Source organism: Protopterus annectens, chromosome 8.part0 (assembly GCF_019279795.1).
Source record: "Protopterus annectens isolate FY-2018-M chromosome 8.part0, PAN1.0, whole genome shotgun sequence".
In the NCBI taxonomy this organism is placed as follows: domain Eukaryota; kingdom Metazoa; phylum Chordata; order Ceratodontiformes; family Protopteridae; genus Protopterus; species Protopterus annectens.
In genome coordinates this window covers 1,361,926,097-1,362,070,275 of record NC_056741.1, presented here as the reverse complement: position 1 = coordinate 1,362,070,275, position 144,179 = coordinate 1,361,926,097, and the positions used below count along the sequence as shown (strand labels likewise).

General features: G+C 40.7%; 1 protein-coding gene across 1 annotated transcript; it reads right to left on the bottom strand.

Annotated features, from left to right (window-relative positions):
• Positions 1-27,171: 27,171 nt before the first annotated feature.
• On the bottom strand, positions 27,172-139,744 carry TRAPPC4 (trafficking protein particle complex subunit 4). The gene is made up of 5 exons (XM_044080941.1): positions 139,539-139,744; positions 117,668-117,842; positions 55,222-55,325; positions 53,986-54,112; positions 27,172-27,580 (listed from the first exon to the last, which is right to left on the bottom strand). Exons 1-5 carry the CDS (start codon positions 139,711-139,713, stop codon positions 27,502-27,504), a joined length of 660 nt encoding a protein of 219 aa, XP_043936876.1. The 5' UTR covers positions 139,714-139,744; the 3' UTR covers positions 27,172-27,501.
• Between the last annotated feature and the right edge of the window lie 4,435 nt (positions 139,745-144,179).

Below are 144,179 nucleotides of genomic sequence, written 5' to 3'. Positions count from 1 at the left end.
CCTGTTCGAGGGGGTGGACAGTAGAGGTCTGCTCAGCCAGCTCTTTCTTTGTGGCTGCTAAAAGCATGATGGCATCCACAGGCATGCCCTAGCTCCAAAGTAACCTATATGAGGGGAGCGCTCAAATATCTATCTGCTTTTTTCGGGATGGGCTCCACAGTGTCTGGCTCCTTCCAAGCCCGGCAACAAATGAGGTCAAACAATTCATCCACCGGGGAGGGGTCACCCAGGATGTAGACAGACCCATCCCGAAGGCCTTCAGAAACACTGACTCCTCAGAAAAAGGAGATTGGGTAGACCATCCACCTTTTTGCTTCAAAATTTACAAGATGTCCCCAAAGGAAATATCATCCGGTGGAGATCTGGGGGATCATTCTCCCTCATCGAGGTCTGCGCCCTAAGTGAGAGACTCCACTGGGGAGTCTAACTGCCTTTTCTTGCACTTTTTCCTGTGAACCTCCTCAGCGAGATGCCCTGGGGAGGACTCTGAAGACAATGGGACCCCCCTGAGGGGGCTAGTGGCAGTCTGAAGCCTCACTCAGAAGGGCTGACCCTGGACTGGACAGGGCTCAGAAAAGATATAAGCTGAGATGGATCCGAGGGAAGTTGCTCTAGGCCTAGAGAAGGTCCTCTCTACCACCCGGAAGGCTGACTGACTGAAGGACACCCCCACCACCTCCCTGGCAGCCGTGGCCACCTGGGGAGGAGGAGGAACACAGTTCACAACAAAACTGAAGCCTCCCGACAATATCAGACCCGAGTTATCAAGGGCTGAGGTCCCAAGAGGGAGGGACAGCTCCGATTGACTCGACACCTGCCCCCTGGTTTTTGTGTTAAGATCTCGGGTCCGAAAGAATATGAAACGAGCTAGTCTGGGACCCTGATGGAGTCGAGGACAAAAATCTACTTGTCTCTGCTGAAACCTCCCTTGGATGACCCGGATCCTGGGGTTACGAGATGCGAGGCTGAATCGGAAGATGAGTGATTAAAGATGGGGTAGGGGATCTCACTGACCCAGTCCGGGACGGAGAAGCAATAAGCCCCATCTCAATCTGTGTCCTAAGGAAACTCATCTTCATTCTGTCCATATCCATTTGAAGAAGGCTTTGAGATGATCCAAAAGAAGCAGAAGAATATTTAGATCTGGCAGGGGGAACTGCCTTGAAAATCGGAGCTGAAGAAACTTGCTTCAGAAAGGGTCTTGAGGATTGCCTCCCTAGTCTCAGATCCACAGCTGTAGGATCCGGTAAGACACTGATCCTAGAAGGGGATAATGTCAGAACTGGGGTGAAAAAATGGATCTGAAACCTCAGAAGCTCTCTTCTTTGGATCGGAGGTCTTAGGATCTGAAGACTCTTTGAGCCTATTCGGATCCACAGTCCTCTGCTCAGTAACACCTCTAGGTTTGCCCGGATCTGAGGAGACTAAGTTTGCTAGGATCCAAAGTCGCTTGATTAGAGGAACTCCTAAGGGCCCTGGATAGCAGTCCAGAACAATTCTTGACTGCAGAAGAGGAAGCCCCAGGGGACATAGAGAAGGCCCTTCTCTTACCTTCCTTTGAGATGGATGGTCGAGCAGGGGTCTGAGCTTCAGAGGAGGGGAGAAGCCCCTTTAAAATCAACTTATTCCTCCTATCTGCCAGGGCATGGGGGCTAAAGCCCACACAGATAGGACAGTCAGAATGAAGGTGTCCCAGCCCCAAACAATAGAAGCACTCCTTGTGGGAATCTGAATTCGGGATCTTGTGCCCACAAGAAGTGCATCTTTTGAATCCTGATGGTTTTTCTGACATGCTGACACAGGGTGAATGATAAACAGATATGCAGAGCAGTAGAAAGATGAGCTCAAATCAGGATGTGACCCAACTGACCCAATGTTTGCAGTGAGAGAGATAGTTGAGACAAAACTAGAGATGAGGAAAGAGTCCCACTGGGCATTATTAGACTTGGAGAAAGCATATTACAAGGCCCCAAGAAAGCTGATTTGGGCAGTACTGCAGTAGTTCAAAATTCCAAAAACATTGGCAGAATTAGTGCAGGCTATGTACAACGAACCAATGACAAGCATGAACAGTGTTTGTTCTCACAGACAGGTTCCCATTATGATGGTTTATACCAGGGTTCATCTCTGAGCTTACTGCTGTTTACATTGGTGATGGACTACATTAGCAAACAAGTTGGAAAGGAGTATGCACATGATGTGGCATTACAAGCAGACTCTCAGCAATAACTTCAGCAAAAGATAGGGGAATGGAATGCAAAACTGAAGGCACATGGGATGAAACCAAGTACAGATAAGACAGTGGGAATGGCAGCAAATTGGGGAAATAAGACGAAGCTATGAATTGAGATAGAAAGGAAGATAGTGGAACAGGTTAACAGCTTCAAGTATCTGGCAGTCGTGGTTGAGGAGGAGGGAAGTCTAAATGAAGAGATCAAAGCTAGAATCGGGTTGCAGCCAACTGGCATAGAGCGTCAGATGTACTGTACGACAGAAGAATGCTAAAGAAACTGAAAAGGAAGATGTGCAAAGCAGTGGTGTGACCAGTGCTACTGTACTGTCCAGAAATAGAGCCAGTAAAGGCATTGTAGATGAGAAAGCTAGAGGTGATGGAAATGAAGTGTCCAAGAAGGGTGGTAGGATGCATACTGTGGGACAGATGAAGAAATGAGGGGACATAAGAGCAAAGGCCAAAGTAGCTCCAACTGCAGAAAAGATCAAAGAGAAGAGATTATGATGGTTCAAGTACAAGTTGCAGAAAAGAAGATAATCTGGTGAAGAAAATTTGTAACAGAGAGGAAGAAGGTAAGAGGGAATGAGGAAGTCCAGCAAAGAGGTGTATGGATTGTGTGAGAGAAGATCTCAGACAGTCAAGCATGAGTGTTGAGGAAGGCAGGAGGGAGGCATTGAATCAAGAGAGATGGCGACAATTAACATGACACCCCAACCCCATGTAGAAAAATGGGAAAAAGGGTGTTCAAGATAATAATGATTTTGTACCTGATTAAAACCAAAAAAGGACATTTTAGTGTTGTGGAACATTCTTTGACAGTTTCAAGTCTTTTTGGGATACAAAATTAATGAAGCTAAAACAAAAGCAATTGCTATAAACTATGTACCGACACAAAAAATTAGTTCAGCATTACCCATACTTATGGGGACATGATAAAATTAAGTATTTATGAATTAAAAAGGATTGTGTTACTGCAGCTAAGTATATGTGGGAAGAGACTAAGCAAAAGATAATATAAAAACTATGAAACTGTAAGCTTTGTTTTATGGATATGAATAGCAAGATGCAAGCAGTGAAAATAATTTCAGTCACTTTAGTTTTATACACAGGTGATGCATATTAGAGTAGAAGCTATGGATAGCAATTAATAGAGCTGAAAGATTTTATCTGGGAGGAGAAGAGGGCAAGAGTGAAGTGGGAGAAATTGATCTTTCCAATAAAACAAGGTGGTTTGGGATTACCTGATTTGAACAGATATTTCAGACCTATACAGGTAAGGCTCCTATACATAGCACAAGCAGAAAGTTATAATTCAAAGTGGAAAGGGGTGATGAAACAGGGTGGGAGCACAAGAAATAAGTACAGACTGGGACTTTGGATGCAGATCCTTAAGGAAAGTAACAGCCACACAAAAAGTACAGTTTTGTACTTACCATAAATGTAGATGTTCGAAGATCTACATTGCTGCAGTCCTTACATATGGGTAGTCCGCTGTCCTCGGTCGGCCCGAATACCAAAGTATAAGGCTGACGTCGGTCAAGGCGCTTAGAACTGACATCAGAACGTCAGGGTACAAAAGCGCATGACCGACGTCATATCCTCAGTCTTTTCTTGCCCCAGATGTCAGAAGGCCCTAAAAAGAAAGGCCCAAACCAAAAGACAGCAAAAAACCAACCAACCACCCCTGCACTACTCCTATTTACAATATTTACAATATTTACAGTATTCACAACCCAAACCACACAACCGCCTCTAACTACAGAGGGGAATGAGGGAGGGTAAATTGGACTGCAGCAATGTAGATCTTCGAACATCTACATTTATGGTAAGTACAAAACTGTACTATGTTCTTCATCTCACATTGCTGCAGTCCTTACATATGGGTAGAATCCCAAAGCAGAGGTAAGGGAGGATGGCAAAACTATAAGGCATTAGGAGCTGCCAAAATGCCCTGTAAAATTGCAGTGGCAAAACCAGCCCTAGATTTAGAGTAAAGTGGAAGGTGGTAATGCTTAGAGAAAGTATGCACTGAACTCCAAGTAGCTGCCTCCAAAATATCTTTAGTTGCCACCCCTTAAAAAAGCTGTAGAAGTGGCAGTAGCCCTAGTGGAATGAGGCCTAATCCCAGCTGGAATCTCCTTACCATGATGGGAATAACAGAGAGCAATACAAAACCCAATCCACTTAGAAATAGTTTGTTTTGAAACAGGCTTGCCCTGAGAACCCAAAGCAAATGAAACAAATAACTGCTGAGACTGCCTGAACCCTTTAGTTCTGCTCAAATAATATCGCAACTGCCTGTGTATATCCAAAGTGAGCAAAATCTTTTCCCCTTTATTTTGGGGGTTTGCATAAAAGGTAGGCAAATGAATAGTCTGGTTTAAAGCCACACTAGAAACCACTTTAGGCATAAAGGAAGGATTAGTACGCAAAGATACCCTATCCTTATGGAAAATTAAGAAAGGCTCAACCGCCATAAGGGCCTGTAATTCAGAAACCCTTCTCGCAGAGGTAATGGCCAACAAAAAAGCAGTCTTCCATGATAAATATTTCAACTCGGCAGTAGCTGCAGGCTCAAAAGGTTGTAGAGTGAGTTTCTCCAACACAAAATTGAGATCCCAAGCAGGAGTAGGAGCTCTATGTGGGGGTCTTATATTCTTTGCCCCTCTAAGGAATTGCTTAAACAAAGGATGAGAAAACAATTGTGGGTCACAGTCATAGTGAGCAGAAATTGCTGCAGCATGAACCTTAATAGAGGAGAAGGACAAACCTTTGTCCAGTAACTCAGTAAGATATTGAAGAGCCACACTTACATTAGGCTTAGAAACATCAAAATCCTTTGCTGTACTCCAAAATAAAAACCTCCTCCATTTATCTGCGTACACTTTCCTTGTACTAGGCCTTCTGGCCTCCAAAATAACATTCAAAACTTGCTGTGGAAGCTGAGACCCTCCAGGGTTTAAAACAGAATATGCCAAGCTGTTAGATGTAGAGAGTGAAGTTTGACATTGAGTAAATGACTGTTCTCCTGAGACAGCAGGTGTGGGATCGAAGGCAAAGGCCATGGAGGCTCCTGCACCAGACTTCTCAGTAATGGGTACCAGTGCTGTCGAGGCCAATCTGGAGCTATTAAAATCATCTTTGGCTTGTCCTGTCTGACCTTCAGGAGTACCTTTGGGAGGAGAGGCAGAGGTGGAAAGGCATACACATGAAGATTGCTCCAATTGAATGAGAGAGCATCCACTTTCCAAGCTGTGGGATGAAACCTTTTTGTGCAAAACTTTGGCAGCTGGTAGTTTAGTGGAGAAGCGAACAGATCTATGTCTGGAGTTCCCCATAACACTGTCAATTTCTGAACTACATGAGGATCCAATTTCCACTCGTGGGGATCCATAATTTGTCTGCTCAACACATCTGCTAAGGAGTTCTGTGCTCCCGGCAGAAACCTTGCCTGAAGATTTAGCTGTAAACTGAGAGCAGTCTCCCACAAAATCATTGCTTGTCTGCATAGAGGATAAGAATGCATGCCCCCTTGCTTGTTGATGTACCACATGACAGTTGTGTTGTCTGTTAGAACCAACACCTGCCCTGGAAGAAGTAAATCCTTGAAAGCCATTAATGCAAATTGGACTGCTAACATCTCCTTCATGTTGATATGTAGATGTTGAAGTTTGGCAGGCCACTTGTCTTGTACCCACTTTCCATTTAGATGAGCTCCCCAAGCTTTGTCTGAGGCATCTGTCGTTAGAATCTGACTCGCCTCTGGCCGGGTCACAGAGAGTCCCTTGTTTAGGTGACATTCCTGAGCCCACCACAAAAATTCCTTTTGAATGCAAGGTATTATCTGAATGACAGTGTCCATATGCTGGCAGTGCTGTGTCCATACATTTTGAGATACCATTGTAGCTTCCTCATATGCAGTTTGGCATTGGGAAGTACCAGAATACAAGATGCCATGAACCCCAAGGCTTGAAGGACTGTCCTTGCAGTCAGCCTGGACTGATGAGACAATTGATGGAAGTAAAGAGAAAGATTCTTTTGTTTGTCCGGGGTCAAAAAGGCCATCTGGGATGCTGTATTCAGTCTCACACCCAGAAAGCACATGTCCTGAGAGGGTACTAGACTGGACTTTATTTCGTTCACAGAATACCCCAGGCATCTTAGCACTGCTATCACATACTGTAAATGATGAAGAAGTTCGTCCTTTCCTTGGGCCAGAATCAGGCAATCGTCCAAATAAGGATAGATCTGTATTCCTCTTAGCCTGAAGAAAGCTATCACTGGAGCCAGAACCTTCGTGAACACTCTGGGCGCAGTAGATAAGCCAAAGGGCAATGCAGAGAACTGATAATGAGAAGTCCCAGTCCGAAAACGCAGATACTTTCTGCAACTGAGCCTGATAGGAACATGAAGGTAAGCCTCCTTGAGATCCAGAGTCACCATCCAGTGATCTTTGCCCAGCAGAGGTAAAAGCTGTTGTAACGTCAACATTTTGAACTTGGGAATGTCCAGATATGTGTTGAGGATAGATAAATCCAAGATTGGCCTCCACGTGTTCCCTTTCTTTGGTACTAGGAACAGGCGAGAATAAAATCCTAGGCCCACTTCCGGCAGAGGGACCGGTTGTATGGCCTTTATTTGAAGTAGCAGAGAAATTTGTTTGTGAGCCTCTAGTCTTTGCTGAGGAGGAACGTCTGGCATGCCTTTGAAAGGAGGCAAGGTATGGAAATAAAACTTGTAACCTCGGTGTATGATATCCAATACCCATTTGTCTTGGGTAATCAAATTCCAATTTTCCTTGAAGAGTGCCAACCTTCCTCCCAAAGGAGCTGCCAGGCAAGAAGGATCTGGCAGCTGAAAAGGTAGGTCATTGGGCCTGTTTACGAAAGGACTGGCCCCTGCCCTCACCCGAAGATTGTGCTGGAGAATTCCCTGTTCTAGGTCTGAAAGAACTCTGAGCTCTGCCCCTACCATGTCTAGATCTACCCCTAGACTGAGAATCATAAGAAGGATACATCCACCCCTTAGCAGGCCAGTTCCTACTAAACTTTGGAGGCTGCACTTGCAAAAAATCTTTAACAGCCTGCATGGATTTAGCCTTGTCTTCCATTTTCTTCAAGACTGACTCCACAGGTGAACCAAACAACACATCAGACTGTAAAGGAGCATCCAAAATCCTTGTCTTAACATGGTCAGATAAATTCTGATCCCTCAGCCATGCGTGCCTGCGAAGAACTGAACCAGTGGCAGCCACTCTAGACGAGGCCTGTACAGCATCAAAACCACATTGTAAAGAATGCTTACCCACCTGCTCTGAAACATGCAACAAATCTTGTAATTCTTTACACTCAATGCCTTCCGCTAGAGCATCCACCTTAGACTTCAACTTGAGAAAGAAGATAGTTTTGATATTTCAACATATGAAACTGGCAATTCAAAGCCCTCATAGCTAGGGTAGAAGATGTATAGACTTTCTTTCCCCATCTATCCAAAGCTCTGGCCTCTTTATCTGGAGGAACCGGATTTTTTACAACAGAGGCCTTGACACCCTTAGGTCCCTGACTAACAGTTTCTGGGTCCGCCCTAGGACTCTTATAAAGATATTTATGAGCCTCAGGCACCCTGTAATACCTATCCGGTTTAACAGGAGCAGGAGGCAGAGAATCAGGATTAAGTGAAGCCTCCGCAAACACATCTTCCACAACATCCAGAACAGGAGGTAAAGCCAAGGGCCTATGCTGGGGTAAAAGCAAAAATTCCCTAAGCCTTTTCCTGGAATCAGAGAAGTCCTGACCTTCCCACTTAAAATGTTCACTCATGGAATGAAGAGTCTCTGAAAAAGAAAAATCCTCTGGAGGAGAAGCAGAAGGAGTCGAATCATCTGCATCAGAATCAGAATAAGGAGAGTACTCCTGCAAGTCTTCAGCCGAAGACTCAGAAACATCAGAAGCCTGCTCAAAACTCCCCAACTCTGGCTCCACCCTAGGCCTCTTATCAGGAGGGGGCAAAGAACCTCTAATCAGAGTAATCAAATCCTCTGCCATTTTAAGCATGTGCTTCTTGGGCACAGACCCTGCTGCACTAGGAGAGACCCCAACAGAAGCTAAACCTGGCCTGCCTCTGGGAGAAGTCTTGGAAACAGAAGGAGAGGACCTAACCACCCTAGGAAGGGAGGAGAGTACAGTAACCTGTGAAGCCCCTTCAGCCTGACCTGCCTCCTGAGAGGCCACATCCTGCAATATCAAAGTCTCCCCCTGGGACTCCAGAGAAGCCTCCGTCGGAACCACCGGTTCCACTGACGCCTCTAAAGAACCGACGTCCGGAACGGACGACTCTTCTTGCCTGGGATTAACCGCTTTGTCTTTGCGCTTCTTCGAAGAAGCGGGCGCCGGAGAATCCGACGGCATATTATAGTTGCACCGCTTCCCAAAGACCAGCCTAGCACAATCTAACCTTCGCTTAATAGTGCGCTTATTGAATCTAGCACAAAAGCGACACCCAACAACGTCGTGCTCAGGCCCCAAACAAGGAATACACAAAGAATGATAATCCCTATGCGGTATCTGTTTCCCACAAGAAATACAGTTATTCACTTTTTCTGACATCCGGTAAAACACTGAGGCAAGAAAAAAACAAAATATTCCCCAACGGGGTACTTAGCCAACTTTGATTCGGTCTGAAACTCCGAACTCGAAAAATTTCAGAACGCCGAACGGCACTTGCAACGCTGCTTCTGCATCGGACCATGCGGCAAAAAAGACTGAGGATATGACGTCGGTCATGCGCTTTTGTACCCTGACGTTCTGATGTCAGTTCTAAGCGCCTTGACCGACGTCAGCCTTATACTTTGGTATTCGGGCCGACCGAGAACAGCGGACTACCCATATGTAAGGACTGCAGCAATGTGAGATGAAGAACATCATTATATTCATAAAGCAGAAGAAAGTATTCTAAGAACTAATGAAACATGGGAATGGTAAAAAGAATATTCTGCCATAAGGGTTGACTGCAATTAGGGGTACAGAGAATAGGCAAGAGGGGAATGGAACTTACTGGAGAAAACTGGTAAAGGTACCAAAGTACTGGGAGCAAATAATTAGAGTAGAAAAAGTAATAGAATGGGAAGAGGCCAAGAATACCTTTGGACTGCAGGCTAGAGACTGACTTCCATAGCAAGGATTGGTATCTGAGTATAGGCAAACAGAAAGAATAGGAGAATCCTAAGTGAAAGACCAGCACTGGTAGAGTTTTTACTTTAATGTAGAACAATGATGCTGTTGAAAAACGATAACTAGTAGGGCATACAAAATACTGCCCGACAACTACAGGGATCAATCAGAGGTCAGAAAGGATTGGAAGAGAGATTGGATAAGCAATTCACAAAGAAACAATGGGGGATGTATGTATGGCTACCTAATATGCAACAACGTCTAAAAGATTTGGGATTTTTGCTTGGAACTGTTTGCATAGGTATTTTTATACAAGCAGACTCAGAAGAATTTTTCCTCAGGTAGATTGCAAATGTTGGGGGTGTGATGGAGAAGAAGGAAGTAACTGGGTATATATTTTTGGGAGTATAATGAATTGGCAAACTAAAAATTCTCTGCAGATTACTCTGTCAGAAATACTGGGTAAGCAAATCGGTGTACCAAGGAAATGATTTTTTTCAGCTATAACACATGTTCTGAATTGTCTAGACATAGTAAGGCTTTGCTGAGTTTAATTCTGGTGACAGCCAAAAAAGCAACTACTAGATAATGGAAATCAAAGTCTAAACTAACTGCATTAGAAGTAGTGAATATAGTAACAGAGGTAAAATAACTTGGTGTGATCTTTAGAAAAGGGTAGGACCAAATTATACAGAAAAAAGGGAATTATGGGAACAATATATGCAGAATAATGTTTTGGAGGAAGAATTAGGTTTAAGGGAAGGCAAGAATTGAATGAACATCGTAATGTTCAATTGAAATGACTGCAGAGAAGATTGCATGTGATATATAACGTTTACAACTGAAAATATGTCAAGAACATTTGTTTTCATTTATAATAATGTATGATTACCTTTGTCATAAGTGATAATTCAATAAAGATTTTTTTTGTTTAAAAAAATCAGGTACAAGTTGTCTATAGTTAGCATTTTCAAGAACTTTGCTGAGGAGAAGGACAAAGGCAATGGCTCTAAAGCATGTAAGTGAAGAACTGCCACCTCCTTTTTGAGGAAGAAATAGGAATATCTCTTTACACACTGAAATCTCATAGTATTCAGTGATGCTATTGTCAAGTAGTACAATTACAAGAATTACTAGTGAATTACCCCTATTTATATTTAGTTCTACATGAACTCTGGAGGAATATGATCTTCAACAGCAAATGCCATGTGGTTTAATTTTTTTAGGAGATCAAAACGTCATAGCTGAGGTTTGAAATAGGACTATAGGGAGCCTATCAGTGGCGGTTTTGGCAACTGCTGTTTCAGTGAAGATTTTGCCGAAAGCACTTTTGCCAACCATGGAAAAAAAAGAAATCGTACTCATCATAACATTCCATGTTTGTTGTCCTTGATCTCACCTTCCTTCTTGCTGGTGGCTCCGACTCGGCCGTATACTATAGCTCGAGAGCTTTTACTGGCTCGAGGCTAGCCCCTATCCCAACATCCCTACTGGTAGTTACCCAGATCTCGTTTGTGATAACCCTACACTAGACTATGCAGGTAAAAAATTACTATCTTTTACATATAAGAGAACACTTGCATATAAAGGTGTAAATAAACAGCAAGAGAAAGAAGGGGGGAGACTAGGTCTAACCAACTGGTATGGTAAAGGGAAACTCAGCCAGTGTAGCCAATAAAAGAACTCCTCTCGATCCTCCAGGAAGGGGGAAGGAGGGTGGGACGCAAGAAGGAAAGCGAGATCAAGGACAACAAACATGGAACGTTATGGTGAGTACATAACTTCTTTATGTAATGTTGTCCTTATCTCGCCTTCATTCTTGCTGATTGGGACCGCATCCCCAGCACGTTTCTTGGGTGGCTCACTGGAAAAAACTCTTCAGGGCCGTGGAACCAAAGGATGCCCTGTTCCAGGACACATCTACTTTGTAATGAGTGATAAAAGTATGAGGATTAGCCCATGTAGCTGCTGCACAGATCGAATCTAAAGGCAGTTTGGCTTGAAAAGCAACACAGGTAGCCAAGGCACTAGTTGAGTGTCCTTTAATTTTTCCTGGAAGTTTTTTGTTCCAGAAATTGTAGATGTAGATGATAGTGTCTGAAAGCCACTTAGATAAGGTCACTTTTGAGACTGAACAACCTTTCTTATTCTCTGCAAAGGATATAAACAACTGGTCGGATTTTCTGAAGTCCTTGGTCCTGTGTAAATAAAAACATAACTGTCTAGGAACGTCTAATTGATGGGAGTTTTTACTCTGCCTTGTTGCCATGATTGGGGAAGAATACAGAAAGCTCTATGGAATGATTCAAATTGTACTCTGAATATGCCTTGGGTAAGAAAGTGGGGTTGGTTCCAAGAGAAACTCTATCTCTGTGGAAAATCAAGTACGGGGGGACGAATAGATAAGGCCTGTAATTCTGAAATCCTCCTAGCTGAGGTAATGGTAGTTAAGAAAAGGGTCTTCCATGTAAAAACCTTCAGTGGACAGGAAGCAGCTGGCTCAAAGGGGGGAAGAATCAGAGCCTCTATAACTAAATTTAGGTCCAGAGGGGGAGAGGTTCTCTTATTGGAGGTCTTAAGAGGATAGTACCTCTTAGGAATGCTTTGCATAGCCTATGGGACATAATGTTAAAGCCCATTTTTCCCACATGGAAATTAGAAGTGGCAGCCAGCTGAACCCGGATAGTAACTGCCGCTGCTCCTTGCTCAAAGGTTTCAGCAAGAAATTCGAGAATCTTTGAAATGGGTGTAGTAAAGGGATCAATCTCATTCTTGTTTGCCCAACAAGAGAACATCTTTCATTTACTAGGATAAAGTTTCCTTGTAGTGGGTTTATGGGAGGAAATCAAAATGTGTTGAACTGCCGGGGAAACATCAGGAAACCTGGCTAAGACCGGAAGTGGAGAAACCAAGCCATCAGCTTGACAGTTTGGATGGAAGGGTGGAGCACACCGGACTGATGCATCAGGAGATCTGGAACTGGGTCCAGGATCCAAGGCTTCCCTTGCAGATGAGGCCAAAGGAATGAGAAGCATATCTGACAAGGCCAGTAACAGGCAATGAGAATTAACTTGCAACCCAACGACTGTGGTTTCTGAAGAACCTTGGGGATTTGGGGGTGGTGGAAAGGCATAAAGTAGTCCCGGGGGCCAATTGTGAAGTACATCCCTGGGTGACTGTCCCGGTGGTGGGAATAGGGAAAAGTAGCTACTGCATTTGTTGTTGAGGGGGGTGGCAAAAAGATCGCAGCATGGCTGGCCCCAATTGCGAAAAATCAAGTCTGCAACTTCTTGTTTCAGTGATCACTCATGAGGCATCAGAATTGCCCTGCTGTGCTTGTCCGCTATCACGCTGGATTTCCCTGGGATGTGCGTTGCAATCAGAAAGCGCTGGGAAGAATCGCCCATTGCCATACTCATAGAGCTTCTTGACACAAGGGATAAGACCTGGTTCCGCCCTGTTTGTTGATGTACCATACTGTACCAACATATTGTCTGTCTGAATTGCTATAGTCCCTGTAGGTAGAGAGTCTTTAAGTGCTTGCAACGCTAGAAGCATCGCTCTCATCTCTAGGACATTAATGTGCAAGTGGTACTCATGCTCCTGCCAAGTCCTTTGAACAGTCTGTCCCAGATAATGCCCCCTCACCCTATCTGGGAAGCGTCTGTAGTCACTGTGGCTACGGGCTGGGGGGTTAGAAATAGTCTGCCCACTGACACCAGAGGGGAGTGAAGCCACCATTCTAAATTCTTCTTGCAGGACTCCATGATCAAAATCTAAAGTGACACTGGTAAGTCCTGGAATGGCCACTGAGCAAAAAGGAGCCACTGCACAATTCTCATGTGGAAACATGCCAGAGGGACTAGAGTAATTGCTGCAGCCATCAAACACAAGACTTTGAGGACAAATCTTGCCTGAATTCTCTTGTTTGCCATGAGGATTGAAACTTGACAACAAATGGTCGACAGCCTTCCTTGACGCAGTTTTGCTATCATGGCCCTTGTGTCTAAGTCTGCTCCTATAAATGTAACATACTGACAAGGTAACAAGGCAGACTTTTCGTAGTTTATGGTGATGCCTAGTTGTGTACAAGTGTGAATTGTGAAGTCCCATGCCTTGATTAATTGATGCTTGGTAGTGGCAGTGGGGAGTCAGTCGTCTAGATATAGAAACACCCAGAATCCTAGACACCTCAGGTGAGCTGTAACTACTGCCATGCATTTGGTAAACAGCCCGGGGGCTGTGGTAAGACCAAAGGGCAGAGCTCTGAACTGTTAATGACTGGCTCCCAGCCAAAAGTGTAGATACCTCCTGGATCGCCTGTCCATTTTTATGTGGTAGTATACATCCTGGAGATCGATGGAGCACATCCAATTATCATGACCCAAAAAGGGAAGAATGGACTGCAGTGTTACCATCCGGAACTTTGTTATCTTGACCAATTTATTCAGCCTGCTGAGATCCAAAATGGGCCTCCTGTCTTTTTTGGAACTAAAAAGAACCTTAAGTAAGTGCCAGATTCGATTTGGTCTGCGAGGACTTCCTGGATAGCTCTTTTTTCTAGCAACCTTTGAACTTCTAGGTTTGCCTGATCCCAAAGACTGGGTGGAACATCTGGGATTGACTGTTGTTTTCTTGTAAGGGGTGGTTGGAAGAAGGGAATTTTGTAACCTCTGGATATTATCAATAGTACCCATGTATCTTCCGTGATTATCTGCCAGGCTGTTGAGTACAAGGATAATCGCCCTGATTCTGTGGACCCCCCCCGCCACAAGATCAGCATCTTCCGTTATTATTTCCCCCTCTGCCCCTGGGAGAAAAATCCCCACGTGTGTCAGGTGAAACTCTCTAGGATTTCCGGAACCACATCTTCCCGCTCTTCTGACCTTCAGGGTAAGGTTTAGAGAGAGCGGAAAAATGTACTCCCACGGCAGAGAGTTTTGTCATCCCATTCACACCTGGTAAGAGTCTCTTTTACCTGAGGCCTGAACAGGGACGAGCCGTCAAAGGGGGTGCTGGTAAAGGAGGACGTGAAGGGCTCTGCAAATTGACAAAGGCACATCCAGGAGTGTCTATGCAAGGCAACTCCTGTGCCTGCTGCCCTACTCGCTCCATCTGCTGCGTAAGAGATCAGCTGCATGGAGGAGTTAACTACAGAAGTCAAGGTCGCAAGCTATGAAGCTGCCTTGCCCCAGCTCCCTCAGTTGTAGGATCCTGTAGTGCATCTCCCAACTTCTTTAGGAGATCCCTCTGAAGGCATGCAAAGTGGGACAAATAATTCAGCGACCTGAGAGTAAAGGGCGCTGACGAAAACATACGCTTCCCATACCTGTCCATCGTACGGGACTCCTTGTTCTGCGGACGGACAGAAGTAGTAGTCTCCACTAGTTCTTTCTTGGTGGCTGCTGCCACCACCATAGCATCAACAGGCATGCCCTTAGATAGAAAAAGCTTATCGTCTGGAGCAGTTATGAATTTATTGGGCCTTATTAACTGGTTCCATAATCTTTGGAGAGCTCCAAGCCTTCTGACTCACTAAGGCCAACAGTGGGTCGAAAGGTGGAGACACCCAAGAGATGGAGGGTGGGGAACCAAATGCATCCAGGTACACAGACTCGTCCTCAGAAGGGGCAATGGATTTCCATTCACCCCTCTACCTAAGGATTTCCAGGACGTCTGAAAAAGAGACATCCTCAGAGGGGGACCATGAGGACCCTTCTGAGTCCTCCAAGTCCGTGTATGATGTCAGGGACTCAGGGGAGTCCAAATGCTTCCCTCTTACACTTCCTCTTCCAAGGGACCTCCTCTGAGGGGTGCTCTTGGTAGGTTTTCGGAAGAGGTGGGGTCGCCCAATGGGGCGTCCTGGAGCATGGGTTCCCTACGCTTGCAGGGGTTCAGAGGCAGACACTGGCACCGAAGGAGAAGGAGCCATTGGAGCCGATAGTGGAGAGGTCTCAGAGGACAGCACACTCCATCACCTTGAAGGCACCACGGTCCCAGACCAAGAGAGTCTTTGGCTCTGAAGAGCCCAGAATCTCCTCCGAACTGAGGGCGATGGCTCCAAGGCCGATGTAGGAGCCGAGCTCACCTGCGCCGAAACTCAGAGGGAGAGTAGTGTCGGACAATGGTCCGATGCCACTTCCCCCTCAGAGCCAAGGAGAGAGCCTCGGCCCTCAGATCCCTCGATAGACTGGGTTAACGAGGAGATTGGAGCAGAAGTCAGAACCAAGAGACTGGTGGTAATCAGAACCGACTGTTCCACCACAACTTCCATGCACACTGGCTCCAAACTCGAGAGTTAGACGAAGAATCAAAAATGATGTGGGTTGGGCTGTCGGCACCACTTCCTTATGGGCTGGGCTCGGTAATAGTTTAGCTAATGCCGGTGTCTTGAGAAGCCTCTTCACCACCCTCTCCACATCATCCGAAAGACTCCTGGATGACAGAGATGAATGGGTGGAAGACCAATGACGGCCTGCCACAGATTGCAAGAGCGGAGATTGGGGGACAGACCGCACCGGTTCCAGAGAGGGAGACCTGGTTCTCTTGCGAGTCCTACAGACAGGAACCAAAGTAAGACAAACTAGCGAAAAACAAAAAGACAGCTTAGAAACACCAAAGCAGATTCTCTCTCAGTTCAATTCTCTCTCGGTTTAATGAAGCGCTTTTCGTCTTGCACATTTTTCTGATGAAGTCTTGCCATATGTGTTCAAGACGAAAAGCGCTTCATTAAACTGAGAGAGAATTGAACTGAGAGAGAATTTGCTTTGGTGTTTCTAATCTGTCTTTTTGTTTTTCTCTTGTGAGTCCTGACTGGCTCCGAAACTACTGAAGGAGCCACCGGAGAAACAGCCTTGTCTGAACCAACACTCAGATCTGGCAAACTTGAGGTTTTGTCCTTTGCTTTGGATGACTCCGAAATCGGAGCTGACAAGTACGATGGCTTAGTGGACTTGTCCTGCTTTTTTGCTGGCTGAGTACCCTCAGTAGAAGCCTTGAAGGGGCCCTTTAATAAGCTTTGCAAAATCAGCTTATTTCTTCTCTCTTGCAGGACCTGAGAACTGAAGGCATGGCATACAGAGCACGAGTCTTGCAGGTGAACAGCCCCTAAGGAATACACACAGCTCATATACCCATCCGTAAGAAACATCTTTTGGCAACACGAGTCACACTTCTTAAAACCCAAAGGTTTTGACTCTTTTGTGGAATCCTTAGACATGCTATGAGACTAATGTTATCAAATTACAAGGGCACTAAACACAAGTTAACTGACAAAAACTTAACTACAGACAAAGACTTTCCTACTTTTTTTTTTCTTTAGAAGGAAGGAGGGAAGGGGAGATCCTCTAAGCTAAAACGGTGAACTCCCCCAACCGAGGAGAGCCTCTAACTTAAAACGGCTGCTCCTACAAAAGTAGAGAAACGGGAAAAGCCCTTTAACTAAACACGGGGCTGAACGAAAAGGGAACCCACTAAGTTAAATGGGTTCACAAGGACAAGGTAGGCCTAAAGGAAAACGACATCCACAACAACAATAAACAGCAACGGAAGGTTAGAAAGAGTGCTAAACTATGAAGAAGAACACTCTTAACACTCAATATCTAAACATATCTAACCAAATGTTTGAAAATAGACAAAAAGAAAAAAAAGACAGCCTGAGCCAGTATTCAGCAATCTCGATGCTGCAAGCGGCAAACGAGATCTGGGTAACTACCGCTAGGCATGTTGGGATTGGGGCTAGCCTCAAGCCAGTAAAAGCTCTTGAGCTATAGTATACGGCCGAGTCGGAGCCGAGGATCGGCTCCAAACCCAACCAGCATGAACGAAGGCGAGATAGGGACAACATAACATTACCCTTTTCTCAACTGTTGTGCGACCTAGGACTAAGTATTTTTATGCTCAGGGGTTGTGAGGCACATCCAACCACATGGGCCCCCCAGCAAAACAGCTTACTGAGTTTCACCAAAAGTGGTTTCAGTGAAACATCTTTATAGAGTTTTTGTTGAGGGAAAAGGTGTTGGTCTACTGACACGAATTCAGTGTGTGTGTGTGTGTGTTTGCGTGTGCGTGTGAGTGCGTATATATGTATGTGTGTATATATATATATATATATATATATATATATATATATATATATATATATATATCTATATGGGATCGACATCATATCACTGAAAACCTAAAATGCCAAAATTCATCATATCGAGGCCACAATCCTGACTTTTGAAAATACAGAAAGTTTAAATTACGGAGTCTGATAATACTAAAACCTCACAATGCTGACTTCGTAATACCAAAAGGCAATGTACACATGTTACTTTAGTTATATATAAAAACACTACCCACCTACAACAATTTTTTTTTTTAATGTTTTTGCAGTTGTTGCACCCCTCCACATCTTGCAAATTAAATATACCAACTCTGAGATCGGACTACAGTGAGGAACTGGGCAAATTTCCCGTTCCGCTCAGTGGGGAGAGGAATGTCTAATCACACAAGATACACCCAGTTCTGCGCAGACTGTCAAGGAAGAACTGTTCTAATACAATGTCAGTACATGTTTCTTTTCATTACTAACAATTCACTTGTGACGTGAGATACAAGTCATGACTGCGTGTTGCAATTCTGACTTTTGAAAGTTGGCATACTAAGGTTTCAGTATCATCAGACTCAGTAATTTAAACTTTCAGTATTTTCAGAAGTTAGGATTGTGGTCTCAGTATAATGAATTTCTGCATTTCAGGTTTCTGATGCTATTAAGTAGATCCATATAGTCAGTTTAGTTTGAGCTGACTGAATCACATGAGTTTCATCTCTAACACTGGATTATTACCACTGATGAAAGTAAGGAACTGTTCAGGAAATAGATGTTGATGTTTTATAGTGTCTTAGGAGTGTCATGTCTTCCTGAAAGTAGCTTTTTGAAGGAGTTTTCATTACACCCTACAGTTCACTGTACATGCTGAACTAAGTCCAAGGGACAAGTATGCAGTGGGATAGTGTGAAGACTTTACCACTTGCTTCAGTGGTGAGATTACCCTTAAAGGAAAATATCTCCATCTCATTTCCAGTCTCCACCAGGAACTGTAAATGGCACACACTTCTTAGGGCATAAGCACATCAACATCCACTTGCCCCCACCCCACACAAGGGAAGAAAGACGTACTTATTCCTCTCCCTACCCTAATTAGCTTCTCCGTTGCCTGGGTCATAGGGCATTCTCTCTCTATGCCATGCAGCCAGTGAGAGTAGAATAATTTTGGGTTGATACTACAGTTTTCTGTAGTTTATGAAAACAGCACTGTCTTGACTTCAGGAGTAGCTTAACAGGTGCTTGTAGCAGTGCTAAATAAGTGCTTGAAGTATACCGTTTTATCTGTATTGCAGTTTCCTAATATCATGTCTCGGTTATAGCTTGCTGAATTTCCTGAGGCTGGGATTTTGCTCTTGTTTGTATACTGCTAACAGTGGCTACAGAATCAGTTATGAACAGCAGTATGGAGTTAATTTATAGCCTCATCTAATTTTGCCTGTTTTGACAACAGAGCCCCTTCGATTGTTACAAGTGACTTCTCTGATGTTTTGAGGTTGCATTTGCATTATAGTTGTTAGCTTGCAGATTTTGTTTTTCTTTTCCCAAATGGCAGATGTTGGAATGGATCATTAATGGAGTCAGACTGGTCCTTCTGACTGCCTTAATACTGTCAGCAGGAAATGACATGCGACACTAAAGGCTGGATCCCTATTTGGTTTGCCTTAGTTGGATATAACCATAAAGGTTGGTAGGATACTAGTATGGATCACAGGACCCCGTTGGTACTCAAGTTCCCTGAACAGAGCCTGCATTCAAGCATCCTACAGCAAGTCCAAAAAGAGTCTGTCGGCCAGTCCAATTATCAAAATATAATAAAGTTTTGATATTTGTATGATTAGAAAAACACTGTCATGCATCTTCCACCTGTGCTGGTGTCACTGTTAAGATCACTGAATACCTACTGACATTTGCAAAACCATCAAATCTATATACCAGCAATTTTGGTTCAAAGAAAAATAATATTAAAACTTTGCATATGTGTCTAGCAAAGCCTTTACTTCAAATAAGGGGGGGTGGGGGGGTGGAGACATTTCCTTTCCATATGTTTGAATCGCCTTTTTTTAACACAGCAGTACACTAGCCTTGTAACACCAACAGTTCATTAGTTTACTACATTAAAAACATACATCTCTTTAATACCCTGCAGCCCTTCTGTATTGTACTTGGATTACCCTAGTAAAACACAGATCTTGAATTTCAAACCCTTCTTCTGAATCTTAACTGATAAACTGAATTAGGCCGATCACCCACATGCTTCAAGCCAACTTTCAAGTGCTCCAACAGCCTTAACATTATTAGCTTCACTTGCTGTATCAATGTCATTAGCATGTTAGATGTAACAGAATGACTGAGCACAGAGATCACTAATAATAATACTAATAAAAACATTAAAGCCTAAACATATACATGTAATTAATCCCTGCAGAACCCAATAGAGGTAAAATTCTAAGGAAGGAAAAATCTTCATTCTGTAGCCAGTTCATAGGTAGGTAATAGGCTATATAAGCCTAGCCAAATGGTACCCTGGCTTTTGCCACCCAAGAAAATTATTTTCCTGTGCCCCTGTCAAGCAGAGCCACAGAAGTGATCCCCGGGGTGAATTTCCTATCTCCCATCCAATCATCAATATTTTTCTTGAAGAGTGCTAATGAGGAGCTTTGTTTGATATAGATAGGTAGTTTGTTCCAGAGTATGGGAAGTCTCTGGGACAGGAATCTATCCCTCCAGCATGTTCTGTTTATTGTGGTGACAAGGTTTAGGTCCCTAGAGCATGTAGCTCGGAGGGATTGGGATTTCTTTAAGTGGAGCAAGTCCAACAGCTCTGGGTTTGATACAGCTTTGTATGTTAGGCAGAGATCGCCTCCGAGTAGACGATATGTGACAGAGTAAAGCTGGAGTTTTTTGAGACGGTCTGCGTAGAGCATCTGTTTGAGGTCAGTAATCCTCTTTGTGAGGTATTTCTGCGGCCTTTCCAGTTGTTGTAGATGTCTTGAGAGGTACATACCAAAAGGAGTGTTGTACTCTATAACGGGTCTAATGAGTGATGAGTAGAGGGGAACAATGACCTCTTTTTTCTTGGATGAGAAACCTTTTGTGATGAGGTGTGCCACGTAGAAGGAATTCCTGACTACTGCGGCAATGTGATTATCAAAGGAGATACTACTGTCCACCTGTGTCCCAAGGTCTCTTATCACACTTTTGGTGTTAAGTAGACTATCACCTATGTGGTAGTTCATGGGTACAGAGTTTTTACCAAAAGGGATGACAATGCACTTTTTGGCATTGAGCTTGAAGCCATGGCTATGACACCAGGCATATGTCTCAGTGAGGCCCTTCTGTAGGATGTCCACATCGTTAGGAGTTTTGATTATGGCTCCTAGTTTGCAGTCATCTGCAAACTTTGTTAGCCAAAGACCTTCTGTGTTAGCCTGTACTTCAGAGAAGTAGATACCAAACAGGAGAGGACCCAGGACTGAACCCTGTGGTACTTCACTTGTCACTGGTCTGAAGTTGGATTTAGAGTCTGCTACTTTCACAGTGTGGGTTCTGTCAGTGAGTCAGTTGGCAACCCATCTTGTGACATAGGGATTTATACCTAGTTTAGTGAGTTTATCTATAATTCCAGAATGGGGGAATGGTGTCGAAAGCCTTGGCGAGATCTAGATAGGCTGTTTGAACCACCTTACACTCCTCTACATCTTTGATGACCGCTTCAAAGAAGTCTATCAGGTTTAGGAGACATGATCTGCCTTTTACAAAGTCGAACTGGGTAGGGTCCGGAGTTTGGAGATTACCAATGTCATTGTTTATAAGTTCCATGATGATATGTTCCATAGCCGTGCAGATCATATTCTGCATCCAAGTAGCACATTTTGTATTTATTTTAGCAAACTTATCCAGTAAACATATGGAAAACGACCCATTTAAAGCCTTGAAAACATTGTAGAAAAATGCAAGTCTTCAGTCAGACCCACTTTATTAAAAAATACATACATCTTTAACAGAACTAGACTTGCAAAATCCATGCTGTTGCCAGGCAGACTGTAAGAACTATCCCCATATCCAAGCTTCTCTTACCTAGATTACAGTCAGCTGGTCCATTAGCTGTCAAACCCTTGCCTTTGTTTTTATAAACTGGAAGTATACTTGCCCATCTCTATGCAGTGGAGTAGTTATCAAGGAAGCAAATATTAAAAATAAAGGGCCCATAACCAAGTAGTGTTTTTTTTTTTGTCGCATCTTGTCCCAGGGCCCTGTAGTTTTACTTGACTGTGTGTGCCTTAATATGTTATAAATTCATTTACTTCACATAATCTCACCATGATTTACAGTCTAAAAGGGACAGCTGAGTAAGTGTCGACATCCATATTACCAAGAGAAGATAGACATTTAAATAACGCTAAAGGCTTTATTATCAGAACATGACACTCCTTTAAAAATCTGTTAACCTGAAAATGGCTAATTTTGCTTGTAGTGCTTTTTTACCTCAAGAAACTCAAACTCCTTTTTCAGGAACTGATTTTCTTATTGAGTGATATTAATTTTTTTTTTACAGCCTCCAATATGATCTACCCTATGACTCCAGTATCTGCACCACACTGGCTCCTTGTAATGGGGGTGAGAACAAGCCAATTCATTCCATGGACAAGCAGACGACCCTACTGCCCATTCATTCCCTAGCCAGAGAGAGACCGATTGGCTTGTTTCTTCTCCCACAGGTGAGAAACAGGTTTATGGGGACAGGCTGATGCTCCAATCATGAGAGCAGAGCTCTCAACATAATCCCTCCTTGCAATGGGTGGTGGCTCCAGTATAAGATGGTAAACCACCACGAAAAACTTCTCCAAAGCTAACCTTGGTCTCCTAAAAACACAGGTGGCTAACTTCACGGCACCCATGCAAATGGAGAATAGTTGCATGACTGCCGAATCATACACCAATGCACTGTACAAACACGTACACAAATGCATGGATTTCGCCATACCCAACAGAACCAAGATGCTCTCCTCCAAAAAAGGAAGCTAATCTGGTGGTCCCCTGCCATAAACAAACTGTACAACACAAGGAGGAAACTGATGTGGAATAAGGTGAAATCCCAATACTGGAAAAACTCCCTTCTCAGCCTCAACAAAAAGATGAGATCCTTTATCAAATCCTCTAAAGCTAACTAATTGCAGCAGATAGTAAAGACAACCACAAGGTGTGCTATAGTTATGTAAAGAATCTCCGCAGCAATACCCAGATTTGCTCTTACTGCACAATGGTATCTCCTATACCTCCCAACCATGCCGAATTACTCAGTTTTTACTGAGTTTTGAGGTTCAAATGAAGGGGTGCCATGAATCCCAGAGTGGAACTCCTTAATTTCCGATTTATTTATTTATTTATTTTTAATTTTCTCGCTGTTAGAGCTGACATCATTTAGCAGCAAGAGCCTTGGCCAGTATTCGAAAGCCTAGGAATTTATCAACTCAAATGCCCTGGATCAGCTGGTAAACTCCCCTACCAGAGGTGAAAACATATTGGACCTGGTCATCACCAACACGGGCGACAGGTATTCCGCACTGGAGGTCAATCAGTCACTGGTTAGATCAGACCATAAACTAATCACTCTGGATGTCCACATCACACCACCACCCCCATCAAAGGAAACCACAGTGAAAAACTTTTCTATATCAAACTTCACCTTACTTAAGACAGAGGTGGTAAGTTTCACAGCCCCCACGCTAAAAGATAAGTGTCCAAGATGCAGAAACCTTTACAAATGCACTCTATGACCACTTAAAAGGATGCATGGGTCGTGCCATCCCTAGCAAAACCAAGACTCACTCCCCTAAGAGAAGGAAACCAGTCTGGTGGACCCCTGCCATAAACAGGCTATACAACAGAAGGAGGAAACTAGTTCAGAAAAAAAGCAAATCCCAAGAAGGAAAGACATCCCTGATCAGTATCAGTAAGAAACTAAGGTCCCTCATAAAATCATCCAAGGCTAACTTCGAAAAAAAAATAGCCAAGGATTCGAAAGATAACCACAAAAGCCTTCTTTAGCTATGTCAAGAATCTAAGTGGCAACTTGCAGATATGCTCTGAGCTAGTGCAAAATAGCACAAAATATACTGAACCTACTGATATTGCCAACATCCTGGCAGATAGATTCAGTGCAAACATCACCCCCAAAAGGGCCCACAACAATACCGGAAAAGTGTAGTGTCCCGGAAATCACAGACGCACAGGTGAAAACAGCACTTTCAAAAGCCAAAAGCACAGCGTCAATGGGGCCAGATGGTATCCCAGGCTGCGTCTTGCACGAACTGCAGAACGAACTAACCCCCCACCTAAACAAACTGTTCAACCTCAGCCTCTCCGCAGGCTACGTGCTCATAGAATGGCACACAGCAATGGTAATTTCGCTTCACAAAGGAGGGGCCACAACTAACCCTGTTAACTATCGCCCCAGAAGCCTGACTAGCCTGGTCTGCAAGGTTATGGAGTGCATCATCATGGAACTCATTAACAAAGACATTGGGAACCTCCAAACACTTGACCCGAACCAGGCATTACTCAACTTTTGATTGCGAATGTCTCTATTATGTTCTAATATTCTGTCTTTTAATAATCAATTTGTTTTACCTACATAAAAAACATGGCATTGCTGACAAAAGGCAAAGTAAACTAGATTTGACGTACGACAGTCTGCATAGTATTTAGCATTTATGGTGAACTTTCTAGTGGGATGTATATATCCATAGCTGGAACAAATATATTGGCAGGCAGAACAGTTTCTTTTAGAAATAATATGTCCCTTAAACAGCATCTGTGTAATAAAGATAGTAACCATACTAGGAGAATATATGAATCTACTCGAATAGGAACTTTCCCTTGCAGAAACTGAGGCACTGGGAACTAAGGTTGGGTGGCACGATGCCAGGGTAATTCTATGGGCTAGGCTTGTAAAGGCTCCACGGCCATTAGCCTAGCACACACCTATGAAGCTATAAAGAAGTTCCATATATGCTTAACACACAGGTGTAAACCTCTGTGAGCCAAGTATATCATTTAGCCACATTAACCTTACAGCTGGTTCTGTGGTCAGCAGTGTAGCTGATAATACCACCTTCACCTCTCTACAGGATAGACAATTCAGCATTGGCCACTCACTCTCACCCTCCCTGCCTTCTCCCTTCTGGTGCCCAAGCCACTAAGCTAACCTAGGTTGTCTGGGATACAAGGTTTTATCCCTCTAAGTCATAGGGTCAGGGCTCCACTGCTCTGATTTTATACAGTGGATATAAAAAGTTTACATATCCCTGTTAAAATGCCAGGTTTTTGTGATATAAGTAAATGAGACCACAATAAATCATTTCAAAACTTTTCCCACCTTTAATGTTACATATAACCTGTACAATTCAATTGAAAAACAAACAAATCTGTTAGGGGAAAAAATATAAAAAATAAAAAATGCACAATACATTGGTTACATAAGTGTACACACCCTTAAACTAATACTTTGTTGTGTGTGCATACCCTTAAAATTAACACTTTGTTGAAGTACCTTTTGATTTAATTACAGCATTCAGTATTCTTGGTACACACCTGCCATCAATTAAGAGACTCTGATTAACCCCAAATAAAGTTCAGCTGTCTTAGTAGGATTTTCCTGATATTTACTCAGTTGCCTGCTACAGCAAAACCCATGGTTTGCAGAGAGCTTACAAAGCATCAAAAGGATCTCATTGTTGAAAGGTATCAGTCAGGAGAAGGGTACAAAAAATTTCCACATCATTGGATATGCCAGGCAACACAGTGAAGACAGTCATCAAAAAGTGAAGAAAATATGGGACAACAGCGACGTTGCAAAGAACTGGACGTCCCTCCAAAATTGATGAAAAGACAAGATGAAAACTGATCAGGGAGGCTGCCAAGAGACCTACAGCAACACTGAAGGAGTTGCAGGAATTTCTGGCAAGTACTGGTTGTGTACTACATGTGACAACAATCTCCCGTATTCTCCATATGTCTGGACTATGGGGTAGGGTTGCAAGATGGAAGCCTTTTCCTACACAGAAAAACATCCAGGCCCAGCTAAAATTTGCAAAACAATAAACAGAGTCTCCCAAAAGCATGTGGGAAAATGTGTTATGGTCTGATGACACCAAGGTTGAACTTTTTGGCCACAATTCCAAAAGGTACATTTGGCATAAAAACACTTCGTATCACCAAATGAACACCATCCCCATGGGGTACATTTGGCAGAAAAACACTTTTGTATCACCAAAAGAACACCATCCCCATGGGGTACATTTGGCAGAAAAACAACACTTTGTATCACCAAATGAACACCATCCCCATGGTGAAGCATGGTGGTAGCAGTATCATGCTTTGGGGGTTGCTTTTCTTCAGCTGGAACTGGGGCTTTAGTCAAGGTGGAGGGAATTATGAATATTTCCAAATACCAGTCACTTTTGGCCCAAAACCTTCAGGTGTCCGCTAGAAAGATGAAGATGAAGAGGAATTTCACCTTTCAACATGACAATGACCCCAAGTGTACATCCAAATCAACAAAAGAATGGCTTCAGCAGAAGAAAATGAAAGTTTCAGAATGGCCCAGCAAGAGCCCAGACCTAAATCCAATAAAAAATCTGTGGGGTGACCTGAAGAGGGATGTGCACAAGAGATGCCCTCGCAATCTGACAGGTTTGGAGCGCTTTTGCAAAGAAGAGTGGGCAAATATTGCCAAGTCAAGATGTGCCATGTTGATAGACTCCTACCTAAGAAGACTGAATGTTGTAATTAAATCAAAAGGTGCTTCAACAAAGTATTAGTTTAAGAGTGTGCACACACAACAAAGTATTAGTTTAAGTGTGTGCACACTTATGCAACCAGTGTATTGCACGTTGTTTTATTTTTTATATTTTTTCCCTGAACAGATTTGTTTTTCAATTGAGGTGTACAGGTTATAGGTCACATTAAAGGTGGGAAAAGTTTTGAAATGATTTATTGTGGTCTCACTTTTTTATATCACAAAAACCTGGCATTTTAACAGGGGTGTGTAAACCTTTTATATCCACTGTACATCAGCCACAGTTGCTTATTATTCTTGATTTTATTTTTCTTTTATCCAATAGTTAAATACCAGATATTAGGATAAACAAATAGTCAAACCTTATTCTACCTACTCTTCATCCTACAACAGAATGCTGATTACACACACCTGATACTGCCTTCTGCAGCCTGAACAGACTGTTTGCTTTGGCTTACTCTAGAAATTTACAAAATATCTACGTTTTTCAGTAAAAATCCATCTAACTCTCCATCCATCAGGCCCTTTTATCATTTGTTACACACTGGGCTGGGGAGTTGCATCAACAGTGACAATCACCTAAAGTCAATGTTCACAATGCCGTATGGCTATGGAAAACAGGGTTTCAAAGTTGTTTAAACCTCAAAATCCAGTAAATGAACTGGTAGCTACAATCACTACAGGAGTTAATACACTCATGTCTTGAAGGTGCTACTCAGGCTAACCCACTCACTATCAAGACCAGCTTAGATGCAGCACCATTTCCAAAGAAGCACTCAAGTTACCCTGCCAAATGCTAGGATATCCAAATTATTACACTGAAGGCAGATATCTACTGCTAGGAATGACAGAGAATTAGAAATATGCCTTCATGTGTGTTTTCCCAAACTTAAAGTAAAGCTTTATTTACAACAAAATGCTACACAGTTTTGAAAATCACAAATATTGCACAGGTGTCACAACTGATACAGCAACAAAATATGTACAGCAGATATAACCATTTATAGAGAAGTGTTCCTCGCTGAAGGCATATATACACAGCTTGTGGCTATTTAAATGCCCAGTTTTTCAGCACCACATCAAGCTGTGTATGACTCACTTGGTAAATCTAATCTCCAGAAATGAGTCAAGAAACAAGGTTGTAGTTTTTTTTTTATAGTTCTGAAGAAAGCATGTTCATCCAGGTCAAATACTGGCGTAAGTGTTATGACCCAGGCCCAAATGTCCCAGCCTTTTCTGCTACTTCAAGTGCAGCCTTCAAATTCTGATCAAACAACTCACACCTGGAAAGGTAATAAAAAAAAAAAAAACAGTATAATGGTAAAGACAATGGCAGCATATGAACAAATTTTCATGCACGCGCCATTAATACATGATTAAAAAAAAAAACACAACAAGTAGTTAGTAAAATGGTAAAGACAATGGCAGCATCTAAACAAATTTTCATGCACTCGCCACTAATCCATGATTTAAAGTGTACATGAACAGAAATACACACCAGCATAAATACATTTATTAATGGTTGGGTTCTGGCATAATGGTTAAGGTGCTTACCTCAGACACAAAGTACAGGGTTTGATTCTCACCTTTAAGGGAAACTGGTTAAGATTAAAATGGCTCAAAAGGGCAACTAGCCTAGTGCAGTCATATGAACTTAAAACATAGCCATGTCCAGTAGTGACTCAAATCAAAATAATGAAGACTATGAAGGAAAATCTTGGTCAATATGTATAAATGCAAACCATCAGTACACAAACAGACAATTTTTATCTATATTTTAATTTATTTTACATCTGAATATCAATAAGGAATAATATACCGCCAAAGAATCTGGCTGAACGTATCACAGAACGACAAAATTAAAACATGTACATCTGCATATTTACATTAAAATCACTATTTGTTGCTTAAAACTAAAAACTGTCACACTTTTGTACTACATTACTGACCTATACTGCTACAACAACTACAAAGCTGCACTGTCAAATAAAATTACCTGGTAAACCAGCAAGACACATCAATAAATTTAATACAGATCATTTATCACGATGAAAACTAGTCATCTCTAATATATTTCTCCCACTTAGTATACTCATATAATTTGTTCTACCTGCTAATTTTATCATAACCTATACTACTTTCCCTTCTTTAATTCCTTATATACACTATTCTAACTTCTTGATCTATTTTTACTTTATATTAATTTTTTTGTATGATTTTGGCTGTATCACTACTGTATGATTTGATTTAGCCGCTAAATAATCTGAACTTTAGATAGAACATTACAAACTAGATTTTTCTGTCACACTTTCTGATGGTATAATCATTGTAAAATGTCAACAAATATGTTGATATATTTGTATAGTATACATTTTTTTGAGCTTTTCTCCCCAGGCCTCCATTGAAACTTGGTTTCTGATCCAATCGACTTTCCCAGTCACCAAATATCAATACATAAATAACACCACCTTAATAAAAACGAATGATGCAAAGGACATCTTGTATACTCTACAGTCGCTGTTTTCTTTTCTTCAAAAAGTATGATGTTTTGTGGCATTACTGACACTTCAAACTTTGGCAGTGTATGGTCAGCCTAACCTCTATCACACGACACTCTGACACAGCACTGACCACCCTATACATTACATACATGACTGCAAAAATCGGTCCATCCAATCTGTCATTTTGATGTACCTAATCATTATACTGCTACTCCCATAGCCCTCTTATCCTCTTTACCAACTATTCCTTTATGAAATCTTTAGTGAACCTACATTCAATTAACTCCTCTGATATCATATTCAGTTTGTCTACCACCCTTTACATGAAGTTCTTCATTTTGTCCAGAATAAAGTTAGTAGCTTGGTCTGGTAACCGAGCCCCATCTTATTGCTGTTGTTCCTCTTCAAACTGACTTTTCCCATACTGCCTACTTCCTATTTATATAATCATACCGTTTTAGCACCTCCTCCATGTTCCAGTTCAACAAGCCTGTCTCTGTACTTCTTGCAGCCTCCTGAATACTTTTTTCCATCCCTTTACCCTGAAAAGTCAGCACAACTATACACACCACTGCAAAAGTGGTCTGACCAGTAACCTGCACAGTGGTAAGATTCTCTTTCTACTTCATTCATCTCTGGATACATCACAAAATCATGTTTGCTTTTATCACAACCTTCTCAGCCTTTGCTGGACAGTTCATTTGTATAATGAATGGAACTCTCTCAGCTTTCTCTTGCTTGGTGCTGACTTGATGGACACCACCCTAGTAGCCAGTATTGGGGTTCTTGGTCCCTAGAAGCAAGGCATCTTACATTACTGGACCTTAGCTGCCATTTCTAAGCCTATGATTTACTGAGCTCTTTTACAGGCTTTCATCCTCCCATTTAATATACCTTTCCCACTCCACAGTGTCTTTAAACATGTTAATTATCAATTAATATATTATGCATCACTTATCTCTTCTTTCTTTCTTTGTAACTACTGTCAGGCCAACATTACATAAAATTGCTGAACTCCTGCCTTCCCATAAACTTCAGTCCTTTTCGTTTTCAAAATTATTCTGTATATATTGTTCCAAAAATTTCCATTATTTCTATGTGATTTGTGCCGTCCCTTTTTTAAAGATCCATCTTCTAGGTCTTTTCTCTCTTTTATAAGACTCAGTACTTCAAAAAATACAGTTGGTTTAAACTTTGACTTCCATTTTCTAGTAATAGCTTTTTCTGCAACCAAAAGAATTAAACTTAATATAGGCAATTCAGATGTTTTGTGTCCCAGCTCAAAAGAATCACTTCCTTAGTTACAGCCATCTATTCTCCAAATATTTCTTACAGACTACTCTGTAAGGAATTTTTAAAATATGCCAATTGAGTACACTCCCAAAACATATGTTCCCAGTTACTCTTCTCATTCATATATGTGTGTGTGTGACTGTTTGAGCCTTAAATGTGTAGCTCCAAAATACCCATTCAAATCAGGTAATCCTAAACCACGTTGTTCTACTGGTAGGATCAACTTATCCTACTTAACTCTTGCCCCCCCCCCCCCAGATAAATTCCTTTAACTCTTTATTAATTGTTGTCCACACCTATTATGCCTGACCTGTACATAAAACTAAACAGACGAAAACATTTTCACTGCTTGCATCTTACTATCCATATCCATGAACAAAAGCTTCCAGTTTCTCAGTTTGTATGTTATCTTTTGTTTAGTATCTTCCCACACAACCTTAGTTACCATAACAGAATCCTTTTTAATCCATATTCCTAAATATTTCCTCTTATTGTGTCCCCATAAATATGGGTATTGCTGAACCAATTTGTGAGTGGGCACCTAACTTACAACTGTAACGTTTGTTTTGTCTTCATTAATTTTACATCCCAAAAAGACTTGAAACTGTCTGAAAATGCTTCACAACACAGAAACGACTTTTTCTGGATTTATCAGATACAAAATTATATCCTTGCATTTCTGACTCCCTTATTTTTCTTTGTCAATAACTCTAAATATAAAGCAAATAAAGGGGAAAGAGGACACCCCTGCCTGGTTCCTCTGTTCAAACAACTTATTAGAGAGGAACTCTCCCACTTGCATCCCGATCCTTCATATATTCTCCTAATTACCCTTATTATTGTACAAAGGAATGCAAATGCTTCCATTGCCCTTTTCATAATATCTTAGCTTACTCTGTCAAATGCTTTCCCTAAATCATGACCTACCCCCAATAGCGGTATTATCTTAGATTCTGGTTTCCTCTGGATCATCAATCATAGGATCATAGACGTTACTAGGCTATTGGCCCTGAGGCCCTTATAAGCCTAGCCAAGAGTTTAGCCCATGCATAGACAAATCAGCACTCGATGCCCCTGTCCAGCAGGGACATGGGTGGAATCCCAGGGATGTATTTTCTATTTCCCATCCAGTTATCCAGATTGCGCTTAAAAAGGGGTAAAAAGGTACTCTGCTTGACGTGCAGAGGGAGTTTATTCCATAGATGGGGGAGTCTCTGGGACACAAATCTGTCCCGCCAGCAAGTCCTATCGATGTCACAGACCAGGTTGAGGCCGCGTGTGCTGGTTACTCGAGTGGAGCTTGACTTGCGGATATGCAGCAGTCCCATTAAGGCGGGGTCTGAGATCGCCTTGCATGCCAAACAGAGGTCACCTCTGAGAAGTCTGTATGAAACAGAGTAGAGGCATAGGGTTTTTAGCCTATCTGTGGATGGTAGATTTTTGAGGCCCTGGATTCTACTGGTGCAGAACCTCTATGGTCTCTCCAGCTGCTGCATGTGCTTTGCGAGGTACATGCCGAATGGGGCACTGTACTCAATAATGGGCCTTAGAAGGGAAGAATACAGGGATGTTATGACCTCCTTGTCCCTGATGAGATACCCTTACTTATGAGGTGGGCCATGTAGAAAGCTTTCCGTACAATGGAAACAACATGGTGGTCAAAAGTCAGGCTGCTATCAATCTGGGTGCCCAAATTCCTCACGACACTGCGTTGCTTAGAACATTATTAATGTGATTATTTGTGGGGACATCTCTCTCCCCATAGGGGATGATGATGCATTTTTTTTGTATTCAGCTTGAGGCCATATTGCTGGCACCAGTCATTTGTTTGAGTGAGACCCTCTTGGATGATGTCCACGTCACTAAGGGAATTGATGACAGCTCCCAACTTGCAGTCATCTGCAAACTTGGCCAGCCACAGACTACTGGTTTTGGCCTGTACCTCAGAAAAGTATATCCCAAATAACAGAGGCCCCAAGACTGAACCCTGGGGTACGCCACTCGATACGGGTCTACTGAGGTGGCTTCCCCTATTTTGACTAGGTGGGTTCTATCAGTGAGCCAGCTGGCTATCCATCTAGTAACATACGGATCAATGTCTAGTTGAGAGAGTTTATCTATTATGCTTGAGTTGGGAATAGTGTTGAAGGCTTTGGCCAGGTCAAGGTAGGCAGTGTGCACAGTCTTCCCCTCATCCATGGTTTTGGTAACTGTCTCAAAAAAGTCGACCAAATTTAATAGACATGACCTCTGCTTGACAAACAAACTGTGTGGGATTGAGTGTTTGGAGGTTGCCAATCTCCTTGTTTATGAGGTCCATGATAATCCATTCCATGGCCTTGCAGATCAGGCTAGTTAGGTTTATGGGTCTATAATTTCTTGGATCAGTGGATGCTCCACCTTTGTGTAAAGGGATGACAGTGGCTGTCCTCCACTCAGCTGGGACAAAACCGGTACTCAGGCTTTGGTTGAATAGGGTGCCTAATGGTACTGCAAGTTCCTGCCCGAGATCATGTAGGATGCAGCCTGGGATGTTATCAGGTCCCATGGAGGCTGTATTTTTTGCCTTTAAGACAGCAGTGATGACTTCATCCCTAGATATAAGGGGAAGGGGGCAGGTACTGGGAATGTTCTGATTTACTGATGGGGGGAGGCAGAGGGGAGCAATTTTCGCTGAATCTGTCAGCCAGCAGGTTTGCTATATCTAAGGCATTTGAATATGTGGTATCCTTGACCATCAGTTCTAACAGATCTGGGTGCTACTTTTGAGATTACGGACATATGTAAAGGCCTTATGATCGTCTCTAGTAGATGTGGCCAATTTGGACTTGAAGTTTGGTTTGGAGGATTTCACTAGGGCTCTTATTTGCTTGTTTAAGCTAAGGAGCGATTGCTTCCAAATGGGCACCTGCTTCTTCGTGGTCCTGGTCAGCGTTTTTTTTTCTTCCGTTATAGACTTTATTTATTGCAGATGTCCACCACACAGGTTTACTCTTCCTTGTGGGGGATGATTTAGTCCTGTCAGGTATTCCTGATTCCACGCATCTATATAAATGTTCGTATAGTAATTTGGTATAGTTTTGGATACTGGTGCCAGTTCCTAGAGAGGGGAGGGGGCTGTGAAGTTGTTTATACCATCCCTCAGGAGGCTGTAATCAGCTTTGGAGATGTTTTTTTGACTGAACCTAGCTAGAGGGGGGTCAGGGGAGATGGTGACTTCAAACGTGACCGCTTTATGGTTCAATCTTACAAGGGAGGATGATACTGCAGGGATGCTGCAGTGGCTACTCACGTTGGTTAATACCAAGTCCAAGATATTATCACCTCTTGTGGGGGTATCAACTAGCTGTTCCAAAGCATTTGCATTTACAAAGATCGAGGAATCTCTGGGTATTTGTGTTCTGGCAAGAGTAGTTCTTCCAGTCTATGTTTGGGTAGTTACAGTCACCCAAGATCAGGGTTAAAGGGTTGAATCTTGATAGATTCGAAGAGGTCTAGATAAGCAGTTTGGGTATCTTGGGTCAGATCTGGGGACCGGTAGCTAGCTTGTTATAATTTGTATAGGGGTCTTGTCAATAGTTCACTGCACATGGAGTGTCTCCTGTGCGTCATACTGTTTGAACAGCCTGGAGGTGTTTATGTCATTAATATATATTGAAACTCCACCTCCTTTGGCTTTACTACCCACAGTTTGGGGTCTGAATGTATGATAGGATGAGTAACCAGGTAAGTCTGGGGTGCTCTCTGCAGCTTTGAACCAGGTTTATGTGACCAATGAGTGCAGTTTCGTGTTTAGGCTCCTAGCATTTGGCAGCATGACCTTTCATTTTTGTTTTGTTGAAATTTTTATGTTGGTAGTTTTAACCTCATCACTTTTCCTAAAAAAGGCTCTATAGGGGAGGCAAGAGCCTTTGCCAGAATCCTGAAGCCCAGGTAAGACAGATGCAGGCCATCTCTGGCAAAGCATCGTGGTCTGTTGATCATATCTTCCCAGGCGGTCAGGTACTGGATCCCCCTGGAATGATACCAGAAACTAAGCCAATTGTTAAAGTCAATCATTTTCTGTTTGGCATCATTCTAGGTGACGGTAGAATGCTACTTACGGCTAGGGACATACCTGCCTGGGACACACATTCAGCGAGTTCAATCATGTCTCTCTTCATATAGTCCAGGGAGGTACGTCTCAAGTCATTCACACCAACATGGACTATGACAGAGTCATAACAGTACTACTTGTTGAGAGACATGAGTGCGTGTGTGATATGGTAGATTCTGGATCCTGACAGACAACTAACCGTGACTTTCTCCTTATCTAGCCTGGAGAGAGGCACATGTGTGTGTCTCACAATGGAGTCACCTATGACTAACATGTTGGGTTTATTTGTTCTATTAATGTTGTCAAATATATGCCTCTCCTCCATAAAACCACAATGAGCCATATCTATCAATTTTGGCAAACACCTTTGTCATTTTTTTAGTAAGTATGCACATAAAACACTTTACAATAATGGTTTAAAACTGAAATGTGTGTTTACCATTTTTCGTTAATAAAGGCACAACAGCTTTTTTCCAAGATTTTGGTGCTTCCTCTCCTATAAAAATACTGTTAAATAAAATCTTCCAAATCTTTATCACTTTCTTCCCTCCTAACTTCCAAACCTCTACAGGAATACCATGTGTTCCTAGAGCCTTTCCTGAAGCTAGATTATGCATCACCATTTTTATCTCATCCCTTTCTATGTTAACTGTTAGTTCTTGAGCTTCATCTACCTCTAACCTTGGCATAATTAAGTCTTCCTTGACTATTTCCATTTGTTGCTCTTTTTTTATTTCCATACTTCTCTGCTTTACAGAAATTTTCATAAAAGTTCACAAATATCTCTAATACCTCTACAGGATCTCTGGTAATTTTTCTTGTTATAGGCTCCTTAACCTTGGCGACAACCTTTTCTACTTTCTGTTGCATAAGTCACTGTACTAAAAGTTTGTCCACCGGAGTTACTATCAGATAACAAGTTGCCTAATGGCAATCTTTCTAAACTCATCTGTATTATCCAGACACTACCTTATTTTCTCTTCAGCACTCTGTATTTGTGGCTGCTTTTGTTCTGTGAGATTTCCCTTATTCTGCAATACTTTAACCATTCTTGATAAATCACTGGAACTGTGTCCTTTTTTCCCTTTTCCTAATTTATCTGGAAAAACTTCCTTTCTCTTCTTTGATCCCTGTGGCAAGCACCATCAAGACTCTCCTTACCACTTGGGATGTTCACTTCTTACCTTCTTCATACTTCTTTTTAACTGGCTTACCTTTCTTCTTAAGTCTGATAGTTGCTCTTTGCCTTCAATGCCCCCCCCCATTTAAATACTTGTATTGGATCTCTCCCTGTTTTGGCAATGTTATGATGTAATCTTGTGTTATCCCAAAAGTTAATGCTCCTCTCTCTGGCCTGGTGACAGCTTCACAAATAGTTAGCCTCACAGTGCATGGTCAATGGTGCTCACGCTTCCAGGTCTCTCTGCAGCTACCCCTTCCCCAACACTCCTTCAAACACACAGATTTAAACATTTACTTACTGCAGTGTTTAAATATAAGTGGATTTGTAATAACTAAAGAACAATTAACAGCCACAGCTGCCTGGATTAAAACAATAAAAAACTGATTAAAAAAACAGTAAAGTTTTTAAAAAAATCTGAGCTATTTTAATTAAAAAAAAAAAAAAAAAATATATATATATATATATATATATATATATATATATATATATATATATATATACATACATTAACAGTTTTGTGATAATCTAGTATTCCCGGGACCTTCTGAAACACGCTTCCAAACAGTACACCCAAAGCCAAGAAGATACTAAATTCCAAAGGGTAGACAAAAGGCTGGTGAAAGAATGCCTATACAACGCTTGGAAATTACCAGCAACCCCTCACTGGCAGAAAGGAATAGGTATACCAGAATACAGGGCACCAAAAGTTCTTTAAGGTAGTGTAAACATGAGCAGTACATGGCTCAGCAATTAAATACCAAAGTCTTAGAAGATGATCTCACTACCACAGCTAAAAAGTGCAATCCTGCAACAAATAAGAAATAAGAGCGCAAGTGAGCACAAGTACAACTGTGTTTGACCTTACCACAGCAGTACATATCCGACTGATGACCATTTCTGTATTACTAACAGATGGGAAATCCTACCAAGGATAGCCGTACAGCTGGCCAACATGCCAACACCTGGGCACCTTTCTTTCAAGTCATACATCCAATGTATGCCCTAAGTATGAGAGCTATGAAGTACATAAAGGATGTACAGGTATGAATTAGGACTTTCTTGCCCAAGACCAGAAATATGGAAATTTAGGCAAAAGAAGAGGCAAACGTTATACAACAAACTAACATATGTACGTGCCAACAAGAAGAGGGGGGGGATACCAGCCCTCCTCAGCCAGGGGAAAAAAATCGGGGTTAAGTTGGGTGGGATGTAATACTGTTACAGTAAGGTCTTGTACAACTGTACTGTCTCCTTCCTTTGATCACTGTTATATTACTAACAGATGGGAAGATTCCCAAAGCTGGAGAAATAATGAGGGAGGTAAACTGAGAAGTTGAACTGGGGTCTAAGATTCCCTGCATTTTGGATCCAACAAAACCAGCTCTAAGCCTTGGAAAAACATTAGTCTTAAAAAATGTTTTGTAAAAGTGTGAACAGAAGACTTAAACTGCTGCTTCTAAAATAGATTTAGAATCCAGACCACCGAAAAAGGTTCCAGAAGAGGCAACAGCCCTTATGGAGTGGGCTTTAACATCACTGGAGAGCTTTTCCCATGGAAGTTATAACAAAAGGGCACAGCAGAGGAAAGCCATCTAGAAACTGTTTGGTTGGATACTGGAAGACCTAGCTTTTTGTCTTGAAAGGAAACAAGAAGTTGGTCAGATTTTCTGATCGATTTACTTTTATCAATGTAACTTGAGCTGTCTGTGGACATCTAAGGAGTGCAATACTCTCTCCCCTTTGTTCTGAGGAGAGAGGAAAAAGGTAGGATGGTTAATGCTCCAGTTTATGGAGTTTGTTAACTACCTTAGAAGCACAGGAAGGTAGGTTCTAAGGGTTATCGGTCTTTATGGATGACAAGAAAAGGTGGAGAATCCATAATAGCTTGCAGTTCTGCAACCCTCTTAGCTGATAACAGCTACAAGCAATACAGTCTTCCAAGTATAGCATTTTAGAGATGAGGAGGAAGCAGGCTCAAAACGCAATAGTGTCAATTTTTCCAAGACAAAATTCAGGTCCTAAGGAGGAGGAGAAACAGCTCTACTTTGTAGTCTTATATGAAGGATGCCTATCAAAAACCATTTGACCTCCAATCAAACAGACAGGGCTTATGGCAGACATGCAGAAAATGCCGACAGACATGCTTTAACGGAAGAAAATGCAAGACTTGAGCTGAGTAGCTCACACAAGAAAGAAATAGAATTGTAGGAATGCCCTGTTTTGTCTTTCAATACCATATACCAAATATTTTCCATTTGGAAACATAAGATCTAATGTTGTCCTTTTCATTATTCCTTACCAATGGGTTCGGATCCGACTCGGCCACATACATTAAACTTTGGATCCAGCTCTTAAGCTCCTCCCACTACCCATAATGCTCTATACCATCACCAACACTACAGATCAAGTTTGCTGCATAATCTCTCATTTTATAGCAGAAAAAGACAGATAGAAGAAAGATAGGGCTCAAACCAGGAATTGAGTAATTCCAACGCAGTCAAACAGCTAATTCCAGAAGTGATAAGGACGGAGGAAGGATGGAAGAGAAGTTGAGGAAAAATGAAAATGGACAATACAGATGTCAAGTTATGGTGAGTACATAACTAATAAATTTGAGGTCGTCCTTTTCATTGTTCCTCCCCAGTGGGACCATAGTCCCCAGCTGCGTAACCCTCAGGAGGTCCTCATGAAAGGACCTGCTGGAGCACTGTCAAACCAAAAGAAGCTCTGGTTCTAGAAATGATGTCTAATTTGTAATGCATAACAAAGGTATGAGTCTTTGACTAAATAGCTGCAGCACAAATGTCATCAATGAAAGTCCTGGACCAAAAGGCAGAATGAAGTAGCCATGGAAAGAGAAGAATGAGGTTGAGGAGGTTGTGGTAAATTTAGTCTTTGTTGAGAATAAATCAATGAAATGTAAATCGGTAATCCACTTGGCTAGAGTGACTTTAGATACTGCCCAACTCAAGTGATTTGGGGGAAAAGATAAAATAAAGTTGATCAGACTTCCCGAACTGTTTTGTTATATGAAGATAAAAACGTAGTCGTCTGTGCACATCAAGGAGATGAAGCATGCACTCCCCCTTACTTGTAAAAATTAGGGAAGAACGGTAACTGTATGTACTAGTAGACGTTATTTTTAGATGCCAACTTTCGAAGGAAGGGTTAAGTCCACAGGGACACCCAGTCTTTCTGAAAAATAATATAAGAAGGCTTCGCTGATAGGGTCTGCAGCTCATAAATTATTTTCACTGAAATAACCACTACTAAGATCGATTTCCAAGAAAGATACTTCAGATCACATTTGTCTGCTGGTTCAAAGAGTTCTGAGATAAACCTTGAAGGACCACAATAACAACTCTCAGGGAGGAAAAGGGTCCTTTATCGGGGGTCTGAGGAGAAAAATGCCTTTCATGAAGGCCTTACACAATCTGGATGAAGGCAGAGAAAAAGAAAGGCATAAAGTTATCTTTCCTTCCATGAAAGGGACATGGTATTTATTTGCCATACAACTGGGCATGATACTTGGGAACAAAAGAACATAAGCTGTTTGTTCTGCCACTTGGAAGAAACATAATCTATCTGAAGAGTACCCTATCACTGTTTGATGACAAGCTTTAGTTATTAAGCTATGTCTGTCAAATTTACAATTAATTAGTTATTTGAATTTTTGAGTAGGCCTGCAGCTTTAGATTAGTCTGTATTACAATTGCTTTCAAATACATAAAAACTTGATGGATTTTACTCTGGTGACCTACAGCTGTTTAAAACTGTTGGCTTGCAGTTCAGATCTTGAAACCTTGTTAGTTCACTGTGAAACAATATAGATTTATTATGTTCTGCAGATCTACATTCTAATTTATAATTACCACATATTTGTTAAACTGACTTTTTAAGGTAAGTAACTTCATTGTGCTTTTGTAGAACAGGGAGCTGAATCTGCCTTTCCTTTTATATTTACTACGATCACTCTTTTTTTCTATTTTTTAAACTTCTAAGAAGAAGATTCAGAAAGGCAAAAACAAATTAAAAAGTGTGTATGAGTGTGCGCACACGCACACACACCACCTCAGTAGGATGGTAAGTAAAAATAAGTGTACAGCACATTTAAAGATGGGAGAAAGTGTGTGTGTGTGTGTGTGTGTGTGTGTGTGTGTGTGTGTATGTGTGTGCATGTGTGTATGTATATATATATATATATATATATATATATGTGTGTGTGTGTGTGTGTGTGTGTGTGTGTGTGTGTGTGTGTTCTAGAATCTACATAAGAAAACGTTTAGCCATTTTCCTTAAAATGGGTAACATGTAGAAGAAAACTAGGCATTCTGAAATCTTGGACAGACAGATGACAGTACAAGCAGCAAAAAAAAAAAAAGTTTAAGAAAAAAATACACAATTAACGTTATGAGGTGATGAATGGATGAACTGTTCTAATCATTTCAATACAGCTAAATAAATGTAGCTCAGAAATGCAAGATATTTTAATAGTAATAACCTGATTAACACACCAAAAGGGGGATTTATTAAAATTATGTTAGAAGTACTACAAAGAACAAATTTCAATCAAGTTTGGTCTGGGGGTATAGGAATGACTGCCTCAGATTCTGGCTTACCCATCTCGGAAGGAGAGTGGGATTTGTGCATGGCTAAACAAAGTCTACCTAAGGCAGACAAAAACATGGAGGAATCTGGAGATATACTAGTTATAAAGACACATTTATTACCAGGAGCTTAAAATTTTCACTTACAGAAACAGGGATGAATAATATACTACACAGTTACGTGAATACGTACTACACAGGACAATTTTGACGAGACTGACAACATATGAACAAACACTGTAAAAGGAGATCAGCTGTAATATGCTGCCTAACAGAGCACCAAAAATTGAGGACAAGAGGGAATGCGGTGCCAATAACTGAAAGATTCAGATTTGGATATGTACATACTTGGGGGAGACAATGCTAAAGCAAATCAAACTGCATTGCCAGTCAGTTTAAGGCTGCTAAACTAAAGAATGTATGTGTCAGTTGAGAGTCAAATTAGGATTAGGCATGATGAGCATTCAAGAACAAACAGATTTTTCAAAATTAGTTTGCTGGTCTCTTTCACAACTTAAGAATTACCCTTTAACATTTACATTTCACTGTACATTTCTGTTCAGCTTAGAGATCCCCATCTATTATTACTAATAAGTTTTATTACTGGTCATCTTTCAAAACCACTTAAATATAAGCATACTACTCAAATTGGCTAAATGGTAACAATAATGAAGTTGCTTTCTATCACTAAGACTTCTTCAGTTTATTTTATCATTTGTTAAAAGAGTAAGTGGGATGGTACATGGATACTTTCCAAACACTGATATGAGCCAAAAGAGCAAAGGTAAAGAAAACACATTTATTTATTTATTTTACATTTGTTGACTGGATATATGTCCATTTTCAGCAGAGGCCAGGGGAGAAAAGAAAGACTGGTACAAATTTACATGTTACACATTATCAATTTAGAGACAAATCAAGATGAAAATTTTTAATTTATATATATATATATATATATATATATATATATACACACACACATACATATACACACACATACATACATAACATATATATATTGTATATAATAATTATATATATATATATATATATATATATATATATATATATATGGATCTAGGACGTTTGCTCGACTAAGCAAACATCCAAATCCATAAAACCCGAACACACTTTAATGAAAGCGCTTTTATCGAAAAAGCGCTTTCATTAAAGTGACACAAAAAAAAAAAAAAAAAAAAAAAACACACTACATTTACATTTCTGCCCCCACACCCCCCCCCACTTTAATATTCTCCCTCTGAGACCGCACTACAGTGGAGAAAAGGGAAATTTCCCTTACCCACACCGTAGTACAGCCTCGGCAGCAGTCATACTTACGCGAAAGTGCTTCTTCAGTGAAAAGCACTTTCACGTAAGTATGCCCGGCCGAGCAAACGTCCTAGATCTCTCTCTCTCTCTATATATATATATATATATATATATATATATATATATATATATATATATATATATATATATTCACTTCCAGGTTTCAGTAGAAGCACTAAACAATTCCTTATTCTTTTATATATCATTTGTTGGATCTTTGCAGTTTACATACAAGGAGAGGAACTAGTCCTTACTTATTCAGTCGGTTTGTTCAGATTTACTTGGCTAGTACCTAATGAGAAAGGCCAGGGAGACCTCTAAGGGATGATTTTGAGTAACCAACTCAGTGGAACATTTTTGTATGAAAACAGAAACTCAGCAGCAGACAAATCCAGTGGATAGTAAGTCCACTGCCTGGATGCCAGGAAAAAAGAAAGACAAAGGACCTGAAAGAAAATCAGCTACAAAAGGTGAAGAAAAGAAAAACACTGACTAGGAAGAATACTGCAGTTGTTCAGCAAAAAACAGTGTAAGCTCCAGCCATGGCTTCTAGTAACCTAGAGGAAAGTATAAGATAACTGCACACAGACCTAATTAAAATAAATGAAGCACTGATGGAGTATACCAACTCAGGTAACAAAAGGCTGGAAAATGGAAAAATGGAAGAAGCTTTAAACAGATATTAAGATTAGGTGATAAAAGTGGAAAAATCAGAGGTCAAAATGAAGAAAAGGCTGGCTAACTATGAGACTGCTCAAGAAGAGATGTTTAAAAAAATAACAGAATAAGAGGACAGAGCACATAGGGAAAATCTGAGATTTTCTTCTGTACCAGAGAAGCTAGAAGGAACAGACTGTATTAGTTTTATGAAAGCAAAAATAAGCAACTATATTGGTATTCCACAGGAGTTGTTAATTGAAAGGGGACATTGTGTGCATGCTCCAACCTGGCTATGAGAAAGCAACCTAGACCATTGTTAATTGAAAGGGGACATTGTGTGCATGCTCCAACCTGGTTATGAGAAAGCAACCTAGACCTTTGATAATAAAGATGCAATCCTGCCAGCAGAAGGAGTTGATTCTGACAAAACTATGGCAGAAGGACAAAGTACTAAAAGTGGAAGACAGAGTGCTTGTGGAGAATGATTACTTACTGTACACCAGGCAGAAGAGGAGTACATTTATTCCACTATTCAGGAAATGTCGAGATGCAAGCGTTAGATACTGTACCCAGCCATCTTCAAAATATTCTTTCATAGAGGGACAAAATCATTTTTTGATGCAGTACATGCCAATGAGGAAATGCAGTAAAACCTTGATTACCCGTCAAGGTTCTGGACCGAGGCCATGATGGATAACAGAAAAGACGGACAATAGAACAACTACTTTAAAAATGATACCGTACTGTAGATTTAAAAGAAACAAACAATATTTGTACAGTATATACTACACATTTATTATACACTGTATTTTTTATTTTTTTAAAAAACGTTTTTTTTTTGGCTGTTTCATTACTACACATGCTTTTTTAGAAGCAATGCTTCAGATTTTGCATAAGAGTAATACTTGTGTGGCATTTGCTGCTTCTTGTATACACTTCAATAGCATCATTTCAGCTTCACTGTGATTATTTTTGATGTTCTGTTGCTAGCAACTTCCTCTTCTTCGGATTCAGAGTCCAGCCCAGCTACATTTTGAATTAGTTCATTATCGTCCAGGATTTCACAACCAGCGTCTCATTTTGACAATTTGCAAACAATTGTTCACTTCCCCCAATGAATGATTTCACAACCTGGAACTTCTGAACACAGATTCAACATTTAAGTCTCATTTGTAACAGAATCAGAATTTGGTTCACTTTCTGCTGAATCGGATACAGGCCATAACTTATTCCAGGCTCCTTATAAAGTTTTAACTGGTAGTTCATTCCAGGCTTCAGCAACATTAAAAGTGCATCTTTAATGGTGTACTTTTTCCAGAAATCTTTTACTCCTGGATTCATCATCCAAAAATAGGTTTTTGAATAAAATCTCTCCTACAATGGCATTTCAAATTCTCAATTATGGCTTGATCCACTGGCTGGATGACTGGTGTTGTATTAGCCAGCAGAAAGTGATACGTCATTTTGCCATCATCGCTCTTCAAATCACATATGGGATAAGTAGGCACACTGTCCATCAGTAGCATTGCTTCTTCTGGTAAATCCAACAATTACGTGCGATTTTACACCTGGTACAAATATTTTAAGGAACCAGTCTTTAAACATTTCTTGGCTTATCCATGCATCTTTCTGTGCATAGTACTTAACAGGTATGGCATTTAGGTTTATGTTTTTAAATGACCTAGGCTTTTCTGATTTTCCTATGACAACCAATGGAAATTTATGGCTACTGCTTGCGTTACCACCCACCATTACAGTGATGCGATCTTTCTGCAGTCTAAATCCAGGTGCCGATTTTTCAGACATCGAGGTCAAAGCCTTTTGAAGAAGTCCTTGCCAATTAAAGCCAGCCTCATCTTAGTTATAAACTTGGTCTTTAACCAGACCTCAGTTACCCATTTCCTTGTGTAGTTTCTCACAGTAATCAGCAATCATTGTAGTATCTGAACTTAGCTTTTCGCCCACAATGTCAAATTGCCGCCCACAATGTCAAATTGCCGAATACCATGGTGGAACTTTTTTTCTGACCATCCAGTGCTTGCTTTGAATAAATGATCCCCATCAAGTTTTTTATTCATCTCAATAGCTTTTGCAATTATTACAGGTCCCGATAGTGGAACTCCTTCTCTTCATTTTTGAACAAATCATTGATACATCACAATATCCAATTCTTCATTTTTAGCATGTTTCATTGTTTTGCTATTTTTACCATTACTGTCAATGCTTTTAATTTTTGACACATTTTTCAATTTTGTCGCCATCACGTTTTCATATCGTTCACTGTTGTTCTTACTACTCCATAAATTGAAGCAATAGTTGAAGCACTTTTGCCGTTTTGTAAACATTTAATAATTTCAATTTTCTGTGACAATCCCAACACCACATGCTTACGTTCACATGCATCAGACATAACAATGTATAGTGTGTACTGTACATTAATTATAACAAAGGAGAAAAGCTGAAGGTACCTGTACTGTATACTTCAAAATGGGGCTGGAGAAGAACACTACGCACTAGAACAAGGGAGAGTTGTTCCAATGCACTAAAGTACAGTACACACATACATAGAAGATGCTGGCATGCACAAATTTTTTTTTTTGGCCCTGTCAGTTATGACTGACGGTTAACGAGCGACGTATAATCGGGGTTTTACTGTACAAACGTTTGTCCAACAAAATGTAATCTGTGAAACAGAAGGAGATTCTGCACCTTGGCCTTCTGGTAATAAAGACCAAAGAGAGACAGAGAGACTGTGCCAGTGAAACCTTTTCCAATATTTCAATGGAAAATGCTTGACAGAAGGAAAAGCACAATGAGTTGACTAGAAGAATCAAGAATACAATGGAAATGAAGCAGAGACAGGATTTGGGAGATAGAGATGAACATCAATAAAACCAGTAACTTAGGGGGATTACAAAGCAATAATTATATATATTTATTTTTTATTTATTTATTGACATTTGTTAACCGGGTTTGTCCAACTGGGCTTGTGGCCCATTTTCAGTGGAGACCCGAGGAGAAAAACTCCAGTAGTACATTTTAAACAAGTACAATTTTAAACAATATTGATAGAATAGCAGTTATAGCAAAAAGATTCACATATGTTGGGTTACATGCATAAAGTTAAAGTTGCATTAAAAAGAAGCTAAGTAACAATTTTACATTGATATAGTTCAAAAGGTCAACAATAAAACATTTTTGTTTGTATAAAACTATGCAAATGCATAGTAGACACATTGGAGAGAGAGAGGTGTAATGAGGTACTAAGTGTGGTCCTTTTGAGGGTACATAAAGGGAAGGAAGACTAGCTAGGGTCATGGCAAGGGCAGGTTCTGGAATTGAGAAAATAAGCTTTTAGTTAATTTTTAAAGTGTGAGGTGTGGGAGATTGAAAGCAAGTCAAGGGGAAGTTTGTTCCAAGCATGGGCAAGGGAGTGTTTGTAGAGTAGTTTGCCTACTGACCTTTTTGAGTGGTAGATATCAAGTAATTGTTGGTTAGAAGTACAGAGGGTCCGGGATGGGATGTAGATGGAGACTAAGGAAGATAGAGATGGACAGAAGGAGGGTTTATAAAGAATAGAGTGTAGCATATGAAATTGATAAGATAGCAGAAATTGGGGAAGTTCAAGCCATTGAAGAGAGTTTAAAGAAATGCAGTGGTGTGAGTTGTAAGGGGAGTTAGAAATTAATCTGGCTATTTTACGGTAAGTCTGTTGGAGTTTGTTTAGAGTGGAGGCCTGGATACTGGTAAGAACTGGGGCGGTGTATAAGAGGGAGGAGCGCCTGGCCCAGGGTAAGTCTAGATTCAGGGGTTAGGAATTTTTTGTTCCCATATAGCAGACCTAGTTTCTGGTTTGTTTTTTTTACACATTGGAGTATGTGTAGGTTGAACTTTAGTTCGTCATCGATAATGACCCCTAGGAGTTTTGTGTATGTGTCAGGTTAGATAGTTGTATTGTTAGAAGATATAACAAAAAAGGAGGTTTTGTGATGAGAAAGAGAACGGGGAAGGAAAAGTAGGAGTTTGGTCTTTTTGGGATTTAGGATCAATAGGTTGTGAGAGAGCCATAGCTCAGTGGATAGTAGGGCCTGTTGGGTCAGGGAGTGTAGTTCATGAATGTTATTTGAGATGGACATAAGTGTGGAGTCGTCGGCATACTGAATATGGGAGGATTCTTTGCATGAAGTGTAAAAATCATTGGTGAAGATGTTAAACAAAAAGGGTCCGAACATGGAGCCTTGGGGAACACCAGTGGAGATGGGAAGGAAATGTGAGGAGGATGAGAGCCATTTGACAGATTGTTCCCTGCCAGATAGGTAACTATTAAACCAGGCAAGTGCGGAGGGGGATAGGTGGAGATTTGCGAGTTTGGATAGTAGTAGAGGATGAGAGACAGTATCAAAGGCTTTGGAGAGATCTAGGAAGAGACAGGAAATGGGTTTATTATTGTCTAGGGCCTATGTAATGATATGAGTGAAGTAGAGGAGGGCAGTGGTGGTGCTGTGGTGAGGACGAAATCCATGTTGGGAAGGGGTACATAAGTGGTGTGTGAGGAGGTGATTGAGAAGCTGTGAGTGAATACATTTTTCTAATATCTTGGAGAGGGGGACAGAATGGCAATGGGTCGGTAGTTTGAGGGGTCAGTGGAGTTTCCACCTTTATGAAGACGGACAGTGAAGAAAGATTTCCGAATGGTGGGGACAGTTGATTCCAGAACAGATTGATTAATTAGTATGGATATAGGATAGGCAATTGAGTCAGCAACAAGTTTGAGGAATGTAGGAGATAGATTGTCAGTGGAAGGAGAGCAAGGTTTTAGCTTGAGTAGTAGAGATTTGATGTAAGTAATGGGAACTGGCTCAAAAGAAAACAAAGTTTTGTTAGTGGGACTTGGAGGGGTGTCGAAGTAGAGTTTGGCTTAGATGTTACCAGATTTTGGATGGAAGAGATAAATTGTTTATTCAGGAGGGTAGCTGTTTCCTGAGTGGAAGAGTTAGGTTATGGGGAGGGATTAGAGGGCTTTCCAGGATAGAGAATGTTGTTGAGAGTTGACCAAAATTTTCGAGGATTGGATTTGTTGTTAAGCTGAGCAGAGCTATAGTATAACTTTTTGTCATTAGTTGTATGTTTTTTTGCAAGGTTCCTCAGTTGCCTGTATTTTTGAAGAAAAAGTGGTTGTTTAGCTTTAGAGTCCAGGTTTTCCAAGCACGATCTCTTTGTTTCATAAGGGACCTAGTCTCTTTGGAGAGCCAGGGAGCACGGTTTGATTTTACTCTGATTTTCCTAGAGGAAATTATATTTGTGAAACATGACAGAGGAAATTATATTTGTGAAACATGACAGAACAAGAAAATCTGGAAATATTGGACTTTTTGGACTCTGTTAAACCTCTAAGAGACTCTAAAGCACATGCCCTACTTAATGTCATTAATGTTCAGAAAAATTGAAGAGGGAAAGAGGAGGGAGAAAGTTAACTGTACGTAAAACAATTTTTTTTCTTAACAGCAATATTTTTTATAGTGCATGATTTTCCTTGCATGCTATAAAGGTTTCTTAGTAATTTACAAGAGTAATGGAGATACAAATGTAAACAGGTGCTCCTGTTTTATTTTTCCTTCTCCCTGCTTCTCTCTTTTTCCTTGTTCAGTTTTTAAGAAATGCAGACAATGCAATGTAAAAAAAAAATGCAGAAAAAGTCTGGTCAAAAGAGCAAGACAAAAAAAAATTGATGTACTTTTCTTCGTTCTTGCATAGAGGAATGACTGAACTAAGGCCCTTGGCTTCATCTAGTAACAGGTTTTAAGAGAAAGCAAGTAAATGAACATTATAAAGCTTTTCTCTAGCAAATAATGTATACTTAGTAACAACCCTGTATCTATCATATTGCCTCCATGGAGACATGAGGACCAAAGAGAAATGTCTAGGAGATTGTGTTTTCTGAACGTATTCAAATGTTTTCTCAGCTTGGAGAGCTATAAAGATAAGGGAAAAAAAACAGACAGCACTTAGTAGACATAAAAGCTGTACCACACGTCTTAGGATGAATAACTTTTCATTTAGGTTAACTCAAGTCTGTGAGTGTGGCTGTCAGTTTGGGATACTTGTTTCCATTAGGAGGGTAAAACTTCAATATCTGACTATATATACAGTTTTGCGTGTTAGTATTAAGTTAATGGGTTTTAGGGAAGTACAGAGGGTGTGTTTGTTTTTTGTTTGAGGGCTTTCAATAAAACAATATGTTTTGCAATATGTGACATAGGCTCAAATGGATATGACAAGAAACAACTGTACAAAAGATCTGCCTTATTCAGGAGCATTTAAAGACAACAAAAAATTTCTTCTGAAAATATAGCTAGTGAGTAGGTGGAAATAAAAGAAAGGGAGATATGGTTAAGAAATAAAAATAATTATTTACAGAGGCAGACAAATGTTAAAATATTGCAGAATGGGGGAATCTCAGAGAGCAAGAAGAGGTGCAACAGCAGAATGCTACACAGGAAATAAGTGATTACCTTGATAATATGTATAAGTTTAGAAAGATTGCTGTTAAGCAACAGTGTTTGATAACGCTGGAACAACAAAAAAACTTTTAGCACAATGACTAAGGCAACAGAAAGTAGAAAGGGCTGTCGCCAAGCTTAGGGAGCCTATAACAAGGAAGATAACAAGAGATCCTGTAGCGGTATTAGAAATATTTTGGAAAATCTATGAAAGTTTGTATAAAGCACAGAAATATGGAAATTAATAAAAAGGTATAAATGGAAATGTTTATGGAAGAATTAAATATACCAAGGTTAGAAGTAAATGAGGCTCAGGACAGGAGAAGATGAGCTAAAAATGGTGAAGTATAACCAATCCACAAGTCAGTCCCCAGGAATAGATGGTATTCCTGTGGAAGTTTGGAAGCTAGGAGGGAAAAACTGATAAAGATCTGGAAGATTTTGTTTAACAGTATTTTAAGAGGAGAAGTACCACCAACATCCTAGAAGAAAGCGGTGGTAGCTGTAATACCTAAAGAGGGTAAAGACCCATCCACTTCATACAGGCCCATTTCAATACTAAACCACGATTATAAAGTGTTTATGTATATGATAGCTAAAAGAATGGTAAAAGTGATTCCAAAATTGAAAGTCATGGATCACTGTGGTTTTGCAGAGGGGAGGCAAACATTTGACAACATTAACAGAACATTGATGATCCAGAGGGAAGCAGAATGTAAGAAAATACCACTGCTGTAGGTGGGTCTTGATGCACAGAAAGCATTTGGCAGAGTAAGCTGGGACCCTATACGCAGGGTAATAGAAGCATTTGCATTCCCTGATAAAATTACTAAGGTTGATTAGGAGGATATATGAGGGACTGGTGGCGAAAATTAAAGTGGGTGGGTTCCTCTGATAATTTCTGCTTCAGCAGAGGAACCAGGCAGAGGTGTCCTTTTTCCCCTTTGTTATTTGCATTATATTGAGAACCACTGGCAAAGAAAATAAGGGACTCAGAAATTCAAGGATATAACTGGTATAGTAGTCAGTAAAAGTTGGCTCTATTTGCAGATGATATTTTCTTTATACCTAATAAAACCAGAGAAGGAAATGTCAGTGTTGTGGAACATTTTGAGATGGTTTCAAATCTTTTCAGGATACAAATTTAATGAAGCTAAAATAAAGGCAATAGCGGTAAATTATGTATCTACAGATGAATTGCTTCAGCAATATCTGTATTTATGGGGACATAATAAAATGAAGTGCTTCGTCATATGGATTAAAAATGACTCAGTGTGGCAGCTAAGGATATGTGGGAATAGACTAAACAAAAGATAATACAAAAACTGAGAAATTGGAAGCTCTTGTCATATGGATATGGATACCAAGATACAAGCAGTTAAATTGCTTTTAGTCCCTTTAGTCTTATACACAGGTTAGGCATAGTTTTATAAACCAGAGCAGAAGTTGTGGATATGAATTCATAAAGAGCTGAAGGATTTTATCTTGGAGGGGAAGATGGCAAGAGTATAGTGGAATAAGATGATACTTCCAATAGAATGGGGCAGAGTGGGATTAACTGATTTGAAGGGGTATTTCAAAGTTACACAGTTAAGACTCCTATACATAGCACAAGCAGAAACCTATGATTCAAAGTTGAAAGGGATGATGAAGAAACAGGAAGGAAGCTCAAGAAACAAGGAGAAATAGGGATTTTGGATGCAGGTGTTTAAGAACACAGAATATTATATTTATAAAGTAGTAGAAAGTATTCTAAGAACTAAGCCAACACAAGCATGGAGAAAGGAGATTCTGTCAATAGGGATAACAGCAATTAGGGATACAGGTGATAAGTAAGAGGGGGCTGGAATTTACTGGAGAAAACTGGCAAAGGAACCAACGTATTGGGACCAAATAACTAGACAGGGAAAGGTAATAGAATGGGAAGACACCTAGAATTTATTTGGACTGCAGGTTACAGATTGTCTTCCCTATCAAAGATTGATAGAGTATAGGCAAAGAGAAAGAAATAGGGGTGTCCTAAACGGAAGACCAGCACTGGTGGAGTTTTTAGTAGAACCTAGAACAGAAGCGGATGTTAAAAAAGGAATAATTAGTACAGCATATAAAATACAGCATGATAACTACAAGAATCAATCAGATGAGGCTAGAAAGGATTGGGATGAGAGACTGGATAAGCAATTTACTAAGAAACAATGGGGGGATATATATGTATGTCTCTCAAATATGCAAAAAAACTAGAAGATTTAGGATTTTTGCTTGGAAATGTTTGCATAGGTATTTTTATACCCAAAGTACATGCCAGAGATTTTTTCCTCAGGTAGACAACAAATGTTGGAGGTGTGATTGGGAAGAAAAAGGTAACTGGGAACATTTTCTGAGACTGTAATGAGTTGGCAGGCTTTAAAGATTCCTTGAAGACTGTTGTATCAGACAAACTGGGTGAGCAAATTGGTGTATCTAGGAAAATGACTTTCTGAGCTATGATACAGAATCGAAACTGCCTAGACATAGTAAGGTCTTGCTGAATCTAATTATGGTGGCTGCCGAAAAAGCAATTATTAGAAAATGGAAATCAAAGTCTAAACCAACTGTGCTAGTAGTAGTAAATATAGAGATAAAACAACTGGAATCGGGATCTTTAGAAAAGGACTGGAGCAAATTATATATGAAAAAATGAGAATTGGGGGAACAATATATACAGGGAGGAATGAGGTTTAAAGAAGGCAAGATTTGAATGAGCTATGTACTACTTGACTGACAATGACTGGGTAGATTATAAGTGATGTATACTGCTTGCAGCAAAGATTATGTCAATATGGTTTGTTTTCATTTGTATAAATATATGACTGCCTACATCATAAGTGATAATTTAATAAAGGGGTTTCTTGTTTTAGAAAAAGATATGGGGGAAACATGCAAACTTTATAAGGTGAGCGGAGATCAAGATTGAACTCCAGACTTTGGAACTGTAACAGAGAGCTACCGTGCAGCTCATATTAATAACTAGCTCATGAAATACAACAGGAGTTTCCTTCAGCACAAGTGTCTTAAACTGTTTCAAAGAAATTATTTTCATCTACACCATTTATATAGTCAGTACAAATCTCTCACTCAAGCAGTTGTTGTCTCTTTCGGCTTTTCCCAGTAAGGGGTCGCCACAGCGGAACTCCGGTCCGCTAATGATTGGCAGTAGATTTTTATGTGCCGAGTTGCCGGCCCTGATGCACAACCTTCAACAAAGGTATGCCCATTCACGCATGTCTCCACACAGAAGATTCTCTAGCTATGAATCGAACAGGACAACATCTTACTGTGAGGAGATAACGCTACCGCAGCACCACCACCGCAGTCTCTCACTCAAGCAGTAATGCCACAAAAAAAAAAAAAAAAAAAAAAAAAAGGCCAAGGTTTGAAATGCCTGAAATAAACTAACCAACTTCACCCAGCCAAAGAACAATAAAACATAAGGAAAAAAAAAACTTTTAAAAACAAAGTTTCCATAATTTAAAGATAATGGTTTTACTTCTCTGGAGAAAAGGATGTTCTGTCAAGGCACGGTTTTCAGTCTTTAATACATGAAGATCAGAAGAATGAATGCCTGCAGGATGAAGAGGACTCTTACGAATACATCTTTACTTCAGAGGAGTGCAGTGACAAGAGCCCTTCAGGACTGATGTTAGAAATGGTCTTGGGAGCAGTGCACTTTGTCTAAGTCAAGTGACTGCTTGTTACAAGCTGTTATGCTCAATAACGGAGTAATTTACTAAAGTACTCAGACGGTCTAAGTCACATATTTTTCCTGTATCAACATGAGGGCAAGACACTGGATAACTGCTACATATCCTATATTTTATGTACAAAAATTACAGTTACGTTACACTACTAAACCCGTGTGGAAACAGTTACTGTATCCAGTTGTGCAAGATGTACATGTTTAGTAATATATTCTTCTGTCTAGTTTACACTGGGTTAATAAACAAGATGACTGGATTTTTGTTATTAACATTATACAGATATTTCAAGGAAGATCATGTAAGTTTTTGCTCAGGCAACCACAGATATACTCATCAAAATAGCCACAGTTTCCACTTATCCAGGTATTACACTGTTATGGGATTCAGCCCACAAAGGCCTTAAAAAAGTATTTTTGCATAAGTATTACATTATTATTATTCTCTTCTGCACCTGGTCAGAGTCGAGTTAAACAGGTAGTGTAAAATCATCCTTATGTGGATTTGTCAGGGTCAGTTGAAAGCATACAGTAAAGTTAAAGTATAGCCTGTGTGGGACACAATCACATATCCAAATGGATTAAAAAGGAGTTTTTCCTTTTAAGGGTAGAGATGACTGCAACAGATAAAAAACTTGACCGTCTTTTTGCTAATCAATATAAGAGGGCGACAATGAACAGCAGTGACAACAATACTGAGAGGCAGATTACAATGAATATATGGAAACCAAGGAGAGAGAGAGAGGAATAATACCAAAGACTGGATAAACTACTGACAATGACTAAATAGTCTCAGTGTGAAAGGGGACTCTGTTTTTCTAGCAATTTGACTTTTTTTTTTTTTGATGTTTTGGATATCAGTGCTCATTATATAATAGTCTATGGATTTTGAAGACAGAATATCAAAAAGGGTTAACTGTTGTAGTACTAAGACAGTTACATTGTGCTCCATTACACCAATTTTGTGCATACATTCCCAGTGAAACTATAAGCCAAAACAAATAAATTACTAGATTTTCATTAATTCAAACTTCAATTTTTACTTAACATGTTTACAACTACATATTGAACACTGGGCTGAAGATTCAAGGGGAAGATAAGAAGGTAAGGTGGGTGACCAGCATTTGTATTACCATTTCATTGTAGTACATGCAATGATGTGTCTATGGTTTTAGAATGGATGGTTTGACAGATAAATAAAACATCAGAGTCTCTCTCTCATGTTAAACACATATGTTACAGACTGAACTGATATACTGCAAAGCAAGTTTTGGTAAGCTGAAATTTTCATTAGTGCCCTTTTAACCACATAAAGAGTGTTGTTCTCATACTGAGGATATTATATTGGGTAGAAAAATATTTGGCCATAACTTTCAATCAAGATTTAATGGTCTGTAAAACTGTTATAATTTTTAAACCGTTCAGTTTGTTACAGAGTATCTATATTGTCACCACTAAGTTCATGGCATGCTTATGCGAATAAAACACTGATGTTTTACTGCAGTGCTTAATTTAAAAAGTGAGTGGTAAAGGCATGTCGACTTAAGCTGACAGTGTACCAGTCTTAGATGTGGTGGTTGTTCATATGATCTTTTAAATAGCTCTTGGTGAATGTATGACTGGAATGAGCATTTATATATTATATTCATATAATGTGATAAGTGATGTTCTTACTTTTCAAAATGCTATAAGAGCAAAGTAAATGTAAGTTTAGCTTTCTCAGCAACAACATTTAATCTACAATAGTAACACTTCCAATCTTGCCACATATTAGACTGTTCCCTACCTGATTGGCATTTCAAGGGAGTAGAATGGATTTTTCAAGGCAAAGTCTGAATAAATTTCATAAATTTTTCGTAGTAGAGTGTCAGTGCCAGCTTGCCTGGGATCTGCTAGAACTATAAACTTGATTCCTAGAAAAGCAGAGAGAGAAACATATTAGAAAATACATAATTCATCTTCTCTGCCAATTTTTCATATGTTATAAATTTATTTTTTTTAAACTGGCTGTACTGTCTTCACGGCAGTTGCCCTCATTCTGGGCTCTATCAACTCCTAACTCAGGTCCTGCAGCCCAAGGCAGCCAAAAAAACACAGTTTCCTGTACGGAAGGTAAGCTGTACCCAATGTATTCACTTATTCACTTGTTTTATTTCTGCTGTTTACTGGCACACTCTCTGAACCTCACTATAAGTGAAGGCAAACCCCTCTATTCCTTTTGGCAAGTGCTGCTGTAGCCATGAAACACAGCACTGCTCTGTCACTCAAACCCATTCTCAACAGCAATGCCAGCTAATACAGGCAGCCCATTCATAATGAAAAAGCAACTTCTGGGCAGTTCTGGATAGAAGATGCTAGTTGTCCAAGATCTACACACCATCTGGTGGCTTGTTGCTTCTGTCATTCAAGCAAGTATACTAAAACCATCAAGGATGAGGCGATAAAAACACCTTAGTGGAATGATGACTTTTAAGTTACTGTTTTGACCATGCTGAAACTATACAAGTACTTCTCCTACACAGATTTGTATTTATTTGTTAACTAGGTAGCTGGACTGGTCCAGAGACCATTTTCAGCATCTCCAAACATTAAGTCAAAGAAACCCTGTGTTAACTGTATGCTGAATGTGTTGTGTATTAACTAAACAGACAAAATGCTCACAGGCAAAAAAGTGATCAAAGTATATTTAGTAACTAATTTGGCAAAATTAAACTATGCTACAACCAGGTGCACACAAAAGCAAAGATCAGGACTTCAAAATAGTATGCACTGTGGGAAAGCTACTTAGATTTGTACCTTCAACAAGTAAGTACAAGTAGTGTTCCAGAACTGGGCAACCGATATCAGTCACAAACAGGACACTTTTTGATCGACAGTCTCCAAAATATATCGGCTAAAGGTCAGAAGATAAATTATTCATGTTGTAATTGATAGATAAATGTTGTAGGCAGCATCTTCAACAGTGAGGGCAGATATAAAAAAAAAAAAAAAAAAAAAGAAAAGAAGGAACAAAAGGACTTGCCTGTTAAAGTTTGGAAACAGTGCAGCTTGAACGTGTCTGTTTCCAGCATCTCTATTCCAGAACTTCCTGGCTCAGGAGACAACTGTGAACCTATAGCAAACAGTCTTTACAGAGCAAAAAAAATACATATATAATTAAAAAAATCCCTAAACATTACAAAATCTGGCATAATTAAAAAATTTCAAATCACCAAGTTAAACCATTAATTATCAGCATATAAATCAAGAAATACATTTTAAAAACAATTATAACAGTTAAATTAGTGATGCTGCAGGCCTGTCCATTGTAGCTAGCCTACAATCTGTGATCTCAAGGGCAAAACATTCACAAGCTAGACAGGAAAAGGTCAGCAAATTACAGTGCAGACTAACATTAGCTGCAACTACATTTACCTCCTATTTAAAAGTAACAGTCAATGCGGTGCCAGACAGTCAGAGAACAGCTTTGCCTAAAATTAATTATAAAAAGGGACTAAAAACATTTTCTGTGGTGTAGCAGACTCTCATCTTTTTTTTTTTTTTTTTTTTTTTATATAAACAAGAAGCATCTTTATTAAATTATCATGTATGATACAGGCAATCTTATATTTATATAAATGAAAATACACCATACCAACACAATCTCAGTTGCAAACATTATACATTACAATAACCATGCTGACAAAACTGTAGCTGCAAACATTAAACATCACTTATAATGTATCGAGTCATTGTCAGTCAACCATTATATATCTCAATCAGTTCCTGCCTTCTTTTAAACCTCATTCTTCCTCTGCATGTATTGATCCAACACTTCACATTTTCCTATGTAATTTGCTTCTACCCTTTTCTAAAGATATCAATTCCAGTTGTTTTATCTCTATTACTATATTCGCTACTTCTAGTAAAGTTCGTTTCGACTCTGACTTCCATTTTCTAGTAATTACTTTTTTGGTAGCCATCATAATTAGACTCAGTAAGGCCTTACTACGTCTAGCCATTTCTGTATCATAGCTCAAAAACATCATTTCCTTATTTACACTAATTTGCTCACCCAACATCTCCAACATAGCAGTCTGCAGGGAATCTTTAAAGTCTGCCATCTCATTACACTCCCAGAAAATAAGTTCCCAGTTAATTCTTTCTTCCCCATCACACCTCCAACATTTGCTATCTGCCAGAGACAAAATTCTTTGTGAAGTCTACTTGGGGTATAAAAATACCTATGTAAACACTTCCAAGCAAAGATCTTAAATCTTTTAGACTTTGCTGCATATTTGGGAGACATGCATATATTCCCCCATTGTTTCTTTGTGAATTGCTTATCCAATTTCTCAATTATGTCTAACTTCCTCTGATTGATTCTTAGTTATATGATAATATTTTATAAGCTCTACTAATTATTCCTTTCTTAATGGCAACTTCTGTTCTAGAGTCTACTAAAAACTCAACCAGTTACGGTCTTTCATTTAGGATCCCCCTTTTTCTTTCTTTTTGTCTATACTCTGATATCAATCCTTGATAGGGAAGACAATCTCTAATCTGCAGTCTAAATAAGTTCTTGGCGTCTTCTCATTCTATTACCTTTCCCTCTCTAATTTGCTCCCAATAAACTGGTTCATTTGCCAGTTTTCTCCAATAAATATAACCACTAAACACTTAACTTATAAAAACAAAAAAAGAATAGGAAGAATATGAAAATTGGTACTGTTTATTAAAAAGTTAAGCACTTTTGTTGGTAGCAAACCATGACTTCAACAGAACAATATAAAACTTCCTAATCACACCTGTTTAAATACCACTAACAATATCACCTGACCAGCTCAATTAAAAAAATCGGAATTAATGCGTCGCCCTCAAAGATATGTTTGTAAAGAGTGGTTATCCTAATGAATTCTTAGACCCAAGGTAGAAATTAGGGTACATGAACCTGCCCTTGAAGACAATGTGGTCAACTATAACAAAGCCCTGGTCATGCCACTTAATTTGCATTTGAAGACATCAACAATATTATTTTTAAGAACTGAGACATTTTTGGAAGAGATGAGGACTACCTCAATAGAGTAGGGCACAAACCAGTAATAATAATATGCAGAAAGGATTTTTGTTTCAAGAACTTGTTAGAGAAAAATCCAAGAATCAACATAAAAGGAGCTATGAAAAAATGTAACCATTGCTCATAATGCAGGTATATTTTGGAGGGTTCAGAAATTTACATTCAAAATTATGGAGTAATCAACATAATTCGTAAATTTAATTGTCATGGCAAAGTACTTGTTTATGTGGCAAAGTACTTGTTTATGTGGCCAAGTGCCAAGGCTATGATTGTTTTTATACTGGAGAAACTATAAAAAAAAGTTTAGGAATGGATTTACCAACATGTGTACAACATTCAGAGGGGGACAGATTCTAATGCCTTGGTTGGCTAAGCATGTGATGAGTGACCCCAGCCACGGGTTTAAATTTACTGCAACTGACCGGCTGGATTTGGGCCCTAGAGTTGGGCCATCGGACCTTTATCTTGAGTACAAAGAGTGGCAATTAAAATGTAACGCCATGGAATTTCCGGGCATCAATGATGTGGCTTCCATTAGTAGTAGCTTAAAACTGAAAGCTAATTTTTCTTCTATAGAATTGTTTTTGACAGAATGGATTTTATAGGTAGTAGTTTTCTTGCCTTATTATTATTTTAAATATATATTTATTTTTTTTACACACAATTTTTACATTGTTTTTTAGTTTGTAATATAAAATATTTATGATTCTTGTATATATATTTTCACAGCATAAATCTGAGATAAAAAAGATCATGTTTTATTAATAGGGAAGTTTGGTTGGTATTAACATCATTGCTTTTCTCTTTAAGGATGAATTGAAATGTTTTTAATTAAGCTGGTCGGGTGGTATTTAAACAGGTGTGATTTAGGAAGCCTTGTATTGCTTTGAAGTCATGGTTTACTACAGACGAAAGTGCTACCAATTTTCGTGTTCCTCCTGCTCTTTTCAGTTTTCTCCAATATAGTCCAGCCCCCCTCTAACCTAATTGCAGTCAACCCTATCGGCAGAATCTCCTTTCTCCATTTCTGTGTTGGCTTAGTTCTTAGAATACTTTTGGAATACTTTTGGAATACTTTCTGCTACTTTATGAATACAATATTCTGTATAATTATCGTTATTCTTCTTAATCTGCATCCAAAATCCCAGTCTCCCCTTGTTTCTTGAGCTTCCCCCCTGTTTCATCATCACCTCTTTTACTCAGAATTATAGTTTTCTGCTTGTGCTATGTATATGATCCTCAACTGTGTTGGGCTGAAATACCTCTTCAAATCGGGTAATCCCAATCCGCCCTGTTCTATTGGAAGAATAAACTTATCCCGCTTGACTCTTGCAGTCTTCCCCTCCCAGACAAAATCCATCAGCTCTTTATTAATTGCTATCCACAACTTCTTCTCTGGTTGATAAAAATATGCCTGATCTATGTACAAGACTAAAGGGGCTAAAACATTTAACTGTTTGTATCTTACTATCGATAGCCATATAACAGAGCTTCCATTTTCTCAGTTTTTGTATTATCTTTTAAGTCTCTTCCCACATATCCTTAACTGCCACACCAGAATAATTTTTAATCCATACTCCTAAATACTTAATTTTATCATGCCCCCATCCAGGAAACATCAGCAAGACATCCTCCTTTAGTACTACTGGCTTCCTGACAAACCCAACCGCTTAATCTGAGAGAAACCTGTAACATTCTGATTCTGATGATTAATGGTTCTCTCACTTTCCAGCTGCTAACCTCGTATCAAAAGAATGATACCTTGATGACTAGGGAATACCTCAGCAATTCTGGAATATTAGAAGAACTTACTATAGTGTTTACTACCCATTCAACATTGGTCTGTTAGCATAAATGTATATGATCATAAACTAACAGATTTTTTAAACATCTTTATTAGATTATCACTTAAGACATAAAAAAAACAAAAAAAGAAAAAAGCAGAACATTTTTTCCATTAACATACATTATAAATCATATATTTTCTAATTATCATCAGTCCAATGTTCTGTAAATTGCTGCATTCCTGCCTTTCCTTAAACCTCATTCTTCCTCCTAAACATTATTGTTCATGTATTGTTCACACAATTTCCATTTATTTCTATGTAATTTGTTCCTTCCCTTTTCTAAAGATCTTTCTTCCAGTTCTTACATTTCCTATTTTAATACTCAGTATATTTCAAAAATGAGAAGTTATGTACCTACCATAACGTTCCATGTTAGTTGTCTTCTCTCGCCTTCTTTCTTGCTTGATGGGTTCGGAGCCGATCCTCGGCTCCGACTCGGCACTTGCTAAGCTCGAGAGTCACTTTTACCAGTTCGAGGCAGCCCCATATCCCATGATGCAAGGCGGTAAGTACCCAGATCTCGTTTGATGACAATAGGCAATAGCACCTAGCATTATAACTTCCAAAAGGAAGAAAGAAGGAGAGAAAAAAACCTGAAGGATGGTAGAAGGACCAGCAATGTATGGTCTTCAGAAGCATACTTCCTTGTAGAAAGAAAGGTCTGTCCAGGCCTGGGGGAAGGAGGGAGGGTCGCAAGAAAGAAGGTGAGAGAAGACAACTAACATGGAACGTTATGGTAGGTACATAACTTCTCAATGTTAAGTTGTCAATCTCGCCTTCATTCTTGCTTGATGGGACCGCGTCCCTAGCACCTCTATCCTGGGTGGCTCAATGGAACAGACTCTTGAGAACTGTAGAGCCAAAACTGGCTCTGTCCCTGGAGGCCAAATCCAATTTGTAATGGGAAACAAATGTATGAGGAGTGGCCCAAGTGGCTGCTGCACAAATAGTGTCTAATGGAAGTCTAGCTTGAAAGGCTGTGGAAGTGGCTAAGCTTCTGGTTGAATGCGCTTTAGGTTTCGAGCACAGCTGTTTTCCTCTGAGCTGATAAATTTCAGAGATGACAGAAGAAAGCCATTTAGACAAGGTCACTTTTGAGACAGGAAGGCCTTTCTTGTTATCAGCATAAGAAACAAAGAGTTGATCGGATTTCCTGAATTGTTTTGTTCTGTCCAAATAATATCTGAGTTGGCGGTGGACATCAAGATAATGTAATTTTGTTCGATCTGTCTGAATAGTTTGGGAAAAATACAGGAAGATCAATAGCCTGATTCAAATTAGTCTTTGAGGCGACCTTAGGCAAAAAGGTCGGATTAGTTCTCAATGATACTCTGTCTTTGTGGAAGACTAAATAGGGGGGGCGAACAGATAGAGCATGAAGTTCAGACACCCTCCTAGCCGATGTAATAGCAACCAGGAATAAAGTTTTCCATGAAAGAAATTTCAGGGAACATGAAACAGCTGGCTCGAAGGGAGGAAGAATCAAGGATGTCAGCACTAGATTTAGGTCCCCATTGAGGAGGAGGACTCCTGATTGGAGGTTTCAGGAGAAAAATTCCTTTCAAGAAGGCTCTACAAAGTCTGTGGGACATAATGTTGTGATCTGCGAACCCGACATGAAAGTTCGAGATAGCGGCCAACTGAACTTTGACCGTGGAAGAAGAGGAGCCCACGTGAAAAATTTCCGCTAAGAAATCCAAAACTGCTTGTACTGGAGCAGTGAAGGGATCAATATTTTTGGCTTTTGCCCAATAAGAAAAACGTTTCCATTTGCTAGTATAAATCCTCCTAGTAGAGGATTTTAAGGAAGCTACTATGATGTCTCTAACAGGATTAGAGATCATAGGAAGCCTGGCTAAGGAAGGAAGTGGAGCAACCATGCTGTGAGGTTGAGAGAAGGAATAGACCGGTGCAGCTGACCCGATTGGTGAATCAGAAGATCTGGCACTGGGTCCAGATGCCACGGCTGCACCAAAAGGTGACGATGGAGGAACGGGAACCAAATTTGTTGAGGCCAATAAGGGGCAATGAGAATCATTTTGGCTCTCAAAACGGTGGCTTTCTGGATTACTTGTGGGATAAGAGGAAAGGAAGGAAAGGCATAAAGAAGTCCCTGGGGCCAATCCTGGGTCAGAGCGTTCTGGGGGGATGGCCTGGCAGTGGGAAGAGAGAGAAGAAATCTGGGCATTTGCTGTTTTGGGGAGTAGCAAAAAGATCGCAACATGGGCGACCTCATTCTAGAAAAATCTCCTCCACTATAGATTGTTTGAGAGACCACTCGTGAGGCATGAGAATAGCTCTGCTCAATCTGTCCGCTAAAATGTTGGTTTTCCCAGGGATATGCGTTGCTACCAGAAACCGATGAGAGGAGATCGCCCATTGCCAAAGTCTGAGAGCTTCTCGGCACAAGGGGTAGGACTTGGTTCCGCCCTGTTTGTTGATATACCATACTACAGACATGTTGTCTGTGTGGACTGCAATTGTCCCAAAGGGAAGAAAGTCGTCGAGGGCTTGCAACATCAAAAGCACTGCTCTCATCTCCAGGACATTTATGTGCAGGTGGTATTCGAACGGTTGCCACGTCCCATGAACCATCCTGCCCTGATAATGCCCCCCCACCCGATCAGGGAGGCATCCGTAGTGACAGTGGCTGCCGGGGCTGGGGGTACAAAGGGTCTGCCTTGGTGAATCTGGGGAGAAGTAATCCACCAAGAAAGATGATTCTTGCAAATCTGTCTCACCAGTATTTGGTGACGCATCGGAAGTTGTTGGTAAGACCACTGAGTGAACAACATCCACTGAAGAAGGCGCATGTAGAAGCGAGCCAGGGGAAGAAGGGTAATGGCCGCAGCCATGAGGCCCAACACTTTTAGAACCATTCTGGCTTGTACTTTCTTGCTGGCTAGAATGATTCTCACATGACCTTGTATATCTAAGATTCTTTGGTCTGTGAGGGTAGCTGACATCCGAACAGTGTTTAAGTTTGCGCCTATGAAAGTAATAGACTGGCAGGGCAATAAGGAGGATTTTCCATTGTTGATCGAGATGCCCAATTGAGTGCAAAGATTTATTGTGTAATCCCTGGCTTGAAGAAGCTGATGCCTGGTGGTGGCTGAAAGGAGCCAGTCGTCGAGATACGGAAACACCTGGAATCCTTGACGTCTCAGGTGAGCCGTGACCACTGCCATACATTTGGTGAACACTCTGGGGGCTGTAGTGAGACCAAAGGGCAGGGCTCTGAATTGGAAATGACTGGACCCCAGCCGAAAGCGGAGAAACCTTCTGGAGCGTCTGTGAATTTTTATGTGATAGTACGCATCCTGAAGATCTATTGAGCACATCCAGTTGTCCTTCTGTAAGAAGGGCAGAATTGACTGAAGTGTGACCATTCGAATCTTGTCTTTCTCACAGACTTGTTGAGTCTGCTGAGATCCAATATTGGTCTCCAGTCTCCCCGTCTTTTGGGGACCAAAAGAACCTTGAGTAGATTCCGGGCTCTGAATGATCTGTTGTAACTGGCTGAATGGCTCTTTTTTGCAGAAGTTTTAAAACTTCTAACTCTGCAATTTCCCTTAGACCGGGTGGTACATCTGGAAGGGAATTTGAGTAAGAGAAGGGAGTTTCCTCGAAAGGAATTTTGTAACCCTCGGATATGATCGACTGTACCCATATGTCTTGAGTTAGGGAAAGCCAGGCTTCTGGGTACAGCGATAGTCTTCCCCAGACTGCCTCCAAGGATGGACAGTCGGGCAACATCTCAGGGATGCTGAAAGGGCTTGTCAGAGAGAGGCTCTCTGCTTCCCTGGTTTTGTGGACCCCCTCTGCCTCTAGAGCGGCGTCTGTTGTTACCCCCTCTGCCTCTAGGGGTAAACTGACCACGTGAATCCGGCGTGACTCCTTGGGATTTGCGGAACCACATTTTGCCACCCTTCTGTCCTTTAGGGTAAGGTCTAGAAGGGGTGGAAAAATGGACCCCTGACAGAAAGAGTCTTGCCGTCCTGCTCACACCTGGTCAATGTTTCCTTCACTTGAGGGCCAAACAAAGCTGACCCATCAAAGGGAGAGTTTGTGAAGGACGCCTTAAAGGGATCTGCAAAATTACAGAGCCGCATCCAGGCTTGGCGTCTAAGAGCCACACCTGTACCTGCGGCCCTACTCGCTCCATCTGCTGCATATGATATCAGACGCATGGAGGAGTTAGCAATAGAATTAAGGGTTCCTAGCTGCGAAGCAATTTTTTCTTGAGCCCCTGCAGCTGTGGGATCCTGTACTACTCCACCTAGCTCTTTAAGGATATCCCTTTGGAGTCTGGTGAAGTGGCATAAGTAGTTCAGCGAGCGCATAGCAAAGGTCGCTGAAGAGAACATCCGCTTACCATACCTATCCATGGTCCTAGAGTCCTTATTAGGAGGATGGACAGGTACGGAAGGATCTGCAAGTTCCTTCTTAGTGGCAGCCGCCACCACCATGGCATCAGCAGGGACACCTTTCGTGAGGAATTGCTTGTCCGAAGGGGCAGTAACAAATTTAGAAGGCCTCCTAGGAACTGGCTCTACACAGAGTCAGGAGCAGCCCAAGCCTTTCGAGCAATAACCTGCATAAGGGGGTCGAAAGGCGGAGACACCCAGGAGGTGGAGGGCCGAGATCCAAACGCCTCCAGGTATACCGACTCATCCTCGGAGGGATTACTGGAGGGCCAGTTTCCCCTCTGTTTAAGGAGTTCTAGGATGTCTGAAAAGGAGACATCCTCAGAGGGGGATCTTGGGGATCCCTCCGACTCATCTAAGTCGGTATCTGAAGTGATAGACTCGGGGGAGTCTACGTGTTTCCTCTTACAGGTCCTCTTGCGCGGAGGATCCCCTGACCGATCAGGAGAATCCTCGGAAGAGGGGGTTCTTCCCAGTGGGGAAACCTGAGGCGGAGGATCTCTGGGTCCGGGAGCAAGAGAGATGGCAGAGATATCGACAGGCACAGTAAAGGGAGGAGCTAAGGGAACAGACTGCTGGCTGAGTCCAGTGGCCAGCACACACTTCATCACCTCAAAGGCTCCCCTCCCAGGGAGGTCTGAGAGAACCCGTTCCGAAGAACCAGGAACTCCAGGGCCCACCGAAAGGGAAGGCTCCGAGGCAGATGTCGGAGCAGAGCTCACCAAGGCCGAGGCTCCAAGGGGAAGAGTGGGGTCGGACAAGGGTCCGATGCCACTCACCCCCTCGGAGGAGACCAGGAAGCCCGACCACGAATCCCTCTAAGGAAGGTCTCAAGAGGAGATAAGAGTAGAGGCTGAGGGAGCAGAAGGGGGTATCTGTCCCTCAGCCATAGCAGAAACTATTCGAAGACTCCAGCTCCAAACTCTGGGGTAGAGTCGAAGGAGGAACTGCAATGGGGTGTGGACTAATAGTCGTCTGTTGAGACGGACTATGTAGCATATGGGCCAGTGCCTGTGATTTTAATAATCTACTGACCACCCTCTCTAAATCATGGTCAGAAAGCCTGGACGACCTGGATGATCGGCTCTGATGGCTCCGTTCCGAGAGGAGAGGAGATGCCGGAGCCGAGAGTATCGGTTCCAAGGAAGGGGACCTGGACCTCTTCCTCGAAGGAACCATCGGAGCCGACGAAACCATGGGTGCTGTCGGAGCCGACAACTTTTCGGCACCGACAGAAGGTCTCGATGCATCGGCTCCGGCCGGAGCCGATACAGACATAAAAGTAAGGGTATCGGAGCCGGTCGGCGCCGACACCGCAGCCTGAGCCACATGGTGGTCGGAACCGATCGGAGCCGACACCGATGTGACCGAACCAGTATCGGCACCGATAGCCATCGGTGCCGAGGGTTTGTGCAAACCAGGATCAGCTCCAGCCGGAGCCGATCTAGACTCTGAAAGAGTCGGAGCCGAGGCCGCAGGCTTAGACACAGAAGCCTGGGCCTTGGAAGACTTGGAAGTCTTGCTCGGAGCCGACTTAGCCGGAGAGCCCTCCGGTTTAAGTAGGCCCCTCAAAATCAATTTGTTTCTCCTCTCCTGCAGGACTCTCTGGCTAAAGGAATGACAAATCGCACAGGAGTCCTGCAGGTGGAGAGGTCCCAGGCAGTATAAGCAAGAAGTGTGACCGTCTGTCAGAGACATCTTCTGACAGCACGAGTCACACTTCTTAAAGCCTGAGACCCTTTCCTTGGACATAGTTGCAGAAAAAACACAGACACAACAGCCCAAGAAACAATTATCCCAAAATTAATGAAATCACTAACCTCTCACATACACACACACACACACACACACACACACACACACACACACACACACACACACACACACCCTAACAAGGGGGGGGGATGGGAGGGGAGAAGGCCTGACTAAAAAAAAATTAAGGAGTGAGGGAAATAGTCAGAAAAGGGACTAAATCTAAACTAAAACTGTTAAATATAAGTTTGAAGTGAAAAAAGGGGCAAAAACAGTAATATATAAATCACTTACCAGGAGCTGGTAAAAGGAGGACCTCATCAGCGAAGCGGCAAACGAGATCTGGGTACTTACCGCCTTGCATCATGGGATATGGGGCTGCCTCGAGCTGGTAAAAGTGACTCTCGAGCTTAGCAAGTGCCGAGTCGGAGCCGAGGATCGGCTCCGAACCCATCAAGCAAGAATGAAGGCGAGATTGACAACTTAACATCAGCTGGTTTAGACTTTGATTTTCATTTCTAGTAATTGTTAAATTATCCTGGCTGCCAAAAAAGCAGACCTTACTATGATTAGGCAATTCAGATCCTGTATCCCACCTCAAAAAATAATATCCTTATTTACAGCCATTGGCTCACCCAATATTTCTGATAAGAGTACTGTGAAAAGATTTTTTTAATCTACCAGCTCATTACACTCCTAAAACATATGTTTACAGTTACCCTCTTTCTTCCCCATCACACTTCCAATATTTTCTATCTACTTGAGGAAAGCAATGTTTAAAGTCTGCTTGGGGTTATAAAAATACCTATGCAAACATTTCCAAGCAAAGATCCTAAACTTTCTAGATCTTGTTACACACTTGGGAACCAGCCATACATCCTCAGATTCCATCCATCCACAACCCCTTTTCCCATTTTTGCACATGGGGTTGTGGTATCACACCACTGGGTGGCTAGCCCTCCATATAACCACCCACAATTCTCTCACTGTTCTCTTGTAAATTACTTATACAGTCTCTTTTCAATCTTTTCTAACCTCCTCTGATTGACTGTATTTTTTTTTTTTTTTTTGGGGGGGGGGCTCCTCTGATTGATTGATTCTTACAGTTATCATGCAATATTTTGTATGCCCTACTATCACTTTTTTAAGAACGGTTTCTGTTCTACATTTAACTAAAAAAAAAAAAAACATCAGAGCAGGTCTTTCAATTAAGATTCCTGTATCTTTTTTCTTTGCCTCCACTATGACACTAATCCCTGTTAGGGAAGGCCGTTTCTAGACTGCAGTCCAAAGATCTTCTTAGCCTCATCCCACAGTATTATCTTTCCCTCTCTAGTCATTTGTTTTTATACCTTGGTTCCTTTATCAGGTTCCTTCAGTAAATTTCAGCCCCCTCTCAACTATTTTCTTTACCTTAACTTTCAGTCCTCCATACTGGCAAAACCCCCTTTTTCTCCATTCTCATGTTGGCTTAGTTCTTAGAACACTTTCCTGCTGCTTTACGACTGTAATATTCTTTAGGAATGTTGCTATTCTCCTTAAAGGATGTGCATTCAAAACACCACTCTCTCTACTTCTAGAACTTCCCCTCGCTTCCATTTTGAATTATAACCTTCTGCCTGTGTTATACTTATGAACCTTAAAGGTGTAGCTCTAAAATATCTCTTCAAATCAAGTAATCCTAAACCACTTGCTTTACTGGAAGGATCGACTTATCCCATTTAACTCTTGCCCTTTTTCCCTCCTAGATAAATTTTCAACTCTTTTATTAATTATTGTCCACAACTTCTCCTATGGTTGATAAAAAATATGCCCAACCCGTTTAGAAAATTAAGGAACTAAATACATTTTCACTGCTTGTATCTTACTATGCATAAACAAGAGCTTCCAGAAGGACTTTCAAGATGGTTGCACATTAACCAAAAGCTTAATTTCAGCTATCCTAGTCTGAAAAAAGAAAGAGAGATAAGGGCCAATAACTCTGCCAAATTTAGTGAATTCAGTTACTGGCTAGTAAGTCTACTGCCTGGATGACAGTAAAGAAGAAACTTAGAGAGCCTGAAAGAAAATCAACTAGAAAAGGTGAAGGGAAAATACTAACTGGGAAGAATCTTGCAGCATTTCAGCAAAAAGCAGTTCATGATCCATCACTGGTGCAAGACATGGCCTCTAGTAATGTAAATGAAAAATAAATAAAATGTTCTAAGAGCTCATTAAAATAAACACTGAGAGCCTATATCAACTCAAACAGAAGGCTAAAAACAGAAGACGCTTTAAACAGCTATTCAGATGAATTGATAAAACTGCAAAAATTAGAGGGGTGAAATGAAGAAAAGGCTGGCTGAGTATGAGACTGCTCAAGAAGAGCCGATTCAAAAACTACTAGTGTTACAGTCTATGCTGGGGAAAATCTGAGATTTTCTGCTGTACCAGAGAAACTGGAAGGAACAGACTGTATTACATTTTAAGAAAGTACAAATAAGCAAGTGGACTGGTATTCACAGAGGGATTTTTTAATTGAAATGGCACAATATGTGTATACTCCAAACCTGACCTATGAGAAAGCAGCCAAGACCTGTTAGTAAAGATGCAATCATACCAGCAGAAAGAGTTGATCCTGACGAAACTGTGGCAGAAGGGCAAAGTATTAAAAATTGAAGACAGTCGAGTGTTTGTGGAAAATGATTATTCATTGTGCACCAAGCAGAAGAGAAAGAATAGTTGTGTAAAATCTTACCATCACCATAGATGTCCTTCTTTTCTATGTTGCAAGATTCTTTGCATATGGGAAGTCCTCCGCCCAAGAGACCCCACGTCCGGCCAGCATACAACAGCTTGGAGCTACTGCAGGTTTGTGGGATGTCGCATGTATGTGCTGGCAACATCAGCCAGAAAAGGACATCTGCACATACAATCCTCAGAAGTAAAATGCCCCAGTAGGAACACCAGAACAAAGGACAAATAACTTGCCATTCAGGAAAAAGAGCAAGATATGGGGGGAAGCAGGAAGGGATAGAATACTGCTACATAGAAGAGAAGGACATCTATGATTAAGTTAAGGTTTTACACAACTATTCTATGTCCTTCTATTCAATGTTATATATGGGGGAATACCAAAGCTTAGTAAGAACCCTGGGAGGAGGAATGAACAGAGCAGCCCTCTACAAAGCCATGGAGAAAGGCTCTAGCAAACCCTGCCCTAGATCTAGAAATGCTATCCAACTTGTAACGTTTGGTGAAAGTATGAACAGAAGACCATGTAGCAGTCCCTAAAATGGAGTTAGTATCCAAGCCTTTAAAGAATGCACACGAGGAAGCCACAGACCTAGTGCAGTGAGCCTTAACAGGAGCAGGAAAATCTCTTACCGTGAAAATTATAACAAAATAAAATTGCCTTAGAAATCTAATAAAAAACTGTTTAGAGACAAGCAAACTCAAAGCCCTGGGATGAAAAGAAAGAAATAGCCAATCAGACTTTCTGATAGTCTTAGTCTTATCCAAGTAAAATCTGAGTTGTCTATGCACATCCAAGGTGTGCAAAATCCTCTCACTGGAGGACTGAGGAGAAGGGAAGAAAGTGGGCAATTGAATAGATTGATTAAGAGAGAACTCATTCACCACTTTGGGCATAAAAGAGGAATTTGTATGCAAACAGACCCTATCCTTGTGAAAAACAAGAAAAGGTGGAGAAGCCATAAACCCTTGAATCTCAGAAACCCTCATAACAGAGGTTAAAGCTAGCAAAAGAACTGTTTTCCATATACAAAACTTTAAGGAAGCTGAGACTGCAGGTTCAAAAGGGGCCACAGTTTCCTGAGAGCCTTAATATGAAGGACTCCTTTAAGAAAAAGTTTTACTTCCAATCTGGAAGCCAAATGTGGAGATAATGGCAGACAGGCAATAATGGCTGACAAGTGAACATTCACTGACTAATAATCCAAACCTCTCTTAGGTAACTCACACACATAAGAAAGAACCACTGGAACATCTACTGAAAATGGATCCAGATTTTAAGAAAGACACCAAATTGAAAATCGCCTCCATTTGGATAAGTAAGATTTTCTAGTATCGAGTTTCCTGACCTCCTGCAGAACCCTAAGCACATCCTCTAAGAAAGTGTCTGAAAGGAATCAAAAGTTTATCATCCACAAGGTCAGTTGTAAGGTTGATAGATGTGGGTGAAGTAGAGCTCCCTTGTACTATATGAGAAGGTCCACTCTGTGAGGTAACTTGTGATGATTGCCCTTGGCTAAATGTAAAAGAGGGAACCAATGCTGTCTTGGCCAAAAGGGAGTCACCAGCAAGATTTTTGGTTTGTCCTGTTGAATTTTTTAGCATGACTTTTTGAATGAGAAGAAAGGGGGGGATGCATAGAGAAACATTCTCTTCCATGAGAAGGACAGGGCGTCCAACTTCCAAGACAGATGTGGAACTTTGGCACAAAATAGAGGAAGTTGTCTGTTGAGTGGGGAGACAAAAGGATCCAGAAGTGAAGTACCCCACTGATGGACCAAGTCCAGAAACACATCCCTGTGAAGTATCCATTTGTACGATTGAGTCATGGACCTGCTTAGTGCGTCTGCCACAACGTTTTCGGAGGATAGGATGTAAACCACTTGAAGAGTTACATTGTACTGAACTGCCAAATCCCATCCCATGGCAGCTAACCTGCAAAGAAGGTAAGACTTTGTCCTTCCTGCTTGTTGACATACCAAAGGACTATGGTGTTGTCCCTCCTGCTTGTTGACATACCAAAGGACTATGGTGTTGTCTGTAAACACTTTCAGAGAGCCTGGATGAAAGAGAAGATGAAAAGCCTGCACAGCCAGAATAACAGCTCTCATTTCATTGGTGTCAATATGCTCTTTTCTTTGTGAAAGAGACCAAAGCCCCTGCACCTTCTTTGATGCAACGTTTGCCCCCCAGCCTATGTCTGTGGCATCTGTGAACAACTCTTGAGTTGGCTGGGGCAGATGAAGAGGAAATCCTGGATTCAGAGTAAATTGTTGAAGCCACCAAAGGAGCTTGAATTTTAGGCATGGGAGAAGAGGGATCACATCTAAACTGATTTTAGGTTGTTTTTGTTTGTCTTTTTCGGCTTTTCCCGGTTAGGGGTCGCCATAGCGGAACTCCGGTCCGCTAATTATTGGCAGTAGATTTTTTTTATGGTGCTGAGTTGCCAGCCCGATGTTCAACCTTCAGCAAAGGCATGTCCATTCACGCATGTCTTTCGGAGGTCACTCAACAGCGGGGAGGACATGCAGACTCCACACAGAAGGCACTCCAGCTGAGAATCTAACAGGAGAACCTCTTGCTGTGAGGCAACAATGTTACTGCTGTACCACCGCGGCTTTAACTGATTTTAGGTACTAGTGAAATTTCCTCATGTGGAGTTTTGCAAGAGCCAGCATCGGTATTGTGGATGCCATAAACCCTAGAAGTCTCAGAAAGTCCCTGGCTATAATGGAGGGAAGAGGGAGAAGGCTTTTGAAGAAGTAAGGGACGGAATTTGTTCCAGTGGAAGAAAAGTCATCATGAGATCTGTTCTGAACATACATCCTAGAAAGATGTGATCTGGTGATGGAGAAAGAAATTTTTTTTTTTAATTTATGGTGAACTCTAGACTTTGCAGGAGAGAAATGGCAAACTGCAGATTTTGAATTTAGAAGTTATGTATTCACCATAACGTTCCATCTGAGTAGGTGACTTCATTCGGATGCAACCTGTGGGTATCGGATCCGACCTCGGATCCAATTCAAAAGCTTAGGCTCCGAGCTCCTAGCTCCTCCCTCTTACCCATAACCCCTTGCCACGCCCTGACTGACCTCAGATTGAGTTTGCCTCAAATACTGACCACAGTATACTAAAACAGCATAAATACTCGCCTAAAAGGTCAGGGGATGGAATCGAATGAAGTCACCTACTCAGATGGAACGTTATGGTGAGTACATAACTTCTAAATCTGAAGTAGGAAGACTTCATGGACAGAGTCCCTAGCTACCTGAATCTTGGGCCATCATGGAAGGATGTTCGAGCACCGCTGAGCCAAAGGATGCTCTTCCTCTAGAAACAACATCCACCTTGTAATGAGAAATAAAAGTATGAGGCGAGGCCCAAGTAGCTGCCAACAGATATCATCCAAGAAACTGCCCTAGTAGAATGAGAACCCTCTTAGGAGCAGGTCTGCCTGAAGTGTCATATGCCTGCAATATGCAATTAGCAATCCATTTAGACAGAGTGACTTTAGACACTGCTTTACCCAGAGCAAATTTAGCAAAGGAAACAAACAGCTGATCTGATTTCCTGTGGCCAGCTGTCCTGTTAATATAAAACGTAATTGTCTATGAACATCCAATGAATGCAACTTGTATTCCCCTTTGTTTGAATACTTGGGAAAAAGACAGGCAAATTGATTGACTGGTTAATATTGGATTCAGAAGAGACCTTGGAAGAAAAGATGGATTGGTCCTGAGGCACACCCTATCAGGGAAGAAAGAAAGGTAAGGCGGTTTGACACAGAGCCTGAAGCTCAGACACCCTTCTGGCTGAAGTGATAGCTACCAGAAAGACAGTCTTCCAGGAAAGGAATTTTAAATCAGCAGAAGCTGCAGGCTCGAAGGGAGGAGCAGTAAGGGCCTGCAGGACTAAAGACAAATCACAACCTCCTTGACTGGAGGCCTTAATAAAAATTGAGAAAGGATTTGCATAATTTCGCTGTCATAAGGGGAGCTGTGTCCTGTCCAATGTGATAATGCGATATAGCATTGTACTTTAATCGTGGATGAACTGGCCCCTTGATGAAAGAGGTCTGTTAGAAATTCTAGCAGAGATAGGTGCTGAAAAAGGATCCACCGTTCTCTGCCCTGCCCATATAGAGAACTTCTTCCATTTACTCCGATAAACCTGTCTGGTAGAAGGTTTATGGGCAGCCACCAAAATTGCTTTGACCGGTGAAGAAGTCCTAATTAAGGTTGGAATTGGAGCAGCCAAGCTGTCAACTTCAGGGTCCGCAGGTTGGGAACTGGCATTCCCAGAGGGTGAGAGATGAGATCGTGGATCCAGAATCCATGGTGGATTGATTTTGTGAGACCAACCAAGGTTGTCGATGCCTGAATGGGGCAATGAGAATCATTCTGTTCCTCAAACTGTTGGCTTTCTGCAGAAACCTCTGCATCATAGGAAGTGGACGGTAGGCATAAAGGAGACCGAGGCCAAGCATGCACCAGAGCATCCTCGAACTCCTTGAGGGAGAAGCAAAAGATCGCAACAGGGTTGCCCCTCTTCTTCGCTACTTGAAGGTTTAGGGACCACTCGTGTGGAGAAAGGATGGTGCGACTGAGCTTGTCCGCAAGGATGTTGGACTTTCCGGAATGTGCGTTGCTATCAGAAAGCGTTTGGTGGAAATTGCCCATTCCCAAACTCTCATGGCCTCTCGACAAAGGGGATAAGACCTGGTTCCTCCCTGCTTGTTGATATACCAGACTACGGACATGTTGTCTGTCTGAATCGCAATAGTCCCTGTAGGAAGCACGTGGTGAAGTGCTTGCCACGCTAGGTGCACCGCCCTCATTTACAGTACATTTATATGCAATGATGACTCTGTGGGATTCCACGTGCCTTGGACAATCTTTCCGGCAGAATGCCCCCACCCGAGGCAAGCGTCCGTGGTCACTGGGAGAAAGAAGCCACCACAGAAGGGAGTCCCCTGCACTGCCTGCTGACGCAATCGAGCGCTTAGAGGCGAACAAAGAGGAGACCACTGAACTTGAAGGGTCCATTGAAGAACCATAGCTGCCGCCATAGAACCTAGGGCCCTCAGGACAAGCTGCAGTTGGTGACGGTTGAAGGATTGCTGTCACATGACACCTCAGGCTGACGATACGGTCTGGGGTGAGGAAGGCTCGCATTGATCTGGTGTCTAGTCTTCCTCCTATGAAATCTATAATTTGAGTTGGATTCAGGAAAGATTTCTCCCAGTTGATCGTTATGCCCAGCCTTGGTGCTAGTTGAAGGAAGTAATCCCTGGCTGAGCACAGAAGATGCCTTGATGATGCGGAAAGACCTGTAATCCCTGGAGCCTCAGGTGGGCCGCTACCACCGCTAACACCTTGGTAAACACCCTGGGGGCTGAGGTGAGACCAAAGGGGAGGACCCTGAACTGATAGTGACTGGCTCCCAGCCGAAACCTCCTGGATCGTCTGTCCATCGAGGTCTATGGAACACATCCAGTCGTTCTCCCTCAACAGGGGAGTATAGATTGCAGGGTGACCATCCGGAACTTTTGCTTGGTTACTGACAGGTTCAACAGGGAAAGGTCTAAAATTGGTCTTAAGTCCCCAGTCTTCTTTGGCACCAAAAAGAACCTGGAGTAAAACCCTAATCCGCTTGATCTGGGGTGGAACATCTGGGAGGAGATTTGGGGATCTTGATTAGGGGTATTGAATATCCTAAGGACTGGTTATCAACCACATCTTCTTCTGTCCCTTTTGGTTCTTAGAGAAGGACCTCTGGGCTGGACAAGTGTCTCGAACAGTCTTGCCAAATAAGGCAGAACCATGAAGGAGGGCGCCTCATGACAAGGCCTGCTCTCAGTAGCATGAGACAGCAGATGTATTGGATACAGATCTGAGAGTGGCCATTCGGGTGGAATAAACCTGCTTATCCTCACTCGAGATGGACTTTAATCAGATCTCGCTGCATCCTAATGACATGCGCCATGTAGTTCAGCTCTCAAGGAGAAGGTCGCTGAACTAAACACGATCCATGGCAGCAGCCATCATCATGGCATCTACAGGGGACCCTTACTCCAGTGGGTGCGGTCTGATGGAGGAGAAAGAATGCGATCCGGGCGTTTTGGGATAGGCTCAATGGTGTCCGGATCCTTCCACGCCTGATAGATATAAGATCTACCAGGGGTCAGCAGGAGGGACACCCAAGAGGTAGTGCCTCCAAGAACACAGACTGAAGAAGCCTTGGGGCAGACCACCCCCTGATCCTTAACATCTCCATGATGTCTCCAAATGAGACGTCCTCAGGGGTGACCTAGGGGAGCCTTCCCTTCATCCAAGTCAGGTACATCATCGGGGCTGTCGAGGAGTACTCTTCAGCAGACGGATGTTCCAAGGGAACCACTTGGGACATCCAGGGACCGGGGTCCGGATGTCCTTGACAGTGCGGATCCGACCCACGGATCCAAATCTGCACGATTTGCATTTGGGCCTGGATGAATTTCCTCATGGTCGATCTGGAGGAGGCCACGAGCGGACCTTGACCTCCTGGAACCTCCTCCTCCTCGGGTCCAGGAGAGAACCGAGGGAGATGGAGTCTGTCTCTCCTACTAGAATCCTTCCGCATTTTAAGGGAGGTTGAGTCCCCGGAGGGGAGAACTGACAGCAACAAGTTGCTGACTGGAGGGCAGAGGCGAAGCAGTATCTGGGGTAAAAGACCCGCCAGCACTAATTGAACCCTGCACAAATGGTACAACCAGAAGACAGGTGTTCAACCGTGGCCATCTGCTGGGGATGGGCCACACTCGCACATTTCGAAAAGACAGCCTTAGGGGCTTCAGACATGACACCTAAGGCCTAAACACACACACACACACAAAACTACTAAACCCGAGAAATTTAACTAAAGAGGAGGGAAAGCCTTAACCACACACAACACTAACTATTTTTAAACAAAACTGAGAATTTTAACAATTTTCCTGTCAGAAACCACTTATCTCAAAAAAATCTGGGGTCAGGGAGGAGCTAGGAGCTCGAGCCTAAGCTTTAGGTCGGATCCGATACCCACAGGTTGCAGACGAATGAAGTCTTCCTACTTCAGATCAACTGTTACTGAATGAGGAGCCAAAAAGAAAAGATCATTCAGGTATGGATACATCTGAATACCTTTGACCCTGAGGAAAGCAGTCACAGGGGCCAATCACTTTGTGAATACCCTTGGGGCAGCTGAAAGTCCAAAAGGTAAGCTAAAGAACTGAAAGTGCAAAAAAGCCACAGGAAAAAAAGAAGTCATGTCTTACCATAACGTTCCATCTTTGTTGCTCATCTTCTTTCATTCATCATGATGGGTCCGGTTCTGACCCCTCAGAGCCGAGTCGGCCTAGTACCAAGCTCGCACCAGCCAAAAAACTCTCAAGCTACGGATTCTACCCACAATGCCCTTCTCCTGGTTACCTCAAATCGAGTTTGCCCATGTTATACAAGTAAAGTAGAGGCCATTTCTGCACAAATGCCCTAAGACACCACTTGGACCCAAAGCATCCGCCAGTAGCCTTTGGCAGAGGAAGGAGAGTGGGAAGTGATGAATGAAAGAAGATGAACAACACAAACGGAACATTATGGTAAGACATAACTTCTTTATCTGATTTATTTTATTTTTTTATTTATTTTACATTTGTTAACCAGGATAGTCCGACTGGATATATGTCCATTTTCAGCGGAGGCCCGGGGAGAAAAGCTCCAAGAGTAGTACATACAAAACATAAAGAAAGGCAAAAAAATGTACAAAAGTTTGGGTTGCCTGAAAAAGTAAGAAATACATTTTGCAACAGTATATCATTTACAACAAGAAGTCAGCAGAAAACATTAATTATATAGTTATAGGAACTATATGTTACTATCCTAAGAGATTAATAGTTAGATGGAGGACATAAATAACTAATTTATATAGTAGTGTGAGGATTAGCCAGGCTTGGTACAGTAGCAAGACCATTTGGAGCCCAGGTATAGTTTGAGCTTGGTTTTGAAGTGATACAGGGAAGAAATTGAGGTTATCTCAGGGGGTAATAGGTTCCAGGTTTTACCTAGGGAGTTAGACAGGAGAGTCTCCGGCTTGGTTGTTGGTTTTGTAAGTCTGGATGAGCACCTTGTTGGAGGAACAAAGTGGTCGTGGATTGTTATACACGGTAATTAGGTGTTTGAGTGAGGGAGTGTTATCAGGGGCGTAAATGATTTTGTGGGCTATGATCAGTTGGTTATATAGCACGAGACTAGGAAGTTCGAGCCATCCAAGCTGAGTTAGGTTAATGCAGTGATGTGTCCTAAAAGGGAGGCCGGTGGCAAATCTGGCAATGTGATTATAACAGGTGGTAAGTTTATTTAGATTGGACGTTGTTATTTAGAAGGAGAAGTGATGCATACAGAAGAGAAGAGAGAAGATGGGAACGGGCAATGGCTACCTTGGCTAGGGGAGTTAAAAAGTTCTTTAATCTATACAGTGGACCTAGTTTTTTATTAATGGTTTTGATTAGGTGGTTGACGTGTAGGTCATATTTTAAGTGGGTGTCAATGGTGACACCTAGAAGTTTAGTAGAAGGGTCAGGAGAGATAATTGTGCCATATTTGGATTTAATTATGAAGTTAATGGGGGTGGACTTTTGTGTAGGTAAGAATATAAGCATTTTGGTCTTTTTGGGGTTTAGTAGTAGGAGGTGGTTGGATAGCCAGTTTTCTATAGTGTTAAAGGTAGTTTGGGTCCTTAGCTGTAACTCTGCAGGGGATGTGGCAGAACATATCAAAGTTGAGTCATCTGCATATTGAATGCAGTTGATTTTAGGAATGGCAGTGTGAAGATAATTTATGAAGATGGAGAATAACAGAGGGCCTAGAATAGACCCTGATGTTGTTAATCTTCTTTCCATTCATCACCGATGGGACAGAATCCTCAGCTACCTTATCATCCTTGGGTGGCCCTTATGGAAGAATGTTCCTGAGAACCATTGAGCCGAAGGCAGCTCTCCCTCTGGAGACCACATCCAATTTGTAATGATTGATAAAAGTGTGGGGTTTAGCCCAAGTGGCTGCTGCGCAAATGTCATCCATAGAAGCCCTGGAATGGAAGGCTACAGAAGATGTCATAGATCTAGTGGAATGGGCTTTAATATTCTGTGGCATAGGTTCTTTTGCAAATGAATACGTGAAACGTACGCAGTCCCTTGGGAAAAATACTGGAAGGTCAATAGACTGATTGATGGAAAACTCAGAAACAACTTTGGGGAGGAAAGATGGGTTTGTCTGGAGTGATACTCTGTCCTTGTGAAAAATTAGGTAGGGTCTTTTGGTGCACAATGCCTGCAACTTAAACTCGTCTGGCTGACATCATGGCTACCAAGAAGAGAGATTTCCATGACAAGAATTTGAGGTCACGATTCGCTGCAGGTTCAAAGGGGAGGAGTTTGAGTCAAAGACTGGAGAACTAGAGAGGTTCCCGTGGCTCTATAGGGTGTCTGACTGGAGGTCTAATGTGAGAAACTCCATTGAGAAAAGTTTTACATAAATGCAGTGATATGAGCGGAGTACCACCCAGTCTATTATGATAATTTGAAATCGCCGCCATTTGTACTCGTATGGTACAGGCTGCGGCTCCATCTTCAAAAAACTTAAGACAGATATTGTATGACTGCTGTGACTGGAGCCAAATACAGATCTAGCATACTTTCCTTTGACCAAATAGAGAACCTTTTCCATTTGTCCCGGTACAGTCTTCTGGTGGATAGTTTATGAAAAGCCAGAATGATATCACGAACAAGAAATGGGAGGTCATCCTGCCTGGCAACTAGTGGAAGTGGAGAAACCAAGCTGTCAGCTTGAGACTGAACAGATTCAGATGAGTCAACCCCTTGGGGGTGAGAGATCAGATCTGGAATAGGGTCCAGAATCCACGGTGGGTACAACGGATGAGACCGAAGGAAGGGGAACCAAACTTGTTGAGGCCAAAATGGGGCTATGAGGATCACTTTGCATTTCAACTGAATGGCTTTCTTTATGAACTGTGGAATCAGAGGAATGGGAGGATAGGCATAGAGAAGTCCTGGGGGCCAATCGTGAATCACAGCGTCCCTTGGGGACTCCCCCTTTGGGGAGAATAGGCATTTGTTGTTTGAAGGGGATGTGAAGAGGTTGCAGCAAGGCTGGCCCCACCGGCTGAAAATTTCTGCTGCTACTCCAGGATTAAGAGACCATTCATGGGGCACGGGAATACATCTGCTCAGCTTGTCCGCAATCACGTTGGAGCTCCCTGGGATATGCGCTGCTATCAGAAAGCGATTGGAATCTATTGACCATTGCCAAATTCTCATGGCCTCTCGACACAGGGAGTAGGATTTGGTTCCTCCTTGTTTGTTGACATACCAGACTACTGACATTGTCTTAATGAACTGCAATCGTTCCAGAGGGGAGGACTGCATGGAATGCTTGCAACGCTAACAGCACAGCTCTCAGTTCTAGAATGTTGATATGCATGTTGGCCTCCAGCATGGACCGGACCATGTGCCTTGAACTGTCTTTCCCTGGAAATTGCCCCCCCCACCACCACCCTATCAGGGAAGCATCCGTGGTCTCAATGGCCTTGTGCTGAAGGGGCTGGAAAGGCTTGTAAAAGCATAAGTACGGAAGACTTTCTCCACCACGGAACTTGTTTTAATAAGGTCAGTATCCACTTAAATACCTTACCACCTGTAAACCTAACAAACTGGGTCCAAAAAAGCACTGATGAATGTCCCCATAACTCCCGCTTGTAATTCTGTTTATGCTGATAAGCATTAGGTTGGAAGGGTTAGACTTTCCTGTAGCCTTCTTTCTTCCCCAATTAAGGTAAAAACAGCGTGCTTTCTACTGTTCAACAGAGGAGTGTAGTGTGCTCTGCACCTCCAAACAGTGCATTTCTCAATAAACTAAGTGAAACAAGCGTGCTACAAAAGGGAATTGGAAAACGGGCTCTTTGCATTGTAAATTGAGAAGCAGGCAGGGAACTGTGTAGTTTTTAACAGTAGGGCCTAGGAACAGAGTATTGGGCGTATAAAAAGAAACAAAAAAGTGTGCTTGTAACTTATACCTGCACATGCTGCCTCTAGACATCTGCTTTACTGGTTTAGCCCCGCTTCGCTCGCTCCGAGCCTCACCCTGCCCCCATATCCCACCCTCCTCCAGTAGTACTATGTTTATAGTACCACTGGCACACCCCCTTAATTAGCTAACCAACTACACATGGTCCTAGAACCCAGCAAACTCCTAGCACAATAATACACCCTCTATCCACCCCACTATCCATATTAACCCACCCATAGCTATTCTATTCTCTCTAATCTTTTATCCACCACATACACTTAATACAGATCCTATCCTAGTAATTTACTATGACTACAGCTAAATCACTAATGCTGCTACTCTTAGTACCCCTGCTATTCATTCCTTATGACCCAAGCTCCTATGAATATGTACAGTATCTTGAAATCCAATACCCAAACTCTCAAACAGACACAAACCCAGCATTTATTTATTTAATTTATTTATTTATTTAACATTTGTTGACCGGGAAAGTCCGACTAGGTTCCACAGATCCTGTTTTCAGCGGAGGCCCGGGGAGAAATGCTCCAGAAGCATGCCTTTAGTATTTAGTAAGGTTATCCACCACATAACCACCCCCTCTCCTAATTTCTCGCCCCCCCCCGCAATTACCATCACCTGACAAAATACCGCTACATTGGCTTAAAAACCAAAAGTTACGAAAAAATCTTAAACAAATTTTTAAGACTCATAAGCAACTTAAAAATTAATCTTATGAAGGATGAAGCCATCCACCCCAACCCTGACCCATCCACAACAGTAGACCCAAGCACACTATTTAACAGCCCAATGTGTCCTACCCAGACTGATAGACTACCAAACTCATTTCTGGTCTGTCATCTCAACATCAGAAGCCTAAACAACAAGATCCATAGCCTACATGGACTATTAGCTGCTCACTCTCCTGATATCCTCTGCTTCACAGAAACCTGGCTAAAACCAATAACCAAAGATAACGAAATAACCCCCCCCCCCCCCACCTACCCACACACACACACACACACACACACACACACACACACACACACACACACAGTACAACATCCTTAGACTGGACTGGCTCTCCAGGAAAAGTGGCGGGGTAGCTGTACTATACAAGTCTACCCTAACAATAACAACTGACACCCAACAGCCACCCCAGTTTGGCAATGCAGAAATTCTCATCACCAAACTAATAATAAACAAAAATAAATGCAGATACATTGTCTGCATTTATATTTCACCCGGCAAGAATGATAATACTCTAGAAAATATCTTACATTGGCTAGCTTCTAACTATCCCCAGGAAACCATTGTCTTGGAGGACTTTAACATTGATTGGAACACCTGTTCCTCAAACTCCCTCCACCCATTTAAACCTCCACGGGTTTACTCAGATCACTGCCACCCCCACCAGATTTAACAAAAATAACAGTCAAAGATAGTATCCTCGATTGGATGCTTATTAACAGCCACCCCCAAAAGTACAAGTCAGGTACATTATCCGATGATCTAAGTAATCACTGCCTTACCTATATTATTATTAGGCTCAAAGCCACCATTCCCAACCAGCCCAACTACAAAACTATAAGAAACGTCAGGAACTTTAACCTTGACAACTTCCAAAAAGAACTCAAAGTATGTAACTTGAATGTCTTGAAACGACTCCCATTACAAGAAACAGTTGAGTACTTCAATACCAAATTTCTGACTATCCTTAACCACCATGCTCCTACCCGTACCATCCGTGTAAAAGCCACAGCTGCACCGTGGCTATCTAAAGAAACAAAAACCAAAATTAAACTAAGAAACAAAGCCTGGGCCAGGTGGCATGTTACCAAAGCCCCTATGGACCAAGTAAGATATCGGCAGCTAAGGAACCAGACCAAAAAATCTGTCATTCTAGACAAAAAAAATTATTACACCCTCCGACAACAAAAATATCAGCTAAAACCTCAAATGTTCTGGGCTGGTATTAACAATCTTCTCCATCCAGGCCATTCCGCCACTCCTGCCCATCAGCTGCCCGTGATAAATCCCCTGTTGAAATTGCAAACAACTTCAACTCCTTCTTTACTGAAACTATCCAGTCTCTAGCTACCCATCTCACTCCATCGGAAACTATCCAGTCTCTAGCTACCCATCTCACTCCATCGGACACAAACACCAGCTCTGGCACATCTAGCCCTGATCCACCCAGCACTCAACCCACCTTTACCTTTCAAACCGTACCTGCCAACCTGATCCGGACCTTACTCAAAAAGCTAAAACCTACTACACTAGCGGCCAACCACCTCCCAGCTGAATATCTTCAAAAAGCAGCTGATGCCATAGCACTTCCCATTTCTATTCTGATCAACAGATCCATCTCAGAAGGAACCATCCCAGCAATATGGAAAATGTCACGTTATACCACTCCATAAAGGAGGAAGTTCCACAGAATTATCTAACTTTAGACCTATAGCCATTCTTTCACCACTAGCTAAAATCATGGAATGATGCATACACAAACAAATCATGCACTTTCTTATTCAAAACGGAAAGCTCGCCGACTCTCAGCACATCTTTAAGCCATTCCATAGTACCACCACGGCTATTCTATCTTTCTCTAATGTCATCAATCTTCATCGTAACAACAACAAACTATCTTCAGCACTCTTCTTAGATCCCTCAAAAGCTTTCAATATGGTCAACCTTCAGCTACTGCTCAATACCCTGCAAACCATCAGTTTAGACCAACACTCAATACAATGGTTTCACTCCTACCTAAACGGTAGACAGCAGGCTGTCTTATGGCAGAGCAAGCTGTCATCCCAACTTCCTCTAACCCTAGGTGTCCCACAAGGGTCCATATTAGGTCCCCTTCTTTTCTCTATCTTTATCAGTGATCTGCACACCACCATCCCAGGAGCCACCTGCATCCAACATGCAGAGGACTTAATGCTAATATGCTCCGCCTCCTCTCCTACACAACTTCTAACCCTCACCCAGACCACTTTCAGCATGGTAGAAACATGGCTAGCTAATAGCCGCCTGCTTCTAAATCCTAACAAAACCAAGCTACTACTTTTCTCCCCTAACCATAGAATACCTCCTCCTTCCTTCAACATCAAATCTAGCAATGACAACAAGATCTCCCTTGATGACCATACAAAGCTTCTAGGCGTAATAACAGACAACAACCTTAAATTTGATAAACCTGTCACTCACACTATTAAGTCTGTCAACAAAAAAACTTGGCTCCCTGTACAGAGCCAAACCTTTTCTCACCCCCCTAGCTAGGGTAGCTATTGCAAGATCACACCTCCTCTCTACTCTTATGTATGCCTCCCCTGTACTCACCAACCTATCCAAAACCGATCTCAACAAATTATCAGTATGCTACAATCATATAGCCAGACTTGCTACAGGCATGGCTTTTAGGACACACCATTGCCAGAACCTCAAAGCACTGTGATGGCTAGAGTATCCTACCCTTCTAAAGTTCAACCAGCTTATAGTAGCGCATAAAATACTCCCATCAACCTGATAACATCCCTGCCCTCAAAAATATTCTCACCCCTCATAGTGCCCCCAGGCCATTACGTTCATCTGACAAACTAATGATACTGACCCAAAAATCCAACAACTCTGCAGGCGATGCTATATTTGCCAACTCCACCAGTAAAATCTGGAATCTACTCCCTACCACCATTACCAATGAAACCTCACTACCCCTATTTAAAAGAGAACTCAAAAAATACCTCACATCTCATTGGCTGTGCTCTTGTTCTAAACCTGCTAACAACTTCACTAATATAGGTCTTGCTACCCAACCTGCTGTTTAGCCAAGTATCTATGCCTCATAGCATTTGAATGTCTAAGCATTGTGAATTATGAGATCTGATTGTATTCTATGTTCACATTTTCTGATATGTCTTTGCCAATCAGATGTAAGTCTGCACATTGTGTATATTGAAATCTGCTTGTATTCTTTGTCTATATTTTTCTAAACATGTCTGCCTGAGTTTATCACTCAGTGATGTATGTATCGTCTCTTTTTTGGTATGTGGAGCTTTTCTCCCCGGGCCTCCACTGAAAATGGACATATATCCAGTTGGACTATCCCAGTCAACAAATGTAAAATAAATAAAATAAAAATAAATATGCAGTTTCGCAAGAGGCACTATTGGAATGGAGGCTGCCATGGATCCTACGACCTGAAGGACCTCTCTCGCCGAGCCTTTTTTTGACAGAGTATTACCTGGAGCTGAAGCCTCATCCTCTGGAGTCTGTGAGCTGGGAGTGACACCAGACAGGATCGGGTGTCGAAGACTGCTCTGATGAAATCTATCTGCTGGGCCAGAGTAAGGTTGGATTTCTCCCAGTGCACAGTTATCCCCAAAATTTCTGCCAGAGAAAGGGTATATTGTAGGGCTGTTACCAGAAGATGCTTGGTGGGGGTGGTAAGGAGCCAATCATCCAAATACGGAACCACCTGGAATCCTTGCAATCTTATGTGAGCTGTGACTACCACCATGCACTTTGTGAACACTCTGGGGGCTGTAGAGAGACCAAACAGCAGGGCACAAAACTGGTAATAATTGGCTCCTAGCCGGAAGCGAAGCAGACTCCTGGTGTGTTTGTCCATTTTGATGTGGTAATATGCATCCCGGAGATCTACTGAACGCATCCAATCGCCCTCCCTGAGAAAAAGGGAGGATGGATTGTACCATGACCATCCGGAATTTGATTTGGGCGACATGTTTGTTCAAGCTGCTGAGATCCAGAATGGATCTCCAGTCCCCCCATCTTTTCTGGCACCAAAAAGAATCTTGAGTAAAATCCGGATGCACATTGGTCTGCTGGGACTAGTTGGATGGCTCTTTTTGATAGCTTTCTTACTTCTGAAGCTGCTTCTTCCCTCTGACTGGGTGGAATGTCAGGAAGGTTTGTTGGAAGTTTTGGATAAGATATGAAGGGAATGGTGTAACCTCTGGCAATGATGTTCTACACCCAATGATCAGTGGTGATAAGAGTGCCAGGCAGCTTGGTGCAGAGAGAAACGACCCCCAACTGCTTCCAGAGGCAAGCAATCGGGCCGCTCTTCAGGAGCACTGGTAAGGTTGTTCAGGAAAGGAGTCTCTGGGGCCTTGGTTGCATGGTCCCCTCTGCCGCGAAAGGGGAGTCTTCCAGAATTGTTACCCTCTCTGCCCCTGGGGGTATCACCATGTGCAGCATGGAAAGGACCCTGAGATTTTTTGTGCCACATCTTCCCAGTCCTCTGGTTCCTGGAAAAGGAATGTTGAGGGTTGGAAAAACATAGGCCTACGGCAGACAGGGTCTTGCCGTCCTGCTCACACCTGGCCAGAGTGTCCTTTACCAAGGAGCCAAACAGGGAAGATGCTTCGATGAGAGCATTCAAAAAGAAAGACTTGAAGGGGTCCGCGAGGTCACAAATGCGCATCCAGGAATGACGTCTCATAACTATGCCTGAACCCGCAGCTCTAGCCACTCCTTCGGTTGAGTGTGAAAGCAACCTCATGGACAAATTGGAAATAGACTCCAGGGTTGCGAGTTGTGAGGCAACTTTGTCCCTCACCTCGTCAGACACCTGCTCTGCAAGTGTTCCACAGAGTTCAGAAATAAAGTCTTTTTGGAGCCTCGTAAAATGTGCCAAGTAACTCAGGGGCCGTATGGCAAAGGTCACTGATGCAAAAACTCGCTTCCCCAATCTGTCCACGGCCCGGGACTCTGTTGGGCGGGTGGACAGTAGGTCTCTCTTCAGCTAGGTCCTTTTTAATGGCTACCGCCACCACCATAACATCAACTGGTAAACCTCTGGATCAATGTGGGTGTTCCTTGGGTGGGGAGAGAATCTTGTCAGGTCTCCGAGGGACCTCCTCAACAGAGTCAGGGTTCTTCCAGGCACGCTGCACCATAAGCTGAACTAGCTCATCTGCAGGCGGGGTCACCCAAGAGGTAGAAGGCCGGGCACGGAAAGCCTGGAGGAACACTGACTCCTCAGAAGAAGGATTGGTGGGCTTCTAGTCACCCCTCTGTTTCAGCATTTCAAGGATGTCTTCGAAGGAGACATCATCAGGAGGTGACCGTGAGGACCCTTCACCATCTTCGAAATCCATGTCCTCTGTAAGAGGCTGCACCGAAAGATGGGGCAGCCCCAAGCAATAAACACAATCATTGTGAGAGTCACTGTTTGGAAGTTTACCATTACATGAAGTTGTTGTTGTGTCTTTCGGCTTTTCCTGGTTAGGGGTCGCCACAGCAGAACTCCAGTCCGCTAATGATTGGCAGTAGATTTTTACGTGCCGAGTTGCCAGCCCTGACACACAACCTTCAATGAAGGCATGCCCATTGATGCATGTCTCCACACAGAAGACGCTCTAGCTGAGAATCGAACAGGACAATGTCTTACTGTGGAGACAATGCTACTGCAGCACCACCACCCCAGTCCATTACATGAAGTGCAGTGCTTAAAACCTGAAGTACTCTTCTTGTCAGACATCATGACAAGTCAACACAACGATCAAAGTCTTCAAATATGATCTTAAATCCTATTTACTCTATGTCTAAACCTAAACAAATACACACAGTATCTATCCCAAGAGCAAAAACACACAACTAGACAGAAAAGGAAGAAATACCAGCTATGGCATTAAAGGAATACCACAAGGGTAAAGAGAGAGGGCCGTACCACCAATGGTACTTAAAAAATTACCAAACGGGTAGAAGGAAAGAGAAAAAGGGATATATCCAACTGTAAAAGTGAAGATCAAAGAATATAAATTACTAAACGATAAGAGAATAAACCACTTTTCTTACAAAATATCAAAAAGTTTCCACTTAGCTGAGAGCTCGGCTGAAAAGCGGCTTTACGGCTATGTGGCAAACGAGATCTGAGGTAACAGGGAGAAGGGCATTGTGGGTAGAAGCTTAGCTCGAGAGTTTTTTGGCTGGTGCGAGCTTGGTACTAGGCTGACTCTGTTCCGATGGCTCGGAACTTGACCCATCGGTGATGAATGGAAAAAAGATTAACATCAGATCAAACATTTCCTGTAAAGAGGATGGATAGGTATGTGAAGGTAGGCATCTCTGAAGTCTAGAGACGCCATGTAAGGCTGAGGGGGAATCAAAGGAAACAAAGTCTGTAAAGACAGCATGCGGAAAATTGGTACTTTTAGGAAAGTGTTTAAGTGGGATAGGTTCAGAATTGGTCTTTGCAGGGGGCTGTGGAACACCAATGAAAGGAGGAAGATTTTCCAAGTCATGAAATATCCTTGTTGGATTACAGAAAGAATCCAAGAATCCTGACTGATCCTTGTCCAAGCTGGAAAAGAAAGGGTTAGACGAAGAGACAGAGGAGTAAGACTTGGAAGAGATTGGTGGTTACAGAGTACCTGGCCTGGCTGGAAGGGGCTGCTGGGATGAAGGGCCAGAACCAGTAATCTTAGATTTGTGGATGTTTTTTTTGCAGTCTTTTTAAAGTCTGGAAGTAGAAGAAGGAAGATGGGCATGTCCGTCTCCAAAGAAAAAAGAATTCTCAGTAGGAAAATTTCCGTGGAATTTTGGAACAGGAGAAACAAAAAGGTGCTTCAAAGCTTGAAGTTGGTGGTTTCCCTTCTCTTGTAAGGACTTAAATAAATCTTCAGCTGTAGAACCAAAAAGAGCAGAATTATCTAGAGGTGCATCCATCAATTTTGCTTTTATGTCATCTGGGAAAGGTTGAAGCCTCAACCACGAGTGCCTTCTAAGGACAGAGCCAGAAGCAGCTGCTCTACAGGATGCTTCAACTGCATCAGACCTGCATTTAACTGACTGTCTAGCCACCTGAGAAGAAACTGCTAATAGAGATATAACCTGATTTTTTAGGTCAGAGTCTGGAAGCTGTCAAAGAGTTTGAAAGGCCTGTGAAGGTAGGGCCAATGAATACCTGGACATGCGTGTTTGGCAAGTCACAGCTCTGATAGCCAAAGTGGAAGAAGTATAAACTTGCTTGGTTTTCCAAAATTTTACTCTCATTATCTGAAGGAAGAAGCTTTAAAGAAGGTGACAACCTAGAGGGCCTGTCTGAAGCAATGGACACTACTGCTGTATCAGTTGAGGGACATTTGTACAAGAATTTGTAATCACACACCTTGTAGAACCTAAAAACCACACAAATGGAAAGGTAGAACCTGTTTGGCCTTTTAGCAGTAGGAGCCTGTGAATCAAGGGTCTTAAAAGTGGATGAAAAAGCATCATAAAAAGCTGGCAAAACAGGAGGCACAACAGAAAGGGGAAGGTAATTCCATTTGTAAAAGATCATAATATCTTTTTTGCTATTCTGAGATCTGTGAGCAGTTGCATTTTAAAAAAATTTTCATTTTATTAATGGTCTCCCCAAAATAAATCTCTTCTACTGGGGAATCTGCCCCACTGGACTGCTCCTCCTCTGGGGAAGCATATTCTAAAGGGGAAGTAGTTTGTGTAGAGAATGCCAAGGAATCCTCATCAGAGGTAAAAATATTATCATCATGTAATTCTTGCTCCCTAACCCTTTTAACAGGAGAGGAAGTAAAAGAAGGAACAGAAACAGCAGTGGAAGGATTCAGAGCCATCAAAGCCTTAATCAGCCACTGAGAAAAAGTATCCCAGTCAGACTGTGGAGAGGAAGGGTCCTGAGAATGTTTGGTTTTCTGTTTTTTCTTAACATGCATTTCTGCATGATGTGTTGAGGAAGAATCTGACAAAGGCCTGACTTATGCTTCCAACTCCAGAATCTTTTACCTAGCTGGAGTAAGAGGAATGTCCCTGGGACCTTCAAGCACAAAAAGCCGTGGTTCCCAGTCTGTCCGAAATAGATGTCTGCATTGCCTCTGAGGAAGTGCCAAGGTCAGATTCTTTAATGGCTTCCAGTGAGGTACCCGCTGAGGAACCGGACCAAAGCTTCAAATGTAACTCCATGTCTTCACTAACCTCAAGGGATACATTGGTAGACAGAGGCGTAACCGAAGATGACTCAGGCCTAGGTTTACTGATTTTCCTCTTCAAAATCGCCTCAGCCGAAAGATTCATGGAACCCTCCATTATGTCTTTAGCTAGTCTTTTAAGCTGTTGATTCTCTGTAAATATTCAAAGCCGAAAGTTGGCTTCGCAAAGTTTTTGGGACAAAGGCCTGACAAGTGAAGAACGATGGTCATGACTAGCGCCTAGGCAGAAACGACAAAGATCGTGGCTGTCCTTATATGGAATTTGCCTTCCACACCTACACTTGCCCTTCCTGGATAACATCAACTAAGCAAAGAAGGCAGCATCAAAGAAATAAATCCCCAACAAGGCACTCTGAAAACTGGCAGCAACCAACAGAATCAGGCAGCAGCCCAACTTAGGAGTCAAGCATTCCAAATGGCAGCAGAAAAGTTGAGGTTTGTAAGTGTGGAAGGTCTTTTATGGCGGACACTGCCAGAACATACGTGTGATGTCCCATGTACCTGCAGTAGCTAAAAGCTGTTGTATGCTGACCGGATGTTGGGCCTTTTGGGCAGAGCCCATATGTAAAGAATACTGTAACACCGAATAGAAGGACATGCATATTTATCTCAGCAATCAGGGAATGTTGAAAGGCAGGTACGAGATTCATGCTGCTGTACCTAGCTATCTTCAAAATACTTTTCCTGCAGGATCAAAGACATCTTTTGATACAGAACAGGTTGAGGAGGTAAAACAAAATGTATCTAATAAAAAGTCAGCCATCAAAAAGAAGAGGACTCTTCTCATTTTCTTACAATAAAGCTTATAAAAAGACTTTGGAAATTGGAAATAGTTTCACTGGCAAAGGAAAATGCTTGAAAGGAAAAAAAGCACAAGAGTTAATTAGAAGAATCAGAAGTACCTTAGACTCTAAAGTATTGTTTTGGGAGATGGAGATGAACACGAAAAATATCAACAACACTGAAGTTAGTGAATACATTTGAGACTATAAAGCATCGATCATACTGGTGAAACATGGCTTTACAAGATAAAGTGGAAAGACTGGACTTTTGTTGACTTTGTTAAACTTATGGGGGACTGAAAAGCATACATCTCTCCATCTCATTCATGTTTGGAAGGTCACTAAAAGGAAAGAAGAGAAAAAAAGTAAGTAAAACAATTTTTGTTCTTAACAGTATTTGTATAAAACACTTAAGGTAAAACTGCATGTCATATAGTAAAAGGATTTTCAGTTAATGCTGCATGTGATACTGATACAAAACAAGTGCCTTATTTCTTTTTTTTTATTTTAAGAAATACAGGCATTACACTGTAAAAACGGTTAAGTTAATATGCTGTAGTACTGGGTTGCTGAGGTGGGGGTAGGAGTGTAAAAGTGCACAGATTATAACATGTGCAGAGTTGACTTGTTTTTTTTCTTATTATTATTTTTGCATAGGTGAATGTCTGGATTAAGGCTTTTGGCTTTAATTTAATAACTTTCTTTGTGTAAACAAGTAAATAAGCGAACACTGAATGTAATGAAAAGTTTTTCTTTAGCAAATAAATGTTCAGTGCGAGTTTAGAAGTCTATAGCTGAGAGTAGCTGTACATTTTCTTTTTATGTTTTCATGGAGACAGGCTGACTCCAGGGGTAGGCAATAAAAGCCAGACCACTTTTTTACGGCTATAAAAGTTAATGTTTTCTGAAAGCATACAAGCTGTTTTTTTCCATCAGGGAGGGGAATAAAGACAAGACCAGACAGCAGTTAGTGTGAGTAGGAGCACAGGCTGTAACATGTGTCACAGGCTGTAATATGTGTCATAAGAGTAATTAAAGTGAGAAAGTTTCTCTCTGACAAGTTGTCTGAACAAAGGATCCAGGCAGAGATGTTCTCTTTCCCCTATTTTATTTGTTTTATATTTAGTGCCATTGGCAAAGAAAATTCAGAAATTCAAGGATATAAATGGCATGACAATCAAGAAATGTTGGCTTTATTTGCAGACAATATTATTTTGTACCAGATAAAACCAGAAAAGGACATTTCAGTGTAGTGGAACACTTTTTTTAATATTTTACTGAATTATCATTTATGATATAAGCAATCATACATTTATATAAATGAAAACAAACCATACTGACATACTGGTTGCAATTATTATACATTACCTATAATCTTCTATAGGGTCATTGTCAGTCATACGTTACATAGCTCATTCAATTCCTATCTTCTTTTAAACCTCATTTCTCCTCCAAAACATTATTCTGCATGTATTGTTCTCATAATTCCAACTTTTCAATGTAATATGATCCTACCCTGGTCTAAGGATTCCATTTCCAGTTTTTATTTTTATCTCTGTTACTATAAACACTACTACTACTAATTGCTTTTTTGGGCAGCCACCAGAATTAAACTTAACAAGGCCTTACTTGCCGAGGCCGATTCTTTATCACAAGCTCAAAAAATAGTTTTCTTATTTACACCAATTTGCCGTGGTGGTATAGCGGTAGCATTGTTGCCTCACAGCAAGAGGTTCTCCTGTTCATTTCTCAGCTGGAGTGTCTTCTGTGTGGAGTCTGCATGTCCTCCCCGCGGTCAAGTGGCCTCTGATAGACATGTGTGAATGGGCGTGCCTTCGCTGAAGGTTGAGCATCGGGCTGGCAACTCGGCACCATAAAAATCTACTGCCAATCATTAGCGGACCGGAGTTCCGCTGTGGCAACCCCTAACCAGGAAAAGCCAAAAAGACAAACAACACCAATTTGCTCACCCAGTATTTCTGACAGAGTAGTATACAGGAATTTTTAAAGTCTGCCAACATTCATAGAAAGTATGTTCCCAGTTACTTCTTTCTTCTCCATCACACCTCCAACATTTGCAATCAAAAATTCTTTGGAGTCTACTTGGGATATACAAATGCCTATGTAAACACTTCCAAGCAAAGATTCTAAATCATATTTTGGAGCCTTATATCCTCCTTTTGTTTCTTTGTGAATTGCTTATCTGATCTCTCTTCCCAGTCCTTTCTAATCTCCTCCGATTCCTATAGTTATCATGCAAAATTTTATATGCCCTACTAATTACCCCTTTTTAACAGCAACTTGTGTTCTAGATTCCACTGCTGGACATTCACTTAGGATCCCCCTACTCCTTTCTCTTTGCCTATACTATGATATCAGTTCTTGAAGGGGAAGGCAATCTCTAGCCTGCAGTCAAAATAAATTCTTGGTCTCTTCCCATTCCATTACATTTCCTTTTCCAATTATTTGCTCCCAATATCTTGGTTCCTTTGCCAGTTTTTACCAGTAAATTCCAGTCCCCTCTTGCCTATTAGAGGAAAATTGGCATATGAAAGATTGCATGATAACTATAGGAAATAATCACAGGAGATTATAAAAGAATGGATATACAATTCATAAGGTAACAATGGCAGGACATATGTATGGCTCCCAAATATACAACAAAGTCTAGAAGATTTAGGATTTTTGCTTGGAGGCATTTGCATAGGTATTTTTATACCACAAACAAGACTCAAAAAGATTTTTCTTCAGGTAGATGGCAAATGTTGGAGATATGATGGGTAAGGAAGGGGTAGCTGGCAATAAATGTTCTGGGAATGTAATGAGTTGCACACTTTAAAGATTATATATTATACATGAAAGCGATCACTTTGGATCCTGTGTTTTTTATTCTTTTATTAAAGTTCTACGTGTATTTGGAGACATACTCTCAGCTGTGGCGAGCCTCTTTTGTTCTTTTTGCATATTTTGAGTTGGTCTTGAGAGGCACCTTGCTCGCAACCATTTAGTTTGTTATTGGATTTTTGTTCTTTTTGCATATTTTGAGTTGGTCTTGAGAGGCACCTTGCTCGCAACCATTTAGTTTGTTATTGGATTTTTGTTTGCTCTAACGGTTGCTGAGACATGGCTGAAGGCGCTGTAAAAGAGAATGGAGGTGGAATGCAGAATTCAAAAAATGAATTTTTACTCCAGGTATTATTTAACATGAATGTCAACCCTTTATTACGACTTACCACAAAAGAACTCACTAAAGAAGGCAATGAAACGAGAAGTACTACGAGAAACATGGAGGTTATTCAAATGACCAGAAAACTGGAAAACAAGATCCAGAAACTGAGGAATATTCAGTGGCAAAAACAGCATATGGAGGTGTGTCTCAGTTTTCAGGTAATACCGAGAGGACTGAGAGTGTTAAAAATGCCGACATTTGGTACCACGTACCCTGACTTGCTATGTAAATGGCAAAAACCTAATCTCGACACAAGTTATGGGTACATTAGACTTTTGAGTGAACAGTATAGCTTAATAGAAAGTACATTAATTGTCGACATTAATGAAATAGAAAAAGAACTTAAGTTAATGCTAAGTCCCATGGAGGTGAATACTTTGTGCAACGATATGAAAACTATGACATCGGCACTTGATAAACTGTTACAAGATAAAAAGAAAAACTTAGAACATGACTTTAATGACTTCCGAAGGGGGAATGTCTTCTCCTGGCCGAAAGATTACACTAGAGCCAATAATAATAATACTGTTATTACAGAAAGCGATGTACAAAAATTGAACACACCCACTTTGATGACAACAGCATGTACAACGGAGGCTGATGCAACAGCGAGATGTGCCATTGGCCAAATCACATCAGAGACCAACACGCCTACCATGACAATATTAGAAAACATGGCGGATACAACAGTAGCGAAAGTAACAGAGCGAATGGACGGAGCTATAGTGAATTTGGATGGAAGATTAGGGGATGTGACAGCAGAAGAATCCAGTACTCAACCGAAAAGGGATGTAAGGAGAAAAGAAAAAGGAACGGATTTCAATAATGTTATGTGCACCTCTGTAGGGATGAATGGTTTCCATTCTTTTCCACTACCGATACGACAGCTAGAAAAACAAACATTGTCACCGCAAAACAGAATGAAAAAACGGAAAAAAACAGAAGAAAGGCATGAGTTTCAGCGAAAAGTACTTCGACCCACGAACAGGACTTGATTGTAAACATTTCAAGGTATGCCTTAACAGACCATGAAAAGTCCTTATTAAATAAGGGCCTTAATTTTATACCATCAAGACATATAGATATAATAGATATTATGATAGACATTAAAAAAAGTTTACGAGAAATATAGGTGTGAAAATGTTGTTTGGGGAAGATAATACTGCTGAAAATGTTGATATTTTTAGGAAACCTTCTACTTTTGTACCACAGATGCACCCAGTATTGGATGCATTTGAAAGGGCATGTGAAAAAGATCTATTTGATTTTTATAAAAGTGATGCCTATAATTTAACTTATAATGAAAATGAAGCTGTTAAACAATTACAACGAAATAATGAAATAGCGATCAGGCAGGCAGATAAAGGTGGTGCCATTGTAATATTAGATAAAGAAATGCAAGACAATAAAATGAAGGAGCTATTGATGGATGATGAGACCTATCAAACTTTAAATGGAATGTCCTTGAACAAAATTATTAGAGAAGTACAAAGTCAGTTATATGACTTACTACTAAGTAGTATGACAGATATGAATTTGTACAAATATTTTTTGGTAGAAAAACCCCTTATTCCAGCTTTTAGGGGACTACCGAAAGTGCATAAGAATGCATTAAACCCACCCATGAGACCTATTGTCTCAGGGGGTGGGTGGATTACGGAACCTTTATCTATTTACTTAGAAAAGCAGTTCAAACCTGTTGTTGAAGGAATAAAATAAATAGTAAGAGATACTCAACATTTCTTAGAAAGTTATGCGGATTATGTTTTTTCAGCATCAGATATAAGTAATGACATACTGGATGTGGTATCTCTCTTTACATCTATACCCAATACTATTGGGATGGAATATGTGAGGCTACTACTTATTGAGAAAGGTATTCCAAGAGATCAAAATGTTACTTTTAGATATTGTATTAAGTAACAATGTCCTAGTATATGACAACACATACTATTTACAAAGAAAGGGGGTAGCTATGGGGACCCCATGTGCGAACTCATATGCCAACTTAGTGTTGGCATATTGGGAAAGCACATATGTATTGGGAGATACGCCATTTAATGAACACATAAAATTCTATGGACGTTTCGCTGATGATGTGTTTCTAGCGTGGAATGGCACTGAACAAGAATTGAATGACTTTGTTATGTATGTGAATGGTACAACAAGTTTTTTAAAGCTTGAATGTATGAGTTCAAAACAGGAGATAGAATTTTTGGATGTGAGATTATCTAAGTGTGCCGATGGAATAGCAACTGATATGTATAGGAAACCATGCTGGAAGAATAATTTATTGCATCGTGGTAGTATGCATCCAAGACATATTTATCCAAATATATTAAAAAGCCAAGTGTTAAGATCATCTAGGCTGACAACTCATGATGATAAATACCAGAAGCAACAGGAGATATTAATGGACAATTTTATAGATATAGGCTATGCCAAAAAAGAGATAGATGAAATATTTTCACAGAATACAATATTAAGAATGGAAGAAGGGACCCTTATCTTTCAGAAAAATAGAAGGCCAATGGATAGAAGGGGAATAGATTATGGTGAAAAAAATAACAACAAAAATAAAAGTAAAAATAAGAATAGATTAGTTATTCCATTCACGAATAGAAATAGGAAAATTAAAGAAATTATTAATACTAACTGGAGAGTATTAACTGTAGATGATAAAGTGAGTGAATTAGTTGGGAATAGACCAGAAATTACTTATAGGAATATGAAATCATTAAAACGTTTATTATGTTATGAAGAGAATAAATATGAAATAGTACATTCTCAGAGGTTAGGTACTTTTGCCTGTAGGTGTTGTAACCAATGTGCCTATATGACAAATGATAACAAGTTTATTCATCCAGAAAATGGATATGAATATACTTTTAAATTTTATGCAGACTGCAAATCTAGAAATTTGGTGTATCTAGCTCAATGTCAAACATGTAGATCGTTCTATGTGGGAAAAACAAATAGGACTCTGAGAGAACGTGTAAGGGAACACCTATATGCCATTAATAAAGAGGATGAAAGGAATGCTCTAGCAAAGCATGTTATTGATTGTGGCATGACACAATTTTAAGTTTAGGGTCCTAGAATTAATTAAGACAACAAATAGATTAGGTAATATTAAAAATTACACAGAAGAACGAGAATGTAAATGGATAATGAAGCTACAGGCACATAAAGCCTATGGCCTCAATGATAAGATATCTTTAAAGCCATTTCTGTCAGCTAGACCATATATACACTAAGACGGTTTTTAGATTTTTTTTATATGTTTTTTATGAATAAGGACATAAATTTATATGTACGTATCATTTGATACATATTACACATTGGTATTAATGTTTTAGGTAGATTGTATAATATATTTATATATGATTGATTATATTTCTGAAACAGAAACTATTAGGAATAATTTTAACATGTATTTTGATATATAGGATGTACCAATGTGCTTCTCTCTCTCTCTCTATATATATATATATATATATATATATATATATATATATATATATATATATATATATAACCATAGGACATATAAAACCATAGGAATACCTGGATCCTACAGGTAGCGTTCCCATCCAAAGTGGTGGCTCCCTTGATTCGTAGCCCATAAATGATCCCCTGAATGAGAGGAAACATTTAAAACCCCTGACAGAAATCGGAGCGAGTACGCCGCTTTGTATTGTTTAAAAAACAGGTGGCTCCCTTGATTCGTAGCCCATAAATGATCCCCTGAATGAGAGGAAACATTTAAAACCCCTGACAGAAATCGGAGCGAGTACGCCGCTTTGTATTGTTTAAAAAACAGGTGGTTAAACAAGTACCGTTTACCTTTATCTGATCACTGCCTTATAGGATCCAAGGTTACTTAAGTCTTCAAGGTTACTTTAGTTTTAGGTCTTAGAACTTCACCTAAATCTAATATTGGACACGGGCAACTGACTTAGAAATTGGTGCCTGAAAATTAAAATTAAAATCAGAAAAAGGCTGTAAATTGGTGCCTGACAATTAAAATTAAAAACAGAAAAAGGCTGTATAGCCTGCAGAATTTCTCAGAAAAATAAAAGTTAATTATCCTGCTGAGTACTTAGCCCCGTAGCCCTCGCTACGCTCGGGCTCTCTTCGCTCCCCTCCCTGCCCCCAATTCCCACCCACCCCCACTACCTCTACATTTATAGCCATAAAACCACTCCCTCTAGCAACAGGTCCTATCACTGCTGTTACCAAACAATTCCCCACCCAATCCCTGCAAACTCCACCAACCTAGTATTCTACCCACTCCCGCCCTCTCCCCCTCCCTCTCTTTCTATAAACCATCCATTCTTTCCTCTATCATTCGGTAATAGCATTTTCCACGGCCCATTACCACAAGTACTTAAACATGTGGTATTTCTTTCTTCTTCCATTGCTATTAACCTCTTATTTCACAACATTGTATGAAACCCAAAATCTGGTATTACTCTCTACTACTACACCAGAGACCAATACTATTGGAATTAAATTCACTAACTATTATCATGTTTATGGTACTTGGGAAGAAGCAACCTCCTGCTCGCTGCTACCTTATCCAACTACTGCAAAACCAAATAAAAGCCCCAAACTGAAACAAACTTATAAAATTTTAGATAAATTCCTAAAACTTATCTCCAAACTTAGACTTAATCTGCTTCCTCATGGCGATATACACCCCAACCCTGGTCCTACCTGTATTGACCAGCATTCCTCTCCTAGCATTGACCTTAGTTCCAATCCCATTACTGCCCGCCCTACTAATTCTCTTCTTACCTGTCATCTGAACATCAGAAGCATCAACAACAAGGTACATGAACTTCATGCAGTACTAGTAGACCTTTCCCCAGAGATCTTGTGTCTAACTGAAACTTGGTTAAAACCCACAACTACCGACAATGAAATACTAATCCCTGGTTACAATATACATCGGAGAGACCGAGTCCTTAGGAAAGGAGGTGGGGTAGCCATACTCTATAAATCTGATCTAATTGTGTCTATTGATGTTATGCAACCACCTCAAATTAACAATGCAGAAATACTTATTTCCAAGCTCCAGATTAACAGCAATAAATTTATCTATATTATTTGTATGTATATTCCCCCAGGAAATAATATAGAAACCCTCGAATCCACCCTTCACTGGATATCTACTCATTTCCCTCAAGAGACCTTAGTTCTCGGAGACTTCAATATAGATTGGACTACCTGTGCCCCTTCAGCTCCTTCTATACATATTAACCTCTACTCTTTCAAGCAAATTATTAATACTCCCACCAGGCTAGGGAAATCTAACCAGAAAGACAGTATACTTGACTGGGTGCTAATAAATAGTCATCCTGATCACTATGCATCTGGTACTCTCCCCGATAGCTTAAGTGACCACCATCTTACCTACATTATTAAGCATAAGATAGCCATTCCTAAGCAACCCACACTCAGAGCTGTTAGAAACAAAAAGAAATTTGACTTAACCAAATTTCAACTAGAACTATTTTCTTGTAACTGGACAATACTAAAATATCTACCCTTAGATGAAGCAGTGCAATATTTTAACAAAAAATTCCTAGAAATTCTTAATTTCCATGCTCCCATTCGTTCAAAGAAAACCAAAACTGTAGATGTTCCTTGGCTCTCAAAAGAAACAAGGCAGAAAATTAATCTCAGAAACAAAGCGTGGTCTGCCTGGCGTACTACTAAACTCCCTCTGGACCAAAGTAAATACAGACAACTTAGGAATGAAACTAAAAGGCTAATATTACTAGATAAAAGACAATACTATTGTAAATTGCAAACTGACCACCAAAACTGTCCACAAAAATTTTGGGCTGGACTAAATCAACTTCTTCACCCTGGTTGTACTACTACCCCTATCCCTGCCACACTCATTGATAAATCCCCTGATGATGTGTCTAATAGTTTTATCCACTTCTTCACTGAGACAATTCAAACTCTGTCTAATCAATTACCACCCAGCTCTCATACCTTTGACTCTCGTACATTCAAAAATATTCCCCTACTTACCTTTCAACCTGTAGCAACTTCATTTATTTGTAAATTAATCAAAAAACTAAAACCCTCCACACTCTCAGCCGACCAACTCCCAGCTGAATATTTGCAAAAAACAGCTGAGGTTATTGCTTACCCAGTGTCAATCCTCATCAACCGCTCCTTAGCAGAGGCCAAAATCCCCGAGATCTGGAAGATATCTTATGTAATTCCTCTCCACAAAGGAGGCACTTCCACAGATCTCTCTAACTATAGGCCCATATCCATACTTTCCCCTCTAGCAAAAATAATGGAAAAATGTGTTCAGAAACAGTTCATGCAACACCTAATCGTCAACCAACTACTGGCCGATACCCAACATGGTTTCAGACCCCTCCATAGTACTACCTCAGCCCTGCTTGTCTTTTCAAACACCATTAACACCCATCGTAACAATAATAATATCTCATCTGCACTATTTCTGGATCTGTCGAAGGCCTTCGATATGGTGGATCATAAACTTCTAATCAACACATTGCCTTCACTTGGTCTGGACACCATTGCTGTACAATGGTTTAGTTCCTATCTATCTGGCAGAAAACAAGCAGTTTTATGGCAGACCAAACTCTCTAAGTTACTACCCAATACATTGGGAGTCCCGCAAGGATCTATTTTAGGGCCGCTATTATTTTCCATCTTTATCAATGATCTGCATACAGTTATTCCTAATGCCAGTTGCATACAATATGCAGACGATTCTACGTTAATTTGCTCTGGTACTACCCCTTCAGATTTACAATTATTAACCCAGTCTACTTTCAGCAAAATAGAAAACTGGCTCTCCAGTCGTCGCTTGATTCTTAATCCTAAAAAAACTAAAATGTTGTTGTTTCCACCAACTAAAAGGTCCTGCTCCATCAACTTTACTATCCAAGCTAAGGATGGGACCATAATTTCTCCGGACCTTTCGACAAAATTACTAGGGGTAACCATAGACAACAAACTAAAATTTGATATACACGTAAACCAAATGATTAAGACCATTAATAAGAAGCTAGGCTCTTTATATAGAATAAATAGCTTCTTGACCCCCCAAGCTAAAATGGCCATCGCCCAGACTCACCTTCTCTCATCACTCCTGTACTGCCTCCTTACTTCACAACATAAGTAAAACTGTCATGAACAAACTCTCCAATTGCTACAATCATATTGCAAGGTTTGTTACTGGGTCACCATATAGGACCCATCATTGTACCAATTTAGCCAAGCTCAACTGGACTGAGCTTCCTAACCTTATCTCTTACAACCTACTAGTCCTTACCCACAAAATTATATACAACCCTGAATATGCTCCTTCACTCAAAATGCTGCTTCCCCTTTGTAACAACCCACGACCATTGAGGTCATCCAACCGTCTCCTAATCCAAACATTCAAAACTAATAACTCTGCTGGTGACTCCCTTCTCACCAACGCTGCAGGTAAAATTTGGAACAAACTTCCCCATGATATTATATCCATCTCTACTTTAAGTCAATTCAAAACTAAGCTAAAAACACATCTGGGTTCAATGCGAAGTTGCCATTGCCTAAACCCGGGATAGTCTACTCTAGGCTTGACTAACATCCTTAACACCTGAATCTCCTACATCTCCTTACTATCCTAATCCTCCTACATCTTAGATAAATTAGATAGAATAACTTATCATGCTCTAATTTTGAATGTAAAATTGCTTACACTGTTATTTAAATGTTTTTTGTCACATGTGTTTGGAGCTTTTCTCCCCGGGCCTCCGCTGAAAATGGACATGCATCCAGTCGGATCCTCCCGGTCAACAAATGTAAAATAAAAAATAAAATAAAAAAAAAATATATATATATATATATATATTACATAGATATATATATATATATATATATATATATATATATATATATATATATATATATATATATATAGATATATATAGATATATATAGATATATTACCTTTTAAATGTATTTTTGTTCTTTAAATTTTATGCATGCATATTTATATATATATTTTTTTGCTCTTGCACATGGAGTAATAGGTTGTTCTGATAGATGTATTGTTAATTAGATAATTAATCAGTTAGAATGGATATATAAGTAACAGAACATCAGGTGAATTATAGAAGTCTGATGAAACGTTTAATACGTGAAAGCGCTCACTTTGGATCCTGTGTTTTTTATTAAAGTTCTACGTGTATTTGGAGACATACTCTCAGCTGTGGCGAGCTTCTTTTGTTCTTTTTGCACACTTTAAAGATTCTCTACAGAGTACTACATCAGAAATATTGGGTGAGCAAATGGGTGTAACTAAGGAAATTATTACTTTGCACTAACCTTAAATTCCTCTCTTTTTAACAGGTAGATAGAAAACACCAGTTCTTGCCAGTTCAGGCTTCTCGAACAAACAGTTGTGGCCCTAAGACACTGGAGTCAAAAGTGCGCAATAATAATTCACTTTTAAGCAAGGGTCTTTGCTTTCTATATGAACCTGGAAATTAGAGGAAAAGGGGGAATGGAGACTTGTTGTCCAGTATTAAATGGCAGCATCTGTGGGTTTTAGTCCTGGAAGAAATACAAGGGTGAAAAGAGCTGTGGCTGCATTTGGAGTTGGTCAGGGATACAAAATGGTCACAGTGCAGTTCTCCTCCCAGAGGTGCAAAATTATTTATGCGTCTGCCCAGGTTATGGATCACTCACTTGAAATCAGTAGACATCGGTTGAGCCTGACTGCTAAGAAACTGGCTTTGCATAGATCCGAATGAAGAGATGATGAAAGCAGCAAGAAAAGGAGAGTAGTACTGCTAGAACTGAATTCTTTCTCAAGTCTTGGCGAGTACCTTTGCATAGTGGACCCTGTTTTCACAAAATCTCACCAAGACAACACTGATATGCAGACTGTATTTTATATAGCGTATATCATGGTGACAGAGGTAGGTTAAAAAAAAAAGACAACTAGGTGAGCAGGTCCTAGGATTTAAAAAAAATGCAGAGTCCTGGTGTATGCAGTAGTGCCGGGACTGGTAAAAATGGCAGTGTAGAATCCTCAAGATATGGAAACATTCCAACAAAGGGGTTACACCAGGTTCGGGTGGGGGTGCCCTCCCTGCTGTAGAAGGAAGCAGTAGTCCACAAAATCTAATAGGCCAAAAAAGAGCTATAAAGATAAAGATGATTAAGGAAGAAATTATCCGTTGTTACTATTATACAACAATCCCAGAATTTCCGGATAGAATGTATTCAGAAAGATCAAGAAAAAAATTAGAGAAAAATACTTGCACAAGAAATACTGTTAAAAGCTTCAAATGCAAATCTGCACTCATTAATACAGCAGAACCAAGCAAAACATTACACAGATGAAGAAACTTTGGGACACCTAGAAAAAGAAGCACAGGAAGTGTGAAAATATAAACAAAATCCAGAGATTTTTGAAATGTGTAAAAAAAGAAACATGGACATGGAAAAGAAAAACAGTTCCAATATGGTGCAATATTTACATGAAGGAGAAAACCAAACTAATCAATACAAAAAAAGCAGCTCCAAAGGTATATGAAGAAAATACAGGCAAAAGCACCCAGATTATGGAAAATAGAAGAGAAGATTAATAAGGAAGAAGTTAAACAAATAGAAACTGAAGTTATGGAATACATGCAAAGTGAAGCATTTACCATAGAAAGTCTATCACAGTTTATCTCACAGCATGATGGAACAATGAGTCACGAAACTAAGGGGAAACAGGTGAAGTGGGAGACATCTGAAGAAAAAATATGGACAAGGGAAAGAAAAAGAAATTTAATATGGCACAATATCTAAAAGTAAAAGCAAAACAAATTAATACAAAAAAAGCAGCACTGAAGATATTTGAAGAGAAATGCAGACAAAGGCACCAGGATATGGAAAAGTTCACAATACAAAAAATAAGAAAACAAAGGGAGAAAGCAGAAAATAGGATTAGGAATGGAGAAAATAGGATTAGGAATGGAGAAGTTAATGAAAGAAAACTGAAGTTATGGATTACCTGTGAAGCAAAGTATTTAGTGTAGAAAATCCAACCTGGATAATGTTACAGCATGATGGAACAATGAGTTTTCAAATTAAGGAGAAACATGTGGAACAGGAAGCATCTGATCACTTGCCAAATGAAGATATTCAAGTGTTTTCAGTAGGAAACCAGTATAAAAGTTTCTCAAGGGATGGAGCAGGAAACAGTGGTAACTCTTGACCCAGGAAATGTTCTAGAGTGATGGGCTAATGACCTTCCATATGACGGAGCAACGGATGACACAGGATGCAAGTGAAGAAATGTCACAGGAAGACGTTCTGGAACTTTCTGTATAATGCCCGCAGGAAACACAGAGCAAAGAATGTGCCCTCAGTTTAAAGAAAATGATCTAAGGGAAGAGTTGCTTGATTTAATAGAGAGGTACAGACATATTAAGATTGATGGAAGAAATAGATTACAATAGATTACAGAAGATAAAGAAGACCCAAAAAGTCTGACAAAATGGATGAAATACAGTAATAAAGACTATTAACAGAAACTTGTGTGATATAATAGAAGTAAACAGGATACATTACTGTGCAGCTAAATGAATAACAGATAAAGTCTTACCACAAAAATGCAGAGCCATAAAGGAAAGGAATAAAATGCCATCATGGATGCATCGGATAGAGAAAACTATAAAGCAATTAAGACAATAAGTGTTACTATTAGAAGAGTACAGAAGAGGAAACAGAGCAACAAAATAAGACAGGTATAATAAAAGCAACACATAGTAGCAGAACACACCAAGATCTATCATAACCACTAGAGGTAGCAACATGGCGACCGTTGCTCTACACCAATAGTCAACTCCTCCCTTATTAGATCCGACCACAAACGAATCACCTTGGAAATCCACATCCCTCCCACCCCCTCACCCCCCACAAAGATAACCACCATGAAAAACTTCCCCAAAGCTAACTTTGGGCTCCTAAAAACAGAGGTGGCTAACTTCACGGCACCCATGCAAATGGAGAATAGCTGCATTACTGCCGAATCATACACCAATGCACTGTACGAACACATACACAAATGCATGGATCTCACCATACACAACAGAACCAAGATGCTTTCTTCCAAAAAAACGAAGCCAGTCTGGTGGTCCCCTGTCATAAACTCTACAGCAGAAGGAGGAAACTGATGGAGAATAAGGTGAATTCCCAGAAGTGGAAAAACTCTCTTATCAGCCTCTACAAAAAGTTGAGATTCCTCATCAAATCCTCTAAAACTAGCTATGAAAACAGAATTGCAGCAGATAGTAAAGACAACCACAAACCCTTCTATAGTTATGGAAAGAATCTCCATGGCAAAACCCAGATTTACTCTGAGTACCTCCTATATAGAGCCAACAGATATTGCCAATATACTGGCTGACAGATTCAGTGCCAACTTTACCCCCCCCCCCGCCACAAATGACCAATCACAACAATACCAGTAGATTGCCAGGCACCCAGTATTACTGCTGCACAGGTTAAAACAGCACTGTCCAAGGCCAAGAATACAGCTTCTATGGGACCTGACAATATCCCTGGCTGTGTTCTACATGAACGACAGAGTGACCTGGCACCTCACCTGTGTGCCCCATTCAATCACATCCTCACTTCAGGCTCTGTCCCTACCGAATGGTGCACTGCTATAGTCATTCCTCTCCACAAAGGAGGAGCGACTACAGACCTTGGGAACTATCAGCCCATTAGCTTGACAAGTCTGATATGCAAAGCTATGGAATGCATATCATGGACCTAATAAACAAGGATATAGGGAATCTCCAAACTCTGGATCCCACGCAGTTTGGTTTTGTGAAGGGTAGATCATGCCTGCTCAACTTGGTTGAGTTCTTTGAGTCAGTCACTAGAGCTGTGGATGAAGGCAAGGTGGTTCATACAGCCTACCTTGATCTGGCCAAGGCCTTTGATACCATTCGCCACTCAGGAATCATAGAAAAACTCACTAAGCTAGGCATCAACCCCTACATCACTAGGTGGGTTGCAAACTGGCTCACAGATAGAACCCACAGTGTGAAAGTAGCTGACTCCAAGCCAGACTGTCGACCGGTCATGAGTGGAGTCCCACAGGGATCGGTCCTGGGCTCCCTCCTGTTTGGTATCTTCTACTTCTCAGAAGTCCAAGCCAACACAAAGGGACTCTGGCTGACAAAGTCCGCAGACTATTGTAAGTTGGGAGCCATTATTAACTCAAGTGATGTTAACATACTACAGAAAGGCCTTACTAAGATCAACGACTGGAATCAGAACCATGGCCTTAAGCTCAATGCCAAAAAATGTGTTGTCATCCCCTTTGGGAAAAACCCAGTTCCCATGAATTACCACATAGATGGTAGTCCACTGAACACAGACAATCTGGGAACACAGGTTGACAGCAACCTCTCTTTTGACCACCACATTGCCAATGTGGTCAGAAAGTACTTCTATGTGGCACATCTCATTACTAAGGATTTTAGATCCAGGAAGAAAAAGAGTTCATTGGTCTCCCTCTACTCTTCCCAAATTAGGCCAATCATCGAGTACAATGCCCCATTTGACATGTACCTCACTAGACACCTGCAACAACTGGAGAGGCCGCAAAAGTACCTCACAGAGAGGATCCTAGGTCTTAAACACTTGTCCTACATGGACAGACTCAAAAAACTCCAACTACTCTTGGTCTCATATTGCCTACTTAGAGGCGATCTCTGCTTGACTTACAAAGCCATGTCTGACCCATTTCTGTTATAAATGCTACATCTAAAGAAATTCCAATCCCTCCGCACCACACACTCCAGAGACCTCAACCTCATTACCACACTCAGCAGAACGTGCTGGAGGGACAGGTTCATAACCCAGAGACTGCCCATGCTATGGAACAGACTTCCCATACATGTCAAACAGAGCACCTCACTTGGCCCTCTTGAAGAGAAATCTTGATGAGTGGATGGGAAATAGAAACCTCACCCCGGGGATCACTCCAGTGGCTCTACTCGACAGAGGCCCTGAGAACTAAGGTTGGGTGGCACGATGCCAGGGTAATCCTATGGGCTTGGCTTGTAAAGGTTCCAGGTCCATTAGTCTAGTACACACCTATGAACCTATAACTATTGCAAATAAATATAAATTAAAGATATCAGCACAGGCAGAAAAACCTAAAATATATGCAGATAAACATAAAGGAAAAGTACAAAATAAGCAGTTCAATGATAAACAAAAAGTTTTGCAGAGAACTGGAAAACAAAGCAAAAGAAATAGAAATACCACCAAAAGAGAAGAAACAGGCACATTTTGAAGAAATATTTATGAAGACCCTGTGGAAGATAGCAACAATGCTGAATGGATAGAAAAATTAAAAGAAATGGTAAGGAGTTAAAAAATGTACACAATATGAAATGGGATGAGGTAACAGCCAGAGAAACTGAAATAAAATTAAGAAAAGTTAGGTGGAAAACCCCTGGTCCAAAAGCAAAGCCTAATTTCTGGTGTAAGAACTACTTATTATAGGTTCATAGGTAAGTACTAGGCTATCTGCCCGAGGGCATCTATAAGCCTAGCCAGAATCTGTTGGCTTTCGCCACCCCCTTAGATTAGTTCCCTGTGCCTCGGGTCCAGCAGAGCCATTAGTTCCCTGTGCCTCTGTCCAGCAAAGCCACTGCAGTGATCCCAGGGTAAAGTTTCTGTTTCCCATCCATTCGTCAAGGTTTATCTTGAAGAAGAGTGTTAGTGAGGGGCTCTGCCTAATGTAGACTGGAATCCTGTTCCAAAGCATGGGGAGTCTCTGGGACAGGAATCTATCCCTCCAGCACGTCCTATTTATCGTTGTGGTGAGGTTTAGATCCCTAGAGCGTGTGGCTCTTGGGGATTTGTTTTTTTTTTTAGGTGGAGCATGTCCATCACTTCTGGGTTAGACATGGCCTTGTATGTCAGGCAGAGATCACCTCTGAGTAAGCGGTATGCAACAGAGAACAGCTGGAGTTTCTTCAGTTGGGCTGCATAGGGCATATGTTTCAGGCCAGCAATTCTCTTGGTGAGGTACTTTTGTGGTCTTTCCAGCTGTTGCAGGTGTTTTGTAAGGTACAACCCAAATGGGGCATTGTACTCTATGATGGGTCTAATGAGTGATGAGTAGATGGGCACAATAACCTTTTGTTCTAGACGCAAACCCTTTTGTGATTAGGTGGGCCACATGAAAGGATTTTCTAACCACCTTGGCAATAATGATTATCAAAGGAGAGATTACTATCTACTTGGGTCCCCAGATCCCTTATTACATTTTCTGTATTTAGGGGACTACCACGTATGTGGTAGTTCGCGGGTACTTTGTTTTTTCCAAAGGGGATGACTATGCATTTTTTGGCATTTAGCTTGAGGCCATGATTTTGACACCAGGTATCCGTCTCAGTGAGACCCTTCTGGAGGATGTCTGTATCAGCTGGAGAGTCAATTATGGCCCCCAGTTTGCAGTCGTCGGTGAACTTGGTCAGCCATAGTCCTCCTGTGCTTGCCTGTACCTCTGCGAAGTATATACTGAACAGGAGGGGTCCCAGGACTGAGCCCTGGGGGACGCTACTTGTAAATGGTTTAGAGTCAGACCTAGAGCCTGCAACTTTCACCGTGTGGGTTCTATCAGTGAGCAAATTGGCAACCCATCTCGTGATGTAGGGGTTTATGTTCAGGCTGGTGAGCTTGTCTATAATACCAGACTAGGGAATGGTGTCGAAAGCCTTTGCGACGTCTAGGTAGGCTGTGTGGACCTCCTTTCCCTCGTCTAAAGCCTTGGTAACTGTCTCAAAGAAGTCCACCAGGTTTAGGAGGCATGACCTGCCCTTAACAAAGCCAAACTGGGTGGGGTCCAATGTTTGACGTTTCCCAATGTCTCTGTTAATGAATTCCATGATGATGCGCTCCATAGCCTTGCAGACCAGGCTAGTCAGGCTTATAGGGCCGATAGTTCCTGCGGTCCATTGTGGCTCCACCTTTGTGAAGTGGGATAATGGTTGCTGTGCGCCACTCTATGGGTACGTAGCCTGTAAAGAGGCTGAGTTTGAACAGTGTGTTTAGGTGAGGGGTTAGTTCATTTTGGAGCTCATGTAAGACAGCCTGGGACACCATCTGGTCCCATTCATGGTGTATTTTTGGCTTTGGATAGGGCTGTTTTAACCTGTGTGTCAGTGATTGCCAGGGCACTACATTCTTCTGGTATGGTTATGGGCCCTTTAGGGGGTGAAGTTTTCACTAAACCTTTCTGCCAGAATGTTGGCAAGATCAGTCGGTTCAGTGTATTTTGTGCCATTCTGCACTAAGAGCAAAACTGAGAGTTTCCACTTAGGTTCTTGACATAGCTAAAGAATGCTTTCTGGTTATCTTTGGAGTCCTTGGCAATTTTTCTTTCGAAGCTAGCCTTTGATGATTTTATGAGGGATCATAGTTTCTTGCTGATACTAATCAAGGATGTCTTTCCTTCTTGGAATTTTACTCTTTTCTGCACTAGTTTCCTCCTTCTATTGTATAGCATGTTTAAGGCAGGGGTCCACCAGACTGGTTTCCTTTTCTTGGAGGAGTGAGTCTTGGTTTTGCTTGGGATAGCACAAGCCATGCATTCTTGCAGGTGTTTATACAGTGCCTTTGTAAGGGATTCAGCAGCTTGGACAGCATTCTCCTTTAGCATGGGGGCTGTGAACCTTTCCACCTTGGTCTTAAGTAACGTTGCTTTTGTATATGCATTCCAGACAGACACCAGTCTTTTTAACAGGGAAAAACAATACTCCTCCTTAAGAGTTAACCTACAAGTCATCCTAAGACCTTCAGACCAATAACTTGCCTTCTATGTACAAACTATATACCGGAATTGATGCAGAGTTTTAGTCATTCAGAAAAAAATTCAATTATGGCAACAGAACAAAAGTATAACAAAAGAAAGTCATATGGAAAAAAGGATAATGTGTTGTTAAATAAAGCCATGATACAGAATTGTAAAAAGGAGAAGAATCTAAGTATAGAATGGGTAGATTACAAAAAAGGGCATTTGATAGCATTCCATATTCATGGATAAAGGAGTGCGCGAGATGTATAACATACATTCTACATTGATCGGTTACATTACAGTGACCATGAAACAACGACAAACCACTCTATGGCTAGGCCATGATAAAGTACAAATTATTATTCCAGGGATAAAAATTCAAATGGGGATATTTCAGGATGACTTTTGTCACCACTGCTCTTTTGTCTTGCCCTTGACCCATTATGCTATCTACTTAACAGATTAAGTCATGGTTACAACTTGGCTGCCAGAAAACAACCAAGTGTAAGCACTTCTGATGATCTTTTTGTGGAGGACTTATAACTGCATAGTTCATCAGACGAGGATTTGAAAGTACAACTGCAAATGGTTAAAATGTTATCAGATGATATAAGAACATCATAAGGTCTTGATATATGTGCAAAAGCAACATTTAAAAACAGGAAAGCTGCAGCACCAAGGAAATATCAATCTAGCACACGAATGTCATACAAATGAACCTGAGCAGGAGGAAAGTGTACATATATTTGGGAACTGATGAAAGATCGACAATAAAACATGAAGAAATGCAAACAAAACACACTAAGGAATATTTCAGAACACAAACTAATATTGAAAAAAGCTTTGACAACTAAAAAGTCCAAGCTAGAAACCAATTTGCTAGCTTACAGTTTTGGGGTAACTACATGGTTCCAAAAGGTAATGCATCAGTTTGACAAGAAAAAAAGAAAAATGCATCACGCTTATCAAACGATATACGAAAATCTGTATTCTAAGAGTATACATTCTTGGTTCTGAAGGAGTTATGGGCCTCCTCAAAACTGATTACATGTATAGACCTGCAATTGTGGAACTGCATACATATTTACTGACTTTACCAGACCTAAACATAGTGACATTTTTCAAACATGAGAAGTCGTCTAAGATAACTTCCATGCTTAGTTTAACAGAAGTACATCAGTATCAAACAGGAATGGAAATTAAACCAGAAGTAGACAGAAATCAGGCAGCAACTTGATCCATCCATCCACAACCCCTTTTCCTATTTTGCACATGGGGTCAGGGTGTCACTTAATAGTGACAATCATCTAGAGCCAAGGTTTACACAACTGGGAAGCTAGCCTTGCTATGGTAATTCCTCCACACCACACACTCGCAGGCACAACTATGGCCAGTTTACAGTGTCCAATCCACCTACTGCATATCTTTGGAATGTGGGAGGAAACTGTGCCCCCCCCACACCCCCCTTACTTAAATATTCTAACTCCAAAGGTCGCACTATAGAAAAACACACGAAAACAACACCACACACCTACACACACCCCCACACACACACACACACTAAAGCCACTAAAGTACAATTGTGTACACTTACCATAAATGTAGATGTTCGAGTGTATTCACTGTTGCAGTCATCACATTTGGATAGATTCCCAAACCTAAGGATGGGAGGAGGCATTTAGATAGCATTAGGACCAGCTATAAGGCACTGCAAGACTGCAGTGGCAAAGCCAGCTCTGGATTTAGAGAAAACTGGTAAATGGTAATGCTTGGTGAAAGTATGTACAGAACTCCAGGTAGCAGCTTCTAGGATGTCCCTGGTAGGTACACCTCTGAGAAAGGATGTAGAGGTAGATGCAGCCCTGGTTGAATGGGGTCTAATCCTCCGTGGGACAGGTTTTCCATGGTGCTTATAGCAGAAATGAATGCAATGGCCTATCTATTTAGAAATGGTTTGCTTTGAAATAGCCTTCTCCTCTGCCCCTGCAGCAAATGCCACCAGCAGTTGTTCAGATTTCCTTTGAGGTTTCGTCCTGTCCAAGTAAAATCTAAGTGGTCTATGCACATCTAAGGAGTGCAGTATCCTTTCCCCTTTGTTCTGTGGATTAGAAAAGAAGGTTGGCAAATGAATGGAGTGATTAAGAGCCACACTGGATACCATCTTGGGCATGAAGGAGGGATTGGTCCTGAGGGACACCCTGTCCGCATGAAATATGATGAAAGGCTCCATTGCCATAATGGCCTGTAGTTCAGACACCCTTTTTGCTGAAGTAATTGCTAAAAGGAAGGCTGTTTTCCAAGAAAGAAATTTTACCTCTGCACTTGCAGCTGGCTCAAAAGGAGGAAGAGTGAGTTTTTTCCAATACAAAGTTAAGATCCCAGCCTGGAGTTGGGGCTCTCCTGGGTGGTCTTAAGTTTTTGGCCCCTCTGAGAAACTGCTTGAGCAGTGGATGAGAGAAGAGGGGTGGTTCTGTGTTGCAATGAGCTGAAATGGCTGAGGCGTGAATTTCAATGGAGGAAAAAGAAAAGCCCTTGTGAAGCAGCTCAGTTAAGTATTGAAGAATCTGAGGTAAATTGGGCGCTGCTGTGCCCATCCCTTGAGTCTGGTTCCAGGCACAGAATCTTTTCCATTTTTCAGCATAAGATTTTCTAGTACTAGGCCTCCTTGTCTCTAAAATGACATCCAACACTGGTTTGCTGAGGGATGGTAATGGAGAGATTAGGAAATTAGCCAGGCTGCCAGGGTCAGGGTTTGAAGGTGAGGGTGCAGAATCTGACTCTCCTGCTGTGACAGCAGGGTAGGAGTCTGAGGCAGGTGCCATGAAGCCAGTAGTGACAAACTGTATAACAGGTGGTACCAGTGTTGGCGTGGCCAGTCTGGTGCAATCAGTATCGTCCTTGGTTTGTCCTGTTTGATCTTTAATAGTATTTGGAGAGAAGAGGCAGAGAAGGAAAGGCATAAACTGATAGATTTTTCCAGCTGAAGGACAGAGCATCCACTTTCCAAGCTTGTTTGTGGGGAGTCCTTGTGCAGAATTTGTCCAGTTGGTAGTTCTGGGGGGAGGCAAACAGGTCTATATCTGGGTTCCCCCATTTGTTTATCAACATGTTGAAAATCTTTTGTTCCAGTTTCCACTCGTGTGGGTCCATGAGATTTCTGCTGAGTTCTTCCGCCAGTGTATTTAGTTTTCCTGGCAGGAATTGAGCCTGTAGATGCACTTGGTAGCTCAAGGCTGTGTTCAAACACAGCCATGGCTAGTCTGCAGAGGGGGTAAGAATGGGTACCCCCTGCTTGTTTATGTACCACATAACACTGGTGTTGCCCGTCCTTACCATTAATTGTCCAGGAAGAATGTGGTCCTTGAAGGCTGTCAGAGCATTCTGTACAGCTAACATTTCTTTTTGATTGATATGCAGGTGCATTTGACTTGGGTTCCATTTGCCCTGAATGCACTTCCCTGCCAGGTGGGCCCCCCATGCATAGTCTGATGCGTCTGTTAGGGTTTGTGCAGCAGGGGGCAGAGTGAATGGTAATCCCTTGTTTTGGTGGCAGGCCTTTGCCCACCAAAGGAACTCTAACTGTAGGCAAGGTATGATAGGAATCATTGCTTCTACATCCTGAGAATGTTGACACCATAGGCTTTTTAGATACCATTGTAGTTTCCTCATATGCAGTCTTGCATATGGAATTAGTATAATGCAGTAGGCCATGAACTCCAAGGCTTGCGGTATTTGCCTTGCGGATAGCAGGGTTTTTGTGGCCATTAGTTTGAAGTAAGTTGTCAAATGAATTTGTTTCTCTGGCGTGAGGAAAGCCATCTGGGAAGTTGTGTTCAAGCTTGCTCCCAGGAATATAATTTGTTGACAGGGTACCAGATGTGATTTCTTTTCATTTATGGTGTACCCCAGGCAAGTTAGCACCTTTTGTACAAATGCCAGATGATTCAAAAGTATGTCCTGGCTTTCTGCCTGAATGAGACAATCGTCCAGGTATGGGTATATTTGAATATTTCTTTGCCTGCAAAATGCAATGACTGGAGTTAGGCACTTTGTGAATACCCTGGGAGCAGTAGATAAGCCAAAGGGCAGTGCAGAGAACTGATAGTGCATGTAGCCTGCTTTGAAGCATAGGTATCTTCTGCAAGATTCCCTGATTGGGATGTGCAGGTATGCTTCTTTTAAATCCAGTGCTGCCAGCCAGGCATCTTTGCCTAGCATAGGAAGTAACTGGTGAAGAGTTAGCATCTTGAATTTTGGAATCACCAAAAAGGTGTTTAATATAGAAAGGTCCAGGATAGGACACCAAGAGTTGTCTTTTCTGGGTACCAGGAAAAGTCTTGAGTAGAAACCTTGTCCCTTTTCCTCTTCTGGTACAGACTGAATAGTCTTTATGCTTAAGATAGAGAGTGCTTGCTTTTGAGCCTCTACCCACTGATTTGGGGGTAGATCTGGCCAACCGTTTGGGGTTGGTAATGTGTGGAAGTGAAATATGTATCCTTGGGAAACTATATTTAAAACCAATTTGTCCTGGGTAATGAGTTCCCAGTGTTTTGCCTGCAGAGCAATCTTTCCCCCTAAAGGAGCAGTCGGTTGAGAAGTGCTTGGAAGTTTTAAGGTTAAATCATTGAGACAGTTTACCATAGGGTGGAGTCTTACTACTCCCTGATTTGGAAGTGGGAGCCCCCCACTGTTTAGCCCTGTGCGTACCCTGGGACTGAAGCCTGGGTGTCCTGCTGGTTCTGGGTTTGGACTGAGAAGGCCTGGAAGAGGCAGGAAAAGACCCATTCTTGGAGAGCCAATGCCTACTAAATCCTGGAGGTTGTACTTGTAGGAAATCTTTAACAGTTTGCATAGATTTAGCTTTTTCCTCCATCTTTTTAAGAACTTCTTCTGCTTTGTTGCCCAACAGGTGGTCCTGATTTAAGGGAGCATCCAGCAATTTAGCTTTAACATGATCTGGCAAAGATTGCTCCTTAAGCCAAGCATGCCTTCTAAGTACAGACCCAGTGGCAGCAGACCTGCAAGATGCATCAAAACCACACTGCAAAGTACGCTTTCCAACCTCTTCAGCAGAATGCATTAAATCCTGTAAATCCTTATTTTCAACACAGTCAGGAATCAACATCATTTTCTGTTTAAGCAATCCAGTGATATGCTGCTGATACTTTAACATATGAAACTGGCAGTTTAAGACCCTAATGGCAAAAGTTGCAGAAGTGTATACTTTCTTACCCCATCTATCCAGCGCCCATGTTGTCTCTATCACAGGGGGTAGGATTTTTGGCAGTAGTAGCCTTGATGCCCTTGGGTCCCTGTGAAATGGTCTCAGGATCCACAGTAAGATTTTTAAAAAGGAACTCGTGAGAGTCAGGAACCCTGTAATATCTATCAGGTTTTCTGGGAGCAAGAGGTAAAGAGTCAGGGACCAGGCTAGATTCAGAAAAGGCATCATCAATAATGTCTAGTACAGGAGCGATAGCTAAAGGCCTGTGCTGGGGCAGGAGTAAGAAATCCCTAAGCCTCTTTTTAGAATCAGAGTAATCCTAGCTTTCCCAGCGAAAGTGCTCTCTAAGAGTATGCAGGGTTTCACCAAAAGAAAAATCCTCTTGGGGGGGGGGGGTGAGGGACTAGGCAGCCTGTCTCTGCCTTTATCTTTGCGTTTTTTCGTCGGCAGTCGGATGGCTTACCAAAAGACATATCTGGATAATTGAACCGAGTACCAAAATATTTAGAAGCGTAAATATACCAACAACGAATAGTTTGTTGTTTAATAAGGCACAAAACTGACAGCGAGGTACGTCGTGGTCAGGGCCTAGGCAAGGAATACAGTACGAATGAAAATCTTTGTGCGGTATTTGCTTTCCACAAGAAATACAATTATTGACTTTTACTGACATCGGTTTAGAGCAAGAAAAAAAGTTTCCCCAATGGGGTACTTAGCTTTAGTTGATGACTTTGGTTCTGAAACTCGAAAACGAAAATTTCAGGAGTCGGACAACCAGCACTTGCGAACTGCTTCTGCTTCGGGCACCGCACAACAAGAAAGACTGGTGTAATGGCGTCAGCTGCATGCTTTATTCCTCTGACTACCTGACGTCATGGAAGACGAGACAGCAACCAAAGCAGGACCCAAGACTTTGATAATCAGGCCAACTGAGGGCTACTGCAAGCAGATAACCCAAATGTGATGACTGCAACAGTGAAACATAAACATCCAACCCAACCACACATAGATACTTACCTAACCTCCTGACATCAGCATACTTCGCAATTATGAAATTCGCGCTTCTGGTCTTCCGGTCTTCTCGTCTTTCGGGTATCTGGTCTCGGGATTCCGTTCTTCGGTAATGTAAGCATTCGAGATTTAGTAGTGATCCAATATATATATATATATATATATATATATATATATATATATATATATATATACACATATATACACACACATATATATATATATATATATATATATATATATATATATAAACATAATATACATATATGCATATACGTACGTGTGTGTGTGTATACACACACACACACACACAGTGGATATAAAACGTTTACACACCACTGTTAAAATGCCAGGTTTTTGTGATATAAACAAATGAGACCACAATAAATCATTTCAAAACTTTTCCCACCTTTAAAGTCACCTATAACCTATACAATTCAATTGAAAAGCATACAATATAAGCTGGTTGCATAAGTAAGCACACCCTTAAACTAATACTTTGTTGAAGCACCTTTTGATTTAATTAAAGCATTCAGTCTTCTTGGGTAGGAGTCTATCAGCATGGCACATCTTGACTTGGCAATATTTGCCCACTCTTCCTTGCAAAAGCACTCCAAATCTATCAGATTGCAAGGACATCTCTTGTGCACAGCCCTCTTCAAGTCACCCCACAGATTTTCTATTGAATTTAGGTCTGGGCTCTGGCTGGGCCATTCCAAAACTTTAATGTTATTCTGGTGAAGCCATTCTTTTGTTGATCTGAATGTATGCTTGGGGTCATTGTCGTGTTGAAATTTGGAATTCCTCTTCATCTTCAGCTTTCTAGCAGACACCTGAAGGTTTTGGGCCAAATGTGACTGTTATTTGGAACTGTTCATAATTCCCTCCATCTTGACTAAAGCCCCTGTTCCAGCTGAAGAAAAGCAACCCCAAAGCATGATACTGCCACCACCATGCTTCACCATGGATATGGTGTTCTTTTGGTGATGCAGTGTTGTTTTTGCGCCAAACGTACATTTTGGAATTGTGGCCAAAAAAGTTCAACCTTGGTCTCATCAGACCATAACACATTTTCAAACATGCTTTTGGGAGACTATGTATTGTTTTGCAGATTTTAGCCGGGCCTGGATGTTTTTCTGTGTAAGAAAAGGCTTCCATCTTGCAACCCCATCCCATAGCCCAGACATATGGAGAATAGTGGAGATTGTTGTCACATGCAGTACACAACCAGTACTTGCCAGAAATTCCTGCAGCTCCTTCAGTGTTGCTGTAAGTCTCTCGGCAGCCTCCCTTTCCAGTTTTCGTCTCGTCTTTCCATCCATTTTGGAGGGACATCAAGTTCTTTGCAACTTCACTGTTGTCCCATATTTTCTCCATTTTTTGGTAAATGTCTCCACTGTGTTCCATGGTATATCCAATGCTGTGGAAATTTTTTTGTACCCTTCTCCTGACCGATACCTTTCAACAATGAGATCCCGTTGATGCTTTGTAAGCACTCTGTGAATCATGGCCTTTGCTGTAGCAGGCAACTGAGTAAATGTCAATAAAATCTTACTAGGACAGCTGAACTTTATTTGGGGTTAATCAGAGTCTCTTTAACTGATGGCAGGTGTGTACCCAAGAAGACTGAATGGTGTAATTAAATCAAAAGTTGCTTCAACAAAGTATTAGTTTAAGGGAGTGCACACTTATGCAACCAGCTTATTGTAGTTTTTTATTTTTCCTCCTAACAAATTTGTTTGTTTTTCAATTGAACTGTACAGGTTACAGATCACATTAAAGGTGGGAAAAGTTTTGAAATGATTTATTGTGGTCTCATTTTTTATAACACAAAAACCTGAGATTTTAACAGGGGTGTGGACACTTTATATCCACTGTATGTATGTGTGCTTGTCTATACATGTATATAGGTCTAGGACACATGCTCGACTAGCATATGTCCAAATCACAAAACATCGAACATACATACACGAAAGCGCTTAACATCGAAAAGCGCTTCCGTGTATTAAGCGCTTTTCGATGTTAAGCGCTTTCGTGTATGTGTTCGATGTTTTGTGATTCGGACATATGCTAGTCAAGCATGTGTCCAGATCCCATATATATATATATATATATATATATATATATATATATATATATATATATATATATATATATATATATATGTGTGTGTGTGTGTGACACACACAAAGTAACACACTCGCATATATACAGACATGTAATTATATATGTTCATACATATCCATGTGTATAGAAAGCTGCAACTAAATCAAGGTGAATAAGGCAGCTGCCCTGGGTGCAACCTGTTTAAAGGGAGTGGCTTGCACGATTGGAAAGGAGGTGCCAAATGGTCCTTGCAAGGAGTACTTGTAATCACTTGAGTACCCTGACTGCAACTGTGATTACTTAAATGCAAGCACAGTAATCAAATGTGTACATTTTTACAACTACAAACACAGATATACATCTGTACAGTATACGTATAAATTATGTAAATGCGTACGTAGATTAAATATTTTGATTTCAATTACAATATGAGTTGCATAATTATGGGCAATGATATGCATAAAGAGAAATTAAGATGGATGCTTTCTACAATGACAGGGGTTTAGATACATGAGAGTAATTTCTAACACTAGGGACAGTAGCTGGAACTAAAATGAGACCAGCAGCTTTAACAGAAGTAATTTCGTTACAGGCCTCTGAGACCACTGTTTTAGTGAATTACTCATTCTTCACAAGATCTGTGACTGGGAGGGTAATGGAACCAGCCTTTTATAATGGGCACATGTGAAGAGTGAATCTACCTTTTACATTGGTTACTGTACACCGATTACCTAAGAAAAATAACTAGGTATCCCCCACCCCCAAGGTCGAGTGAGTATTATTCTTTCACTTTACAGAAGCTCGTATTAAAATAAATTTCCAAAGCAGTAAAATCATTTATTTCTCTTCATTACCCTACCATAATATTAAAACGCAAAAACTTTAATGTGTGGAACTATGAGAATGGAAATAATCACATTCATCAAAAGAAAGGTTATTATTAATTTTGCAAGTGGTAAATTTATCTGCATCTTTCCTGTTTCTTTCCTTGCCAATCCAGTCATCGAGGGGTTGCTGCAAGTCTTTCATTCCTCATTAGCATTTTGAGTATTCAGCTGCTGGAGGACGGAGCTCAAAAATGGGAATCCTATCTGTAACTAGGGTGAAGCTTTAAGTAGTACCAAAAGGAAATGTTGTCACCGTCATCACATTCTGCTTCACCTTCTGAACCTGGGAAATGATATGGAGCATCCTAATTTCAAACTTCTTTCACTGATAACAAAACTACTTCACAATTAATATATGGAAAAGCACAGGTGTTTCCAAAACTGACTTTTACTGCAGCTGCTTCAGATGACCTGCAGAGCTCTACACAGTACTGTCTGCCCAAGAAAAGAAAAATTCATACTTAAAATTCAAACTCACGAATGAAACATTGAAGCCAGCATTAGTTTTTCATTGGAACTGAGGCGTGGACGCCCAAAGCGAATGGACACAGGGTAGTTGGCTGGGTTGTTGAGGTATTCTAGGATCTCCTTGCCATCAGCTGTATATCTTCCATTGACATCAAAGCCATTAATGGAGAGAACTGCATGGCCAACTAAAGAAAATAAACAGCACAATGTCAGACTTCAAGAAAGAAAGAAAATAAAAGCAAACAACTGCAGTCTTAGATGCCTTCACTTAACCATATAAGCTTTTAAAATACACTGAAGAGTAGTATCAGACCTGATGACCTGAGAAGTAAATTTTAACTTCACTCCTTATTTAACTGAAGCATCTTCTGCCCTATATTGTATACAAAGGACTACTTGCTATACAGTGCTGGCCAAATTAATAGAAATATCAACAAATAATGGAAATTTCTTAGTTTTGTAGTTATTTTCAGTGTGGCTTTTTCAGAAATTCACAAAATCATTTCAGTTTGTTAATTCTTTAAGAATAAGCTGTTTAGTATGTAATTACATGTTTCCTACTTAAAGAGGAACGACAACTTAATGAAGCAGCTCCATAGTGTTAAAAATGGGTAAATTGGCTGAGTTAACGACATGAAAGTGTACAAAAGTTGAGATTCTGCTCAAAGAAGGTGTTCCTAGATCAGAAATCACCAAGAAAGTCAGAGTTAGTCAGCTGTCTCTCAGCCGAATTTGGAAGGAACTTAATACCGGTTGTCGCCCAGACATTCTGGCAGATGTGATCGCAGAAGGTCCACAACTCCTCAGGATGATTTGTATCTGATCAGAGAATGCCTTAAGAATTACAAGACATCCAGTACAGAGCTGCAGGGAGTGCTGGAACAACAGGGTGTTACAGTGAGTTCCAAAACTGTTTGCCGGAGGCTTCTCGATGCTAGGCTTCGAGCTTGCAGACCTCTGAAGAAAGAGAAATTGTCCAACCAAATGAAGACAAAAAGACTGCGCTGGGCGAAAGTGTTTCAAAACTGGTCAGAATCAGATACAGAATGGGTTGTTTTCAGTGACAAGAGCATAATACAGTGTTTGGATCGTCAAGTACAATATGTCAGATGACAATCTGGAGAGCAGATGAGGGATGACTGTATTGCTCAGCGTGTCAAGCACCCCACTCAAGTGATGGCGTGGAGCATTATGAACATCTTCGGAACAGGTCAGCTCTACATTGTTCAGGGAAACATGAAGCAGGAACAGTACAGAAGTGTACTACAGCAACGTCTGCCCCCTCAACTGTGTGACTGGGCAAAGAAGAAGGGATTTACCGGGACAGAGGACTTCATCTTCATGCACGCTGGTGTCCCATGTCACAAAAGTTGACAAGTGACGAGCTTCCTTGAGGTCCATGGTATTTAAAGGAAAACAATGGGATATCAAATCAAATATCTCTACCTGATGTCTCCCTAAAATCCTGTTATGTGATACAGCCTCAAAAAAACATAACCGCAGCTTTAAAAAAAAAATTCACTATTCTCTTTTACTGCTTAGGCTTCATACTTTTCCATACTGTTTGACTTTCAGTTTTAAAACCAAGATGAAAACTGTCTAGTCGTCTCTTAAATAATGATGTCACATCTGCCATAGCTCTTGCTGAAGATCCTGGGAGGTTTCCTCCCCCAAAGTGACGTAAACACTGCCTTATTTGCATGCTGTACAGAATCCCTGTGATCCTCCCACATTGTGATGTCAACACTGCCTTTCCCAGCCCACTGTTAACCTAATAAATGGACTAGGTGCTGTGTGGAACTCCTTTTCTGTGTTAGCAAATCTGGTCGACTCTATTCATGTGAAGCACTTCTTCTTCACCAGCGTTTTGCTACTTCACAAGTAAGGTAAGTCTTATTACTTCTTAATAGTGTATCCTAAATGTAATTTGTCCCTGTTTCTATGCCTCCCTAGCCCTGATATTGTGTCCTCCCAAGTTTTTAATTGCACATTAGTGGAGTTAATCTTTTTCTGTTTGTAAGGGTGCCACGTGCTTCCCTTTCGCAGCTGCATTTTTAGCTTAGCCTACTTATTTTCATTTTGATCCAGGGTTTATATTTCCCCAGTTATGTTTAATGCTTGATGAGTTATGGCGGATACTATTTGCTAACAGAAGGGAATAAGAGAAAGTGGAATGTGTGTGTGGTGGGTGGGGGGGGCTGCTTACAAGCTAAAGCAGAGTGCTCTCCAGGGGAAAATGAATATTGGCTCAAACAGGTAGACACATACTCAAAGTTAAACGAATTCACCAACAAGTTAGCGAAAACCACCAGGAGTCAGGAAACTATGCTGAAACAGCGTAGATTTATTGATAAAAACAACAAAGGTTAAGCGCTTTCCACAGTATAAAACTGTCTTCATCAGAACAAACCATACTAAAACTCATCCTCTTATATACAAACCTCCCACAAAGAAAACCCGCCCTTTACATCAATTAATCAATTATGTCATTACATTCAAGCTCTTAGAAGCACAAACTTGAACTACAACTAACCTTCAGTAAAACATAAAACCTTACGTATTACAAAATTCATAAATCAAAATAATACTAAATAAATACTTGTATCTAATATTATTTACAGCATCTGCGAAAGAATGAACATTCATATGTAACACAATAAATATAATATAATAAAATATTATATAAATGTAATATTTTGTCCTGACTATCTGATATTCCTACACTAAAAATATTATACATAAATAATGTGAAAATTGCGGACATGTGGTGTACTAAGATTGAATATAAATATATATATATCTCCTTGATGCAAATACTGTGTATAATATTTAAAATATTTAAATTTTTAAATTTTTAAACCTTGACAAGGGGTTTAGTAGGGATCACCTCATTGAGGCCCGGGGGAGTGGCCGCATCCAACTTAATCTGCCACCTAATATTACACTAAAGAACTGTTTGAGAAGTAAGGTCTGGTTTTCTAATGGTAACTGTCTGACTAAACATATAGTTTATTTGGGTGTTTGCCAAACTTGTATAAGTTATTATGTGGGTAAGACAGACCGTTGTTTAAAGAACAGAATTTATGATCACACATATTGTATGAGGAAGTGTGATGTCAACAACGCTTTGTCGAGGCACCTTATCAACAACCCACAATGTAAGGTGTTCAAATTTGCCATTTTGGATGTGATCACCCCTAACCCACGAGGGGGTAATGTTAATGCAGTAGTGGGAGAAAGGGAGATCAGGTGGCAGATTAAGTTGGATGCGGCCACTCCCCCGGGCCTCAATGAGGTGATCCCTACTAAACCCCTTGTCAAGGTTTAAAAATTTAAAAATTTAAATATTTTAAATATTATACACAGTATTTGCATCAAGGAGATATATATATATATTTATATTCAATCTTAGTACACCACATGTCCGCAATTTTCACATTATTTATGTATAATATTTTTAGTGTAGGAATATCAGATAGTCAGGACAAAATATTACATTTATATAATATTTTATTATATTATATTTATTGTGTTACATATGAATGTTATTCATTCTTTCGCAGATGCTGTAAATAATATTAGATACAAGTATTTATTTAGTATTATTTTGATTTATGAATTTTGTAATACGTAAGGTTTTATGTTTTACTGAAGGTTAGTTGTAGTTCAAGTTTGTGCTTCTAAGAGCTTGAATGTAATGACATAATTGATTAATTGATGTAAAGGGCGGGTTTTCTTTGTGGGAGGTTTGTATATAAGAGGATGAGTTTTAGTATGGTTTGTTCTGATGAAGACAGTTTTATACTGTGGAAAGCGCTTAACCTTTGTTGTTTTTATCAATAAATCTACGCTGTTTCAGCATAGTTTCCTGACTCCTGGTGGTTTTCGCTAACTTGTTGGTGAATTCGTTTATTTTGTTGACTACTGGGATCCTGTTGTTTAGTTTTACATACTCAAAGTTAACTGTAGCTGTTTGCAGACAGTTCAGACACAGACTGCGCTTTTCCGTTTGTGCCTTTGTCCCACTTCTATGTATGGCTTTGTCCTAATTTCTTGTGCTGAGGTTCATAGGTATTTCAGGATCAATTTATCCTTGCTTTTGAACCAGATTTCTCTGCTTGGTTAGTACACTGCTATAAAATGTAAAAATCTAAATCATTGTAGAAGTAAAGCAGTGCGTGTGTCTGCGTGTATGTATGCACTACCATAATTTTTTTTAAATATTGACTCAAAAAAGCATGTGGGTGCTGTCATGCAAGTCTAAAATATTTCAAGTTTATAGTGTATCATATGTTGGCTATTTAAACAGGAAGGGAAAATAAGTGGCAGACTGCTTTGCAAAGCAGGGATTATTGCCAGTGCTATGTAGCTTGGTTTTAAATTTGACAAGGAGTAGTGCAACAAAAAAAGTCTCCCACTATAAGGAGGAAAAGGCTGACAAGCAAACAGTACATTACTCTGGTCACCTGCTGTGACGAGCTGTCAATCACATGCAGATAATGGGTCAAATTACCCTTGGCTCTTTGACAGCTAGGGAAGGTAGGTGTGAAGTGGGAGGGGAGATTCCTTGAAGAACTAGATTCCAGCCTTCACAAAAGAAAGCAATTTAGCATTTGAAAGGAGAAAAAGCTAGAAAATGCACTTTTGTGTTCTGTTCTGTAGCATTTGCACTGCTTGTGTTTTAAGTGGTCATTGAAAAAGGATAACATTTTAACCAAAAGTAGGGGATTTTACGACTGCAGTGAATGCCTGTTAAGTCAATGAAGTGACAGCAGCTTAAGGCAAAACGTGGCAGATCTGATGCATTTTTTTGGAGACTAAGTATCCCAGAATGCATTATTTGAGGCAGAGTAAACAGTCTGAATTTTTTCAATATGCCAGATCCCATGTGGTCAGAGTCAGAAATTGCATCTAAAAATATCTAAAAAGCTCAAAATAGTCTCAGAGTGCTATTAAAATGTAGGAAACATCAAACCATGATGAAATTAATATGTTTTTTGAGTTTGAGGGTGCGGTTGTCCTTTAAGTGTTACCATGGCCGGGTAACAGCCCTGATATGAATCTAATACAGAATTTGTGGCTATTCTGAAGTCAGAGATGAAGAAAAAGACCATAACAAACGAGCAGCAACCTAGTGAAAAACTTCAGCTTGGGCACGTAATTCTTCTATGACTGAACATTGCCAAGAACTTGTTTGTTCTATGCCTCAGCGAGTTAAATCTATGATAATGGCCAAAGGGTAATTCACAAAATATTAGAACATTGTGTTAGAATGTCCTCCCCGCGGTTGGATGGGCGTTCGAAAGACATGCGTAAATGGGCATGCCTTAGTTGAAGGCTGGAACCTCGGCGTTCATGAAAGTCTACTGCCAATCATTAGTGGACCGGAGTTCTGCTGTGGCAACCCCTAACCGGGAAAAGCCGAAAGACAAACAACAATTAGAACATTGTGCTAGAACATCTTCTTATATAACATGAATTATACTGTTTGTTATTTGATATACTTTTATTGAGTTACATGGCAAAACACCAATTAAAAAAACACTGATTTCTATTAATTTGGCCAACACTGTACACTGTTCAGTGTTTAGCAAATGTGCCTATGTTTGGTGAAACAGCAGTCAGCATGAAACCATATACAAAAGATTCTCTGCATATAATACTCCTACCAACTCAGCAAGGAAGGCTAAGCATTTCATTATGCTGTTAAAAGAAAAACAAGCACTTCTGCTACAACAGTATGACTGTTCCAACAAGCAGCACTACAGTCATCTTTTTGGATATTCTTGCATGGAGATGTTGCAGTCTAGGGATACAGCTAATGTGAATAGTCATGTCCTCCGACCTGGAGCTTTACACTGTGACTGAATGAGCACAGTTGAGTCAAAGAAAATGTCTACCTTGCTACTTTGGAGAAAAGAGTTGGGAATGTAAATTGTCTTTTTACTATTTAGACTCATTGTCATCTCTGGCAGGAGTAGGTCTGTTAGCACTTCAACATTTATGTGTGTGTGTGTGTGTGTGTGTGTGTGTGTGTGTGTGTGTGTGTGTGTATATAATGGGGCATGTATGGCACTGTATGAAGTTTGTATCCTTGGTTGGTGAAGCATTTAAAGTCAGACATTCGGAGAGACACTTAACGTGACTCGTTTGCAAGTCTCTGAATCACTTACCACCTCTGCACTACTAGAGTTCCCCAGCAAAGCACTACAGATATATTTTCTAAGAATACCCTTGATACTGAAAAGGCTTCCACGATCTCATTTACTCATTTACTCATTCACTGACTATGTAGAATGAAGAAGAGCCCATGAAACCTTCAACACCTTGGTAACTCAACCACTTTTACTGACTTCCTGATAACAGTGCTAGGTATGAATGCAAATGTAACCTTGTAGCAGGAAAAAGATATACAAAGGAACAAATGCTATGAGCAGTTCCAGTCCAACTAGGTGTCATTTGGGAATAACCATGGGACCTTTCTAATTCACTTTCGTTAACGTGTTTGAAGTCTTCTCCCTGAAGTGATGCCATCAATGAAAGTTATCTGTTCCACTGACAAAATCATCAACACCTAGCCAATAAAGTCTCAAATTCATCAGTGATTCGAGTGTGACATTATCAATATAAACTTTAAAAAAACTGCTGCCATGTTACTCCGACTCAAAAAATAAGTCTATGTAAACAGCTTTGGGTAAGTGACTCCTTCATGTGTGTCAACATAAAATTAGCAATGCAGTTTAAATTCTCAAAATGTGACAAGACCAGGATGACTGCACTCTGAAAACTGGATAGATTAGAGCTCTCCCAGTGCGAAAAATAAATGTGGTGTAAAAAAAGCCAGTGCAAACTAACAATCTGGGTACCCTTCAGTCACTGGTTATTCACTACACTGCCTACTAGAAGACAGCAAAGCAGAAATCTGGAGAAAGTATGAGAAAAAAACAACTATAAAAGAAGAAAACTCTTGTGGAAAACAGCCTTGTAGTTGTCCAGCAAAAAGCAGTTCAGGTTTCAGCTTTGGTACAAGAGATGGTTTCCAGTACTTTAGAGGGAAAATAAATCAAACATATTCAGAGGTGTTTAATAAATGAGACACTGGAGGGATATATAAAGTCAAATGACAAAAGGCTGGAAAGCATAACATTCAGATGAGCTGATAAAATAGCAGAAATCAAGATGGTGAAATAAAGGACAGACTGGCCCAATATTAGGCTTCTAAAAAATAGCTGTTTCAAAAAAATAGTAAAGCTACAAGACTAAGCTCGCAGAAAACATCTGAGATTTTCTGCTATACCAGAGAAACTGGAAGGAATGGATTGAATTAATTTTAATTAAAGTGAAATAAACAACTGAACTGGTATTCTCAGCAGGATTTAACAATGAAAATGGTACAGACCAAGAGAATTGTAAAAGAAATGGTGCAGTCATACCAGCAGAAAGAGATTATCCTTACAAAACTGTTATAAAAGGGGAAAATATTAAAAGTGGGAACACCAGAATATTTGTGGAAAATGATTACTCACAGTCTGCCAGGCAAAAGAGGAGCAAGTGTATCCCTGCAATCAGGGGATTTCAAGAGGCAGGTGTGAAATTCAAGTTGCTATATTCAGCTATCTTTAGAATATTTTTTTCCTGGAGGAACAAAATGCATCTTTGATGTAGAACACTCTGAGGATGAAATAAAAAAAGTCTACTCAGCAAAGAGTGAACCTGCAAGGAGGAGAGGACTCTGCTCGTCATTCTTCGGACAATAATAAAACCCACAGAGGGAACTTACCCGTGAAACCTTTTTTCTTTGTTCCAAAGGAAAATGACTGAATGACAGAAAAGTGCAAGAGTTGACTAGAAAAATCAGGCATACCATGGAAATGATCCAGACTGCCGTTGTGTGGTTAAGATGAAAAGAAGACCAGCAATAATGCAAAATTCAGAAATCAATGGAAGAATTATAAAGTATTATTTCCATAAGAAGCAGTTCAGACATGAGAACTTTACTTCTGCAAGAAGTGATTAAAAAAAAGACTGGATATTTGTAGATGGTGTTAAATTGGTGGGAGGACTTTAAAGCATAATCTTCATTGTCTTTCTGAACATTAATGACAATGTGAAGAGACTGAAGATGCAACTATAAAAGTAAAAAAAAAAAACTTTCCATTTATAGAAATCTGTGAGTAATAAATTTCTTGAAGTAAACTGCATGCTACTTTCTAAAGTAGTTCTGCAAAGTATGCAGAGGTATTTTAAATGTGAGGATGGGGGATCTTAACAGTGACTGCTGTTTATACTAAAAATATTAAAGAAAGCACTTCTTGACTGCAATGTAAAGAGGGTTTATACTGCATCTATATCATAACATAGACAGCTTAGGTTGTCAAATCCTACAACATCGACACTTAAGCATCGAAAGCTAATAACAGCAAACGGCCACATCATCAAATTTTTTCCTCGGGAAAGAATTTGAGTGGCCATCCATAAACAAAAACACCCAAACATAGTGGGGGGCTTTGCCCCCACCCCCCCAACTAAATATACCAACTCAGAGATCACTCTACATTGAGGAAAGGATAAATCCCCGATAACAGCCATGAAAATTCTTTCCCAAGGAAAGAATTAGATGATGTGGCTGTTCACTATTGTAAGCATTCAACACTTAGGTGTCGATGATTAAGCATTTGACAACCTAAGCTGTCGACAATTCAACAGCAACCCTTTATACTGTAGGGACATAATGGCTGTACATATCAGCTTTAAAATGTCCTGCTCTTGGGCTGCTGAGAGGATGTGAAAGTGTATCAATCATATTTGGCGTTTTAAAATATGATAATTCCATGTTTTTACACAGATAGAAGTACAGACTAATGTTCTTACTGTACACAACAGACAATGTAATTTTCCCTAAGCAAACAGGCTGGAGAACGTAAATTTATTTATTAGCATTTCTTTACCAGGAATGTTTGGGCCATGAAAGGCCCTTTTTTCAGTAGAGGCATGTGGGGAAAAGCTCAACAATAAACAAATTTTGGAAGATGTCATACAATACAATACAATACAATACAAGACAAAGCAAAAAAGCAAGCGTCAACTATCGCATAGGAGAAAGATCCTGGAAATCATTATATTCCACAGTTGCATATCAGTTTTACTCCAGTAATGATGACAAGCCATTGTTATTCTTAAAGTAAAGCATGACAATGATAGTTTTCTGACACAGGAAAAGAGCCGCTTCTTCCATTTGTAAAGATGTTAGCCATTTTTCATTTGTTTGTTTTTCTTTGTTTCAAATGCTGCAGTAGAAGACAGCAAATCTATAGGTTCAGGCAATTAAACAGAAAATAAGTACATATGCTCTGAGGCATTTTTAGAAGAAACATCTTAATTAGTGCTTATATGGGAAATGGCAAGCAGTTCAGTGAAAATAAATGAAGTGAGAATGAGGAAAGTAACACTTTTTTGCATGTAGCAGTTAGCAAATAAGATTAAGACTGAGCTGCAAACGAAGGGTTTCCTGTAGACCAGGCTACAGTGTTTTTAATCTTTCCACCTTCATTGGAATACCGAGTGACCTTGAGCAATTCACATAGACAGTGTGGTTTGAGAAAACTGGAAATTTGGGCTAGGCTCCTTAATGGTCTCCTGTGCTTTACTCCTAGTAACTACCTACGAACAGTTGCATTCCCAGCAACCGCAGAACTATAACAATGCAAAAATTAGTTTATTTACTTAAAAAGTACCCAATGTTTTTTTTCTTATACCTAAAGGTCAGTGAATTGAGAGCATGCAATTTGTTTTTTCAAATCTGGGAGGGAAACACGAGATATGGCAGATGTTGTATGTGTAAGAGAGAAGCTGCACCTCCAGCATGACTAAACATAACTTTAAGATAAGTAAAACTTGCAAGTCTAACTGTCTGCTTGGGGCAACTGTCCCTATTTGAAGGAGTAAATCCATTTTTGGAAAGGGTATATTGTTCTGTGTATGGCGAGATAAAAGGGGCAGTGGTTGAAAATTATTTTTTGGGGGTTTCTATATTGAACCAAAGAGTCTGTGAAAATGTGACATGGGTTCAAACAGAGAAGAGAAGCAGCAACTGCATACAAAATCAGCATGCCAAGCATTAGGTGCACATAAGCTGCAAGTTGGAAACAGATATTCCAAACAACTCTAATGCAAAATATGTGAAAACATTAGCTTTTTACCAGAATAACTACCTTATCAACTTTATCACGGAATGCAAATGGCACTACAAGTGTACACAAAAAAGAAAGTGTACCAAATTATATTAAGTGTAGGGTGCAAACAGCAATGTTACATAAGACACATATAGACAGATATTAGCATGTAAATTTGGCAAAGAAAGGATTTCAGAATGGATAGTCAGCAGACTAAGATGTTCAAAGGAAAATGGGGGGGGTAATAACACTGACTGCAACAGGGCTCTAATGACAGCAGAGGAAAATAAAGATAATAATGGAAGAATGTATAGATTAGTGGTAATAAAGAGGCAATTTGACAGGGAAGACGGATTACAATGGATTTATATTCCAACTGAAAGTATTACAGAGCTTTAGATAATTTTGGAAGAAATAGCTGTCTTTCAGCAGAGACTATTATGTATGAGTGGGGGCTGGAACCTGATTTGCATTAGTAAGGATGTATTATGGAGACCTAGAAGGGAAATATAAAAAGAAGACAGATTACTGAAGAAATATGTGAGAATATTTGAAATGGAATATGTAAATTTACTAACAGGAACTCTGACAGATTTTACATATTTTCTTAAGTACAGATCTATGTTTAGCAAATGGAATGGTAGTTCATCATACATAGACCATCAAAAGTTCTTTCCCTCGAAAGGCCAAATGATCATTCAGAAGTTCAACAATGAATATAGTTGGCCAAAATCAAAGGAACGGAACTAGTACGTACTTACCAGTAATGTAGGGATAAGGAAACCTGCCCTTTCCCTACTGTAGTGCGATGTTGGAGTTGGTATATATAATTAACGTGGGGTGTGGGGGGTGCAGCCCCCCCCTCCACAACAGCAAGATTCGGTGAAAAGGAGGATTCCGTTCCCTTGATGTTGGCCAACTATGATCATTTGATGAACTTATTTACAAACATTTGGCCTTTTGAGAGAAGGAATTTCAATGGTTTATGTATGATGAACGATCCATTCAATCACTAAATATAGACCTCCTCAAGTACAATAGTTGGGATAGACTGGACAGAACTTATTTCACAGGAACATGGACATCTAATTAAAAGCTTTGAAACACATCCTATGATTATGTAAAATCATGCGTTAAATGAAGACCAAGATAAAGGTGCAGGGTAATGAAGTAAAATGAGACACAGGCTTGGCCCTATTTGTATGTTAAAAAGAGAGGACTTTAAGAAAAGGGTAGTGGAAATTATTTGAGATTTATTGGGGGAATATAGAAATTTCAGCATAAGGGAGAGCTACGGAGTGAGATAAAATAAAAATGGAGTTTAAATATGGTAGACAGAAAGAAAGAAATATTTATAATAACTAATATAATTTAGACAGGTTACCAAAAGGTAATGTATTGCACAAGAAGGAGAATCTCACAGAACAAGAGGAGGTGGAGCAACTGCTGAGTGATGATGGCAAAATAAAATATTTGGACAAATATGCATTAGTTTAGAAAAATTGCCATTAGGCATTTTTATAACAACTCTAGAGCACAAAAAGTCTTAATAGAAAGACTTGAGCAATAAAAAGTAGAAAGGGATGTTATCAGACTTAGGGAGTCTATGACAGGGAAAAATAATCAAAGATCCTGTAAAAGGTATTAGACACATGTTGAAAATCTGTATAACAGAAATGGGGAAACCAAAATAACAAACAAAATATACAATTATGGAGGACTAGGTTAAAAGGAAGATAATGCTCAATAATTAATAGCGAATATAGAAAAGGATGAGATAAAATGATTGTATAATCAATCAAAAGGGACAAGAATGGATGATATTCATTTGGAAGTTAGTGATAAAGATCTGGAAGGTTTTGTTTAATATTTTAAAAATGGGGGAAGAGTGATGACCAGTGACCTGGAAAAAAATGCTGCGGTGACTTTATTACTCAAAGTAGGTAAACACCCATCGGATCCAGCTTCATATAAATCAATTTCAATTAAAAAAAAATATTAAATTATCACTTAAGACATAGAAAAACATATACCAACATAAAACAAACTACATCAATATCAAGTTCTATCTACATATGCTATACATCACATACCCTTTTTTCCCTGCAACTATCATCCGTCCAACATCACATAAATTGCTGAATTACTGCCCTCCCCCAAACCTCACTACTACTACTCCTGCGCACTACTCTTTATCCACCATTCCATAATTACCATCTATCTCCATACAATTTGATCCCTCACTTCTCCAAAGATACTCCCTCTGGTTTCCCTCTCTCTTTCACAATATTCAATACTTCAAATACAGCTGGATTAGACTCCGACTTCCATTCTGTAGCAACTGCCCCTTGGCAGCAAACAAAATCACACCCAATAAGGTTTCACCATGTCCAGGCAACTCAGATCTTGTGTCTCAACTCAAAACCATCACTTCTCCAACCTATTTTGGTTGAGAAATTTGCTCATCCAACATATCTTGACAGACCGTTCTGCAGCGAACCCGCAAAATCTGTAAACCCATTACATTCCCAAAACACATGCTGCATGCTATCTCACTCTTCCGCTTAACACTCCCCACACCTGCCATACACCGGAGGAAAAACTTTCCAAAGCCCACTTGGAGTAGAAATATCCACTCAAATACCTCAAAGAAAAGATCCCAAACCCTTTGGACTCCATTCCATATCCAGGAGCCATACACGTCCTCCCACCTTCTCCCATAAACTAGCGTTCCAGTTTCTCCTCCCAATCCTTTCTAACCTCCTCTGATTTACTCTTAAAGATATCATGCAATATCCTATATGCCCCACTAACAATCCCCTCCCAACAGCAACTTTCACTCCAGATTTAACCAAAACTCCACCAGAGCAAGTCCACCACCCAAGATCTATCCCTTTCTTCCCTGCTCACACTCTGAAATCAATCCCCAACAGCAAGGAAGGCAGTTTCCAGCTTGCAATCCAAACGTCCTCTAAGGCTCATCCCACTCCAGTACCTTCCTCTCTCCAGCCACCCACTCCCAACACCTCAGTTCCCTTGCCACCCTCTCCAGTAAACTCCACCCCCTTTCTTGCCAATCATCTGCATCCCTTCCTGCAGTTATCTCTATTGGCAAAATCTCCCCTCTCCATTTGCATGCTGGCCCAGTTCCTACATCATCTTACTCCACTCCTTGACTACAGTAACCTGCAAGATTGTTATCACCCTCCTCAAAGATCTGCATCCAAATTCCCACTCTCTACCCACTTCACCCCCCCCCCACCGGATCATCACCACCTCTTCAACTATAACCCTCTGCTTGTGTCAAACACAAGCCTCAACCATGCAGCTCCAAAACATCCCTCCAAATTGGGCAATCCCAAATCACCCTGTTCTACTAGAAGAAACAGTTGTTGCCCTCTTCCCCCTCTCAGACAAACTTCAAGTCTTTATCAATTATTGCCCACAACTTCTCATCTGATTGACAAAAACATGCCCAACCAGTACATAAAACTAATAGGACCAAAATCATTTTCATTGCTTATATTTCACTATCCACACCATCAACACCAGCCTCCATTTTTTCAGTTTACGTAGTGTACTTTGTCTAGTTTCTTCCTCATATCCCTAGTTACCACAACAGAAGCTTCTTCAATCCATACTCCCAAGTTCTTCATTCCCATCACCTCCCCATAAATCCCAGGTGTGCGTACACAATCTATGGCCATAGCCCCTGCACTATCCTCAGCAATTCCACACCCCCAAAAAACTGTCTCAAAATGTTCTACAACACTGAGAAATCCCCTTCTGGATTTCTCAGGTACAAAACAATACTATCTGCAAATAAAGCCAACCCTTCTTGACCAGCAAGCCAATTATATCCTTGACTTTCCAAGTCCTTTACTTTCCCTGCTAATAGCTCCAAATACAAAGCAAGCAACAAAGGGGAAAGAAGACACTGCTGCCTGGTTATTTCTCTAAAACACAACTTATCAGAGAAGAACCCTCCCACTCCAATTCCTACTTCCGATACTTCATAGGTCCTCCCAATAATCCTCTGATTATATCCTGGAATTTAAATGCCCCCATTGCCCTACTTATACAATCCCAAATTATTCCATCAAATGCTTTCTCTACATCAAGACCCACTAACAACAGAAGTATTTTCTTACATTCTGCTTCCCTTTGGATCGTTTCATTAATGTTGTCAAATGTTTGCCTCCCCTTCACAAAAATACATTGAACCACATCCATTAATCATGGTAACAACTTTGCTATTCTTTTAGCTAGTACAGAAAAATACTTTATAACCATGGTTCAAAACTGAAATGGGACCATATGAATCTGGGTCTGATGGGTCCTTACAGTCTATTTAGGTATCACAGCCACCTCAGCTTTCTTCCAAAATGCTGGTGCTTCCACTCCTTTTAAAATATTGTGAAATAAAATCTTCCAGCTCTTTATCACTTTCCTCACTCCTAACTTCCAAACTTTCACAGGAATACCATATGTTCTTGGAGACTTTCCTGATGATTGATTTTACATCACCATTCTTATCTCATCTCCTCCTACTGCGACTGTTAGATGTTGAGCCTCCTCTACTTCCAACCTTGGCATAATTAAGTCTTCCATAAATAATTCCATTTGAGCTTTATTTCCAGATGTTTCTGCTTTATAGAAATTTTCATAACATTTCCAAAATATCTCTATATCTCTATAGGATTTCTGGTTATTTTTTTTTCTTTTTACAGGATCCCAAAGTTTGGCAACCACTCTTTCTACTTTCTTTTACCCAAGTCATTGTGCTAAAAAAGTTTTTGTGCTCTGGAGTAATCAAAAAACAGTTGCTCAACAACATTTAAAAACTCATGCATATTATCCAGATACTCCCTCAGTTTCTCTTTAGTACTCTGCATTTGAGCCTCTTCATGTTTTTTTGTGAGATTCCCCTTATTCTGCAATACTTTAACCTTTGCCAGCCCCTCAAAGTAAATCATTTTACTACTTAACCATTTCTCTCACTCTTATTTCTAACCTATTTTTAAACTTCATTCTCATTTTATCCCACTCACTGGCCATCACTTCTGAAGACATTTCTATCTTCCCTAACAACTCTCGAATAATTTCTACTATCCACTCCTAATATTTCCCTCTTTTTAACAGGTACGTGGGAAAGTGCCAGCGTGTCATTTTTACTTCATTACCTTGCAGTTTTAACTTGTTTTTTTTATTGGTGCATGATCTGTAATAGTTACTGGATGTGTGTCAAAGCTTTCAACCAAATGCATACATTCCTGTGAAATTTAGTTGCTAGCTACTTTAGCTCAGTTATTGTACCTTGGAGAATAATATGCAAATTCTGTCAGAGTTCCTACTACTTAACTCACATCATCCATTAAAAAAAAATACTTTTATGTCTTCAGAAAAACAGCCCCCCTTTATCATATTTTCCTTTCTAGGTCCTCCAGATACATCCTCAATATTGCAAATCAAGTTTCAATTCCCACCTACAAGTAATATTCCCTGCTGAAAGCTATTTCTCCCAAAATTTTCTCAAGTTCCATAACAGTAGTTTTGGTGGAATACAACTATATTCCATTATAATCCTCTTCCCTTGCCAACAGCCCCTTTCTACCACAAATCTATAAATTACTGTCTTTTATATTTATTTATTTGCAGCTTGTTTGCCAGGATAGTCCACTGGGCATGCAAGGAGCCCGTTTTCAGTAGAGTCCTGGGGAGAAAAGCTCCAGAAAAATACAAATCCATAGTACACATTGCACAAACATTTCAGAATGCAGGTTACATTGTAGGGAAATACAAAGTAAATATGATAAGAAAAGTTAACAATGATAGAATACATCAGTATAATACAATAAACAGCAATAAAACACAAATTTGTTTCATCGAGAGTACTGCTTAATTAATGACACTTTGCACATGAATTAATATAGTATATAAGGTATTTTTATTCTTTATTTTTTCCTCATGTCCTATATTTATCTATTTTTATATGCGTATATATTATATATGTATTTTTGAAAAATATACGCTAGGAATGATGGGTGTTTGGTGATTTTAAAGTATTGTTATTTCATTATTTACTTGTATTTATTTTATTTGATTCCACCATTCTGTGGAATGCACAGTTATTTGGAGGAACAGGATTTTTAGGTATGTCTCATTCTTTTTGTGCTTTCTACTCGTAGAGCTCACAGAGCTATCAGGAAGCTGGTATACTTTATTGTACTGCACTGATTATTTAATTGTTTAATTGTTAAATTGATTGGTTAATTGATCATTTTTGAGTATGAGCCTTTGTATAAAAGTGGTTTTATAAATTTATATGTTAAGATCTGAAGAAGCGTACTGGTTGGTACGCGAAAGCGCTCATCCGTTCTTTTTATTTAATAAATCAGTTGGACTTTTATACAGCAGTATTTTTTCGTGGTGGTTTCACTCGTGTATGTTTATTTAAAAACATTAGTTATACGTAGATTTGAACCCAGTATCAACTGGATCCAAAAAGAAATACATGAATGCACCAACACATGCTGCCACAGAGTCAGTTAAGCAGCAGGTGTGTTTCAAGGCTCACGTTTGGGCACTGCTTAATTATATGCAGACAAGGAAAGAACCGAAAATGTGCATCTCGCATGCGCATACACTTTGCCAATCATTGCGCAAACCTGCTGCTCACTTCGCTATGGAAAAGTAAATACTACTATATATTACTGCTGTTTACTGTCCATTTCCTGTTTGTGACATGAAATTATATGTGTAAACATAAACTGAAGGCCCTATCTAACAATATGTCACAAATTTACAATACAGCCTTGATGCTGCCTCCCCCCAAGCACTGCAACCTTGGTGTCTCAGTACCTTTTCCACACCTATATCACCTACACTACACTATATACATATATATAGATATATATATATAAATGCCATGCACACCACTCAACTAGCCTGTATTGCTCATAACGTCACATACAGGTATATAGCAGTGTCCCTCCTAACACCTCCAGCAGATGTTACAGTGCCATACTCTCACCGTTTGGATGTATCATAATAGTTGTTCAAGTATGTTTGTGCAGAATCGTCTCTTATCACTCTAAATCACATATGTTATGTCAGGGGCATGGGATAACTGGTGGTATTATTCTGATATTGTCCATGATTGTGGTTAGTTCTTTTCATGTATTCCATGAGCCTGTACATGTGCTCCACTTGCTGGGGACATCTGCTGAGATTATACTCATATTCAGGCAAATCAGTTTTCACAGCTTCACAATATGCACCCCACCCCAACTGTATGTCTGATCCCTGATAGATGTCCTCTGCATTAGTCATGTAAGGATGCTTATCTCACACAGACAACCTCCCCATTGTTATGTCACCTTGTGTGAGTCAGATAAACACATTTTCACTGCACAGTCCCTACTGTACCATATAGATATGCGATTGGTGTTGCTGCTACAACCATCTTCCATTGACACGCCCTCATCTGTTGTACATTAGGTTGTTTCACCTGTCCTCTTTTCTTGTGTTCAGTCCTACAATTCATTTGTGTGTCCCTACTTAATAGACACACTTCCCCCAGAGTTTTTTTTTTTTTTACATGGCAGTCCATGTACCACTACAGATCATTTACACAGCTTCAGTACAGAATGCCAGGAATGAGATATCACAATAGTCTGCACTACTGATATACCGTCCTAACTGTGTTTGGACCACATACTTCAAATTCATACCTCCCAACTGTCCAGACATTCATAGGATGTCCAGATGTGTTCCTTATCATATTTGTGGTTTTCTACCATATCACTGGGATGATCTCAGGACTGATGAGACTCATTATTACACACATTTGTTACTGAGTTTCATACTTCTAATTCTTCAGAACATGGACTTCTACCACATTTCCATAAGGCATCTATGTCAAGTATGTCCCTATTTACTGGTAATTGTACCTGCATTATTGCATACATATTTTTATTGAGGTTCATACTTCTAATCCTTTAGATCATGGACCTCTACCACATTTCCATAAGGCATCTATGTCAAGTATGTCCCTATTTCTTGGTCATTATCCCAGCATTATGTTAAGGTTTGTGCAGATGTGCTGAACTAAAGGGATTGAGAGCTATATGTGAAGCCGTGGTGATCACTGTGGAATTCCAGGAAAAACCGTGGACCTTAAGTGCTCTGCTTTAAGCAGGATTGCTATCAATGTTAGCTTACATGGTTTCCTGGCCAGCAACACTGTTGCCGGCCATGAAACCTCTCAGACATGGTGCGTGGCATGAATATACAGTGTGAGGTGGCGCACGCTGCTGCTCGCCATGCACCACAGTGCACACATGTAAACTCCATGTAGACTTCACGCCTAGCATATATGGAATTTATTGAAACCTGAGGTCTGTCTTTTCAAGGAAAGGCATGGGCCCAGGACAGTATGACAATACTGTCTTTATATGCTCTGTAGACTTAAGAGAAAGTATACATGATCAGATATCATGAAAAGTCTTCTGGGAGTTTATTACACAAATGTGTAATGGCCCCATGGCCATTTCTGCTCAATAGTCAGTCCTTGTAACTGAGAAGTGAGAGTCGTGTCAGCATTCTTAGCATTGTCAAACACTTTCAAGTTAGTTGCTGGACTCCACAAATTGTCTCTCTCATTCCACATCCTGTTTGCAGTTTTTTTGGACAGGATACCAAAAATACAGCCAAGTAGAGACAGTATCCAGTTTGGAGATTTAATGGCTGTATCTTTGCTATTTGCAGATGTCAATGTCTTTTTAGTGTCGACTGAGTAGGATTCCCTAGCGTGAACTGGAGAGGTTTACAGAGTGTAAAGTGTCTGGGAGGAAAACATCTCTTCCAAATGTGATATCATGATCTGCACCTGGGGGAATGGGCACTGCCCTTTGCTGAGAAGGGTAAAGCAGCTATCTCAGGTGATGAAGTGTAAGTATCCACGGAGCTTGTTCAAGAGGAACATTATATAGTATCATTACATTGATCAAGAAATGTGTGCAGTATTGACAGTACCACAGGTCTTGTAATGTACTCTAATGCTGAAGCAATAAATAAGTCAAAGTACAAAGCTCACAATTTACCACTCAGTCTATGTCTTCATCCTTAACAATGGTCCTACAGTTTGGATAGTAATAGAAAAGTGAAATCAGAAACAAACACATATAAGATTCCTTCCCCAGGCAGACTGACTCATGCCTCCATGAGTGAGGAATTCAACTCAGCAATCCTAAATGACCTCAGAGTATTGTCACCACTTCTTTTCAGCTGAGGTGGCTTAGGCATCTTGTAAGAATGCTCCCAAATACCTCCCACAGGAAGGGTACCAGACACCACCCACAGGAAGTGCACCAGACACCACTGAATGAGAAGAGACCACAGAAAAAACCCAGAGCATACTGAAAAGACCACATCCCTCAACTTGCCTGGGAATTCCAAAAGATAAGTTGGAGACTGTCACTGCAGAGAAGGCAAGCCTGTTCAACCCTGTTCAGCTTGCTACCACTGCAATCTTTTCAAAGGGAAGATGAACAGATTAACTTCCCAAGTCCCCCTCTCTCAGCAAAATCATCTTCACTGAAGTCTCTGTATCTATCTGAACACTGTTACTTAATACGGAAAAACAAGGCTACTCCTTTCTTTATTAAATAATTTAAACACCTTGAAACTTATTTGGCTACTGCTATACCTAGTCTGCCAAAGTCTATCTGTACAGTGACAGGTTTATGTTTGCCCCCCCCCCTTGTTCTTACAGAATTACACTAAATCCCTTCCCACACTCGGTGGTAACAGAACTACTACTTGCATCTCAAATGTCCAAATGGGTTTTTAATGTGGTTAGTACCTGTGCTGTTTACTTAGGCGGAGATGCTTTGATTGTGCCCTCTTTTTGTGTGTCTTTATTTTTTTTATTGACCATGTATAATAAAAACATACAAACTTTACTTCCCCATGCAGCAATCCAAATAGAGAAAATGAAAAGTAAGACAACCTAACTGCACAATACACAAAACTCTAAGAGAAATCTCACCATTCCAAAAGCTAAAAACTGTAGAAAGATTTTTTTTTCTCTCCTGTTGCCTGCAATCAGTCTTACTACTTCACTCCTCCACACACAGCCATAGGGTTTTTCCCTTTGCATGGCTCTAACCTCACCAGTGGTAGCTGATATAGGCAACCATGTCACAGTGAGGGCAGTAATGCTCTGCAACACACACCTTCTGATAGCTAATCACAGACTTGGGCTCAACATGCTTATGCTGTTGGCCTTATGGCCATTGTAAACAATCTCTGTGGTACTATTTTTTTTAAATGTGCTACCATGTACAGAAAAATAAACCATCAACTTTATTAGTTTTTTGGATCCACTTGTGTGCCCTCCAAATGATCATCAGCTGTTGTAGGTTCACTGCCACTACTTTTATCTCAGTGTCCCTAACCCCCTTCCCCCCTCCAGCTGCAAACTCTAAATCGTCAGGTTGGGAATGGGAACTAGATCACTGTGGAGCAGCTGTGACATAAACTGACCTGTTAGAGGATTCCTTTTTTTTTTTTGATATGTCACTGGGCATTGCTACTAACCATCATGTGCATCACTGTAAACAGTGTCCCTCCCCCCCCTTATATGTCAAATTTTAACAGCAATCTGCCACACATTTATGGCATAGCCACTACCACCAGCAGCACGTCAGAGCAAAGGCGGAAATCCAAGCCTCCCTTTTGTAGTGGGGAAGCTGATTAAAAAAAAACACTTACTCCCACCCACCACGACCATCCAGCTCCTATAACCAGACAAAGTCCTCAAAAGCAAAGTTTCTCACAACAACAGTGCTGGATATCTTTTAAATTATACACTTGCAATTTTTGGTGTTGGGAATTTCTATTCTGTTCTTCAGTGAGACCTAAAGATGTAAATGGAAAACTGTATCACTTCTATCTTTGCCTACATCTACATATTGGGAGAAATAAACTATCGCTATGCTACCCACATGCAGGAGGACTAGCCAGGTACTTAGGGCAAACTCATACTGCACTTTACTGGACAAGAGTATCAGCTTCAACAAAACTTAATGGCAGGAGGCATGGCTAGCTAATTACAACTTGAAACACACTTGAAATAAGATAAATACAGAGAAAATCTACCCACGTTCGTTGTAACAATTTTGGTATGCAACTATATAATTAAGTGATTCTAATACTAATACTCACAGCTCTCAATGTTTCAGAGACACGTCTCAACAGAATCACGGGTAAATCCTGAAATAATCAAGGACTCTTAAAATATCAGTACTATTAACTTAAGGCACTAATATAATAAGAAAATGAAGACTGATATGCATTCTCTGAAGGATCGCTAATAATTGTCATTATTTATCAAATGTAATTCACCACCTTTTCTTCAAAGGTCACTAGTTTTAGGAGAGGTTATGAGGTACAGGGATACATTCTGAGTCTAGATCAGGAATAGTTAAGAAGTATGCTAATACTATTTTGCAGTCAATAATCTGACCGTTACCATCCCTTGTTTACAAAACGTATACGTTTCATACACATACATTAGCTATTATTTTTAGATGTAAACAATGTGCACGAGGGACTGTCACCTTGTCGCCAAATGACAGCTACAGCTCATTATACCCCCCAAAAAATAATTTTTGTTGGCCCATCCTTCATTACTAGTATTCTCACCGCGAATGTTGTCACGTTGGCCAAACGCTACGATTAGCCGGTCATCGTGCACTTTTAATACAAAATCCAACGGAAAACTGAAAGTCTTCTCCACTTCCAGTCGGGGAGAATAGTTGTCGTACTGATATACCAGGCCACCAGCCTTATTCACTACGTAAACACTGAATATCGCCATAATGCTCTGAGCAAACCGGAAATCACACCAGGAACTTCACGGGATTTGTAGTCTTCCACAGACCGTCATACAGGCATGCACTGTCTGTTATTGTTTTCCATTCTGTTGTACATTATGCTTACATTGGATGTATTCAAGGATTGAGTGTTTTAGTCTGTGAAAAGTGTGACATTTATTAAAGTTTACTTTATTCGTAACTAGACCACCCCAGTAAATAATAAAATATCTGAACATAAACAAGCAGTATACATAGCTGTTTTCCTTAACGGTTTTATAAAGTGATTTAATATAAAACTGTATAATAAAAACTAAAGAAAGTTCAATACAGAAAAGGAATTATAACCTGCCTTGACGAATTGTGGACGTGATTTTAGTTATTTGACAAGAAAATATACAATGATGAAATTGAGAAGGGTTGTAACTGACACAAGTTCCTGTACGTCTTTCCAATGATATTTGAATTTTAAAATCGGCAACTAAAAATCATACCTCTCAAGTACCTCATTCATATATCCTTTAGTTAAGAGATGCAAGGAGAGGTTAAACGATTAGTGGGTCAGAAGGGCAGTATGTGCGCTGCGCAGTACTTTACACCCCCACCTAATTTTGCATTTTAAATTGCAAGCCCCCCTGCACCCCCTCCCTTAACTATACTTTTGTGCTTCAGATTGCTTTTGCAGGAGAAATGAAATGATTGTCCTATACCTCCTCGTGTATGGTGTGTGAGGGATGCTACATCAGGTATATACAATTTTGCCTTGTATATGAGTAATAACAGTGTGTTTCCATGACCTATAACTGTTTGCAAAGTTTTACACAAAAGTGAAATTGCTGCTTTCTCCTCAAATAGTACCCCACCAGAACATGGAAGTATGTTTTGTATGACAGAACACGATCTGCTTATGTTCCTGCCGTATCAAGTTTTCATTGCATTATATTTATTAATTACAATTTATTGCATAAAATCACTGTAGAGTGAACGAGGATAGACTTGCAAATGCACTTGCTAGAGTGTACTTTTGAAAATATATTCAATTCCATTTTATGTATGATGCACTTGCTAAAGTGCACTTTTGTAAAATATATTCAATTCTGAGTCTGTTTTATGTGTGCTCCACTTGCTAGAGTGTACTTTTGTAAAATATATTCAATTTCATTTTATGTATATGCATACAATATATCGTTTTTATTAACGTACGTTAATGGGGATAGACTTACAGATGCACTTGCTAGAGTGTTGTTTGTTTGTGTTTTCGGCTTTTCCCGGTTAGGGGTCGCCACAGTGGAACTCAGGTCTGCTAATGATTGGCAGTTGATTTTTATGGTGCCGAGTTGCCAGCCCAACGTTCAACGCCCATTCACGCATGTCTTTCGGAGGCCACTCGACCGCGGGGAGGGCATGCAGACTTCACACAGAAGGCACTCCAGCCGAGAATCGAACAGGAGAACCTCTTGCTGTGAGACAACAACACTACCGCTGTACCACCGCGGCTTACGCACTTGCTAGAGTTCATAGGTTCATAGGAGGGTACTAGGCTATTGGCCCAAGGGCCTATATAAGCCTAGCCAAAAATGTACCCTGGCTTTCGCCACCCAAGAAAATTATTTTCCTGTGCCCCTGTCGAGCAGAGCCACAGAAGTGATCCCCGGGGTGAATTTCCTATCTCCCATCCAATCATCAAGATTTTTCTTGAAGAGTGCTAATGAGGAGCTCTGTTTGACATAGATAGGTAGTCTGTTCCAGAGTATTGGAAGTCTCTGGGACAGGAATCTATCCCTCCAGCATGTTCTGTTTATTGTGGTGATAAGGTTTTGGTCCCTCGAGCGTGTAGCTCAGAGGGATTGAGATTTCTTTACGTGGAGCATGTCCAACAGCTCTGGGTTTGACATAGCTTTGTATGTTAGGCACAGGTCGCTTCTAAGTAGGCGATATGCGATGGAGTAAAGCTGGAGTTTTTTTAGACTGTCTGCGTAGGGCATCTGTTTGAGGCCAGTAATCCTCTTTGTGAGGTATTTCTGTGGCCTTTCCAGTTGTTGTAGATGTCTTGTGAGGTACATACAAAAAGGAGCATTGTACTCTATAATGGGTCTAATGAGTGATGAGTAGAGGGGAACAATGACCTCTTTTTTCTGGATGAGAAACCTTTTGTGATGAGGTGAGCCACGTATAAGGATTTTCTGACCACTGTGGCGATGTGATTATCAAAGGAGAGACTACTGTCCACCTGTGTCCCAAGGTCTCATCACATTTTCGGCATTAAGTAGACTACCAGCTATGTGGTAGTTCATGGGTACAGAGTTTTTACCAAAGGAGATGACAATACACTTTTTGGCATTGAGCTTCATGCCATGGCTTTGACACCAGGCATCTGTCTCAGTGAGGCCCTTTTGTAGTATGTCCACATCGTTAGGAGTTTTGATTATGGCTCCTAGTTTGCAGTCATCTGCAAACTTTGTTAGCCAAAGACCTTCTGTATTAGCCATTACTTCAGAGAAGTAGATACCAAACAGGAGAGGACCCAGGACTGAACCCTGTGGTACTCCACTTGTCACTGGTATGAAGTCGGATTTGGAGTCTGCTACTTTCACAGTGTGGGTTCTGTCCATGAGCCAGTTGGCAACCCATCTTGTGACATAGGGATTTATACCTAGTTTATTGAGCTTATCTATAATTCCAGAGTGGGGGATGGTGTCAAAAGCCTTGGCGAGATCTAGATAAGCTGTGTGACCCACCTTACCCTCATCTATGGCTTTGGTGACTGCTTTAAAGAAGTCAATCAGGTTTAGGAGACAACATCTGCCTTTTACAAATCTGAACTGGGTAGGGTCCAGAGTTTGGAGATTACCAATGTCTTTGTTTATGAGTTCCATGATGATACGTTCCATGGCCTTGCAGACCAGGCTTGTCAGGCTAATGGGGCGGTAGTTCCCGGGGTCCGTCGTGGCTCCCCCTTTGTGGAGTGGGATAACCTTTGCGGTGCGCCATTCAGTGGGCACAAAGCCTGAGGTGAGGCTATGACTGAACATGGTACTTAGGTAGGGTGCCAGTTCATTCTGTAGTCCGTGTAGAACGCAGCCTGGGATATTGTCAGGTCCCATGGATGCTGTTTTCTTGGCTTTGGAGAGTGTGTTTTTTACCTGTGCAGCCATGATTACAGGAACTTTGCATTCTTCCGGTATAGAGATGGGTCCTCTAGGGGGTGAGAGGGGGGTAAAGTTAGAACTGAACCTATCTGCCAGTATGTTGGCAGTATCAGTTGGTTCTGTATATTTAGTGCCATTGTGCTGTAACTCAGAGCAGATCTGAGTGTTGCCATTGAGATTCTTGACATAGCTATAGAATGCTTTGTGGTTGTCTTTAGAGTCAGTGGCAATTTTGTTTTCGTAACTAGCTTTGGAGGATTTTATGAGGGATCTCAGCTTCTTACTGAGGTTGACCAGGGCATTCCTCCAGTCATGGGATTTTACTCTTTTTTGCAACAGTTTCTTTCTTCTGATGTAGAGTTTGTTTATGGCAGAGGACCACCAGATCAGCTTCCTTTTTTTGGAGGATAGCATCTTGGTTCTATTAGGGATAGCATGATCCATGCACTCATGTAAGTGCTTATAAAGTACATTTGTGTAGGATTCAGCCGTAGTAACTCTATTGTCCTTCTGCATGGGTGTCATGAAGTTTGCCACTTCTGTCTTAAGAAGTGTGAAGTTGGCTTTGGAGAAGGTTTTTACAGTGGTTTCCCTAACTGGGGGTGGGGGCGGGATGTGGATGTCTAGGGTGATTAGCTTGTGGTCAGATCTGACCAACGAGGAATTGACCTCTGGTGTGGAAAACTGGTTGCTCATGTTGGTAATGACCAGGTCTAGGATATTACTGCCCCTGGTGGGGGTGTGAATAAGTTGATCCAAGGCATTGGAATTTATGAATTCCAGAAAACGTTGAGCAAAAGAGTTGGTACATGAGTAGTTTTCCCAGTTAATGGTGGGGTAGTTGAAATCGCCCATTATTAGGGTGTTAGGTTGTACCCTAATACTTTCCAGTGTATCAAGAAATGAGAAGTGGGAATCCTGGGGCATGGTGTGGGGTCTGTAGCAAACTACAATTTGGATTGCGGTCTAGCCCAGAGTTAGTTGAACTCGGATAATCTCGGACGCATTATGCTGTGCAACTAGCCTGGAGGTGTGGATATTCTTAATGAATATGGACACGCCTCCACCTTTAGTGCTTCGTTCTGGGTTAGGTGGTCGAAAGGTGTGGTATAAATTATAGCCTGGTAATGCAGGGGTGCTAAATGGAGCTTTGAACCAGGTCTCTGTCACTGCACAGATGTCAATGTTCTCCATTTTAAAAAGTGCCTTGAGTGAGTGCATTTTGAGGTTTAGACTTCTAGCATTGAGTAGCATTACCCTCAGATTTTAGTTGTACCTGTTACAGTGGTGAATTTGCCATTTGAACCTTGCCTAAAAAAGAC

Bases quoted from the DNA above. Each gene is read 5' to 3' on its own strand.
- TRAPPC4 (XM_044080941.1), bottom strand. From the start codon at position 139,713: ATGGCGATATTCAGTGTTTACGTAGTGAATAAGGCTGGTGGCCTGGTA. The intron at 54,113-55,221 runs GCAAGTCCTTTT...CTGCTTTTCTAG, and splicing joins CTGTTTCCAAACTTTAACAG to GAATCAAGTTTATAGTTCTA. The intron at 27,581-53,985 runs GTAGGGAACAGT...TTACCTTTCCAG, and splicing joins TCCCTTGAAATGCCAATCAG to GTGTGAGTTGTTTGATCAGA.